Raw genomic sequence first — 137,877 nt, 5'->3', positions numbered from 1 at the left:
GATAAGTAAAATTCATAAAGTCGGACTGGACATCGCAGGGGATTATCTGTATTTTCAGCCATCTCCACTGCTGTTGGAATCTCCTCATCTTCACTGCGTTTCCTTTTGCCTACAGATAATTTATCTGGATACACAAAAATGGCATCACAGAAGTTCAGTGAAAAACAGCAACTTCAAGAATAAGCCCATGTCACTTAGCCTAGCACCTAGTAATGGGACTTTGCATCACATAGAAACACACTACTTGAACCGATTATCTGTCACATGCAAGTCAACTGGTTTGATCTGCTGGATGGGCAATAGATTGCGTATGCTACAGGCTGTCCACAGCCCATTCCTCTTCTAGAAAATCAACACGAACTAGTATCTAGCAGAAAAATATGGAGGACATAATTTTTCTTAATAAAGCAGAATTCACGCAACACACTGGAACTATTAACTGAAGAAGCCAATAGGATCAAAGACTTCCCTTTTCCAAATACCAAAAAATAACTGTGAACAAAAATCTGTCTGTCTTTGCCTCTGAGGTCAAGAGGATAGTCCCTACTCATGTGCAAGCCCCCAGCTTCATCTAAACTGCTATTCTCCATTGGGGCTGCGTTGTTTGTTCACTGCACAGACCTAGGACAAATCCGGGAATTAAAAGGGCACAACAATAAGGGTCTGGACCTCAAGAATATGAAGTCCTGAGAAAAGGACTTCAGAAAATACCTTTAACTCATACAGTAGTTAATAAAGCTTTATGCAAGCCTAGGATGTTATAAAAGACTATTAAACAAATTTGCAGGCAAATGTGTGGCACCTCTTTTGTAAGTTTTTACTGGATGTCTTGGCTCATGCAGAATTTCTCTTTAAACCTTACTAGAGTGAAAAAATTTTGAAAATGTAGAGGATAACAGCATGTTCATAGCTCTGCTTACTGCATAACATATTTTTCTCCCCAGTTCTTTTTAAAAAAAGGAGCAGACAATACAAATATGATTGCCAAAATTCAGATGATCAGAAAGCACTCACTCACCTGATTCTACCTCTTGTTTTTGAAAGGGTGGGAAAAAACGTAAATACGTCATCTTAGTATTATACTTCAGAGTTCGGGTGCGTCTCATAACATGGGCAAAGGATAGTTTCAGGTGCTCACTGACATTCTTTAGTTGGAAGTATTTGGTGTTGAAGAATAGAAGTGTATTCAATAAAACAATAGGGGAATATGCACCCAGCTGTTTACATTCCCACAAGTGTTCCTCTTCAATTCTTGAGAACATATAACCTAGAAACAATGGGCAAAGATAAAGAAGAGGGTTATTTATGCAATTTTAGGGCTGTCCCCATATTCAGTTACAAATGAACAGCTTTTACAGGCTGTGTCTAATCTAGCAGATTTTCAGAATTTTCCCAGAGCAATGAAAGCATCATACATGAGCATGGTGGGAAGGCAGAAATGAGTAAAATGAAGTAGGCAGATTTTGCCAGAGATGCATGTAAGTCCTCTTTCAGCTAACCTTCTATGTTAATGAACTGCATATCAGATCAAATTCAGACCTATCATAAGCAACTGTAATTCCAATAAAACCAAGAACACTGCATGCACAAACATAAGAGGGAGCATGGAGGATCAGGCTGTGGAACAGCATGATCTTCCAATACCTGAAGAATGGAGAGAAGGATATAAAGGAAGATTGCAGACACCAGCAGAACCTCACTAAGTTCTAATTTCACTGTATTAAACCACAGTCAGCCAACTGCAAAAACGTATAATTCCTAAGACATGGAGCATCAGTTTAAAATGTACCATCTTTATATACAAATAGCCCATTGTGGTGATTGTTAAGTCAGTGAGGAAAAGGAGATATGGGGGCTTGTAAGAGATTTGTTGCAAAAAAACCCCCAAACAACCCAACCCATCACTGTATGCAGCAATCTATAAGTAATTGGATTATTTCTGTATTCAATAAAAAGTACGTTTTCTAAATGAAAAGCCAGTCACGGATCCACGTATGGAGTTGCCAACATCACTCAAGTTTCGCTGATACTCTGAAAAAGACTTTATGTACTAATAGGGCTGGTGTCCAGCTTTATAAACTGCATGATCATACCTGAAGACCAATTAAAAATATCTGCAGAATTTGGGAACTCTTAATTCGGAAGTGACTGAGGTGAGAAGAACTTGGAATTGAGGAGTTGAGACAAGATTCCAATGATTTGCTAATGTGATCCTCAGATTTATCACAAGGAGTATTTCCAGTACTAATAGGGAAATACTGCAGTAACTTGTCTCCAACACCATATACAATCCTGGCTACCTGTATTCAAAAAGGATTAGCTAAAACTTGAGGGGAGAGAAGAACTAGCATGTTGACTACAGGAATGGGAAGCCTTTCTTTCAAAGGAGTTGAGAGACTGATCAGAGGCAAAGGTATATTTAAGTGTACTCTGTAACTGGTAGAGACAGACATAAAATCCATGATGCTAGTCTACCACAAACAATTACGTGGTGGAGAAAGAGCAGACTAATGTGAATGCCTCGGATCACATTCTTCTTCATGGCATTGAGAAAATATTAATTTATAATACGGCTTTGTCATGCAGCTACACAAAACAAAATAATTGTCCTACCATTTGGAAGAATTGTAGGTTCCCAGATTTTCAAAAGTTTTGTAAGCTCAATCATAAACCTGGAATAGGGCTCGGTAAAAATGTTATCTATTCTACCATTCTCAAACAGGTACTACAAGAGAAAAAAAGGAAGACATACAGTTTGTGATTACATAACATTGCAGAGAAGATACAGGACATCAGATTCTTTTCCTTTCTTATGTCCCAGTGTCTTATGGTCCAAAACACTTTGCTGAAATCTTCAGTAAGATATCAAATCAAATTTTCTGCAGGGACTGGGACCTCCCCAGTATGAAATGAGAGATCTAGGCAAGAATTATTGTTAATATTCCAAGCTCTAGAGCTGTTTTCTGAAAAATCATCATCCTCCAAGTGTTAAATATTCTTGAAAAAAGTCTGCCTATAAAAACCAGAAGAGTTATTGAGTATTTTTCTGTTGAAAAGAACTTCACATGCTAATACCTCCTGACAATAGATACAGGCCCAGTGCTAGGCTGCTGAAAAAGCTCGACTTACAGCATCAAGGTGAAAGTCCCTTACACTCTAGTCAAGCAGCAGGTAAAAAAAGTTTTCGACAAGTCAGGAGTGTGCATCAATAAATAAGTCAAAACTGAAACACACAAAAATTGCTGATACTCCTAGACCTTATCAATGGCACTTTGAATTTTAACTCTTTCTACTCTTTCAAGCATAGCCAGGAAAAAAAAAATTAAGATAATTCTATGCCTAGTCAAATGATAGGTTTTACATTAGAAGCAGCTTTTGATTCCTTATCTCCAAATGACTGTTTAAGGAAAGGAACAAGCAGGCTATTCTAAAAAAAGCCCCTAACAGAAATATACTGAACACTGAGTTTTAAACAGAAGTTAATGTTATACTAGGTTTGTACTGCAACTGTTTCAAGGTAGGTAGCAAGGCAGGTAGCAAGAACTTTATTACATTACTCTTAGCATTCATTAATTACAATGCTATTACTCCCATTGTATTTTTTCTGTAAATATTGCCAACACAACAGCTATCTGTCTAGCCACTGAAGAAGCTCAGTCTTTGCTGGGTAAGCTCTTAGATGTAAACTTGTATATTAGAAGAGCATTGTGCAACTATTTTAGATCTAAAAACATTCCATCATAAAGCAAATATTTCTGAGGAGCAAATCTTTCCTATGCATGAAAAAGGATCAAAAAGATACCAAACCCAAAGATTTGTGTCTAGGTAGAAACACATAGCCCTCCACGCTACATTCCTCTCAAGTACAAAAGAAGCCTGTTCACTTTGATCATAAAAAGGTCCAGACAAATTAGGCAAATATGGGATTAAGACAGACTAAGAATAAAGCACAAAAAAGATAGATTCTTGCCTCCTCTACAAAAACCAAGCAGCTACATGGGACTATGGATATAAAGCATAAATAACCAGAGCAAGTTTTGTATGTCCTCAGCAATGCCCTAATTCTCTGAGTTACCTGCTGAATTCCAAGGCACAAGTATAAAATGCTGTCAGGATCATATTTTTCTCCATTTGGTCTCCGCACCTCTTGAATAAACTGGCACAAGCCAAAACTCAGTTCAGCAAAAGTGCATGAGAGAATGTCCTCCTTGAGTTTCACAGGACGAACTGTGGCCAAGAAAATTATTAGAAAAATTAACTCCATTCAACAGACTAAATCTTAACACATTCCTTATTATTTCATGTAGGCAGAACTACTAAATCTTCTAGCTCATACGTGAGGTACCTTGTATGACTGAACTTGTGAACTATTTCCTATCTGTTGGCTAACAATTAAATGAGGATTTGGCCAATAAAAACCAAACCACCTGCATGTACAACCAGTACAAACGCTGCAACTGAGTAATACGGCTGCAGGTATTTAAAGCTAAGACACCTAAATGTTAGGGAGTCTGCTGAATCCAAAGATGTGGCATGGCAATGGCTGCATGTACTTGAGGATGGCGGCGTAGGGTTGATAAATAGGTTTCACCTCTATAGCTGGACTTAGGGGAATCCTGAGTGAAAGATCTTGAGTATTTCCTAATAGTTCTGGACTCATGCGTTCAGTGCAGCATATTCGACTCCTTAAAGGGAGAAGGAATGAAGAGTTTAACGGGACATGCATGGAATTTGGAAAGGGAAGCAGAGCAACCAGGGAACTGATCGATTAAAGGATCTGCAATGAAATTACCAGGCTCAGCTGCTCCACACCTTACAAAAGTGCCTGCCTGGGACTAAGCAGGGAACCTTTCTGGGAGGGGTGGGGGCAGACAGAGTGTCCTGGAACAGACTGTAATATTTGCTTCCTTAGCCACAAGAAGAAAACACAGTAACTCATGTGATTGCTCTTCTTCTGGGAAACAAAAACCAGCTGTTCTCATGTAATGACAACAAAAATTCCAAATAAGAGAGGAAAAAGCAGATCTCGTTCTAACTAGAAAGTTTTCCTTTGGGATCTTTCTTATATAAGCCCTGCCATGCTTAGTTCTTTACATTGCAGAAGTATTTAATATGGTTTGCTCTCTTCCTCACCATCCCCAAAAAGCTCAATTATATTCCTAACTTAAATTCTCTGCTTGACTCTGAAAATTCGCCCACAAAACTCTCAGTGCAAACACGTAAGACAGATTTGAGACCAGAAAAAAGGGGAGTTAGACACTGCCAAATCCCAGGACTGCTGTGCTTTTGTAAAAATAATAAAATAATCCATAATTTAAAAAATAAACAAAAGTGACATTTATATTGTCATTATTATCTATCACCCTAGTGAGACACAAGGAACAATTCATGCCTTTTAAAGTTCAGGCAGGGTGCAGCACAGAATGCGTAGACTTTTGGAAAGTTTCTTTCCAGCTGTGAAGCCTACAAATAAGGTGTTAAGATTTTAATGTTGTAGCACACAATTTTTTTTACAGCAAACAGTTACGCTGACAAACAAATACTCCGTGAATGCATTAGCCACAGATGAAAAAGATGGGGCCAAGTTGGTGTTGTCAGCTTAGAATTATGGCTTGATAATAGCTCAGTAAAGCTCTGCAGCCACATAAAGCATCTCTTTTACAAATGAAGAATTACTACATGCAAATGAACGCAAAGTGGAGGTTAAAAGACTACCATTTCTAATGTTGAAGAGAAATCTGGTATTTTAGACCCTGTTTTAATAGATCAATTAAGAATGTAATAGCTATGATTTTTAAATGCATGAAAAGATGTAAGACAGTATTCCAGAAAATCTTTTCTCTGCCCATGGATATTTTAAAACTCAGTAATATCTAATCCTAATTTTTATTTGAACAACATATCATGCCAGGTGCTCATCAACTACGTACTTCTGTTTCCACTGAGAGAGAAAAATTTACCTGAAAACTTCAGGTCCCCTTGTTCCTCCTGTGCGTTTTTCCATTGGACCCAGTTTTTCCAGGCGTTTACCCCGTACATATATTTTAGGGTCATCCCAGAAACAGAGCATCCTGGGTAGGAGCCCTGCATCAGATTCCGGGGCTCTACAGAAACTACAGACTTCTTCCGTCCCTACAGGCAAACAAACAAATCAAAACAAATAAACAATTCATAAGCTCCTTATCTACGGATGCTTAACCTGGTCTCACAGGAAAAGGCCATTATGCTGACATGATAACAAAATCCTACTCTCATGGCAGAATCTGAGTGGATATATATGTATTTTTAATATGTGGACAAATATTAACCACATTTTACAGAAAAGGTGCAATAAAATACAATAATTCTCACTGTGATAAATATGCACAGAAATATATCCCTCGCTAGCTACACAAGAAAAAAGATTATTCTTTCCCGTACATTATGACACTACTTAAAAGACATCTCTTTTGCAGTTTTTTAAAATGATACACATTTTTAAAATGTTCTGCACTAAAAAGAGCATTTATTCTACCTAATTGCAGAGGGGGAGGAAAGAAAATCTTCTCTCATATAGCAGAACAGGAAAAAATATACAGTGTAGTTAAAGCGAATTCTCATTTTCACCCTGGAGCAGTATTTTTTTACTTCTGAGAATAAGCATGCACATAATGTTATTACTTCAAATGCAAGGAACTTGGGTTCCAGAAGTACTTTCTTACCCGTCTTTTTGGCTGTGGGAAGCCATCTCTATGTCTCCGTCTTGCTCGTGAACGTGAATGCAAACCCAGTCCTTTGCTGAGAGGGTCAAATGAGTCTGAAGTCAAATCAACACCATTAAGAGTTTAATTATATGATTTAACAACCCAGGTAAAACCGTCACTTAGATACTATGGAATACCTTACAGTTGGCAATCACACCTGTATATTCAAATAATGCTTTACCTTTGAATAATTAGGCAATATATGTACCTCCTGTATAAAGAAAATAAAGTCTCAGAAGAGGACCCCCCTCCCCTGACGGCAGGTGTACTTATTCAGGCAAACTTATATTCTTCTGCACCGCTCACATGGATTATACCTATACACAGAAGTGATAAATTCAAAGGAGTCAAGCAAGACTACCTGCTACTCCTGTTGGGGGTTCTGTAGAATGCTGTCCTTAAAGATAGCAATAATATTTTTAAAATAGTAATTTTTAGTAGAGCTGATATATTACTGCAGCTTTAAATGTCCAGTTTTACTAAATGAAAACACGTACCCTTCATAAACAGGCTGCTAGTACAATGCTTACTCAGAAAATTGTGCGTACTTTTATACAACAATGCATTTTTCTTAACATTATACAGACCTGATGGAAAATCTGCCTCCAGGTCTTGTTCCACATCACCTTTGGAGAACTGCTTCAGTTCTGGATCTGGTTCTGGCAGGGCATTTGATCGTAAGGCATAGTGATTTAACTCATCCTCCCAGCTGTGTGGAGTGGACACTGCTTCAGATTCCAGATCTCCACTATAAGTGCTACCTTGGTCTGTAATGAGAGTGATCAGATATACCATGTGCTATAGGAAAGGGCAGACAAAATGAGGAGTTTGCAAGAAAAGATACAGCAGGATCAAAATCGATTTGCAAAACAAATCCAACTGACCTTTCTCAAATATCTTGGGGTCCAGGAAGAGCTCATGCTCAGATGTTTGAGATCCTTTAGAAAAAGAAGGAAATCTGTATCTACAAATGACTGACAGCTTATGTAACCAATACAAAATACTTCGAACACCAAAAAACTATGTATTAGGTCATAATACTAACACACACCACGCGTCTTCTCCTTGACTAGAGTTCTCGTAACAGCTTTCTACCTTGGTCATGCTGTTACGGGAGAAACAGAAATGCAGAACTAACCCATGTTTGCTTTTCCAAATGTTTCCATCCCTCCGTGTTTGTTATTTGAGTCATCTGTAGGCAACTTAAGATATTTTGTTCATTTCTTTTCAGCTTGTTCCACTTTTATTACATGGGATGATTACTATCCAACACATTCTAACCTGCATCACCCTCCAAGAATCCACCATAAAAAGGCTGATAGGAAAATATTCTTGTAAAGCAGCTGCTCTGTCTTCTTGATTTTGACTCCTTCTGCTAATGCATGATGTACTGATCTGGAGATTACTACCTCTAGCAATCTGTTACTGTCAACAAAAGTCAAATCAGCACCTAGGATCAGGGAAAGGGAATGCAAAGACATTTAAACCACTGTCAGTGCTCAGTATCTAACGTGGGTTCTGTGCTAAGCATAGCTCTGCTGAATATTGACCAATAAACCTCTGTGAAATTACAAAAGCCTCAGAAAGGTGCAAGTATAACCAGCACCTGAGATGGGAACTATGGAGGAAGAGTAAATTAATCTTAAAAGAAAACATGTTGTCAAAACAAAGAACAGAATATCGCACGCAGAGACATATAATTATCTCCAAATACACAGTTCAGCTGAATTCCCAGAAGGCCTCCTCATTTTAAAAGAATAAGTCATCAGAATTGCTAAGACATGGTATAAGCATTATAGTCCTGCCTAGGTTGGCACTTTACTTGCATGAACGCTTTCATTGTGGAAAATAAATGTTGGTAAGACAACAGGACCATTTAACATGCCATGCATACTGGGGAAGCAGCCAATATAGGCCCTACATCTATTTCTCTACCTATTTTCCGTGATGAGAAGAACTCCATCTCACTGCATTTAGTTTCCTTAAAAACATCACATACCACCGTGAGAATGTGTTTTTTCTTTCTCCTCATCTTCTGCGATCATTTCTGCCATCTGAAGGAGATCAGCTTCAAATGGATTTGTGGGAATCTTTTCCTTGATATCCTGAATAGTTTCAATGATTTTATCAGCATTATCCAGCGTAGTTGGGAAGAGCATGGGAACTGGTACCTATGGAACATGTGGAAAATATTAGAGCTTGTTTGGGGGTGAAGGGAACCAGCAAATACACAGGGGAGATTCCTCTCATTTAATCTTACACATATTTTAGGACTATTAAATTTAATTTTAAAATAACTCCAGACTGGACAACTTGTTTCATTTCTGCAATAACCCTACAAATTGGTGGGTTTGGGTCATGATGCTTAACCAAACATGATGCGATACAGAAAGAAATGGCTTCAAGGACTCCAAATAGCACTTGCATGACTAGTCACAAAACCCAATGACACTGCTCTGTGTCCTGTTCAGAAACAAGACTGTAAACCAGTTCTCTAGTGAACTGAAGTACAACTTACAGGTACTGGCATCCCAAGTGGAACTGGTGTGTACTGAGTGTAGAGGTGAAGGGGTACTGGCACAAACACTGGTACAGGAACAGGTACCACAATGATTTGGGGCTGAACTTCTTCTTCTGTTATATCAAAAATAGAACAAAACAAAAATTGTTTAACCATATGACCATCCAGTACACTTCAGAGTGTCTGTGATAATTGTTTGGACTTCTGCTTGTAACTCAGTGTGCACAGTACCGTGTCTTGGTTCATAGGCGTCTTTCACTTTAGTATTGTTGTAACAAGTATGAATACTACAGTTTGGAAACAAACAGCACTGCGGCCATATACATGAATGCTGGAAGGAAGAGTGGAAATAAGTACTAAATATATCCAGGTAAATGGTGTGTTACTGCAATTACCTCACAAGTAATTACAAGACCATAAGAAGGTACCATTAAAAATCTAACTACAATCTTCCCACTTAACTTCATCTTCCTCACTGAGGGGTTTACATCAACACTAGATACTCTCCTTCTATAGTAACAATGATGAAAAAAACACTTCTCAATGACAGTCTGGACTATGTAATAGCCTTTGAAGGTGTTTCTGTTTCCTCCTGCCCACAGAGGGAGCTTAGAGCAAATATGAATCCAATTAAATGACCTTAGAAATAGGGACTTAATTTTCAGAGGTTCTTAGTATCTGTATCTAATAATTAAAGGAAGGTGAGAGTTGAAACAATCTTTGAGAAATCATGCCTTTATTAAAATGGGTCTGCTCTTGTAGCTTGTGCTGTGAGAGCTAAGAACTCACAAATTCTGTCCTGAGGAAAACGAGTTCCCTCCGTAGCTTTTTGCATGTCACTTAACCACTGCACTTCATTTTCCACAGTTAAGATCACAGAATGCTAAAGATGCAAATCTCAAGATTTATCACACACGAAGCTTTAAGGATTTCAAAGAATAACAAATGTTTTACCTCTGTAAGGCAAACTGCTGTTCGGAAAATACCATACAACAATCTGAAAACTATTTAAGGTTTTAAAATATATTAAAAAATATTCTCTGTTACATAAATCATGCATTACTCTCTCAACTGCAATACAGACTTTTATAAAATAGATAGATTAGATACATACCTGTCTGGCATTCTTTGTTTTGTGTGTGAGGTTTGCACGAGGTGGCCTTAGTCTGTGTGATTGGCTTGCACAACAATGCTTTGTTTTTTAGAAGCCTAGGTGGTTGCGATGGTGGTAGCTTTAGGGCATCTGTCTGAGTACTAGCCTGTTTGGAAAAATACAAGTGAGGGCAGAGTCAGTATTGGTTTGAAGGATATAATAAGATTAGTATTTGTTCTCTACTATGGGAGATTGAACAATTTACAACTCTCCTTGCTGATAAAAATGACCATTTAAAAACTACTGCAAAAACAGCTTGCTAATGTATTTGGTGCTTTCTGGTCTTCACCTCCATTTATTTTAATCAAACAATAAGCTTTTTTTCTGTTAACAGTGCTGTGAACAAATCTGCAAGAATGTTTGGTTTCTGTAGTCAAATAACCCCTATAAACTTTTGACCTTGGAATCTTACTGATGGCAAGGATATAAAGAGGAGTTATGTTAAGATACTTTTGATGACTACAAGTCTGGCTGATACAGACAGCCAAAAAAGTTAGTAAACTGATGTGAAACCACTGAAAAGAAATAAAAGTGAAAAATGAACACAAATGCTGGCAGTATCAGTATCACTTCCTGATTACACACAGGCTGACTATTTGAGCTTGTACTAATTTCATGTCCTGCTGTCATTTTCAGTCATGCATTCAAATAACAGGATCTGTTTCATTAGAGAAAATTCATACTCTAATTCATAAATGACACTTCAGCTAAAAGCAAGGGTGTCAGTCTTCCAGAACCTAAGAGCTACATAATAAAATCTTCATATTTTAAGAGAGTTGCAAGATGTACACCTCATACCTCAAAGAGCCCAAGAACAGGAACTCTAGGAGTTATTCACAGATAAGCGGTGACAATGGTTCCCCACAGCTCCGTTACCACACTACTAGGGAGTGGGGAAGGAAAGCTAAGCTGCAAGAGCTTGCTCATGTCAGGCCCAGCAGCCCACGCTGGTCCCCTTCCTCCCATGCTAGTCCTTTTGACATCACATCCCACTTCTGGGTTCAAAAGGTAGCCTCAAGTTCAGAAGCCACACATGAGTTGCTGGAGAACTACAGCCATCTCAAGAGCTACAATTTGACAAGCTTTGTCTTAAAACATTTAATCAATCTGTCAGTGGACACAAAAAGACTTTTATACCATACAAGTTCTATCAATTTTTTAAAAAGCATCTGCAAGCTGGATGAATTTTAAATCCCCATCACAACTAGGAAAAGCAGTTACAAAATGACGGTGCAAAATTCTTGGATACTTTACTTGTTATTGATACAATCTGGGCGAAAGTGAGAAAAAGAGTCTCTCGTAAAACTTACATCTCCTATTATTTTTGCTGTCACAGTAGGGACTGCACCTGTGAAGAAAAAACATACAATAGCCCGTGTACTTATCATCAAGGACCATAACCCATACTCCGCCAAGGTCAAGAAAAAGAATTCCCATTAAACCTCACTCCCCGGTGTAGGTACATAAATTTAAGTCATTATTTATACCTAGGTAAAGGAAGGACAGAACTGTAACCTTCTGCACTGATGTGAAGCATAATGAAGAAGTGGCTGTTGTCCTCAGTGGAAAAGATCCCTGAACAAATCTAAATGTTCAGGAACAGAGATTTAAAAATACAGGCATCATATTCAGCAGTCTTACCCTGTAAAACATTGTTGGAGTTAACTGTAGGCTGGGCAGCAGGGGTGCTTGCAAGGGATACCACATTTGCTATGACAGGGGTTGAGTCCTTTCTCAAAGGAGGGCCTGATGAGGAAGCTGGTGCCATAGAAAGGTTTGCTGGACAGAGTGAACAGAAGAAAACTAAAATAAGCAAGAAGCTAATTTATAAAACAGCATTTCTGAAACAACACCCACCCTCCAGATTTATCTCCAAATGAAGAAGCCTGCTGTATGAGAAGGGAATGTAGGTGTCAAACTGCAGCATTTCACTTTAAATAGGAGCTGGTTCCACAAGCAACCTTAAGCTGTTTTCCAGTCACTCAAACATTTCAGAAGTTCACCATAGTATGAAAGCAGCTTTCTCTTTGTAATAGTACGTGTATTACAGCAGCCCTCAGGAGACAAGAGGACTGGATGCCTCACTGTGCTCAGTACCGAACGTACGTAGTATAGGAGACAACTGAGATCCTGACAAATAATGAATGAGGAGAATTTTACGAGGCTCTCACAGTTAGAGGGGTTCTTAGGTTCTTTCAATTTGAAAGCATCTTTCCTTATCATGTCACCATGAATTACCACATTTCATCAAAAAATACTCTTCTGAGGAACTCCATTATCCTGGCAGCCCCCAGTTCAGAGAGGTGCCTGGAGACCAGTTTTACAAAGGCATTGCACTCTTGCTTCAGCTGAAGATGCAGGCACACTTCTGGAGAAGCAGGCCCACCACACATTTTGCTATCCTTCCTAACAGCCAAATGTACTGACAAGACCAGGAATGTCACATGGTATAGTTATGGCCTGGAAGTATGAAGTTACTTATATATTACTCTTAATCAGGGAAAACAGCTCCCGCCAATGTAAGCAGCAGATGTGCACGAAGTTGAAGAGCTGAATATGGCTTGGTGCCTACTATAAACTTTCGGTTAATATTCTTTATTGCTTTTTGGGTACCTTACTGTTGCAGTCACCATCACTCAGTGGGAGATTATGCCCCTCTTTAGGATCAGTGCTATTTCTGCCCTTTGTTTCGCTTCCTCTTTGTGGGCCTTTCTTCCTTTCTTCCCTTTGCATTTCATTCCCTACAGAAACTCACAGTTCCTATTCCTGTGGGCTTCATTCCCACCCTCCTTCCCATTCCATCTGCTAAAATAATGAACAACAAAACAGCTACAGCGCACATTAATCTTGGCATTGATACTTTAAGAATCAACACTTAATGACATAGAAACGGTAACTCTTCATATGCCTACAGACTACACAGAACTGGCTCTTTTAAGTTCACATACGGAAGTCTGTATTTACAACCATTAAGTCTACTAATTTCATCACTTGATTTTTTTTTTTTTTTTTTGTTAAATGAACATTAACATTCTACTGTATCTGGCTATGTCTTATCAAGTACAAGAGACAAGCTAGGTATTTAACATGTCTTCAATAGATATCAGTACATTTTACCCTAATAAAATGGGCCTTTGTTTTATGAAAGCAATTGAAAAGTAAGTGTTTTTGTTTCATCTTCTTTAAAATCACAGTCTAGGTTTGGTATATGAAGCAATCTTATTTCATACCTGCAGAATATTGACATTGCCTGAAGTAAGAGAGAGATCTAAAACTGAGCCCATTCAATGGCAATGGGCAAGTCCCCCAGTAGAGGATATATCTCAAGAAGTTAACTGAATCGAGTTTCCAAATAAATGTTTGTATCACTATCATGCACACCAAAAGGCAATACTATTCCTAGCCTGTTTTACCTGTGTTGTTTGGGGGTGGAGGGTCAGAAACACTTTGCTGATTACAGAACAACAGAATACAAAGCAGATTGCAAAAATGCTTGATCTCCCCTTGCCACTTCATGGACTCACTGAGTTTACCTTGTCTCTTACAACCATCACACTTGGCCATCTAGGAAAACAGAGTGAGGAAGAAATTAAACACACTTGTAAACAGCAACAAAGAGTATGTGTATAAAAACCTCTTTACACCCTGCTCAGCAAATATAGTGTAAAGAAATCTGTAAGGGGCCGTCATTCTTTCAGTGTAACACAAAGCAGCAGAACATTCAGTGTCTGTCTCCCCACAACCCGTATTAGGTTTTCTCTATTTAGAAAACTGGTACTCAAAAGTTAAGAAGGATTTACTCATCTCTCAGATATATGTACTATATCCCATGGACACAGAAGTCAACTACAGGTAGTTCACATAGCTCCTAATGTACGAAGGTTCTTCTGCTAACACGTTTCTATTCTAGAAAATGCTATGTGAGAATATTGCTTACCTGGTAAAACAAAACTGTGAATTTAGACATGCACTCCTCTGAGCAAAATTCCTCCATTTTCCCCCCAAAGTGATTCTGGACCAGTTTGGGGGAAGCCTGTAAACAGTAACTGCACATTTTACAGTGGTTTCCCCAGCGCTTAGCCAAGTCATGTTTATAGAGCAGTTTACAACCTAAAAGAAGAGAAAATAGCAAGAAAACAAAAGCATCCTTCAATAACAAAGTGTCATTTGCTCAGCACTTCTAGTTCTTATATTTGGTTATGTCTGTAATAATTTGTTGAAACATACCATTAAAATGTAAAGTGTGAACAAAGCTCTGTGTTTCTAAACCTAAAAAATGGTTTTCTAACCGAAAACAATTAGGTTTCTCTTAGTATCACCAATAATTTTAAGGCAAAACACTTCTGACTTGATTTGTCTGAGACACAGTCTTGCCCTTTCTTACCTTCACTACAGAATGGCTTATCTATGCCTGAGAATCGCACTGTCTCCTTGATAATTTTCTCAATTTTGCAGTATTCACACATTGCCATTACACTGCTCCTCTTCTTATATTCATCACAGCAGGTCTTCCCACAAAACTGGAACATTTTACCCTGCAACACAGCCAGAATGTTTTGGTTTCAATGTTTCACATCCCAGATAATACATTTTAATTGTTAATAAAAACTCAGAAGCATATTTATGGCCTTGGAAATCAACAACAGACAGCACTAGCAAATAAGTCTCCCCCTTTAGCTTTGTAACAAAGACAGCATAATTTTCTGCAGAAAGCCCTCACCGGTGTGCATTGTCCTGGAATTAAAAGGATCATCTCTGGGACCAAGAATCAGGAATGTGCTTACCTAGCCAGGCAATCATAGGGCTTGGCTTTTTTGGAGGGGTTTTTTTTTTTCTGTTTTTAAGATCAAAGAGCTAGTATCAGTATTAATTTTGATAATGGTTAAATGATACCCAAATCAGTTCCAAATTCCTCCATAGCAGGTCATAGTAAGCAACAGAGCAGTACTGACAGACCATTGCATTTAAGCTACAATTTCTTGGGTTTCTGTTGAGAAATATGAGTTTGAAAAGCCCTAATCCTTATTACCTTGTAGTCAAGCAGCTCTGGTTTGGTTGCAAACAATCTGTTACAGTGCTGACACCTGAGTTTTACAACAGGGCGGGCAAAAGTGACTTGCTGGGACTGGGCAGCCAGCCTCTGTAGACCAGCTGCAGCTGAACTGCTCATGGAGCTGGGGGACACAGTCGAGGTGGTGCCACCTGCCGATACCGTTGCCCCCGAGGGAATGCTTACAATGACTTGACCTTGCGACAGAGGTACCACTGAGGAGTTCATTCCTGCAGGCTTGTTGAACAAATTCTGCAGGAAAGCAAATTGAGGAATAGACTTTATTTTACAATATTACATATTTTACCCGACATCCCAAATATTTACACCATCAATTTATTATTCTGTTAATTCAGCTAAGAAGAAATCCTAGATGTCACACCTGAAAAGCTACTACACAACTGTAGCTGCAAAAATTGCGTATGCTCCCATCTGACATAGCCAAGTGATACTGAGGGTTTGCTGAAGTTTTACAGCTGTTGCACTGAACTTGAACACCTGAGGGTGAAACAGAGAAGAAAAAGTGATTTATGCAACATCAAGTTGTATTGCAGATAATTTTGCACTGTGCATACAAAAACAGAGAATCTGAATGACAAGCCAAGGTACACACAGAAGCCCAAGATGAAGTTGCTACAGATTCAGAAGCAGACACTGCAGCTGCGGTGCCTGTTGCTTGCCAGATCCTTTAATTAATCTCCCAGTATCCCTAGGATGTCAGTAAGCATTTTTCTATTTTACAAGAAAAATAGCTGAGAATGTGTTTGCCTAGCTCAATACAACATTAGGCAGAGGTAACTAAGCTAATCACCCTGGAGAACAAGGGACAGAACAGTCGCAGCGGTGGTATGGCATATGTCCACAGAAGTGGATTTGTCTAGCTGGGAAACTCACCAGCTGCACTTGCAGGAGCAGAAAATAGACTAAGGTTTATTATCATGTTTAAGGTCTCTAAAAACGAAGCTGAAATGGCTGTACTGTCACTGTTAGGTTTATCTATGGTAGAAAGTCCTTATGTTCCCATCTCAGCATCTCCCTTTAAAAAAAAAGCCACTTTCCAACCCCCCCCAAAGAATATCAGCCTTAACTTTCAAGACAAATTAAGTTTGGATATGAGCTACATGAAATCAGGCTTCTAAAGAAGTAAAAGGATAAAGTTACCTGCAGAAGTAACCATTTTCACTCTATATGCTGACAAGCAGTTAACAGAGCAAAACAGTTCAGTTTTTCCCAAGTTATTTGTGCTCTCTATCATCTCGGCTGAAGATCTCAAAGATTTACACAGTGTACAAGGTGTAATTTTAGCTGACTTCTGTGGAAACATGGAAATCCGTCATTCATTTGAAACTTAGTATTTTTATTAACCTGGAAATTAATCACTAACATATAAGAATTGTATAAAAGTGATTGCCAGTGCACTTGAAACAGCACTTATTTTACAGCTGTATTATTTATGATGCAGGTACACTTATTTGAGTTCTCCGGTATGCTTGCTATATTCACACTTTGACCACCTGAGACTTGGGCTGTCTCTCCTTCAGGGTAAGCGCTACCTTTGCAGGCCAGTTTAAACGGTACCGCGGCTGGGCTGTCAGGGCGAAGGCCTCCAAGTGCAAACACCACTACGTGTTGTAATAGCACGTACTAAGCACCTTGTATCAGACGACTTCAACATTTTTGCTGAGAAGTAACATTTTGCTTATGATTTTTAATACATCAGCTATGTATGTAAGCAATATTCCCATTTAACAGGTGAGAAAAGAAACAGAGAGAAGGAGTTTCCTCTCTCACCCACAAAACCCCAGAAACTATCAGAATAAATCTGACAATTGAGTTGAATGCTGTTTAAAAATCAATAAAAAATAGGTAAGACTTATAAGCTTTGAACATACTGTATGTTCAGGAAGACTAACATATATGAGATTTTGATGTGAGATGCAAAATCAGCATGAAATCCCTCTCCTTTCCAGCTTATTTAATTTAATTTCCAGATTTGTTTCAGAGGACAACTAATGTTGTAGGTAATTTTCTGGATGAAATACTTTTACCAGATTTTTTTTTTAATTCATTAGGCCTTTCTTGGCCTAAGTGGCCTGAATAATGGGGAAGCAGAGTCAAGTCACAAAATGAAGTTACACTATCTTATCAGAGGGCAATTTTCCTAAAGTAATTGCATTAAAATAAGTCAGTCAAAAATAATTGAGCTATTATAATAAATTAAGGTTCTCTCAACTGCTCAGCTCTTTAAGAGGCTCCATGATAATCAAAATTAAAATATTAAAAGTTTAAAAATTAAAATCAGAATTATCAACTAATTATTACTTTTCTTCTCCACTTAATTCAAATGCCACAATCTAAGAGAGAATACTCAAACAGGGAGCATCTCAAAGGCTGAAAAAAGTCACAGTGGACTGCTGCTGAGTGGTCCCACTGTGTCTTCTCTCACACTGGAATACTCTGGTAGCTGGTTCAGTGGTACGGGAAACAGAGCAACATGTTCGGGCAAAGATTAAGCAGCAAATGACAAAAGGAGTTATCTTAGACCAAGATAGTAACTGAAATCATCAACTAATAAATTGGGTGTTTCTTCAACACCCAAAATCTAATCAAAGGCATATTTTAAATATTCTGTCAAAATACACCTGCTTGTATGCTGTCACACATGTTGAACTGCAGAACTTTTTTGACTGTCCCTCTATCTGAAGCATGTGGCATTGGCCAGAGCCACTGTAGCAGTATCCTCCGCAATTCTCACAGCAGTTCATGGTCAAGTTGTTAGCTGAGCGGAACTTGGAGAAGCAGGCATCGCTGCAGAGCTTGTGTACAACGTTCTGGTAATTCACTTCATGTCTAATCTGGAAGAAAAGAAAGAATATATAACAAGAATAGAAAGAATATGTATGTTCATCTCTGAGATAGCAAGCTGTCCTGATCGAAAGGAAATTCAAACGAAAAAGAAGTTTGCAATTACCACTGCATTCTTCTGGCACATGCTGCACTTGGTTGAAATGCTGTTAGTATGAATAGTAACAACAGGTTTCCTTTTCAGTTCATACGTAGAAAGACATGACTGGCTGCAGAAATCCTTACTGGAGTTTGTGTTGTCAAACTGGGCAGTGATTACATCCTTTGGATTTAGAATGTCTCTACGGAAAAAAAAACACAAACAAAGAGATAAAGAATTAATGCTAGTTTCATGTCAACTTGCTGTCCTTTCTTTTTCTGCAGACTAAATGTCCTCTAGAACAGGGTGGATTAATTTAATTTAAAGCTTTTCTTTTTGCTGATCTAAGTACCTGACTTCATTTTTCTTTTCCTGTTATGAAAATAGTTAAGAAGCACAATTCTCAAGTAGATATTTTGTGAAACCTTTTGTACCTGGACTTAGGAGTGGCCTATAAATACATCAAGCTGTATCATTAAATCTTTTCAAAAGGAACTGGGAAAAGATAACTGTTTTGCACAGTCTTTACTAAAAAAAATTTAGAAAGCAGGATATGTGGAATAATTCCCTTTAACAATGAAAATACCAACCATAATGGGGTAAGGAAAAAAAAGGGAAAAATGAAAGGTCACAATTTCTAATCACAGTCTAGTTCAGTTCAAAATGGTCTGACTAGTATTGTAACTTTCCACCTCTTATCTCCCATCTACAGTTTTGTTTATTTGTTGCTGGATTTAACAAACTGAACTTTCTCCTTATTTCTTCTCTCTTTTGGAACAGTCATTCACAGAAAAGTTTCAAAGCCCTTAAGTCAAAAAACTAGGAGGAAATATTTATATCATTTTCTTGGTTGGAAGGATGTCTCCTTCTCACTTGTCTTGTCAGAGGTAAACCATTTTTCAACAGAATAAATACAAATTACAGCCAAGACTGCTAAACTTTATTACAAGGCCTTTTCTCACTGAGACAGCAAGTGAAAAGAATAATTAATTGAAGTCTCAAGTTTAAGTTCAGCTGACCTTGTGAAACCAAAAGTAGTAATAAATTTGTTGTTGAAGAAATGATGAACAAAGCAGCATTCCTTTTGCAAAGTAACTTTCATCACTAAAAATAATACATATGAATAATTCTCCTCCATAAACAGACTGTAGCACAATCAGTCTGCAAAGTTATTTATTTGCCTCAAGTTATGGTATAGTAATATGACATCTTAAAGAGCTAGTCACAAAGGTCTCCTTTTGCTAATTTGGAGATAATAATAAAAACAAAAAAATTTTCAATAATTAAAATGTTTTTTGAGCTGAAGATTCAGGCCTGTGTTTCCCACAGGACTGGAAAATGTAGATCTTCTTTGCTAAAGAATTTTCTCCAAGTAGGCTCACAAAAGCAAACCTCACCTTTCCACTCTAGGCCTAGGCAGAAAGTAACTGATTTAGGTGCTGAAACCCCAACTACCTGAAAAACTCAATTCTTAATAAATTTAATCTCTCTACGTCTTACGAAGGTTTAGCCACCATCAAATAACAGCAGCAGTGACATATTTTGAAGAGCTAAAACCTACAGACATCTAAGCTCACAGAATGAAGCCAGACTGGAAAGTTAATTTTTTTTTTAGAATATAAGGAAATATCCTGCCTCAAATATATTAATTTACCAATGTTTTATTTCATTTTAGGGGATTCAGTAAATCTATTTTCATCTAGAAGAAATAATACATAAAATATTTTTTGAAAATGTACTCTTGTTAGTGGTTTTGAGAGTGCAACAACATTTTAAAATGGCAGGAAAGTGTAGTACCTTTTGAAATACAGTTTTTAATATCTGGCTCATTTAAATTAAAAAAAGACAAGATGCATGCTTCACAACAGAGGCTTTTAAATCTATGAGTATGTAAAATCCAATTAACAAAATGGAACTGAAAGTGGGCAGACCAATTAACAAGTAACAGTATTGGCCACGACGTTTTGAAGAGAAGCGTAACAGAACCGGGCATTACAGAAACAGCATGTTGCATAAAAAGAGAATTGAAGCCTTTCATTATCTGCTTGAATATCAATTATTACTAGAAGAAATTAAAACACTGTCCTACTTTGAGCAGCTTGAGCAGGTTTTCTTGGTAGAAGCTGGTGGGCGAGAAGCTGGAACAGTGTATCCAGTGAGGCACAGTGTGGAGCAGAAGAGCTGGGTAGAGCCTTTCCTCTGGTATGCAGTTTGCCCCTTCTGCAGGATTTTTTTACAGCCAGAACAGGAAACCCGAACAGCTGTGGTTGGAACTGAAGGAAGCATTTTACTCATGCCAGAGGACGCCACAGCAGGCTGGAAACCTGATGACAGCTGTGGAGCTAAAAAAAAAAACAAAACCACAGAGAAAACATAGAGTAACTGTTATATATGTATTGCACATAATTCACTACTGTGCAGGGGGCAAGCACAAAGCTTATGACTTCATTTGGGTTGTCAGGGTCTAAGGGAGAATTAAATAGCAGATGAACTCTCCATAAACACATGCCCTGTGCTGGTTTTCTGCATAGTAGATTGTTTCAACTACTCTTAAGACTAAGAATGCACTTTTAACATCCCTTTCACATTCAACTTTCCTTTGCCTCAAAAGTACAATTATTTTTCAATCTCTGAATTTCATTGTCTCTAAAACAAATTAGTTCTTTTTTTTTACTGGGGACAGACATAGCAAACAAAATGCAGAATAACCTGCAAGCCTATTTGCAAAGGTGATACATTTTACAGATTTAAATAAAGTTAGTCTTGCCTATTCCTTACCAAGAGGACTGCCACTGACTGAAAATACAGCACTGATTTTCAGCTCCCCTTCCTGAGTTTTTGGCTGTTGGCCGTACTCCTAAAACAAAGGGAAAGGAAAAGGAGAACAAATACACACATGTAATAACAGGTTACATGATTTCCATTCTTTCATAATGCTGTATTGAATCTTAAGGTCCAGGAAGGCAAGAGTGAGTCTCCTAAGCCTGCTCCAAAGGCCATGTTTACAGATGCTGCTGTATGAGCACCACAAACAGAACCTGCTCAGAGGTTCACAGCAAACTATAACCGAGGGTGTCATGTAGAAATGAAAAAGCACGGCCGCCCTGTGCGTTCCCCTTTCCAGCTGTACTCTAAGACACCTCAGAATTCAGCCAGACAAACCAGAGGAATCTCTGCTTTCCACTCACACAAACTTTCCATCTAGAAGTGCTTTGCAGTCCTTGCCCCTACCCTGTGAAACAAGCTTTATCTTCACATTCGTAGATGATAATAATGAAATAGAGACTGCGACCCAGATGATGAGAAGCATTCTGTACTTAACATGAGTCAAGTACTTTGGAGGAGCCTAAGGTGAAGCTTTGCAGCAGATCAAAGCCTGACCATCACAGTCCCGACTTAGACTGGCTTCAGTGAGAGGGGAATAACCTCACATTTTCTACAGGACGAGAAAATCCCCACAGACAGTTGCTTGTGGAATAGCTGACAGACTATAAATTACTAGCTTACTCTGCAGCAGCTATTCATACTTTGACACCATGCCCGTGCTCTCCCTAGAAATCTGAACCATAAAGCAGCTTGTAACACTCTACATGTAAATCTTAATAGGTGGAAAAGCATAATCTCTTGGAACTAGAGAGATGATAAGATTTAACCTGCTTACAGTCATTTGAGAGTAGTGAGGGCATGATGTCATGTTATGACTGAGCTAAATTCACAGTTGCTGTCTGGTTGCAAGGTAAGCCAATTCAAAATCACTAAGTAAAATTAAGCTCTCCCTTTTCAGTGGCAGTGGACTGCTCCCTCATCTTAAGCTGCCTCCCCAAATCACACACGAACATCTACATAATATATGCTAAAACTTAACACTTTTCTTACTCCTGTGGGAAAATTACAATTTTCTATACTAGGACAATCAAACTATTTCTCAACAGGTTTCCCAGGAGAACAGGCAATGGTATTCGTTCACCATGTCAACCATCAGACAGAAACACTCAAGTCTCAAGTAAGAGAAGCTTTTAAGCTGTGTACAGGCATGCCGTGATGACAGGTTTTAAAGCACCATGTTTTTTTTAATATTACAAATTAAAAACTAGTTATTTGCAGAAATACAGTTTTATCAGCATTTTAACTGCAGTTTTATCCTTAGTCAATATTAGTAAGAGAAATGGAGGCAAATCCTGACATCAACTGTGCATGATCAAGCATAGTTTCACAGCAGCGTAACAGTGTTGAAAGCCAAGAATCTTCAGCTCCAACTATCAGTTAACAGCAAGAAATGCTCTTATCTTTCAGGATGCATGAAAAAACCACCCCCCCCCCCATTAATTCCAATCTAAAGCAAAACAAAATGAACCTTCATCAGTTCTCATACTTTTCCAGTATCAGGCAGAGTTGATAATTACAGGATTTTACTCCAGGAATTAATATTTTGAAGAATACGATAGTTGGTATTTAAATTCTTCAAGTCTTCACTTTCACTTATTAATATGACCTTTGATAACCACAGACATCTTGCATTGCATTCCCCACAAATCCACACAGCAGATGCCATCTTGGGAGGACAAAAGAATAGACAGATTTAACTAACCTACACATGGTTTGACATTATATTCGCTTAAGGAAAAATAAAACCAAACAATCTCACAGACACTGAACAAATCAAAGGGCAGTGAAATCTGAATCATTTCAAATACTTAGTTTACTTCTTTATTTTATTAAGCCAAGAGTATTATGGGAAAAGAAGAAAAAACATTGGGAAGACAGGCCCAGAGAGAAGAGGAGGTGTAGCAGAAGTATGATGCTAGAATGATGCTAGAAAAACTGATGCCTGCACAAGAACACCAGCACGCTAGTATCGATGCAAGTGGGATGATTCACCTCGGGAAGTTTTGTACACCTTTAACTGCATGTAAAGTTTGGCATGTAACCCCCAGTGATAGCAGTGAGGAGACAGGAATTGCAACACAGATCATTTCCCTGGTGTCACACGGCAAACCAGTGGCAAAGAGACCGGTTAGAGCTCAGCAATCCTTGCCCCAGCACCACTCAATCCATAGGTCAGACTTTCTCCATTTTGCAAGCATTAAACTTTTACCTGTATCATAAAAAATGTCAGTCTCAAATGAGAAAGTCACTTTGACACATGCTTAAATTGACTTCACTGACGTGTATGTATTTAAATATTTTGCTAAGGTAAGACCTCTAAGTGCTAATTTAAAACAAGAACAAACAACGATCCACTGTGCTCGCAAAGATAACCTTTAAGAGGGAAGTAGAAGGAATAGCACTGTTTCAACTACACATCTCTAACTGTGACAACTCACAAAATATTCAGTAAAACATGATTTACATTTTATTTCCTAGTGAGACTGAGTTGAGATAAAGTGTCTATATTGCCACAGATTTAATAATGAAAGTTTCACAGCACTTTGCTTTGTCTCTAACTGAAAAGCAAAACATTTTCAGCGACATGGTAACATGACATCAAAAAGTTGGGGGTTTGAGTTTCATGGTAGTATAAGAGGGAAAAATCCTTCTACTAAACTAGGTTCTTCAAGTTAAATTTCGGTCAACAAACCAAATAAATTGCTGAATTTACGTCCAGCTTATGCGGTCAGCTGTCAGACCAAAATGAGAAATGCAATGGGAAACTTACCTCGGAATTATCAGGTTCATCTTTAATTTTGTCTAATAGTCCCTGCTGTGGGGCCATAGCTTTATCATATTCGTCATCCAAAGGCTCCTCCTTAATTCTAATATTTGGTGCAAAGGAATTCCCCAGCTCTTGTCCAATAGATTCCTTACTAGAAAATAGGTAGCTAGACTCCTGAAACAATAATATGAAAAAGAATTCACCCTCCTGCATCTGCCATTAGGAGTTGGGCTGCTGCCAAGGGGAGTTTCTGTTGCAGACCAAGAGAAATGGGTCCTGCCACTGGAAGGTGGGAGAAATGATGGGCAGCAGCTGCTGCCTCTACCTCCCTGCAGCACCCTCTGCCATCCCACCCCCAATCCTTTTCACTCCTCTGGACAAAGCAGAAGCCACCCAGCTCTCTAAGTTGGTTGTCAGTAGGGGCATTCGGCTGTTTGGGCAGTGTCTCCTGTTGATACAGCTGTTCCCTGTCTCATCTGGAAAAAAGGCAGCAGGTCAGATGGATGCATCCAGGTCTAGATTCGGTTCACCAGTCAGTCAGACCATGCTGAACATGAAAGTGGCTATCAAAAGAGTCCTCAATCCAAAGAGAGGGTCAGCAAAATTTTACAAAATTATATGCACTGTTTAAGTAGCAAAGATGTCTAAGAGTCAGAAGATCAGGTTTCTTGATACTCAAATTTACACTCAAATACAAAATACGTATTTTGAATTATTCCAGTATATCGCTGCACTTGCAAAAGTGTTTGAAAGATCTATAGCTTACCCTGAAGTTAGTTTCTGGAGTTTGTGGCGCTAACTGCGTCCGTAATGTTTCTTCTACTTGATTATGAACTGAGGAAAACATATACATTAAATATAAATGAATACAGATTCCAACGCATTTCCTTTAAAACTATCTAGAGTCTCATACTGATCCCCAACCCCATAGCCTGACAGCACCTCAGAAGTATTCAACTACTCCCTTTCTCCTCCCTGCAAATAAGACGGTAATCCCTAAGGAGAGTTGACATTTTTTGTTATTCTATTGGGTCATTATTCTCCCATTCCAGCAAAATGGTTGCAAAATTCTGAGGCAAATTGTTCATTCAGAATTTTCTCCACCCCAGTGAGTTCTGAACTCTGCCATGTTTCGACATTTAAATCAGAAAATATTTTTCAGAGCAACAACTTTCATCCTTTTCTTTGCTGTTCTGGTCTTTTGCCTCTTCCCCCCTTCTCAGGAAACAGTAGCTTACACTTTTTTAGCATGTATCTTTTTAAAAATACTGGATTTGCCTGGATGCTGCCTATGAGCATTTAGTATTGCTGTTTCAATTACTGACTACTCTACCTGAGGCTGCACAGCTCTCAGCCACAATCTTATAACTGTAGGTATTTACAATTTTCTGAAATATGTCTTTTGCATAGAAATACTCTTCACTTCATTTCTACCTGAAGGTAAAAGTAAAGAGATGTCTTTAACTCTTCTTTATTTTAAAAACATCCATACCATTTCTCTATCATTTGTGGAAGCTGGAAGCACCGATTTTAAGATGCTGTTACTAAACATACAAAGTTTAAACATCAGAATTGTAAGATGTGAATATGAACAAGTAGCCAGGAGGCTCTCGCTCGTTGGCCTACCCTCTCTCCATACAGTCTTCTGAATAAAATTAAATCGCACGTTCCAGCCTGGTTATTCTTAACTCCTTCATTCAGTGTTCTACTGTAACTTTCAGAGCCTGGGAAGTCAAAAACAGGCGTGTGGGCAGCAAGACTACTGGTGACTCTCAGGCTCCCTCAAATGAGAAATGGATTACAGGCATCTCTGGTTCTCTCCATGTTGGCTGGACAAAGTCCAAGACGCAAGCATCTGAGGAAGAAGGAGAGCAGTCCCCTAGGACAAGCAGATCTCAACTTACTCCCTGGCTGACTTCCTGCAGACACTAATACATTTCCAGCAAGCCTTTCCATGATGCTACTATGAAATGCATATTGCTTTAAATACATATACATTAATGAAGAATTGGTATTTTGCTCAAAAAAATCTTTCCTGGCCACCAACTTAACCTAAACTTTGTCATCTTTTCTTTTGAGGATTTCCAAGGTCTATAAAAAACAGTAAGAAAAAACAAAAGGAAGCTTACATTGTCACCCAGCTTGGTTTAGTAAACCACAACAACAAAGGATATGTTGAGGCTTTGAAACAAGCTGTGGAGCATGAGACCCCCCCCTAATGCTGCCAGGCCCTTTTGCAAATCCTAGTCCTAATACAGAGTTCATCGTATTTCAGGGTTCTTTATAAAATGCTTCCCTACATACAGCTATGCATATTCTCTTCAACAAGATGATGTTTTTAATAACTAGCCCTATTGCTAATTTCTGTCTAGTTCTTTCTTCCTCTTTGCTGGGTAGCCAGGTCTACGATGTCAACAGTTACCTGCTTTGTCAAGAAAACTGCTTTTCAATCTAGAATCCATATCTTTAGGGATTTTTTCCAACCGTTTTTCACGTTCTTGAAAATGTCCTTCTCTATTCTTGTCCTTTGCTGAAAAAGTCTCTTTGCCATTATCTCTTGTTATGCTAAAATCTTTTCGAATTGATTTAAATACAGGGCCCTGCTCAAATGGTGAAGTGAGATCCTTTTGGATTGCATTCTGAATCTGAATTTCTTTTTCACTGTCCAATTCATGTTCTGTAACTCTCTTGCCTTCTTCCAGATGGTCTTCATCATGAATCGCTGAAGAAAGAGTGTCTTTTGGAGTGAAATTCTGATCATCTTCGTTGTCACTCCCAACAACAGGTATGCCTGCAAGATCCCCAGAGTTCAGAAAATAATCATCATCATCATCATCCAGCAGTGAGTTTTCAGATCCTGTTCGATTCTGTATTCCGTAAGATATGCTGTCGAGGGCAGGTGTTAAGTTGTGGTCAGTGTCCTCAGACATTTCTGCATCCAGAATTTCACCACCTAGGGAGAAAAAAAACCATAAACAATCAGAAAATTCACCAACTTGTAAGTGTCCTTTGCTAATCTGTCTGATGCTGCAATTCCTTGAATACTCTCAGCCTTCTTGGGCCAACGTTACTGATAAAATATTGCTGACATAAGAAACAGTTCTGTCCCACTCATCGCACAGTGAAGCAGAAGCTGCACTGAGTAAAACTAACCAAAGAAAGAAAAAACATTAACTTCAATTCATCTCATATGTAACGCTTGTGGAGAAGGCAATTGTCACAGTTTAACCCGGCAGGCAGCTAAACACCACACAGCCTTTTGCTCACTCCCTCCTGGTGGGACGGGGGAGAGAATCGGGGGGGGGGGCGGGGGGAAGTAAGATTCGTGGGTTGAGATAAAGACAGTTTAACAGGACAGAAAAGGAAGGGATAATAATAATAATAATAATAGACTGTACAAAATAAGTGATGCACAATGCAACTGCTCACCACCCACCGACCGATGCCCAGCCAGCCCCCGAGCAGCGATCGCTGCCCCCCGGCCAGCCTTCCCCTAGTTTATATGCTGCGCATGATGCCATATGGTACGGAATAGCCCTTTGGCCAGTTTGGGTCAGCTGTCCTGGCTGTGCCCCCTCCCAGCTTCTTGTGCACCTCCAGCCTTCTCAGTCAGGAGAGCATGATCAGCTGAAAAGTCCTTGACTTAGTGTAAGCACTACTTAGCAACAACTAAAACATCAGTGTGTTATCAACATTATTCTCATACTAAATCCAAAACACAGCACTATGCCAACTACTAGGAAGAAAATTAACTCTGTCCCAGCCGAAACCAGGACAGCAATGCAGTGAGGGAATGAGTAGCAAGGGCTAGGAGAAGGGCAAGATAGTCTTTTTCAGCAGCAATGATACTTCTAAGAAATGTTTCGTGAAACTATGGCCTTGTATAAATAAATAGAAATACTTACATTTTTCTGTAATATCAAATACCGCATCAGATTTATCTTCAAACTGTAAAAAGGAAAGCACTATATCATTATCTTGGTCAGCTGCCATGTACTTTGCTAAAAATTATCCGATCAAAAACAAAACCAACAAGAAGGATCACAATTCCTCCTCCTTCCTTTCTTGCCCCAAGCAAAGTTCTATGAATTAAGACTGTTACATTACTGAGAAGTCACATTTACCCTAACAAGTTCAGATGTACACAGAAAAAGCACACAATGAAAATTTAGAATTAGCGTTGTTTCCCAGAGAAGGTGGAGGAGAGAGGGGAGGGAAGGGAATGTCAAAATTTTCACTTCTACGTGAGATACTTGTACCAGGTCAAGATCATAGATTCTGCCCTCTTTGACGCTCTATGAGCCTTCATTTCCCTGAACGTTATAAATGGAAAAATAGCAGCATACACAGCTTCCACTGACGTGGGCTGCACAGATCCAAAGGTTTCATCTCTCTAACAGGGAATGTCCCCTTTCCAGGAACAGTGAAATGTAACACTTAACTTCCTAACAGTAACGAGACAATGAGTGTCAGTACAAGCGTAACCAAAGAAGAGCCATATGATGACTCTGAGTGCTGTACAAAACGTTCGTTTACATTAAACATTCTCTGACAGACAAAGTTGACGGCATGCTTGAATGCTGTCTGAAGAAGTACGCGCACTCAGCATAATTAAAGTTTCCTTTAGAATGTCCAACTCATTAGCATCCTTCCTGTCTGCCTAAAAGAGAACAGCAATTCATTTAAGTCATCTCTCCTTTCTCTACGTCTCCAGCTCTACGCTTTCTTTTCTGGTAGATCCTGCTCACACTTCAATTCTTAAGCCATCTTAAAGAAAGTAATGGGATTTGATAGCAAAGGGATGATCTCTAATTTCATTGAACTCAAGTCATTTAGTTGAGAAATCCGATATTCCACAGGACTGTGATGGGAACTAACAGTTTAGTAGCAGCCAGCTCTGGGAAAGGATGACAACATATTGTCCCAGGGTTCATCTGATGGCAAAAAGTCCGGTAGTCTCTTTCCAATATCACTTGCAGGTCTACAAAGACAAGTTAGCTCCTTCAGCTTAATATGACACACATGGAATAGTGAGGACCTGTCCAGCATTGTGAATATCAAGACAATTTGATACTGCACCAAAAACTTCCAGCTTCTCTGAGCAGATAGTTGAGGCTGGAAAAGTAAAATACAGAACCAAAAGAAAAAAAAACCTTTCACTTTTCCACAAGGCTGATGCAAGTCTATTCATTGTAATTATCTTGAGGAAAAAAGAGTAAGGAAACACCTTCCAGGAAGGTTTGCAAGGCCTGAGTTCTGTTACTGCTATAATGCTCCTAGGAGTGTCTCCAGAGATGCAAGTTTAATGTTGACCTAAGAAGTCCACTTGTGGTAAACTAAGTTTACACTAGTGTAAAATTAATCCCCATAAATATTGGATATACTTAGTGCTAATACCAGATGCCGAGGACAAGGATAGCGGTGTTTTTATAGAAGAACAGAAAAAGGAACTTGTTGCCATTTGATAATAATATCAGAAATGAAGCCTTGGGAAGCAAAAATGATAGCCTAGGTCCTTTTCTCTACGCTGACCTTCCTTGATCCTTTTCTTGCTTCCTGTCAGTAATGTTCTTTCTTCTCCAAAAAAGTCTGACAATTTGCTGGTAGGGCAAGAAAAGTTTTCATTAGATCATCTTTTTCTCGTAGTAGTACTTTATATCGAAGTAGTTCTTTAACTCTTTTGAGATCCAAGTGCCTGTGGGAAAGTATTCGAAGTTCTACCACAATCCTGGTTACCTTATACATCCAAACGCTAGGTATTCCTCCTTCTCTGGTGGTAACAAATCTTTTTAATAATAGGTGACAAAACTAGAAATGCTGTTATTAGAAAAAGAATATGTTTTGCAGTCTGGATCTCTCTAACTGTTTCATTCAAAGAAACGACAACATGCAAGTCAGCACAAGGGGCCACCTGCAAGAGCGGGTTAGGGACTACCACAAATATTTTGGACAAGTTGGAAAACATTTACAATCCACCTGGAAGGAATCCAAGACAATTCCCAACCACGAGGTCATCCTAAGAAAAAAAAAACCCCTATTTTGTCTCTTTTATCTTTCTTTTGTGAGGCTATCAAAATAAGACATCATCTTGAGTATTTTCTTCCTTTAAAGTTTTAGGGTACAGAGGAAGATCTGTGTCTGTGGTCAAAAGCTTCCACTGGCAATATTTATAAAACAGGAACTTCAGCATCTGATAATACTAGCAGTCTTATCTAAGCCACCATCTAGTTTCTGATGGTGAACAGCACCAGAACTCCCACGTGGTGTAAATCCAAAGAGAGGAAACTAGGGGGTGTCTGTATGCTTGTGTGTGGATACATATGTATCTACATACACATAAATATATATATCTCTCTCTCTCCCCAGTAAATTACTCATTCCATAACAGTCTGTAACTGGACTACGCCCTGAAATGAGGGCTCATATACTTTTTTCTGAATTAGTGTGGGCTATTCTCTCAATTATATACACTTCTATTCCCTTCCCGAATCCTATTACAATCTTGTTTAATGCCATCTCAGGAGGAAATTTTGTATATCGATAGTTACATAAAAATATATCACCTTAATCAGTCATATAAGTTGGCTTTCATTGCATTATGGTCTTGTATTACACAGAAATGTAAGTAATAATGCCCAACTTACTATTTCTGTATTATGCTATTACATTTCTGCAAGGCAATTCCCTCTCTCACCAGTCCTCATACTTCCTCTTTTGATCAGTTGTCATCACTCCTAATTCCCTTTATTTCTTCTGCTCAGATTTTTTAAGATTTGGTGATTAGTGGAACAGCAGTACTCTAGAGGCAAACATGAAACTGATTCATCAGATGGCATTTCCTACGGGTCATTTTTGCCAGATGTAAGAAGAGGCACCTCAATATCCCAGATTACATCCTAGATAACTACGGAATGGAAAGTATCAGGAACGGAACGTTTTCTGTTAAAATACTCTAGGCTTCAATTCCTCAACACAGTCCTCACAACGAACTTGCAGTTGTAAAATAAAACTCAGGAATATCATATTTTAAAACACCTTCATTCAATCACTTTGGCTAATATTTTGCCAGAGAATAACTTAATGATACTTAGTGCTTTTAAGTAGTGAGCATTCCCTAAGAGTTTAAGACAGAATGGTTTAAGTTTGATATTAGCAAAATTAAATGGTTTTGGATGTATCTTTCTTAGTGACTCCGTCTCATTAGCTAGCACTGTACACAAAGCAATGCTCTGCCTACTCAGGTTGTAATAAATAAATAAATGAAACAGGAATACAGAAATGGTGACAAAACAATTAGGTATTCTTGGAAGCAATGTGTTTTGCTTTAAATTAACTACTCTTTACATAAAGATAGTACTGCTTTTATTAAAAAAAATATTGCACTAGGTATGTCGCTATTTTTTTTATAGTTGTATATTAGATTCTAGGGGAACAGTGTTACACCCTCAGCACTAACCCGTCTTTGCTTGGAGCAGGTGACAGAAGGACAGTGTTTACACTTTAATACAATGTGCTAATTTGAAATAACTAAAAACCTGTTCAATACTTTAACAGCGTTCAAAGTTGCCATAGCATCCATAAATCAAACAATTAATAGATTATTTTTGTGCAATATAAAGAGAGAGGTTGCCTATGGCTACAACCTCATTTTGTATGCAAAATAGATAATTTTTTTAAAAAAATAAACAAAACAACGTAACAACTTTGCATACACAGGCACATATCTTTCTAGCAAGCCTTTTGAAGTTTGATCCTAGGTTTTACTGCATCCATAAGCAAACTGTGGAAAGGAAGCAGATGTTAAGAAAACTGCAATTAAAAATAGTCAGAGCTGATTCTCAATTTCTTGTCTGCACAGTTTCCTCGTCGCTACATACACAGCACAACCCCCCACTTCAGAATTCATTACACTGCGAAGGAAGACACCATTTAAAAAAAAAAAAAGTAATTTAAATTGTAATTGCTATTCTTGAACCAGGTGTGGTGAGCTCAGGAAGCATCCCCTGACCTTTTACACATGACATCCCTGGAAGGGATGCCAGGCAGGCAGCCAGCCGCGCTGCACCTCTGCTACGGGAAAACTCCGCAGCACGAGCACAATTAAGCAGCGGGTCTCTCCCGGAGCTGCCTTCCACCGAAACACAGACAGACCTATCGATCCATACCTTCGGAGCACCTAGGGAGGGAAGAGCAGAGGGTAACAAAGAGCCAGCCTGCTGCAGATACCTGCTACAGGAAAAGAACCGCTGCGGCAGGAAGAGAACCCGGCGGGGTCAGGCGAGCCATAGAGCTCGGCGTGCGGTGCTGGGCCTGCAGAGCCCCCTAGCCGCCCCGGCTCCGCGCCGGACCTCCGCGCCGGACAGCCGCCTGCCATGGCCAACGCGCGGCCGGTGCCCCGGGAGCCCCTGCGGTTTGCTGGTGGGGGACCATGCATTGCTCTTCGTAGGTGAGAATGAGTTCAGAGCTGCATGTGGGGAGAGGGAGAGCCTGGGCTTGGCAGATATTGCGAGGTGCATCCTCGAGGCTTCCTTGGGCATCTGAGCCATGCCCAAGACTTCAAAAGATTGCTTTTAATCTCGCGTAAGGGTAATTAAATGGATACGATGACGGGTATTGTTAAAGGCAAATCCCCAACAATCGTCTATACGTGTAAAAAAGACAAAGGCGGGCATTTTTCAGTTTCTTGTGGCTCCCTATCTTTCCGTTCAAGAAACACGGTTTTACCTTGCATCTCACTTACTTACGCATCTTAATTTTTAAGTTTCAGGAAAGAAGATTTAGGCACATGCTGCTGCCGTTTCATTTGTGCATTTTTAGATTTCTGAATGATTCACCAGAAACCACGGGGAGTGGATCAGCATGTAAATGTATCGCCCCTTTCTATCCCCAGGTTTTTCCAACATTCCTGAGTTTTCTGAATATTCACAGTACAATTCCAAACAAAGCCACTGTCAGCCTTATGGTTTCCGTATCCACCAAACATGCACACACAAGCTGCATACTGTTACCAGCCTATATGGGGCCAAGTAGATGAGTCTGTCAAACACACAGAAAGTTACAGCGTGCCTTACTTTTTCTGAATGATTGGTGGTTTTAATCTGTATCTACAAAAACCAGAGGGGGATCCGAGCCCGTCTCCCATCTGCCCACAGAACCATGGATTTGAGAAGGAAGCAGCTCCACACGGGAAGGCTTCACCTTGCAATGGTTTTTGCAAAGACACCAGAGTTTGATGTGCTGATCTGACGCCTGCTAGACATGTGGGCTTTGCAAATTAAGAAACACACAGAGACACAAAACACACATCAAGCAAGCCAATCAAGACATCCACAATAAAGACTTTCTTTTAAAGACAAAGAACTTCTCCCCTCAAAACCTCACCCCTGGCTATGCACTGAACTTTCCTATTGATGGTTAAGACACTACAAACAACCGTTGATGCTGGGATTTTGGTTACACTGAATCTGTAAGTGAGCTGAAATTAGGAAAATTCCTATTTCTCACAGCATAAGTCAGAATAACTAAACTGAAGTTACATGGATGTAAAAATCACCAAAATCAGAGCAGGGTCCATATCACAACAACGTATGTTTCTGCTGTCATACTCAGCAAGCAATTATTCCAAACCAAGTATTTCAGTTCAGTTACATATTTTAGCATCCCACAAGAAAGACAGCATTTTCCAGATTACAAACGTATACTTGTGGCCAAAGCTTTCAAAAGCATAGCTATTTAGAGATTATGTTCTGCAAAGCACGCAATTCCCTAAATTCCACTTAACTCAGAAGCTGAGTAGCTCATTAAGAGAGCCATCACCATGTCTTTTAAGGGAAAGCCAGTCTATATAATACAACTAAGAAGCAATGAGGGTAACGATCTGGGGTGGAGGACCAGTACTATAAACCTGGGAAGATCCCTGTACTCAATGTCTCCCCCAGGAGGATAATTAACCATGTTAGTAATAGCTTGCTACTAGTTATGTTACTAATAGGGGGAAAAAAACCCAACTCTGTAAATTAATCTTTAAAGAAAGTGAAACATGTATAAAACCTAAGTTGTCTGCTTTTCATTATAATTTGTCCTCAAATAAGAAGCCTACAAGATGGCTTTGCATGCATCAGGAAAATTTACAAATGTAGCACCTTCTGCTTGTTGATAAACACAGCAGGGATTATCAGCCCTCCTTCACAGAATGGTTTATATGTTAATAGGCCCACACTGGTGAATCATCTCATCTACCATTAGGTACTGCAAGTCTTTTCCCTTCTCATAAGAGTTCGGTGCCAACCACAACAATTGGTGGTGAAAACTGGAGAGCCTGTACGTATATTCAGTTCTCTCTATTTCAGTATTTCTGTCCTTAAAGAGAGAAAAGCAGTCATGTGATCTACTTTATTCTTCAAAATACCTTCCTAGCTCAGGCTTCCTTTTTGCCTGTTCCACTTCTCTTCCACATTCCTGTACAGTCCTATGATTTTCTCCTCTCCTGCTCTTATAAAAACTGGTGTTTCTCTCTTTCAGGTGGCTACACTTCCAGTCCCATTTGTAGTTGTTGCCCTGGTTGGCTTCTACTTTTTCTTTTCCTATGAAGAAGTGGTTCTTACAATAGGCAGCTTAGTTGGATGCTCCACCTTCTTTGCAGATATTATTACAAGTATCCAAGGCTCTTCAGAATGAAATGCCTGAACACCTGTAAAAACAGGCAGAAAAAACCACTAGTACTATGTGATCAGAGCTCTCAGCAAAGCTCCTGTGATTACTTCATGGAGCACTCGAGAACTGCCGCGTTACATGAACAAACAAGACTGTCTGCACAAAACGCCTGCAAGGACATGAACAACTATCACAGCGAGACAGTGAAAAAGACTGACCCACGTCTGCTTGATTCTTCTGCCTGCAAGTAAGTGATGGAGGTGAAGCTTCCCTTATACAGGCATCCTCCCCCCAAGGAAACTTTCTTTAAACTTATTTAACCAATCAATTTGGTAGGTTTCTAGATAGCAGAAATTTTGCCAAAAAACACAAAAAAGTGTAATTTTTTCATAGAGCACTATAACAGCTCCTACCAGGCAATATTAAACATAATAAAGACCTGTTAATAGTCTGCATTAACTAAACTGTATTTTATAAAAGCTTTCTTGAGCAACTAGCACCATTTAATAAAGATGAAATCTTTCCACTTGTTTTTTGGACTGTTTTAACAAATACCAAGATTCAAAAAACTACACAAATAAGTTATGCAAAAAATAATAAAAGAAAGCAAGTACTCCAAAATTTCTCCTGTAGGAATAACTCTGTACAGTTGTGCTAATTCTGTCTCAGGTTCTTCTCACCTAAATTTAGACAACTAAACATTAGTTTATTAGGCTAGCGATTCAGGTTTCCTCTCTTTCCAATGGAAATGAAGAGGTTCCTCCAGCAGCAATTCATCCTGCCCTGGGACTGGGCAGATGACCTTTCAGAGATTCCCATCTCTTACACTGATAGCAGAAAGAGTCCGGAGAACCTGGGTGAGACTAGACAGATAACTGTTCTGTGGGTACAGCTTACAGCGTAAAGATTGCAAATGGAAAGCATTTATTTCTACACTCTCCTTTACACTGCTAAGAAAGTAAAAACAAGACTTTCCTATCACAACTATTTCTCCTGTATTTCTCATCTACAATGCGACATAGTCTGCAAAGACCGTTCCAGCACAGACACAGCAGACTGACACACAAAGGCAACTTCGCAGTTTGTTGGTTTGGAAGAGTCCAGGATTTGCCCACCTTGCTTGTGTTCCCCTGTGCCACCCTCCAGGGGCAGTTTGTGCTTTCTGACCACCACCGTGGACAGCAAAAGTCTAAGACGTAAAGATTGGTTCTTAAGTAACTGCTAATCCTGACCGCTCTCAGATCCAAGTACTTAGCTAACTCAGGACCAAGGCTCAGATTTTTGATACTAAACTTCTCCAAGCTCTTAGAAGACTTCAAATACTTTTCTGAATCTGGACCAGCTATCAAAAGGGAAAAAGACCAAATGTAAAATTTAAGTTTTGGGTTTGTTACCAAAAATCTGATGTAGTAAACTGTGGTTATAATGATAACGGATTATCATACATTTTTTACTAAAAACTTCAAAGGTATTAGACACGACACACTTTAAAACTATCTAATGTATATGTAAGCCCTATAATACTTCAAGCTACTTTTAAAATTAAACAGATATATCTAAAGCAGATAGCAAATATGGTAACCAAAACTAAATACATTACCATCATTCTTCAATCAGTATTTACAGAAAGGACAGAATATATCATGCAAATTTTGGATCAGTACCAGCTCAGTAAAGCAAAGTTACAGTCTTTTAAACTTTTTATTTCCCTTGAAATTTCTGAGTAGCACTTCCAGAGAGTCAGAGTTAAAGGAAAAGAGTATGGCGATCCAGGTCATCTACTCTGGGTCATGAGGTTAGCACCAAGCTGCAGCCTGCTCAACACTTAAAACCGGTCTCCCTTTTCCTGATACGGTTCAAGAGCAGCTCGTGATAGCAAATTTCAATTTCTTTCAATCTCAGCTGTCATGTGGCTTTTGCTTCAGCCTGGTATGAGCTTCTAGAAATAAAGTAACTGCTCCTGGGATCAGCAACATGCAAGGATTAGTTTATCACAGCCTCACACCTACAGCATTCATGAAACACTGCTGGACCTTTCCAATAAGAGAGTTCATTTTATCCTCAAGTTATTTTCCCAGACTGACTCTTGCCCACTCTCTTTTTTACGTTTCCACTGGACAACTAATTGAAAACCCCAACCTTGTGGGTGTACTCTACCCATCTCCCTCTTTTGCCCCTGCAGAAACACAATTTTTTTCTATTAAAGAACGTAAGACAGAACACAGGCTAAGATGATAGACCCATATGATTCTGCTAACATGCCCTTGATGAAATATTCTCTGCTGGAGAAGCCTTATTTTGAAGAGTTTAGATGATCGCAGAGAATAAGCGTTACGAGCAAAAGCAGGAGGTACAAGAGCACTGCTTTTATGCCGTTACGACACTTATAAAATGGATGATGGAAATCATCTGAACAGAGTCAGTCATTGACAGAAAACCTTGAAGAAAATTCCGAGATAAAACTTGCTACAAGACTTGTTTAGGGAAAGGCCAACGTGAATTGGAATGTCTGGAAGGAATGATGGGATACAACAGTCATTAAATGAGGGAAAAGTTGAGATAACCTCTTCAAGAACATTGGGAGTGATTTCAGAATTAATTTCCACTATCCTAATCATGCAAGGGACCTTGAAGTGGGCATAAAGAGCTTACTTAACTTTTCTGTGTTTTATACCACGCGAAAAGTCCTGATGTAAAAGACTGAGATCCATTATGCTTATTTTTAGAAGGTGAATTCAAAGATTATGACATCAAAGCATCTTTTGAGAGGTGCACAAGCCTTTGCAGATAAATGTTTTCATCGTCTTTGTACCATTCAAGAGTAGTTCAGTAACAAAACTTTCTAAATGAGATGATGCCCTTCAATTTTTAATTAAAGCCATGCAAAATTAAAAATCTTTTGCAAACAGCTGTTTTATTGATGTAGACACCCAGGTGTTCACATATTCACGCCAAATTAACTTCCAAGAGCCCAAGTGTCAAATTTCCGTAGTTAGCACTGTACAGCCCACATTGTCCTGTCTGGTTCAACGGGTTGACAGGGTATTGTCGTAAATAAATGATCATTCTATTCAAAATATAAACTGTTCAAGACAGTGATAGTATATACAAATTAAAGTTGAACTGCCACAAATATTTTGATAAACTTAATTAAAAAAAACGTACAAGCAGACACCTTTCAAGTTCATCTTGATATAATTTCATAAGTATGAAAAGTTAAATATGTTGATATATTTTCCTTAGAAAGTACAATAGTTTTGATTTTGGGCAGAAATTAACCTTCTCTAAAATAACAACTTTTCCATAAGAACTTTCCAGATACCATTAAAAATCAAAATTAGACAAACTTCTATGTCAGCTTTACACTGGCAAAAACTTTATTTTTTAGTTTGTTGCTCATTATCGTGGATTGAGCTAAAAGATGGCAACTGCTTATCAATGGGTTTTGCAAAATGCCAGTTTCAGTGTATGCACTTCTGGAATAATATTTGCAAAATATTTTAATATTGAAAAGAGCAATTCTGAATGCACCAGCACTTGTTAAATTCCTCTCTGGAGAAATTATTAAATCAGCCTTTATTTTGTCCATATGAAGGAACAGAATTTTTTATAAGAATGCTCCTTATTCCTTAGGCACAGGATTTGGAAGAGTCCATCATTTCATCCTCCTGTAGAATGGGAACTGGACCACAATGGGGAAGAGAAATGAGATACGCAGGTTTTCCAAGACCTCATTAATTCTGGCTTTAATGGAAGATATACAAGTGTGCTGTATTTACGGTATTGGAATCTCATTCTTCACAGGTTCCATCAGTCATTCAAGCAGCCAGGAAGGATTCACTTCTCCCCACGTTCCTCAAGAATATCTTGGTGCATAAACTGGTTTTGGGATGGGGAGGGGAGATGAGGAAATTCACCCCTCAGACTTTGAACATTACAGACTGATACAATGCACTACACTGGTGCTACTATTTATTTTAAAATCTCACAGGAGTCTTTCTGGCACAGTTAAGATCAACCTCACTGTCAGACTTGGGATCAGGAAGGTATTTTCCTTCAAGCTAGATTGGCAAGTTGTGTTTCCTCTTTCCTTACTAACTCGCCTGGGGCAACTGACACTTTCCTGCATCATCCCTAAATTTTACCAAAAAAGTTCTCTGCTTCTGCAGGAATGGAGAATGTTGTCAATGCCGACAGCACGAGAGGCTTTCCATACCGTACAGGGACATGTGGGGCAACAACTGATGGAGACTTCTGGACCTACCACCTAGTGGATGATTAGCCAACCGACAGAGAAATGATTTTTCCCGAGGCCAATGAAGACGGTACTAACTTGACAATACTTTCTTGTTATTCCTTAGCGGGTAATTGGCAAGCTTAAGAAGAAAAAAGGCAATCATCTTTTTTTTTTTTTGTCGGTAATACCAGGTAACTTGACAGATCAATTGAGCATACGAAGGCAATGAGCAGGAAGAGATCACTAGACACTAGGACAGAGACTGCACAACCTTTCTGAGCAACCTGGTCCAACGCTTGACTGTCCTCATGGTGTAAAAGTATCTCCTTATGTCCACTAACATTTCAATTACTGGGAATGAAGTTTAATTTAAGATTTCTGAAGTTATTGTCTTACGTGCAGCCGCTTCCCTTTGAACTTCTTGCAGACAGCCAAAACCTCGATCCCCCAAAGACTTACGCATTAATGTAATATTTGTGAGCAATTCCACAAAATTCTTTGAGTTTGCTCGTAAATAAGTGCAAGTGTCTGAAAGACATGAGTCAGAGACAATTCAGTGATGATGTTCATTTCCACAACTGCGTCTCCAAACTCCAAACAACGTCTGTGCAACTCCTCCAGTTAGACCCTGAAGGTCAACTGTTCTGTTTAGCAACAACCAGTTTCACTGCAATCACAAGTTTCATGTTCTCTGAAATAAATTCAGCAAATTAAACTTCTCTCACATATAGGAATGGAAAACTTGAGCTAGTGTTCTCGTCTTTCTCAAGGCTGGAGAATGGGAAAACTTCTTCATCTTTGGGAAAAGGGAACTGGACAGCTCAGAGTCTTGTAGTGAGCTATGGACTCTTCCATGCAACTACAAATGTGACTTAACCTCATTCCTATCAGAAAGCTTTCAGTCAAAAGTTACATGCACGCAGGAAAGAGGACGTGACTCGTTGCACGGTTATTTTGAGCACTGCTTAAAAAGTTATTCCCCCTCAGTTACTTCACAAGCTACAAGGCGTGGGCCACAAAGAACCTTCCATTTGTTTAAAAGACGAAGTATTTCTCCCAGTGGATGAGTGTGCCCAGTGTACTTACAGAGCAAGCCGTGACAAGGAAGGACCAAGTCTCAGGATTAGCACGGCTAATGGTACCACACAATGGTTCCAGCCTGAGTAGCTAGGAACTGGATGAAACTGCCATCTTGACTCACTATGGTTTGACACGGACAATTGAAATAAATTTAAAAAGGGCAGCAAGACCATTGTGTTTTAAACAAGGAGACAGACAGTGCTGATGGATCCTAGTTAGCTATAAGTTTATTATTAAAGTGACGCCAAGACGCTTATGGAAATGATGCCTGGACACTCTCCTCAAGGAGAACTAAGAGAAAACTAAAGAAACCTTGAGAGGCAGCGTGGCTCAAAGGCCAGCGGGGACAGCGCTGCTCGCCGGCCTGGAGAGAGTGGGCAGCTGCGACGCAGCCGGCCGGGGGCCGCCTGTCCCCGGGCTGGAGGGGGCCCCGCACGCCGGCCCCGGCCGCTCGGCGCCTGGGGAGGCTGCGGGCCCCCGGCCCGGCGGGACCGCCCGTCAGGGCCCTGGACAGCGGCGGGAGCCGCGGCGCCTCGCACGCTGCATCCCCGCGGCCGGCGGCGCTCGGCGATGCCCGGCCCCGGCCCCCTCCCGCCCTGACCCCGCCCCTTGACCCCTCCCCTTTGACCTCCCCTCGCGCCCCCCACTCACCCTGGCGCGGGGGCCGGGCCCCTCCTCCTTGGCCTCCGCCATGTTGCGCCCCCCCTCAGCTGTCCCAGCCCGGGGCGAGGGGCCGGCGGTCACTCCCTCTCAGCCTTCCCCCCCCTTCGGGGGGCGCCGGGGGGAGGGTCCGCGGGGTGCCGGGGCCGGCCCCGCGCCGTGCTGCGGCAGGAGGGGGCTGGCGCGGGGGCCCGGCGGCTCCCTCAGGGCGGCGGGGGGGTCGGACCCGCCAGGCCGCGAGCCCTCTTAAAGCTGCAACGACAAGCCCAGCGCGGGGCCCCAGCGCGCATGCGCCGCGCGCCTGCGCACGGCCGCGCGTCCCCGCCTCCCGCCCCCCCCGGCGCAGGCGCACTGGGGCCTCCTCAGGGCCAGGCTGGGTGGCTCCCCCAGGGCGGCAGAGGCCGGGGGGGGCCGGGGACCGGGGAGCGGCCCAGCACGGGCACCCCCAGGCGGGCTCGGGGCAGGAGGTGCGAGGCTCGGCCCGGGACGTGTCAGGCCCTGGCGGGCCTCGACTGGCCCCATGGTGGCCACAGGGCCTGTGACCTCGTGGCATGGCCGCCAGGCCAGGTCTGTGGTGGTGACTGGCGGTGGTGACCCGCTGCGGCACTGCGGGCTGGCCGCGCCTCGCCTCGCCTCACACTCCGCCAGGCCGAGGTTCTCTGGCGTATCTGGCCATGACGCGGTGCTCCCGCCTCAGCGCTGCCAGGCCGCGGCACCCGCCTGATGGCGTGGCACCTCCATGGCGCGATGCTCGCACCGTGCTCCCCGGCATCCCGCTGGCCCCCGGGACACCCCGCCCTGTAGCCAGCACCCGTGGTGAGGCTGCCCTGGGGGATGGATCCAGTGATGCGGGGCAGACCAGGATTGTTGCGACTTCCCTTCAGCAGCGCTCCAGAAGTTGACACGTTGGACTCGCGGCCTTCCTGTTGGAGAGGGTATGTATTTGTTTATTCGACAGGATGCTCAACGCAGTACAAACCATAATTTAACGAAGTAACTGCGTTCCAAACCCAAAGCAATGGGAGGTTTTAACGTACCTTTCAGCCCAAGTCTGTTCACTTTTAATTTTATGCTGCCGTGGAGTCTAGAAGCGCTTCCTTCCTGTGCTGAATCTACTGCACAGTGGTTTTGAAGATGGCATGGAGTATTTGCAGGACATTCAGTTTGTTCCTTTTATTGGAATCAGCCTGAGAATATAGACCGATCTGGTTTTTGTTTGTTGTGCCTCTGCTGTATCACTCGTGAATGAACCATTATGTAATTTTTTAGTTAATTTAACATTTGTTGGTACAACTGTAAAACAGCCATGTTTTTAATGTTGGAACGGATGGTTTATATTTGACCGCATTTTTCCTCATCTGGTCTTGATCAAAAGTTCATATAAGGGTTGTTTCTACAGACTCTGAGGACGTAATCCCATGAAGATTTGCATATCTCTTTAACCTGAAATACCTGAGAGGTCACATTTCGGCTGCAAAAATCAGTGTAACCTTTCAAGGTTAAAACCTAAATATTTAAAGCTTTGTAATGTTGCCTGTCATTTTCATGCTTTCCAATAATTAAGACACTCAAAACGTTAGCAAGACATAGGCCTATTAAGAAAAAATTTGAAACTGTGCGTAAGATACAGATTGTTGCCTTTTTTGTTGTGAACAATGTCAAACATTACCGGCACCCACAAGCAGTTGATAAGAACAATGTGTTCCCTTCTCCTTACTACTTAAATAATCAAACTGCTAATTAAAAGTTCGTCTTAAAGAGAAATCTCCGCTTCCTAGCTTTATCTGATTTGCACAATTAAAGGGTGGTATTAAGCAGCAGCTGCATTTCAATGGTGAATGAAGTGATCCTTATATAAACACTGTCCTTCACCTGGCCTGAAATGCTAGATACATAATATTGGGATTCATTTAGGAAATCCTGTCAAGTCTCTCTTTAGAAATGACTGCATTCCAATTACAGTGAAATAATTAATGCAATAATTTAATAAGTTATGGATAATGCTTTTCACTTATACAATAATCCTCATCCTCAAGTATAAAATAATTCTAGTTGGTGAGTCGTTTTGGGAAATTTCTTAAAGAATTTGGGATTTTTTAATGACAAAAGATGTTATATGTAAACTGTGAGCTTGATGTGAAATTTAATAATTATTCAAAAAGTACTTTTATCCTTAGATAGCTACAGATGAAAAGAATGAATATTTTAATCTTTTTAATGGGCACAAAATATAGTAACAATAAAAGATTTTAATATGAATTAGTATTTATATCGGTATTGTTTTTGGAATAGCTAGAAATTCTAATATAGTCTAAATATAGGGCTGTCACATGTCAAGGTTCCCTCGGCCACGTCCACTAGTGCCCTGAGCAGGCGGCAGGACATATGGATGTTGTGCATAAATGGCCACTGTGCATGCACAGATTTCCCAAAAGCATGTGTGGAACAGCACAGATGTGCTGTGCATGTGCAGATCATCTGAACACGGAAAATGCACGTATTTCTGAAGGGGATTTTCTAGGAAGGCAGAAAATACAGAGATAGAGAGAAAAGAGGCAATAGCCCTCTTAGAATATAAATATTTATAAATTACCTAAACAATTAGTAACAATGTTGAGAAATCCAAGTATTCAGAAGTCAGGAGGAAGACCTTAAAAGATGAGATTGGTTTATGAATTAAGATCTTAAGGATAACAAACGTGCTTTTTCTTTTTGTCCTCTGGTTTCTGAGGTCTTACAGTGCACTGCCTTCACATTTTTAGGCTTAAGTTTAGAAAGTGTGTGTGTGGAAAGTTGTTTGGTTTAATTAAACCTATATTTTCATGTAATCACAACTTCAAATGCTCAGGCATTCAGAATAACCTCAAATACCATGAGACTTCCAGTAACGTCACAAGACTTGACAAAACTGTTATAACTTCTTGGGGCTACATTCCAAATTTCCATAGTATTTTATAAAATGAACATTTTATATAACTTGTTCAAGCATGCTAAGGGGAACAAGCATCTTTATGCCATTGCATGGTTCTCATAAGTAAATTAGGGAGTTGATGGAAATATTTGAACTTTCAACATGCAACTGAAAATGCTTTCGGACCACTAAACAAAATATTTTGTTAGAAATAGATCCTGTCATTAAAATAGATCATAATACAGCCATATGCTGTTGAAACCTATGCCTGATGGAAGGTTTGCTTAAGCTGATACTATGGACAGATGAGAGGGTGACAGTAAGTGTGGACCATTTAAAACTAGATCAACCCTGGTGTGTTCTGTAGATGTATCTCAGCCCGTTCTCTGAATAGGGCATTGGAACTAGTGCAGGATGTTTTCCAGCTTGTTCAGACCTGACTTTACTTTTGACTCTCAATGAACTGTATATGCACTAATGTGGCTAAAAAAGACAGTGTATAATATGTAGATAATGTGGTGATGACTAGTGCAGAACAGACCTAGATAAATGCCCGGATAAGGCAGAGAAAAGATAAGATTGTTCCACAGTATTGTTTTTGAATTGCTTTTTAATTTGCCCCTGGAGTGCCCATATTATAATCTGCTGCACAATTCTGCGTGAGACTATTCATCTTTAAAACAGTGACATTTAAAAAAGAAACCATGAAACTGCTTTCACATGCAGGCTGCAGTTCAATGAACTGGATGAATGATCTTTCCACATACCCACGGGCATGCACAGCTGAATATAGATCACCCAGAAAACCTGCCAGCCATACATATTGAGATCTGGGCACTCCTTCCTCCGTTCCAGCTCAGGTTCTCTTCAGAGAATTGCAATTGCAGGTGCTGACAGCACTGTTGCGTGTTTTGGGCCGAACAAAAATTAATAACAACCAATAATCTTGTTTCCTTTCCAGTGAGCTCAGTGAGCAACTAAATAGGACAGGCTTTGTAAGGTGGGCTGAGAAACATGGCTGTTGCATATGTTGTACCCACATCTGGGGCCCAAGGGAAGACTCAGAAGAACAATGTAGGATGTACTGTATAAAAATATGGGACTTTGGAGTTAGCAAAGCGTTATCTCTCCTGACTTCCAAGATACTGCATTAGGAAAGGCTGAACCAGCGCAGATTAGACCGGTGTAGCTATACTGGCAAGTCACTCCTGTACAAACACGCTTTCTGCTACTGACAACGTGCTATTGCCAGTGGAGTTTCCTGAGCAAAATCCAGAGATTCTTTCAGGTTGTCCTCAATCCTTCTGCAAATCCACCTTTTGCCAGGATAGCGTTTGGCCTCCAGTGGACATCGTGACACAAGGACCAGCATCTAGTCCAGACAACAGGCACGAGCCTTGTTAAGAGCAGCATGCCCATTCGCTTGGCATGTGACACCAAGGATGGAACCAGCACGGCACCGTGTGGTTGTGGGATAAGATAGCCTGAGAGCAGGGACAGAGTGATGAGAAAACAGAGGAAACAGAACTTGGAGAATTGGGGGAACGTGAGAGATGAAGGAAAGGAAGGCTTGGAGTTGAAATGTGGTGCTTTGGGCACTTCTTTGTCCTCATCGTCATGGGGGACTGAGACTGGATGTGATGAGAGGCCAGTTCTACCTCAAGTGTGGAGGGATGCACCAGGCAGTGCTAATGGGAGCGGGAGCTACAGCCTCCCTAAGTCCCAGTCCTCAGCACATCTGGCCTGGGTGCACAGAGAAGACCATGTTTAAAGCTCAGAGGAGGCTCTGTTGGAGAACGAGGTTGAGTCTGGTCTAGGCGAGACAAACTGGAGCCTGGCAGCTTTATTTCCTACTCTCCCTACTGGTCCCTTGAACCTAGAGGCACCTCTCCAGTGGAGCAGTGGTGTCATCTCTGGAGGAGATGAGCTGCCGGCAGCCTTTTCTGTCCCACAGATGTGCAGAACTGCTGAAACCTCTTAGTTTTAGGTGGCCCCGTACTGCAGACACTTCCCAGGCAGGGCTATAATGATGTAAGCAAAACCAGTGAATATTTCAGTGGAAAAACAATTGTTAGTGGAGTCTCCTCTTGGTGCCTGAGCAGACTGGGGGGACAGGCAGTCCCAGGGCCAGAAGCGAGGTGGGTTTCTCTCCCAGCTCTGGAGCTGCTCTGGCTTTGTCCCCCGGCACCAGGCGCATGGGGTGGCCGGCAGCAGGGCTGGCTCGCAAGGCGGGATTTGCATTTCCCTGGCACTGGTGATGTCAGGGGCCTGCCTCTGCGAGGTCCCCCGGGGCTGTGAGGACAAAGGGGAGCAGGAGGCTTGGAAACAACAAAGATCGAGGAAAGAGGGAAGCCAAGTTTTAAAAAGCGACGCATTCAGCATGCTTAGTCATAGATACACAAACGCAGGAGGGCTGGCAGAGGCCTATTTTCATCCTGAAACTCCCACTCACGTCCCAGACTTGCTGGGCTGTGTTTGCTGTTGAGATAACATCCCCTTCCCCCACCACCCACAGATTACTGAAGGAGCAGCCGTTGCAAAAGGGAAAAAAAAAAAAAAAAAAAGGCAGTTGCCTCGCTCTGCCTGCAGGAGAAATGTCAGGAAGTGTCTGATGGTGGGTGGGATGAAAGGAGGAAGCTGAACTCTAAAGAGAATATTCTAGCTCTGCTCGTGCAAACAAATGTCCCTCTGTATTTTGCTTGATAAGAACATCCAGGAGCAGGTCTTCCTGCGTGCAGGCAGGACGAGAGTGGAGTAGGCACACATCTCTGAGGGATTTGATTTGTACACGCTGCGTTATCCAAAGCACTCCATGAACTGGAGGGTGAAAAGATGTAAACAGCTAGGAAGAAATACAAGCGTCATCAATAATTAATAGTGTCTTTTTGTAATGAGAATGATCCAGTATTAATCATGAAGTTGATTTCTATTTGGATGGATTTGTGGGTGTATATGAAATTTGGACCAGGATTTAAGTCCAGTGCAAGCATGTTTTTCTTCTAATTACAATAATTATAAATCTATTCTGCATCTTCTTTTTAAGTCTAAATAACACAGGCTTTTGTTTCCATACATGCCAGACATCGGTTTTTGCGCACCAAATATGGCAGTTCTCAGATCCCCAAATCAAATCTGGTTATAAATACAAAGGAAATTGTTTTCATTCATTGTCTCTGTGCAACGCTGTGGAAATGAGAAAATAAGCCTGGAACATAGATAATGGTAAGTACACTGGATTTCTAAAACCACAGAGTCAACAGCGATGAAGGAACTTGATTGCATACATCATGAAATATTTAAACAGATAGTGACCAACATGTGGAAATGTGGTATCTAGACTTTTACACCTAATTCTGTATTATAAACAGCTGATGCTACTCTGCATCAGTGACTCTCAATCTTTTTTACTCTGTAGCCTTAAAAATTGTCCGTATGCCATCGACAAGTCACTGTTTCTTGCAGTACTTTTGAAACTTGCTTTTTGTACTGGGTGATCTGTTGTGAAAAAGTCTATGGCAGAAGCACAAAACTCAGAGGGAGAAGAGAACTGGCTTTCTTATTTAACTATAGACTATCAGCTAGATACATCCTCAAGACATGGATGCATCTAGTCCATAGCAGATTGCGGGTGGAGGCTAGCATAGAGAGCAAACAGGAAACTCATCTTTGTTGCAGTAGGTATTCCTACACGGTCATTAACTATTTTCCAGCTATGTTCACGTCTTGTTTGTGCTACCGGTATAGATTTATTGGCAAGTTTTTCTAATGGAGATCCAGTTTATAGTAACAGAAGTTTTGTACCAGGCTCACAGCGGATTCTCGTGTCAAGGCACAAGAGAGGAAATACAAATTTTCTCTTTGCTTTTGTGTCTTTGCTTTTGTTTTTTCATCTGCTCTTCTCTCCTTGCTGAAAATCTACATTCCCACCCCACGTGAACTTCCTTCCTGCGACATAGCCCTGTGCTTCTTTGATCAGCAGTGGAAGAGTTAGTGTTGGCAACAAGCTGTCATCTCCGAGCACCCAGAGCAAGATCGGGTGAGATTAGTAAAACCTCAATGAGACATTGTTTCAGACTGCTTGCAGGCTCTGCTAGGCATTGTGATACCATGATGTTTAGACAGTATTATTTGCCATAATAAGATGCCAAAACTAATTAAACAAGAAAAAAAAGTGAGCTGTTAGACTTCTGAGTGTGCTCAAGGTCACAAATTTAGCCTGGGATAGGGGTCAGGTTGTCAGACCTGTAATCTTCTGGGAAGTCTGTTCGACTGCCTGATGCTACAGCAGTATTAATTTTCTCTTTGTCTTCTGAGAGTTACTGAAAAATGACATGAATAATCTATGGAGTTGTTTGGCTATTTCTGTTGTTTGGAGACCTCCTCTTGATTCTTTATTGTAAGGTACACAGGAGTGCCCACTTACAAACTCTGGTCGCTGCTTTTTAACATCATCCTGAATTTTGTGGTGTGACTACATCACTTTTTCCAAATGCAGAATAAAACTGTTTATTTGAATACTTCTACCATTTTCATGTTATGAAAAAGAGGTTTTCTAATTTTCTTATGGTTATCTCCTGTATGTTTCCAATGTTCCCCCTTTTGTGTGAGTTTATGTTTCGGAAATAACAGTGGATTAAAAAAAATGCACAGAGAAGACATTGGCAGTCTTTAAATTTTTAAGAAAGTCATGGCAGTCTGATGAAATACAGCATTGTGAGTCTACTCACTTTTTCTGCCCCACTTACATTCTTTGCATAGCCAAACATTAACCAGAACTGCAGTTCAGAACTGCTGGTATTTTTGCAGAGCTGATGTATGTGTTTTCTGTTGAGCGCTTGTCTCATCTGGAAGAATGAAGAACAGGATTCTCTTTAGCAGCTACCTCCCATTCTTGTCACATATTTATTGCCAGTGACAAAATTTTAAATTCTCTTAATAGAAAAAATGGAGCTGTTAATGGTAGGGCAGCAGGATAAATTTTAGTCATGCATATCTTGTTTCTCCCCACAGCTCAAGGAAATGTGTAGGTTGATGGCTTTGTTGTACAACTCTGCTGAGTGCTTCTGCAAGCCAGTAAGCATCCTTAACTCCAATTGACTTCATTGGAAACGGAGGGCTCTTGGAACCTCCTGGAAGACAGACTTGGCATGCTCAAGTGTGCCTTCAGCAGACATGCACAGTGTGTACACTCTGCCCACTGGCAGAACACAGCTACTGCTGAGAGAGGAGAAAACAAGCAGCCAGGGGATGGAAAGACCAGTTGTTCCAGTGCTCAAGACACCAGATTCCTCTTCTCACCTTTCTATGGATTGTGTGATCTTGGACAAGTCACAGGACTTCCCAATCTTGGAGCTCTCTATTTTTAAGCCAGGGTATGAAGTGAAACATGTTAAAGGTAATGAGGTGGTCAGATACAATGGCAGTGGGAACTGCATGAGTATGAACGATAAGTAGTTGCACTTCTCAGGTTATAATAGTGGTGTGTAACACTTCTCACATTATAATAGCAGCATATAACATTTCCTTCTTGGGTTCAATGATTCCATCGATTCTTTTTTCAGGCCCCGTGCTTGTCTTACCCATTCAGTCTCACCAACCAAGTCCTCCCTCATGAAGACTAGAATACAAAGCGGTGTCAGAAAAACCACTGAGGAGTAAAGCAGTGTTCTTGGATCTGCTAAGTAGTGCAAAGTAATTATAAACAGGCTAGAGATTCCCCCTGTGACCGTCCACACCAGCTGCATTGCCTGTTGTGGGAAGGGTAGGGAGAAGAGGAACAGTGAAAGAGAAAAGAGGGGACATGACCGGGGAAGTTTCCTGTTGCACTTCCTCACTGGTCTGGTGAACACTTCTTTCACAGAAAGAAATCTCTTTTGTGACTTTGATGCTAGTTTGGATTTTGACAGAGGACTCAAAGCTACTGCTACTTAAGACATTTCAGTAACTTAATTTAGTTCAGAGAAATTAGAAGCAGAAAATCCTGAAATTTAACCCTTCCAGGTTGAGAGAACACAGTCTCCAGCAGAACTGTGAACTTGTGGTGTCAGTAGTGTTCAGATAGCAGACTTCCCTTCCCAATATTACCTTTTCTGTAGACTCTTGAGCCTGATTCGGATCTCTTTTGTTCCACTAGGAATCACGATTATATCCACTGAAATCAGTGATGTTATTGTGCAAAGACAATCAACCCCTCCTTCCCTTCTTTCAGTCTCTAAATTTGCTTGACTATCACTGTAATCTCTTATCTGGCCCTGCATACTTTCACTCATCTGGGTTAAAAAATGACCTAGAGGCATATTTGTCATGGAATACAGGAAAAACCTCTTGGAGAACAGATTTAATCTGTGCTCAAGGAGGGAGTGAAAACAGTGCAGGAGGCAGAGGAGAACTCCCATCATCAAGTAAGTGCCACAGGAAAGTTGCTGAGAGCTCTGCTGTGCAGCTGAATAGCTGTTACAGCAGCTATTAGCCACTCCTTTCATCCTGCCTCAGCTTTATGTACCAGATGTTGCTGTAGGCATTTTACTTCCTCCTTTATTCTATAAAAGGTGACGCTGTTATTCATGAAACTGTGTTGAGCCCTAGAATAATGAAACCATTCTGGAGAAATCCCTGTTGTTCCAGACAGGTTTATCCGAGTGCACCAAAGGCTTGACTAGCCGAGCCTGCAGCAGGGTAAGGACGCTAGCCTGCACCTTCTGGGTGCCTCACTGCTCTGATCTCCCTGTCCACTCCTTCTTTTGCTCTCTGATTTTTAAAACTCCTGAGCATCTCTAGTTCTGTGACTACTTGAATTTGTGCAAACAGCCATTAAACTGTTTCTTTCTTGGTCAAAAATGTCCAGGGAATGCCCAGGGAATGCAGACACAGCATCTCCTCACAACGTTTAATTGCTTCTTTAGTGGTGATACATGTTACTGTAATTCATGCGATTTTACAGTTTGTATATGGGACACTTACAGAACTGCATGGGGTAATTATTCTTAATTAGCAGGTTGGACACATGCCGCTTTTTCCTCCTGCAATCTGCAATTAATAATATAGAGATAATGCAGATTTCTTCTTGTCAGTCTTTTGTTTATGTTTGTAGGAGGAGGAAACAGTTTAAGGAAAAATGATCTAAATCAACCACCTGCTGAGATCCGTGCTTTTCTTACCTGGAGATTACCCTGCACTTGATGGCAGCCGAGACATTCGTAACTTCAGACACCTCAGCGTCAGCCTGATTCCCTCTTTCATATATTCCTCTAGGGCCTGCTACAGGTCTTTTTCTCTCTTCAGTCATGGACCACTTCTTACCACGGCTTAATTCACTTTTGTAGATCAGTTGCACAGTATGAAAAATCTTCAGAAGTAGTAGCACTGGTGTTATCTTTTAAGTAGATACGAATGTTTTGGGGGAGGGAAGGGTCTTGAGTTCTCCCTCCTTTTTTGCTTCTCCCAACAGCCCCTATTAAACTAAAGTAATGTATGTATGCACTAAACATCCCAATAACCAGATCAATATGAAGTAAGGAGAAATTGGGACCAGTGCTGTTTAACATCTTTGTTGGCGACATGGACAGTGGGATCGAGTGCACCTTCAGCAAGTTCGCTGACAACACCAAGCTGAGTGGTGCGGTCAACACGCTGGAGGGAAGGGATGCCATCCAGAGGGACCTGGACAGGCTTGAGAGGTGGGCCTGTGCGAACCTCATGGAGTTGAACAAGGCCAAGTGCAAAGTTCTGCACATGGGTCGGGGCAATCCCAAGCACAAATACAGGCTGGGCGGAGAATGGATTGAGAGCAGCCCTGAGGAGAAGGACTTAGGGGTGTTGGTTGATGAGAAGCTCAACGTGACCCGGCAACGTGTGCTTGCAGCCCAGAAAGCCAACCATCTCCTGGGCTGCATCAACAGAAGTGTGACCAGCAGGTCGAGCGAGGTGATTCTCCCCCTCTACTCTGCTCTGGTGAGACCCCACCTGGAGTACTGCATCCAGCTCTGGGGCCCCCAACATAAGAAGGACATGGACCTGTTGGAGTGGGTCCAGAGGAGGGCCACCAAGATGATCAGAGGGCTGGAGCACCTCTCCTATGAAGACAGGCTGAGAGAGTTGGGGTTGTTCAGCCTGGAGAAGAGAAGGCTCTGGGGAGACCTTGTAGCAGCCTTCCCGTATCTGAAGGGGCCTACGAGAAAGCTGGAGAGGGACTTTTTACAAGGGCATGTAGTGACAGGACAAGGGGTAATGGCTTTAAACTGAAAGAGGGTAGATTTAGATTAGATATAAGGAAGAAATTCTTCACTATGAGGGTGGTGAGGCACTGGAACAGGTTGCCCACAGAAGCTGTGGATGCCCCATCCCTGGAAGTGTTCAAGGCCAGGCTGGATGGGGCTTTGAGCAACCTGGTCTGGTGGAAGGTGTCCCTGCCCATGGCAGGGGGGTTGGAACTAGATGATCTTTAAGGTCCCTTCCAACCCAAACCGTTCTATGATTCTATGAATCTATGAAATACTACAGAGCCGCTTCAAATGTTATCGCAGTTGTCATAAAGAGTTTCCAGTCTCAGACACAACGTTTATTTACAGAGGAACATACTGGGGAGAACATCTCAAGCTTTCTTCCTCAGTGTTTGTTTTTGTATGAAAACAGCAAGCTGCTTAGTGTGAATATTTACAAAATAGGTGATTGTTACCAGAGGTCATTTTTATTTCAAGTCCTCATAGCGACATTGAGGTTTCTTTGATTTCAAGCCCAGGATAAATAATCATATTGCAGTTACAAAACATGTAATCATATCCTGGCCTCTACTAGACAATGTGGAAATTCAAAGCTACTTTGTGGACTTCACGATAAGTTGTACAGATTTTTGCAGGACTGGGAGCAGAATTATACTCTTTATTTCTTTCAAAGGATGCTAAAAATTAATAGCTCCCTAAAATGCAGTTCACTTATACTTAGGGCACAACAAAGGCAAAAACAACCCTTTTACACTCATTATTTTTTGTAGCTTCCTGAACAGCCACAACCAGGTGTGACAGCGAGGCAATGCCAGTTGTTTGTGTGCAGTGAGAGCCAGTCCCAAATTTCTTCTTCCAGCGCTTTAACCTCTGAGACACCTCGTGGTGGAAACATTTACTGCTCGTAGAGGGGCTGACATCTCGGAGAGAATCCATTTTAAAACAACTTGGGGCTGCCATTCTGCTGCGCGTGGAAGTGGTCGAGGTCATACAGCCAGTACGATACTGATTCCGGGAAAAGATCGATCCAGAGCAGATTTTTATTTTAAAAAGGTAAAGCCACAAGGAAATTCATTTCGTTAAGAATGAAGTCAGCCTTTGACTGCCCAGGGCTTCACAAATATTTAAGAGATTGATTGATAATATTTTATCACAACAATGCAACAGTTAGGGTTTCTGTGCAGATAGAGCAAAACGGGGCTTTCGCTTGGGTTTCACACGGGGTTTGGTTCTTGACCCGAAACTGAATGTGAAACATCAGTGGGAGCTTGGGCGCGTGATGGATTGAAACCCGCGTGAAGCGAAAGTATAAAAATGTCACGTCTTTCGAATGTTAGCATGCCTCCAATGCAACACCGCTGCAACCAGTGACATTAAATAGATGGAAAGCACTTTTGGCCTGTTTTCTGTGTGAGAACGTGGGATATAGTGCCCATAACCGCTATGAACTTTTACAGCTGCTTTATTTTTCTGCTGAGAGTATGCTGTTCTCAGTTTTGGGGAATTGACGTCCACTTTCTTGTCAGCAAAGGAGAGAGCGCAGCGCTGCGTTTGCAAGGTGTTTGTGAATTGTGGACGGCTGTTCTCAGTCGAGGGTTCAGTTTTGGTACTTCTCTGTCCCGCTTTTCAAACAACATGGAGTGAAAGCGACCTCCTACGTTGCAGCTGGGTTTCCACTACCGTCCTTGAATGAATAAATAGGAATTTTTTTAGATCAAATTTGCTTTCAAAGTACAAGCGACGGCTGCTGACCGCGTTAAAAGTAGCCAACTGTATTTATTGGAAAATACATTTATTTGAAGTTTTTCCAGCTGAAGCCTGTGGCTGCTCAGCCGGGGGTGCCGTAAGGCCCCGCGGCTCTGCTCCCGCTGCGGGCGAGCGGCCTCCCGCAGCTGGCGGGCCGTCGGAGCCGCCAGGCCAGGCCGGGCCGGGGGCCGTGGCCTGCGGAACCCGTGGCTGCCCCGGCCCGGCGGCCGTGTAGTGGCAGCCCCTCCGCCGGGCCCGCGGGCTGCCGTCCGACTGACTCCCCGGACAGCCAATCGCAAGCCGGGCTTCTTTCGCGACTTCGCCTCCCGCCGATCAAACTGCCCAATCAGCACACAGGAGGTTAACGGATCATCCCGTGCTAACGTCGGCGGTCAAATGAGCCAATCGACAGAGGGCAGGTTCTTTACCAATGAGATCAAAGAGTTAGCGGAATAGGGACATGCCATTCGTGACTCCATCTATCAGTCATCGCTGCCGCGGCCGGTGGTTGGCTAGCGAGGAGGAGGGGGTGGTTTCCGGGGGCGGGGAAACTATATTAGGGGCGGACAAAGGCGGCGGCGAGGCCGTTCAGCTCGCCGCCATTTTGAGCAGCGGGCTCTGAGGAGCAGCAGTCGCGGCCGGAGCACCTCTCCTCCTCCTCCCTCCACCACCACCATGTCGCGGGATCGGTTCCGTAGCCGTGGCGGCGGCGGAGGCGGCTTCCACCGGCGCGGCGGCGGCGGTGGCCGCGGCGGCCCCAACCACGATTTCCGCTCTCCGCCGCCCGGCATGGGTATGGGCCAGAACCGCGGCCCCATGGGGGGCGGCCCGCAGGGCCCGGGCGGCCCGCCGGGCGGAGGCCCGAAGCCCGAGCCTCCGAAGCCGCCCGCGTCGACCTCTGCTCCGCCTTCTTCGTCCTCTTCAGCCGCTGCCACCACGGCGGGGCCTGCCGGCAGCCAGGCCGGCCCGGGAGCGCCTCCGCCGTCCGCGCTGCCCACGGGGCAGCCGCCGCAGCAGCAGACCCCGGTGTCGACGCCCTCCTCGGCTCCCTCCGGCCCGGGGGGGCAGCCGCAGCCCAAGCCGAGCCCCAGCCCCACCCCAGCCGGCGGCCCTAAGAAGGGACAAGGACAGTCGCCCGGCGGCGGGCCCAAGGGACCGGGCGGCCCCCAGCAGGGGCCCGGCGGGCCGCACAAGGGCGGGCCGGGGCACCGCGGCGGGCCGGGCGGAGAGCCGCGCGGCCGCGGGCAGCAGCACCAGGGACAGCAGAGCCTCTCCTCGCAGCAGGGCTCAGCCGGCGGTGGCGGCGGCGAGAAGCTCTCGGACGAGGTGAGTCATGGCCCCCTCCCCCTGCCCGAGCCACAAGATGGCGGCGGCTGCGGCCGGGCACGGCGGTTCCGCGCGCCCTCGCCGCCATCTTGAGGGGAGGAGCGCGGCGGCGGGCGGCCCGGGAGAGGCGAGCCGAGAGGGGCGGCGGCGGCGGCGAGCGCGGCCGGCCTGCGGGGACGCCTGAACGTGCTGTGCGTGTTCCCTAGGTGCCTAGGCAGCTCCCGACTGCGGCCTGAGGGGTCTGTGGCAGCACGGGTTTGTATTCGCTTGCGGCGCCCTGGAGGTGCTCTGGGCTTCCTGGCGGGAGAAGGCCGCAGCTTGGCGGTGCAGGTGGCGGGGCTGCAGGCAGTGATGGCTCGAACTGGTCTGCTTCTTTGTAGGGATTTAAAGCAAACCTCTCTCTTCTGAGGCGACCGGGGGAGAAGACCTATACTCAGCGTTGCCGCTTGTTTGTTGGGAATTTGCCTGCTGATATAACAGACGAAGACTTTAAAAGACTGTTCGCCAAATATGGGGAGCCAGGAGAGGTTTTTATCAACAAGGGGAAAGGCTTTGGATTCATTAAATTGGTAGGCTTTCGTACTGTACGTCCATCCATTTGATTCTCACGAAATAGTAATTTACAACGTGGTTTTCTAAAACTGGATCTTAAACTTTTCCTCAGGAATCTAGAGCTCTTGCAGAAATTGCGAAGGCAGAACTGGATGATACCCCCATGAGGGGTCGACAGCTTCGTGTTCGGTTTGCCACACATGCTGCTGCTCTTTCAGTGCGTAATCTTTCACCCTATGTGTCCAACGAGTTGCTGGAGGAAGCTTTTTCCCAGTTTGGTCCAGTGGAAAGAGCTGTTGTGATTGTAGATGATCGAGGTAGATCAACAGGAAAAGGCATTGTTGAATTTGCATCAAAGCCAGCTGCAAGAAAAGCATTTGAACGGTGTACTGAAGGAGTGTTTTTGTTGACAACGTAAGTATTTTACTGCTTTGAATTTTTAGCTTTAAACTGAATAAAATTTTGGCTTCTAGTTTTTCAGAATGGAGATTCTTATGGAAAAGTAAAATGAGTATTCTTTTGTTCAGCACTCCTAGGCCAGTTATTGTGGAGCCATTGGAACAACTGGATGATGAAGATGGTCTTCCAGAAAAGCTTGCTCAGAAGAATCCGATGTATCAAAAGTAGGCATTATCTTTTGGTGTAAAGAGTATACAGATGATGTAGGTAGTATTGTCCCAGACTGTGAAGGGGATGGAGTATTTTTTCAGAAACAGGCTTTGAATTTTGAGTAGTACTTTCAGTTCTTGTTTTTTTGGCAGTAGTTTTTTTAGGTAATGCAACATGCTGATTTGTTTAGTATATTCCCTAAGCATTACAGAGGTGATTTTCTACATTGCATCACAATTAAACAGTAAAGCCTAAATAGCAGCCCAACAACATGTTTTTTGGTATATGTAGAAACTCTTGAAAATCAGACTTCAACTGTTTGCTCATCCTGTTGTTAAGTGTCATCTCACTTAAGGTGTATCTCATGTTGATGATCCCATAGGGAGTTTACAAACTGATGTTTATGGTACAAAATGAGAAATCAAGTAAAATTTTAACTCATTCCATGATTAAAAAAACCTAGTTGCCTGTGGATTTGCCTTATGAAGTTGTTGACCACTGGGTGTGGAAGACTAGACTCCTAGCCTGCAGGAGTCTTTTCCTAAGTAGCAGTTTTAGGTGAGGATCTGTGCATTAAACCTGTTTGTTGTAGAAATGTTGTCTTTTCCCAGGTCACAAAAGGGAGTGCAGGGGGGAGATCCAGTCAGTCTTGTTTGTATGAGAAAGTGTTCAAAATTACTTGCTTTGATCAAAAACTATAAACAGTTTATAGGTAGTGTCTTTGAAAACAGTGTAGATTAGTATAGTGTTCTTAAAATGTTGAAATACTTTGCATTGGTAATGTACGGAAAGCTTTTGAACTTTCCTAGTTCCATTAATTACTGAATCTTAGACTCCAGTTTCTTTATATGACAAAAGAAACTGTTGGCCCTTAGGCATTTTGAAAACTGTTTAAGTTAAAGTGAAGGTTATTACTTGCCTTTGACACATAGTGCTTTGGGTAAGTTGGCACTGAAAAAATCCATCTCTCCATATGCTGTTGTTTTGAGCAGCTGTACCTACTTGGGCAAAGGCCTGTCTTGTTTGAGGATTTTGCACCTGGCAGTTGCCAGCAGTGGAGTGTCTAAGGAAGAAGTTAAGAACAAGATAAACATGCAGTAGAACTGTAAGTGGGAAGATTTGCTTGGATGTGATAGTGCAGGAATCTCTGTATTTGCTACGGTAGTAATAGAATTTTTATTAAATGCTGCTGTTTAAGTGTGTAAAATGCTGTACTGTTATCAGCATTCTGTCACAGCAAGTTTTCTGTCACATAGTTGTGAGGTAGTATTTTCAGGGCTCCTTTGATGTTCCCTGAGAATCCTGCTATTCTGCTTGTGATCTTTTACTGACCTTCAGTTTCCAGGTTTACCCAGTATGAATGAGTATCTTCCTTTCTGCAGGGAAAGAGAGACTCCTCCCCGTTTTGCTCAGCCTGGCAGTTTTGAATTTGAATATTCCCAGAGGTGGAAATCTTTAGATGAAATGGAAAAGCAGCAGAGAGAGCAAGTGGCGAAAAACATGAAAGATGCCAAGGACAAACTTGAAAGTGAGATGGAAGATGCTTATCATGAGCATCAGGCAAACCTCTTGCGTCAAGGTAATTGGCTCTGAATTCTATATCATCTTTTTGCTTTAAATGCTAGCTTAAGTGTCAGGATGTTTAATGGTTTAATGAATAAATTCATGCTTCCTACTGCTAACTTGAGAATTTCAGGCTTAAAGAGCAACTGGTAGTTTTTCAGTTTTTACTCAAATTAAGTCTTGTTAAGAATAGTGACACTCAGAAGGTAGCTGTCTGCTATAGTGCAGAGGTTGATCTAATTCAAATCTGAGTTTAAATCTGACATGAGTTTGTGAAATAGCTGGTGACGAGTTTCATCTCTGCAGACCTTATGAGGCGTCAGGAAGAACTGAGACGTATGGAAGAACTCCATAATCAAGAAATGCAGAAACGCAAGGAAATTCAACTGAGGTTGGTTTGGCTTTCGTGGGATTTCTTAATGTTACATTTGGGTTTTTTTTTTCAAATGACTTTTATATGAAAGTTTTTATTTTTCAAGAAAGACCATTGCTGCTTCAGTTTGTGTATGAGGGACTGAACTGCAGTGTAAGTTTTTCCTCGAGTATTTGAGCATTATAGTGTGTCTTTTTTTGCTTAAGTGTAATCATTCAGTGCCTTTTAAATTGCTCATGCAAGTGATGTTGATAAGTGTTGAATGTGTTTCACTCCTGGGATTTAACAGTCTTCTTTGGGATGATCAGGCAGGAGGAGGAGCGTCGCAGGCGGGAAGAGGAAATGATGATACGTCAGCGGGAGATGGAAGAACAAATGAGAAGACAGAGGGAAGAGAATTATAGTAGAATGGGTTACATGGATCCAGTAAGTGAAATCATGATTCTTATGTGAACATGTTTTTTGGATATATTACCATGTTCAGGTTTTTTTGGATGTATTTTCAAGATTGCATTTTGCTTCCTTTAGGTTAGATAATGCAATGTCTTTGTGTAGGTGAAATGGTAGTAGTTGGCTGTACATGTGCTTTATCTCCTGAAAGGTATGGATTTCAAGTAGTTGATTATCCATGCTAAAAGTTGTTTCTTCTATGCAGAGGGAGAGAGACATGAGAATGGGTGGTGCCACCACAATGAACATGGGAGGTAAAGAATTTTTAAATAATTGCTTTATGTGGTTAACTTAGAAATTGTCAGAATATGATTATATATTTCTCTTTTAGATCCTTATGCTTCTGCAGCCCAGAAATTTCCACCTCTCGGAGGTGGTGGCGGCATAGGTTATGAAGCTAATCCAGGAGTTGGCCAAGCAGCCATGAGTGGTTCTATGATGGGAAGTGACATGGTAATGTATCCTGTGGTGGCTTTAGTTTAGCACAAGGGAAATGATGTGGTTGGGAATTGAGTTCTCTACCAGTGTTCGGATGGTTGTGTAAATTTCACTGTTAACTGCTGACTTTCTTGTCAGGTGTTTAATATGAAGACGAGTGTGGCAGTATGTAGTACTAGATTAGTTCTTAACCATTATAGTAGCTTACACAGTCGGAAGTTGTTTGTAAGTACATTCAAATGTGCTGTTAAGCATATTTGCAATTAACTCTGACTTTATTGGACTTCGGAAATTCTGCGTCACTGTTAGGCTTGGAAGGATTTTTTATAAATTCTAGAGAATCTGACAAATTTCATAATTATAATACATATGTAGTAGCTTTTCAGTAATTTGACATTCTGTATTGATGGACAAGAGAGATTGTTGTTCTCCTTTCCAATGTGTAACGTTGCATTTATTTGGGCCCTTCCAAGCCTAGTTAGGATTGATGCATGTTGGTATGGGTATGCTGTTAATTCAAAAATCTGCGCTCATGTCTATTTAAGCAGCAGATTAACTTAAGTAATGAATGGTAAACAGCATATCACTTATTCTGTATGCTGATGTTTGCCATAGAAGAGCAGAAATGCTGTTTTTTAGCTATAGGCATATTCCAGTGATCCTTGACTGTAGCCATTTTGTGGTTCCTATCTCACAGAGGAATGATAGCCCGCTCTTGGTTTGCCGTGTTAGGCATGACTATATAGGTAGAGTTTGTTAAAGCTACGGCATATCTCATGTTCTGAGGTATGTTTCCAAACTGTACTATTTTTGGCACACCATATGTGTGAATGGGCTTTGAGCCTGCTTGGTGTTATCACACTGAAGCAATACGGATGTAGATTAAAGAAATGCTTAATGGGTAGGATGGAAATCTATGTTGGTTTAGGTGGTGATATTAGTGTGCTTTCACCCCCCTCAAAGGGTGTACACTCTGTAGCACAAGCTGAAGTCAATGATTTTTGGGTGGGTTTAGGCCTCTGGCTTAATGTGGTGAGCTACCATAGTAGCTTGTCAGGTATCTTCCATTTTTTTGGGGAACCATAATGATAACTGCAGAGCATCATTGATTCAGTAGACAGTGCCGGTGGCCTTAATGTATCTATATAATCTACTGATATTTAAGCAGTTCCTAAGTTTCCCGTGAACAGTTAGGCAGTCTGTGGTGAATGCTGTGTACATTTTTCTCCTGAAAATCATGGTACAGGTGCATGCTGAACTTGTGTAATACTTGAAAACGTGATATGGTCAAAAGGTGTGACATTAAGATGGTTTAACTGCCTTGAGTTTCTTAGGATGGGGATCTCTGCCACGCAGTGCTGTCACAGTTACTGGGCTGATATCTTTTAAACAGAATTGGAGATAAGCTTAAGCTACCATGAATTAGGCAGAAAGAACCTAGATAATCTGTCTGAAATTCCTTTCTTGGAAGGATTGAAACTAACTTTCAGAAGTCAAGAACCTGAAGTGTGAATTTTCAGTTGCAGATACCTTTTGTAACAAACAACCTACCATTGTTCTGTTACTCGGTAGTGGAAAACTTGCTTGAAATGAAAGTTTAAAGCTGTCTTTGACTTTATAATTTGTCAGTTCTGTAGATTGAATGCTGATCACACCTACTGATACAGTAACTGAATGAAGTACGTGCAACTAGAGGTACTAGTAAAAATGCCTGAAGTCTCTGCTTTACTGCAGGGTAATTTAGCTTTTACATCTTGGTGTGAAACCTTTCAATGCTGTGAAGTTGTGAATTTTGCAAGAGCTTGTGGTGAAGGTGGGGTGGGAAGGGAGATATTGACTGGATGCACACAACCCTTTGTGCATAGTTCTAACTGGAAACACTGAAGAAATTGTAGTTCTTTGAACACGTTTTGCATATTATACAGCAGCAGTTCCGGAGTACGTGGGATTTAACAAATGCAAGTCTTTTGATCGAGCAATTGCGTTGGTTAGGTAAATCACTGGTCATTAGCTTTTTTCACATTTTTTTTTCTTCTTGCAATCCAGTAGTGCTCACAATCAGTTTTGGTTACTGCCTAAGGCCTCTGCAGTTTAGTCAGCAGACCGTAGTCTTAACCCCATCTTGAAAAGCACATGGTCTCTATTGCAGCACATGCCATTAACTGGTGAGTAGGCATTCTGTTTACAATGACATTTTACGAATGTCAGCTCATACATCAGTGAACTGAAGATTCGTTCTCTGGCTAGGCTTATTTGGAAATGACAGTGATGTAATCTAAGCTTTTACTGCACTAAAGGTGAGAAGTTTGCAAGCTATTTGCATTAACTTGGTTGAAAATTGCTAGAGCTCATTTGGAAAAGTTGTTAATTCACATCTGCACTAATGCTTACATTTCTAGCACTGCAGGGAGGATCTGTTCTTTGTAACAGATGTATGAGAATGCATCAAGTGGGAACATACCTCAAGGCATGTATTACAATAAACTAATTTTTAAATTACCCTTTTTTCCTTTCTATGTTCCCGGTACCTGTGGATCGGCTCAATGGTGATTGTATCGACGAACCTTGACTGCGGAACCTTCTAAAAATATATACTTAACACACATGGACATCAACTACATATAATGAACTGTTAATTCTGTTCCAATAGCGTCCTGAACGCTTTGGGCAGGGAGGTGCGGGGCCCGTGGGTGGCCAGGGTCCTAGAGGAATGGGGCCTGGAACACCAACAGGATATGGTAGAGGGAGAGAAGAATATGAAGGCCCAAACAAAAAGCCCCGATTTTAGATGTGACCTGTAGTTTCATTCCAGTTTGTTTTTGTCTGTCTTGTTTAGACACCAACTTTTTAATTCTTGCATTTTAGTAAGAAAGCTACGTTTTTATGGATGTTAGAAACTTACTGACCTAATATTTGTAAGTGGTCTGTTTGGGCGAGTACAATTTAATTATGTAATGCAGTGTTTCAAAGCAAATTTAGCTGTTTTTTTGATGTATAACGTCCCTAACTTGATGGCAGTGTACCTTGTGCCACTGAATTCCCAAAGTGTACCAACTTTTTTTTACTGTGCTTCAAATAAATAGAAAACTAAATGTAGTAACTCTTCTTGCCATTCGTGGTTAAACATACGAGGCTAAATACCACACCTTCCGCAGTAAACCAAGAGTCTTGAGTAGAGGTCAAACTAGACCAGGGTGTGGAACTGTAGTGAAGAGTGAGATCTCTTCCCGTAATGCCTCTAGCTTAAGATTGGGTCAAATAGTAGCCCAATTTTGCAGTAGGTGCAGATTTTTGAGCATTAATTGTGCTGCAATAAGGAAGCAAATGGAAATCTTGCAAGTGCTGTAAGATACCATAATTAAAGCTACACTGCAAGCAGTGCAGTATGTAACGAATTTCATATTTTAGCTATGGATAATGGGTGGTGGGATGGTAGCACTTACCACCTTGGCAGTTACTGCTTGGAATCTTTTAAAGACTTTAAGCAGAAGACTAGCAATGGTTATTTTAAAATAAACTCATAGAATGACTTGTATTGGCTGACTTCCTAACTAAAGGATTGTTAATGTGATATTTATATGTTCTTAAGCTGTCTGAGATTACAGGATCTGGCCTTGCTCCGTATTGTATACTTGCCTGAAATTGCTTGGCAAAAAGACCAGAAAGTGTTACTTGAGTGATTAAGGTTAACTTGCTTATGTCCTCATGCTAATTGAGTGGACTAATTTGCATAGTTCAGAATACGATTATTTGTATTATGGGGACTGCAGGAACTATTCTTAAATCATGTAGCTGGTGGGCAAATCCTAAAAACCTGTATGTAAAATACAGAAATTAGCTTGCTTGCATGATGGTTATCGCTCTTTTATTATTGATGTTTGGAGATAATGCATCAAAAGTAGTATCTGAATCTGGAGTTTAATAGTTAATACTACACCGTACAAATAAACTCCCTTTAAGGTTCTTTTGTAGAAGATTTGATGAATTCGTTAGCTTGCTGTTCATTTTATTAAGCCCCAGAAGAATTTCAAAGCATTCTGGACTCATTGATAAGGTAGTTGCTTTGCTTATTATTACATTGTACCAGATAAGCTGGGAACGTGACTTCCCAGTGTAAAATACCTTGGTGTTAATGCAGGATACATCAACCTGCTTGGCACAAAGTAGGTAAACTTAGTTTGGCTGTACCTTCACACGATTCCCCAACTACCGAGCATTCTGTGAGTAGCTTTAATCTTCCAAAGATCTTTCCATTCTTTGTGCTAAGCATTGGCTAATTCTAAATTCTATGCTAAATTGTCTCTGCGGTTAAAACTTTAGTGTCAGATTGCAGTATTTTAGAGTGCAGGTGATCCCTCTTGAAGTACTCACTGTAAGTGCTGTTACTCCTTAAATGAAAAAAATAGCATGTTGTGAAATGCTGACACCAGGTAACACTGACTTGGGAATATTAAGTGCACTAAATAGCGACTCAGCTTGTTTGGTGAATGCTTCTTATTTTCCCAGAAAAGTTTGGGGGTTGATAACATGCTACAACAACGAATTGCTATTCAGGAAATTCCGAATTGGCAGTTCCTAAACTGTGGACCAAGTATTTGGGAGTACTTGTATTGGATACGTAGTTTAAAAATCAGCAGTACCGATGCAATTTGCTTTATTGAAGTAGTATTAAATAATGCATATGTTTTCTGGAGGGTGTTCGTGGGACACCCGCAAAAGGTGAAGGTGTCTGAGATGGGGAATTCTGAACGTAAACATTAAATTAATTTTTTCAGTTTATTTTTCAGATTACATGTCATTCTTTATTAAAGAGATGCTGGTGCATATCCTAAAGTATGTTCTTTTGTAGTTCTGTAACTTGGAAGAGTGAAGGATGCTGATGTCCTTGTACCTTACAGAGGTTGTCTTTTGGTACCCCTGTTTTGTACGTAAGCTACTGTTGCTAGGTGTTAAAAATAGCTGAGTTGCAAAACCATGATTAGTAAATATATTGAAAGATTTGGCAGTTTTCAAAACATCTGAAAGTTTGGTTAAATCTAGCTTTGTTGTAGCTGCATAAGCAGAATTTCTAAAACAAGTTCTGCTCTGAGTTGCATGTATTAACCAGGCATACAGTTAACTAGCCAACTTCTTTTCAAGACCTTTTAAAGGTGGTGTCTTAAAAGCTGGCAAACATGTCAACTTTTAAAATCTGATAAAGTTGCTAAATGTGGGAGGCGAGAAAGTTACGTTCCTTTGATCTGTTCCTATGAGGTTTTGGACTTTTTTCATAAAATCAGATTTATATAATTGAATCTTTAAAACCATTTAGAAAAGTGCTTCGTTGGTCAGACCTGTTTTTGGATGGTCTGGCTCACATAACACATTTTTGTACTGGACTCGGAGGACATTGGCTGTTGCAATTTAGCTTGCTTTATCAAAATTGAGCCCATTTTGACACTTAGATCTCTAAAAACTGCAGCATGTAGAAACTGGTATCGTTATACATACATCTTCACGCTTTCTCAGAAATGAATACAGAATAATCTTACCTTCTGGTGTAGACACATTACACTAATCATTTATACAGCTGATGAGAAACTGAAACTGCTTTTGAGATTTTGTGGTATTTTTGTGGTAGAAAAATTCTTGGCTTCTCCTTGGCAACCATTTACTGTGGCAGCAAGTTTTTGCTGGAGTTTGAGACTGCAATTTACACTTAAAACTAGTGGCCTGCTACATAACTGCACTTAGCCAGCATTTCTGCAGTTCATAACTGTGAGGAACGTAGTACCAGAAATGGCAATGGACATTAGGACCCGGATGTAGTATTCCTGCTTGCTCCAAGATTCTCATTGCCGACTGCATACAGGTAGGTAACAAGCAATATAATATAACTTGGTGACTTTCTATGTAATCTTATACTGTGGGTATTCTGACATCACACTTCTGACTGTGGAATTACAGTGCAGCACTCTTCATACCTGTATGTTAAGCTTGCATCAAAGCTGCGTGGTTTTCGGTTTTAAGCTTTGTCTTGTTCAGAGTCAATAAGCAACTTACTGTGATTCTTAGATAAGTATTTTCAGACCCGATTCCTTTGTACATATGACTCGGCTTGTGTGGATTTTTCTTAGTTCTGATGTAATGAAGATATTCTTAGAATGAGCTCTGTGGGGAAGAGGGAATGTGATCTTACACTCACCTAACTAGTCAACTAGGTGCTATCCGTGCCTAGAAAAGGACTGTTTAAACTTTCTGCAGTGACAAAATGGCCCATCTGCAGTGCATCCCTTTGTAGAGTCTTGGCTTGGTAGGAAATGCGTTAGTAATCACTGCTCTAGCCTGGTGTGCACTACGTGATAGTCACTTAAAGCTTGCCAATACAGTCAGCTTTGAGACTGATGTGGAATATTTTTGAGGGCATACAAATGAGTGCTTGAATGAATATCCCCGTGAGTAGTTTCATAGAGCTTATTGGACATGTCAGTTGCCTTTATTTTAATATTTGATTGACAAGCATAATACATTCCTCTGCCTTTAATTGACAGTGGTGAGATTCTGTATTTCTGCCTCGTAGAGTCATCTTGGTAGTGTAATGCTCAATTTCATTTTTCATCAGTCTTGGGGATGTAACTCTAAACTCTTCATTACTAGAAATACTGAATGTAGTGTTTCAGGATTAACATGCTTACATTTCCAGACATCCAGACATGCTGATCTCCAGCTCTTTTGCATTAGCTCTTGAACCTGAATTTCAAGGTCCCTTGTTTCAGCACATGATCTAGCTCTTGTCTGATGCTCAGTTTATTTCAGAGGTGTTGTAACGTGTTTTCCCGCTTGTTCTGCAAAGTTCTGCTTTGCATACTTGTTTCTGGTATTATTGTCACATTTGGACCCTTCTGTGTTACCTTCCAGGCAAGACTCTTGCTGGTGAACAGGGGATCTGCTGGACAGCCTTGCCCTCTGCTGTAGCTATCTTTTCATGTTCCATTGAAAGCTTGAAGTAGCAGCTGCACCTTCAAGATCGTAATAACAGGTCTTTGGTTACACCACAGTGAGTGTAGCCGAACTCTAGCTAGTCAAGCAGTGACACCACTTGTCACAAAGTCAGTTTGGCTTTTCGTGATGGCTTACTCTTACCTGTGATTAGAATTCAGTAGCAAAACCGATGGCAGTATGCGTACTGTCATGTAGCAAAACTGAATTATTAATCTTTAAACCAGTGCTCAGATCTGACTAGTTTTTCCAGTGTGCTCTGGATACTTGACTTGACCTGCAGGAATGTCGTGGAGGGGTTATTGGCACATCTGCCTCGTTCTACGTACTTGAACTAGCAGGTTTTTGACATTCTTGGAGCAAGCAATTTGTGACTGAACCATGGGTCTCATACCAGCTCTGACTGTCTGCAGTAATGAAACTTGGTGTGGTAGCTAACTTAAAAGCAAATAGCCATGTCTGCTCTAAGTCAGTCTGTAACAAGTGGGTACAAGAAATGACATTAAAGTGCTTGCATTGTGTTTCATCTTGGTTTTATCTGTGTGTGAAATACACTTTTTCTCAAAAGCTCATCTGAAGCTCAGAAGTGTGGTGTCAGAATACATATGCGTACCTGCTAGGCCCTCAGATCCAGATACTGGTGCTGTCAGGAGAGAGCACAGCATAGCGTGTATGGGGGCTTTACTGTAACATTAAGCATACAAAGTGTTGATTTGCTTGCAGTTTTCCCCATAGCTAAACACTGAGGCCTGTGAGTAGTTTTAGGACTTGAGCAGTAATGAATGGGGTTGCATGTCTCTGTTAATCATTGCCAGCTGCAGTGACATGATCAGGAAGGCCAGTGTTTTGTTCCATTATGTTAAATGAGGCTAAGCATGTTGGAAAGGATGCATAAAAAGTATGCTGTTCTGGGTAATTACTTGGCTTCTTCCACTACTAGCAAGTTTGGAATCAGCTAATTAGCTTCAGATTTTTTTCTCGCCATACCAGCTAGTGGGGCTCTTAAATAGCTGCTTACTGGAAAAGGAAAAAAAGGGAGGATTGGCCTTCTCCCACCTCTGTCATTGCTGCTAGATAATGATTGACACGTTAGGACTTGGCTGTGCAATCCCGCAGTGGTCTGTGAATACCCCATCTCTATAAATGTTGCTTCTGAACACCAGTACTGAAGAGCTAACTGGGGAGGGCTGGGAGGAGCGTGGCTCTAAGTGAATCTGGAGTGTTAAAAGGATGCACAAAGATATAGTATCCCTTATGCATGGTGTTTGTTGCTATGGCATAGAAAACAAAACGTGCATACTATACTTCTGCTCCTGAGGGCCATGATAAAACCCAGGTGGTGGGTTTGAAACTAAACTTGGAACTTTGCCCTGCCTGGTCAGATCACATTGTGACCATGGTGTGACTTGCCTCCCAACTAGAGGTGTGCACAGAACCTTGTACTACTCCATCCCCAGCTGCTGACCATTGCAGTTTGCCCTCAACTTAGCTATATAGCAAAAGGGTGGGTCTTCAGAAGGGAAGAGTCTGTTGCCGAGCATAAAAGCAGTAGACTGACAACGCTAACCTCTAGTGTCTTCCTTTGGCTTTTGAAGCACTTCTAGGACTATTGAACCTGAGGGCTGCTAGGAGTCAGGGACATTGCACTCCTTCATGAAGGGGAAGAAAGAGGGCATTGCTACAGGAGACAAACTAGGGTAAAAGAGTTGAAGTAGCTTGACAAAATTGTTAATGCCTTCACATAAGGGATAGTATACCTCTGGCTGCAATCAAACTTCATTGTACTCAGACTGGTGATTTACGGTTTGTGCTCAGACAAGGTGCAGTTCTTCAGGCAACTACCTGCATATTCCTTCATCTCTTTACAAGTGTTTAGGCTAGCCTATTTCTGCCCCTTATTCTTCCACTTAATATTTTGGAATAATTTGTAAATTCCCCCTCATAACTAATCAGTCCATGTATCTTAAAACCTTGTTTTTAAGTTAGTTTTGAAATGGTCAGAATTTTCTGTGTATTACTATAATAACTTCAGTTGTTATCCTTTAGGTGAAGATGAAAGCTGAGTGAAACCGGAGTGCTCATCCATGGGAAGTAAGCATAACTTCTAGTCTTGTTCTGAATGGTGAAATTATAAAGGCTTCTGAACACTTGATGTTCAGTCACTGAGTAACTTTGAATTGGAGAATATTGAGAAACCGGTACGAGTGAATACATGAAATGTGCAGGGTGGAACTTAGTACCTGCTGTCAAGGTGTGGGGTTAAGCACCCAGACTCCATCTGGGCTTGATATCTCGACAGCAGTGGTTAAAAATATCTTTCTAGACGTGGGTTTGTACAAACAATTTCAAAATCAGCGTGAGTATAACTTGTGAATATTTTTCCAGTTCAGGAGCCGAGCATGAGCACATCCAGCACGATGCCCAGTGATATGTGGAAGGGACCAAGATAACAAGAGAACAAGTAAGTAGTTGACATCCTTATAATGCTGTAAGAGCTCAGTACCCTGTCACCGTGTGACGTATTATGTGGTTCCTGCCTGAAATTTGCCCTTGATTAATCTCAATTTTATATAAAATTTCTGAATCTTTCTTCTGTAGAGCCAAGATATAACCATTGTTTGAGGCTTTTCAGCCCTGCAGCATCAAATAAACTCTGTCCTCTGAATGCTATAGGTGGTCAAACAAGAAATAACCATTTCTACATTCAGGCTCCAGTGGAAGGGGTGTGAATGGGGTGGGTGATTGTCAGTAAGGAAAAAGGGGAATGATAGAGCAGCTGCTTCTCAAATGTTAATCTAACTGAAAGTTGTTGAAAAGCTACTTAAATATTTTAATGAGCACTGAACTTCCCAAATAACCTGGAAGATGAATTAGCACACACAAGAGCAGAAGCAGATAGCGATTTAGGGAAATAAACTAACTTGTAGAGCTGGAATTAATGAAATTTTCCCTCTAATTTACCACTTAAACTGCAAGGGGGAACTTCAGGTATTTAAAATCTCGTGTGAGGAGCAACATGCAAAGTACCTTAACTCAGGAGTGATGGGTAAGTAACAGCGTAGATACGCCACAACTGAACCTGTAAGATGTGAAGCCAGTGAGATTCAGTTGGTGAACTCCTGTTGAATCGTGTGTGATCTGTCACTGCTGCTCTTGTTTTTCTGGGTAGCAAAATGCAAAGCCATTTCAGATCTTTGAAACTTAGGAAGTAGATGAAAATGTGAATGCTGTTCACTTAATCTCAAGTCTGACATGAGAACGTGATCCTAGAGAGCAGTTGACAGGTGCACGGCCTGTTGTGATGCGCTGGTTCCCTTTCCGTGTCGTTACGTGTGATTCCTGCTGGTGTTTTTAATGTTCTTGCTAACTGTGTGCTTTGCACTTGCAGAAGAAGACAAAGTCCGAATGCAATGAAGAGGAGCCAGGAACATACAGTTTTTCAAAATAAAATATTTATTTTTTTTATAAACTGTCTGTTTTTATTCCAGAGTGTATTCAGTAAGCAAGCAATCTGTTTAGCGTAATGTGGCATGGATGAATTTGAGAAACACTGCCACAAATGAGGCTGTAAGAGGGGGATGCACAATGTGCTTGGAGGGCTTGGGTCGTTGGATCTTGCTCTGTAGTGTGGCAAGCACCCAAAAGATAACCACTCATAACTACTAAAAACCTGACAAATATGTAGTACAGTTTTTTTTTTCCTGCTGGGATTGTGCTGTGGGCTTTCTCTTGTAGTTAAAATGCTCTGGTTTTCAGGCTAGCTCTGTTCCTGACCAGGGTGCAGCCATAGGTGCTTAATGACTAGCTTAATTTTTTTTTATAAATTACACTTGCACCTAGGGCACTTAAGTATTTCTGGAAGTTCCATGCATTCCTTCCCCCATTGCGAGTCCTGTATACTGCTGTATTTTTAGATCATAGAATTCTAAATGTTTACATGTGCCTGGTTGGTTGGTAATGGTTTTCTTGGTGATGACTGGTAATTAAGCCCGAGATACCACAAAGTTAGAGTTTTTTGGAAGCCAGAAAAGTGCTCATTTCAGCTCCTGCAGCACAAACTACCATGGTTCATATTGCTTCATTTGATTCTTTGGACAGCTGTACTGTGCACATATGTAGTTCATGCTGTCATTAAATATAATCTTTTGTTTAAATATCAAGTAATTTAATGTGTTAAAATACACCAGTGGTAGGTTCTGTTGGTACAGCTGTGTGGTAACAAGGTTTTCCCCTACAGCGGCATGAAGAGACAGGAACATTGGGCTGGGAGCTGCCTTGCCAGACTAGAAAGATCGAAATAAATTGGATTTAACGTGGCAAAGTCATATGAAATACTTGAGAGATGTCTGAGTGTCCAGTGGTGCGGGATTAGTGCCTGGCTGGAACACAACTCACCTGCGCTTTAAATCCCAGCCAGGAATATGTTTTGCTTTGCCTTAAATGTTTACTTCCCTCTAGGAAAGTTGCATTAACAAAACAGTAGCGTTGGTCAGGAGGGCTGGAGCCGCGTTTCTGATGCTGACTCTTATTTTACAGCAGTAGGCACAGATAAGCAGCCCTGGTGCCCACCTCCGCTGGCCTGGCCTGGCCTGGCGGGGCTGGTTGGGCCTGTGCCTGCACCCCATGAGCAGCTCAGGGGGCTTGGGTGGAGGGGAAGGACCCCGGCAGCCAACCGCAGTGGGTGGTGAGAAGGTTGCTGCTGCATTAAAAGCTTCTCACTGTTGCTTTTCGCTTTTTCATGCCATCAGGCGATCGGGTACAGGATAATCAGGTATTTCACTCTGATTTGACTTCTTTATGTTATTGTCCGCATCCTGAAAAGGCTTCGGCGCAAAGAGGTTTTGTGGTTCCTCAATAGCTGCGCTGCAAGGGGGTGGCTTTCGGTGTCACTGCAGGCTTATGCAGCCTTTTTGTCCTCAAATTCTGTTATTTGCCAGTAACTTGTCCTAATTTCTTTTCTACTATTGCAGCATCAGCTGCTTCCTATGTGAAACTGTTCCAGCCTGTGTGCAATTCCAGCATTCAATGTGCTGAACTTCACCTCCTACGACTCCCTTTGTAAGCAAACCATGTTTTGCTCTGTGTTTCGCAGAACGGCAAAAAGCCCCGATTTCTCCACCCGTGTTGGCCGTTCTCTCATCACCTGGTAGATGAGGAGCACAGAGGTTTTCCTCTCCTGGCCGGGTGCCATGCCAGGGGGTTAGTGTCCTGGCTGGTAAAGCTGATCGCTTGGTTCTACCAAGTATTTCATTAAGTAGCTCCTGTAATTAAAAACGGGAGGCTGGGAGCAGGTAGGAGGTACCGGGTGGATGGGGTCAGAGTCCTGTCCTAGCCAGGTGGCCGCATTTATCTGCTGTCGTGTCCCGCTGTGAAGGGCTGCTCTGAGCTGCGGTGCTGTGCTGGGGCTTGGGCACTGTCCCGGGGCAGGCCGGTGACTGCGGTGCTGGGGCAGCCCTGGGCTCGGCCCCGGCCGCCTGGGAGACACAAACACGTGGTGAAAGGGTTTTGCAATGTTTGCACAAAAAAACAACCTCTGTCCTGGGCTGCGAGCAGGCTCGGCTCTGTGGCGGGGGTGGAACCCCACTGTTGGAGAAAGGCTGTGGTTCTTTTTAAGCTGGAGGAAGATGATTTCTGCGGGCGGGTGTCTCCCTGGCTCGCTCGAACAGCAAACCTGGGAGCAGTGACAAATGCTTCCTGCGGTAACACCAGCGCACTGAAGCCACGGCCCCGTGCTGCAGGCGCTGAGCTGCTGCAATCCATTGTCCAGGATTGTTTGTTTGTTGGGTTTTTTTTTTAATTCTTTTTCCCCCAAGGGGCTTTGTGAGACAAGAAGGGCTGGAGCCTGCCCTGGCCTGTTGCTGTTTATCATTCCTCAGCTTGCGAGCCGGAGCAGGGAGAAGCTCCAAATCATCGTGAGCAGCTCCTCGGCTGCGCTTGCTGCGGCTCTCCCAGCAGAGCCAGGGAACGATGTGCTGCCAGGAGTAAAAATAGTGCCGTAAAGCCGTGGGGCTACGCCTGTGCCGGGGTCGGTGCTGGTCCAGGTCAGTAGTGCCCCCTGGGCCGCACGGTGCTTCGTGGTGCCTGGGAAACAGTTTCTGCTCTTTCATGGTTTATTGGCATTAAAAAAATATTTCCACTTGGATTACAATAACGTCAGTGCTGCCGCGGCTCCTCGGGGCCCTGGCTCTCACCAATCCAGGGCTAACTTTTCCGGGAGCCTTGGCGCGCTGCGAGCAGCGCAGGCCGTGACGCAGGCCTGGGGAGCGCAGGGAGCGCGGCGGCTGCCTCCTTTACCCCAGCCGGGCCTCCCTGGTGCCAGAAGAAAATCCCTGCTGCAGCTGCCTCCTTAACCAGCTGCTGCCTGACCCCGCAGGGCTGCCACAGTCCCTGCCTGTGCCTCTGCCGCTGCCTGCCCCGCGGGTGTCCGCAGCCCTCGCACCGTCACCACCCAGAGCCAGCGGCCCATGGCGGGTGCCGGCGTGGAGCTTGACCCGCTCACGGCGCCCACAAAGCCCCAGCTGTGGGGTTTGGGGTGGTGGGGTTTTTTTTCCACTTTTTCACATTTTTTTCACCCACCTCTGGTTTGCTGGGAGGACGGTGCTGGCGGGGCGGGGGGGTCACAGCCTCGAGGGGGGCGAAGCTGCAGACCCAAGCACCCCCTGCCCCAGCAGCACCCCACGGCTGGGTGGAGGGGGTGTCCCTGCTCCTGCCTGCCCCGGCCAGGACGGGGCTGCGGGGGCCGGACCAGGCGCAGGGGCCGGACCGGCCCCGAGCTGGGCTGAGCCGCGCCGATCCGCCGCTGGCCACGCCCGTTCCCGTTCCCGTTCCCGTTCCCGTTCCCGTTCCCGTTCCCGTTCCCGTTCCCGTTGCCGTCCCCGCCATGGCGGCGGCGTTCACCGCCCTCCGCGTCCTGCTCGGGCTCTTCTTCCTGCTGACGGGCGTCGCGAAGCTCTCGGACCAGCTCTCGGCCGAGCTGCACCGGCACATGGTGAGCGCGGCGGGGGGGCGGCGGGGGCTGGGCGAGCCCCTGGGGTGCAGGGCTGAGCCCTTGGGGGGGCATGAGCCGGTTGGGGTGCTGGGCTGAGCCTTTTGGGGTGCAGGGCAGAGCCTTTCTGGGGAAGGGGCTGAGCCCTTTGGGGTTCTGGGGTGCAGGGCTGAGCCCTTGGGGTGGGGGGGTGAGCAGGTTGGGATGCTGGGATGCAGGGCTGAGCCCTTCAGGGGGAGCAAGCCCGAGCCCCTTGGGGTGCAGGGCTGAGTGGAGCAGACCCCGCCGGAGGGGCTGTGCCCCCCAGCCCCGGGCTCAGGGCTGCTGCACTCCCCTCCCACCCTTCCCAGAAGTCGCAGTTCGTGCGGTTCGCCGAGGTCTTTCCCCTGAAGGAGTTTGGGTTCGTGCCGGAGCCGGGCCGGTACCTGGAGGTGGTGGGCTGGGTGGAGGTGGTGGCCGGGCTGCTGCTGGCGTTCGGGCCCCAGCTCCTGCAGGAGATCAGCAACTTCGTCCTCAGTGTCATCATGATCGGTGAGAGCGAGCAGGCACCCACCGCCCTGCACGGGGTCTCGGGGGACGCTCAGGGAGGGACCTCGGTTCCCATGCTCTGCTCCTGGCTCAGGTGCCATCTACACGCTGCTGGTGCTGCGGGAGCCCCTGGCCATGTGTGCCCCTGCCACCCTCTGCCTCGGCCTCCTCCTGCTGCTCAACATCCGTGGGCACGCGGCCCCCACCAAGCCCAAGTTCGAGTGACCGGAGGCAGGAAGGACGGGCGGCTCGGCTGGCGGAAAGCGATGCCCTTATGGTATTTTCGGGGATGGCATCGCTTCCCACACGGTAACTTGCTGCTGAGGCGTGGTGTGTCCTCTCCTGCCACTGCCGGGGACCCTGGTGCCTGTTGTCCCCATGCTGCGGGACCCAGACTGGTGCTTTGGGACGGTGGCCACGGCACTGCCACTGCTCCGGCAGCTCTGTTGCTAAACTCGCACAAAGTGTCCAGCTCTTCCCAGCTTTTGGCCATGCCGGGCTGGGGCTGGCACTGCTCTCCTGGGGGCTTTTGTATTTTGGAATAAAGCCTCTTGTTTTTCACGTTTTGGCTCCCCTGTTTATTTCTGCCTCCCCCCACGCTGAGCTGTGGGGGCTGAGGGGATGTCCTGGGGCTGGAGACCCTGGTCCCCCGGAGCAGCACCTGGGGACAAGGACTGGGGACAGGCAGGAGCCGGCAGCAGCTGGGGCGGAGGCAGACAGCCGGCGGGGAAAGCCTGCGCGGGGGTGGGAGGCCCCCGGCTGCCCGGAGCCACCCAGCAATGTGCCAGGCCACTTGCTGCACATCCGGGGGGGTGACAGCAGCAACGCGACCCCCCCAAACCCTGTGCCCGGGCAGGCACATGCTTTTTGGGGCTCTTGCTCCAGTGGGGCCCTGCACCCGCAGGGACCCCTCTGCCACCCGGGATGGGCACAGCCAACGCAGTCCACTGGGGATGAACCCCAAGATAACATTTGAACCTAGTGCATCTCCCGGCAAGGCGGCTGGGATGGCTGTAGGGGGAGACCAGCCGTCTGGGGATGAGCAGAGGGAGTACAACACCCCCGTACCCCCAGCGGGACCTCAACCACCTTGGGGTGGCACTTTGTGTCCCAAAGGAGCATACACAAATTGCAGGGCCGTGCAAAGCAGCGAGTCGAATGCTCACAGAGCTTGGGGGAGCCCGGGGTGCTGCTCCCCCTAAATCCACCTTTGAAGCCAACAAAAGCACTAAGAGCCGGGAGGAGGCAGATTCCAGCTTTGATCCCTTTTGGGGCATCCCCCTTTTCCCCCAGCTGCTGGGTGCGGAAACTTGACCCTCTGCCACTTTCATCCCCATGTGGGTGGGAGAAGGGCCCTGGGAAATGGTCCGAGACAGGGCTGGGGGCACGTGGGGGGGCTGGCCACACCAGTACCGCTGCAGCCAGCCCCCCCCTGCGTACCCCCAGCCCTGTCAGCCGGCGCAGGGGGTCTTAGCATGGCTCCAGTGGGGAATCCCCCATTACATACACACACAGGTGCTTTCCCTGCTCCAGCTGCCATCCTGCAGGCACTAACCCCCACAGGGGCTCGGGACGGGGAGCGGGGGGATCAGGCAGCCCCTGCCTTCCCCCCAGCACTTAAAGCTTCTCCCAGCCCGGCTGGACCAGACAGCGAGGAGCAGCCGGAGGGGACGCAGCCGGTCCAGCCCGACCCGGTGGGGTAAGTAACCAGCTTGGCATGGGTGAGATGGAGCATCCCCCGAGCAGACTGGGGTGGGGGAAGGAAAGGGAAAGGGGGACTGTCAGAGGATCTGGGGGCTCCTCGGGGTCTGTGCTGGCTCCGAAGAACAACTGAAGCCCACAGGGATGAGCCCTGAATCCCCCCCTGGCTCAGCAGCTTGTGTCCTCCATGCCTCGGCCCGGTGCTGGGTGCTGCGTGTGCCGAATCTGGCCCTGCTGCACTGGAAAACACCCGCTGGGTGACTCAGTGCCATCGGCGAGGTGTGGGCAGGCGGTGATGGGAGGTGAAATAGCTGCAGCCCTAGGATACAGCCATTGCGGCACAATGTGGTTTTCCACGACCAGGACTGGCAAACAGTGGGGTGGCAAACCTGCCTCGCTCAGGGCTGAGGGGCGCGGAGAGCTGCCGGCCCCATGCTCGTACCCCCTCCCCACGCCAGGGTCTCTCCACTCCCGTGCACGCTGAGATGGTGGGTGACTTCCCCATGGGTGGGCTCCATGGGGCGATTTGGGGTGCCGGGAGCGGGACAGGGCTGGGTGGCCCCAGCAAGCACGCGGCTGCGTGGGAGGTGTTAAAGCCCTGCAGCTGCCAGCTGGAGCCGGCGCAGCACCTCCGGGTGCTGCCGGACACGGCTCTGCCCCTCGGCCATGGTGCAGCTGCGCCTGCCGCTCCCCGGGGAGCCCTGGCTGGGCGGCTGACGGTGGCCCCTGAGCTCCCTCACGGCGTGGGGGGACATGGCTGGGGTTCGGCTGGGAGGGGATCCCAGAGCCCCGCGTCTCCTGCGAGGAGCCGTTGGAGGCTGAGTCCCTCTGGCAGACGATGGCATCCCCCCGGGGGGCTCTGCCTCCGGTCCCCAGCAGCTGCCGCAGGCGCCAGCTAGAGAGGTCATCCCATTTGGGTCAATGTCCCTTCCCTGTCCTCCGAGGGCTGTGTTCAGGGCCGTGCCACTGACTGTCCCCCCATCTTTGCAGGACCCCGGGATGAACGGCTCTGCGCTGGGGCCGCTGCCGGCAGGGCACCCCAGCGAGTGCGTGCCCAGTGACCCAGTTCAGTTCGTGCTGGTGCCCGCTGTCTACTGCCTGGTGTTGTGCGTGGGGCTGCCGGGCAACCTGGTGGCCTTGCTGGTCTTCCTGCAGAGCGGCAAGGTGAGGAAGGCCATCCGCATCTACCTCATCAATCTCACGCTGGCCGACATCCTCTTCAACCTCACCCTGCCCCTCTGGATCCCCTACTACCTGGCCGGGGGGGACTGGCTGCTCTCGGAAGCCGCCTGCCGCCTGGCTGGGGCCGCCTACTACCTGGCGACCTACAGTGCCGTCACCTTCATGGCACTCATCAGCTTCAACCGGTACTGCGCAGTGCGGGCAGCGCGGCGGGAGCTGCCACTGACAGGGCGCCGGGGGGCCGCGCTGGCCTGCACCCTGGCCTGGCTGCTGGGGCTGGGCTGCGCCGTGCCCACCTTGGCCACCCGGCAGACCTTCCCTGCCCGCGCCGGGGCCACCACCTGCTTCGAGCAGCATGGCCGGCAGCGGGCATACGCCTATGCCATGGTGGGCTTCTTCGCCGTCGCCTTCCTGGTGGTGCTGGGCACCTACGCCTCCATCGCCTGGGCACTCTCGGCACCCGCTGCCACCTCACCGGGCTCCCACCGGCATCAGGCACGTGCCATGGTGCTGGGGATGCTGCTGGTCTTCGTGGTCTGCGTTGCCCCCTACCACCTCACGCTGGCCCCTTGGGTGGGCAGCCGGCCCCCCGTGCCACTCTGCGGGCCCCCCGCCACCCTGGACGTGCTGCACACGCTGAGCGTGGCCCTGCTCAGCCTCAACAGCTGCCTCGACCCCCTCGTCTACTGCTTCTCCATCCGGCGCTTCCGTGCCGACCTGGGACGGACCCTGCGCAAGATCGGCCGGTGCCTCCCAGTCTCCCCACCAGCCCCCGCTGGGCCCGTGCCCAGCGCCCGCGTGTCCTCCTTCGCCTCCTCATAGTGGGGTGGGCACCAGGGTCCTGCCCCCCGGCTGCCCCAGTTCCATGGTCCCGGTGGGACGGGGTCCCTGGTGCCAGGCTAGGGGTGGGGAGCAGCGTGGGGGGAGCTCTTGGCTTCGTGCACCTCCCCTCCTCCTCCCACCCCCGCTCTGCTCTCTGCGCATCCCCACGCGCTCACGGGCCCACGGTTTCCGTTCACGCACGGATCCCGCCCTCCGCATTCGCAGGCGCTGGGGGGGCGGCTCGCCCGGCGAGGGGGGACTGAGCTGCTGCGGGGGGAGGCTGAGCCGTGGTGGGACGTGGTGAGACAGGACGGAGAGGGATGCCCAGGGGTTGCTGTCCCCTTCCCGGGGGTCTCCATCCCGCGGGGACATGCATGATCAAAGACACCCGTGGCATGAGCCGGGCTGCCCGGGAGGAGCTGTTTGGGGCCCCAAGGCCGGTTCTGTCCTGCAGCGTGCCGGAGCCTCGCGCCCGCATCCCTCCTGCTTTCGGCCAGGATTAAAAACGAATGAGCCAAAGGCTTCCCCGGTCTCTTTGCCAGCAGGTGCCCGTGCCGCACACCGAGCAGCGCCAGCTGCTCCTGCACCCCGGGGCAGGGCTGGGCGTGGGGCAGCCCCGGGCCCCCCAACCCCTGCTCCCCATCCCCAGCCACGGCTCAGCCCTGCTCCTGCAGCAGGAGCCTGCGCCGGGGCGGCTCCTGCACTGGGGGCTGCTGGACCCTGCTCCCCCCTGCTCCATCCCCTGCCCTGCCCACGGGTGGGTGGCCACGGTGGGCGCAGCGCAGCCCCCAGCCCCACACCTGCCGCCCACCTTCCCGGCGAGCCCCGGCGCGCAGCAGGGACGGCAGAGCCAGCGCAGGGCCGTGGGCGGCTGCGTGGGCGGAAGATGGTGTTTTCCCAGCCCTGGCTCATTCCTGCCGCCACCGCAGCCCCGCTCCCCAGCGCTGCACGGACGGGAGCGGCGGGTGCTGTGCAGCCACGCGGGCTCTGGGGCACGCAGGGGGACGGTGGTGGGGGCCAGGGGGCCGGGGCGCGTCAGCTACCCCCCGACCAGGGGTCTCGCCCCCCAGCACAGGGCTCCTCTCCAGCACGCTCCAACCCACCGGTGCCTGCGAAGGAAGTGTGAGGCTTCGGGCAGGAGGAGACGGGCTACCCAGGAGACCACCGGCACAGCACAGGCAGGGTGGCAGCCGGGCACCGGGACGGCGGGGTGCTGCCTGTGCCAGTCGGCGGTGGGTTATTAAAGGCTGCTCGGCTGCCAGCGGGGAGGCAAAGCTGCGGGTCAAGGCCAGGCCCCGGGAGGATGAGGTCTCCGTGTGCCACGGGCATCGTGCACCATCGTGGCTCAGGGAGACCACAGCACGGTTAACCCGGCGTGGGCTCGCAGGACGCCAGGGTGCCAGTGGTGCCTGGGCACTTTGCTCTGGCTCCATGCAGCCGTGCCCAGGGGCTGGGCTGGACGGAGCTGGTCTCTGTGTGCTGCGGTGCCGTGTCTCGGCAGAGCTGGGACGTGGCCTCTGGTCTGCACCTGGTCCTGGCCCAGGTGTCCTCGACCACCCGGTTGTTCCCCTTTTGAAGTTCATATTAAATTTTAATCCTTTTATATAACTGCTCAGGGAGGCGGGCAGAGCTCTGCTCCCCGCACGCAGCAGGAGCAGCCGTGCCGGTGGCAATGCAGGGTGCTGCAGGGCCTGGCGAGGGCTGGGGCTGGGGCTCCCCTCCCCGGGGGCAGCAGGACTTTCGGGGTGCTCTCTGCACGCCAGGGGTGGGGGCAGCCCCAGCTCCAGCTCTGGCTCTCGCAGGGTGTCCTGGGGAAGGGACTGTTCAGTGGGATGGGACAGGATGGGATGGGACAGGATGGGATGGGACGGGACGGTGATGGGGGCCACGGGGCTGCTGAGCAGAGTGCCCCGAGATGGGGGTGGCTCTGCAGAGCGGCGGTGCTGGGAGCAGGGCCTGGATCTGGCCACGCTCTCCCTGCAGCTTGCTGCTCTCCTGCTGCCCCGTGCCACCCGGGGAAACACCCGAGTCCTCCAGCCCCGGCTGTCCTGCTGGGTGACTGATGGCGTGACTGCTGGGGACAGCCCTGCCTGGTGACAGGCAGGCTAAGGACCTGGCTAAGGACCACAGCGCTGGGACATGGACACAAAATGCCAGGACACGGCTGCTTAAAAACCCGCTCCAGGCGCTTGCCTGGGCCGTGTCCCCCCACGCTTCGGGCAGGGGCTCCCATGCGGCGTGGTGGGTGGCTTCGGGGCCGGCGTGGCACCAGGGTTGGGCACGTGCCGCGGTGTGGCTCCCGCCACCGCGCGCAGCAAGGCGTTAACCAGGTTATTGTTCCGCTGCACTTCTAACCCGCGTGCGCGGTAATTATTATTATTAGGAAATTACACGGTGCGGTGCGAGGGGCTCGGCGGGCGGGCGGAAGCTGGCGGCCCCCGGTCTGCCGTGGGGAGGCCGAGTCCCCGAGGGCTGCACCCTGCCCGGGGCTCTCCCGGTAGCCCAGGGCTGTCCCGGTACCCCGGCACTTCCCGGGCGGGCAGTGTGGCCACCGGCATGGGTGGGTGACAGGTCCCAGGTGCCCCCGTCGCGCCGGGGTGCCCCAGGGGGATGTCCACGGGTGGGTACCACCTGTCCCGGTGCCGGCCCCGCACCGCGGGGCAGAGCCCACGCTGCGCGCCCCGCCGGCGGCAGCTCCCCGGCCCCACGCGCGGCTCCCCCCGCTGCCCCCCCCCGTCCCGGCTGCGCCCCGCCGCGCTCGGGCCCGGGGGTCCCGGGGTGCCGGGAGGCGGCGGCAGAGCCGCACCGGAGCCATCTTGCGCCGCCGCCCGCTCTGGCTCCCGGGGAAAATCCACCGCCGTGTCTTGGCTGCGCCGCGGCGGCGGCGGCCCCGCTCCGCTCCGCACCGATCCGCGCCGCTCCGCGCCCACCCGCGCTGCACTGCGGGGCCGCCGCCACTCGCATGCTGCCGCCCGCCGCGCTCCCACGCGCGGGGCGCCGGCCCGGGCCGCGCCGGGACCAGCCGAGCCCAACCGAGCCGCTCCGGTACCAGCCGGGCCGGGAGCAGCCGGGCCGGGCCGTCGGGGAGCCGCCCGGCCGCGGCCGGAGGATGTAGGCGGCGGGAGCGGGGTAAGAGCGGCGGGCGCGGCGGGCTGTGGGCGCGGGCGGGGCCGGTGCCCCGGCGCTGCCCGGGCCGGCCGGTGGCTCCCCGGGGGCCGGGGCCGCCGCGGGGCATCGCCGGGCGGGCGGGGGCCCCGGTCCCGGGGATCGGCGGTGCCCAGCGCCGGGGGCGGGGGGGAAGCTCTCCCTGACGGGGCGGCGGGGCCGGGCGGGCCAGGCCCCGGGGGGACGGGACGTGTCGCCCGGGGACCCGTCCACCGCCGCCGGGCGGGTGCCGGGGGGAGCCGGGGGGAGGCGGCAAGATGGCTGGGGACATCTCCCCGGCACCGCGGCGCTCGGCTCAGCCGGCGCGGCTGGTCGGGATCCCCCGGCGGGTGCGGGAGAAGGGGTGCGGGCAGCCCCCATCTCCTGGTGCGTGAGGCGGTGGGGAGGGGTCTCTCAGCCCCGCCAGCCCCCCCCCCCCCCCCGGAAGGTGACACCAGCCATCCTGGTGCTCTCCCGCTGCAGAGGGCTCGGGCCAGCGTTGGGCAGGCCCAGGACCCCTCCCCAGCCCGGTGGTCTCCCCTCTCGGCAGCCTGCGAGGCAGGGAGGGCTGGCGCTGGGTGCGGGAGCCGTGTCCCGGGTGGGCCGGTGCGGGTCCGGGGCTGCCAGCGGGTGCTGGGAGCTGGCACAGGGCACAAGCCGAGCAGTGACTCTCACCGCGCATCCAGGCTCCGTGGTACAACCCAGCCTGGCAGGCAAGGAGAGCTTTCCGGGGTCCCGGGTCTGGGTGTCTCTCTCCTCTCGTCGCCTTCCTTCTCCCGGACGGTTGGGTTTTGTTGGAGGAGCCAGTCTGGTCCCTCCAGCCCGTGCCAAACCTGCAGAGCAAGTTGGCGCTGGGACTGCTCGTCTCTCTCCATCCCGTGACATCCAGCCCTGCACGTCGCTTCCCTTGCGGGGCGCAGGGCAGTGCTGCCCGCAGTGGGTCCCTGCCTGCTCCCCGGGCCAGGCATGAAGCCCTGAGCAGGCAGGAGGGGACAGAGCTGGGCTGTCGGGTGCCAGCTGCCCCCGTGGGAGTCCCAGCTGGGAGCAGAAGGCCTCCCTTGGTGTAAATCGGGGCAGGATCCAGCCAGCAGTGCAGATTCTCCTTTAGGAAATGGATGTCATTTCCCGTCTATCTCAGTTCCTCGCCTCCGTGCTCCCACTGTCCTCCCGCACACGTCCGTGGCTCCCAGCCCTCGAGGACCCCGTCTGCTGAGGGATGGAGCAGGGGAACAGCCACCGGGAGACGGGCATGGCCACGCTCAGGAGGCTGGAAGGAGGCACATCAGCCCTTTCAAAGCATTTATTCAAGCGCTGGCAGGGCTGAGAGGGAAAAAATAGCCATCAAAGTGACCGTGGAGCATCTGAGCTGGAGGGGCCCCTCCTGGCTGCGGGGGTGGCGAGAGCACTGGTGCGGGGCGGCGCAGGCGTGAGCTGTGTTTGGGGCTGCCTTAGGCGTTTTTACCCCACCGAGCCCAGGCTCCAGGACTGGCTCCAGGCATCCCTGCTCTGGGGAGTGGGGTGACACAACTGTGGCGTCCCCATCCAGCCTGGGTGAGTTGGTGCCGAGGCCTCGGTGCCCAAATCTCCCTCCCGAGTGCCAGGGCTTGTGCCGCGTGGGCTGGAGACGGCAGCGCCGGCTGGAGGAGCAGCACCCAGCCCTTCTGCCGGGCCTGGCCCCCAGCAGCCTGGGCAGGGCGCAGGGAGGGCAGTGGGGAGCCCAGGCTGGGGGTCCCTGAGGGGGCCCTTCCTTCAGCATCCCCATCGTGAGCTCAGGGCAGAGCCATGCTGGGACCTGCTGGACACGGCGCCCGTGCAGGAGGCACGGGGCCGGTGGCTGCACTGGTGCGTAGGTCTCCACAGGTCTGCCCACCCACGAGGGCAGGATCCGGCCCCACGCTGGGATCTCGTGCCCAGGTGGTGCTGCTGCGGCTGGGGCTCCAGATCCAGGTTTTGCAGATGCTTGTGTCTCTCTGACAAGCTGATCCGAAACCCTGGATCCCACCCAGCCAGAAATTTGGATCTGGAGCCAAAGGTGACTCTTGGCCCTTACTGCCATCATGGGCGAAGCTAAAATCTGGATCTGAGCGGCAACATAAGGAGCCTGGATCCGGCTCAGGAGCTGAATGTGTGGCTTGTGCTCCTTCTGCCCATCAAATTGGATTTCCTGAAATAGCCTGTTGAAGACCAGAGCCCGGCAGGGACCGAATGACAGGTCACCGGGGGTGTGGAAGCACCACCACAATCCTGGCTGCCTGCTTCAAGACGTTGGCAGCCAGCAATAATAGTAATATACAGTGCCATTGCCGGGAGAGCGCAGCGCCGGAGAGCTAAGAATAGCAGGCGAGACGTGCCGGCAGCCGGGGGACTCGCGGGCAGGGCTGGGGGCCAGGGGCGCGCGGTTGGATGTGTCCTGGGGGACATCCCAGTGATGGGGCGGATGGAGGTGGCTGCCTGCCTTCCCCATGGGGGGGAGGACATCCCCGCAGTGCAGGTGGCATGGGGCACGGTGGGTGTCAGCGGAAGGCAAGGGGATGGGGACGTGCAGAGCAGCGCCCGGTGCCGTTGACCCTGCGTAGCGCCCTTCAACGTGGCCTCGGGGCTCTGCCGTCCCGGAGAGCTGGGGGTGAAGCCTGCGCTGCCAAAGTGCTCTGCGGCCTCGGGATTGTGGCCATCTTGATGGCCCTGTGATGCCTGGTGCCCCTGCGAGTGGCAGCACGGGGGGGGGCACCCCAGGATGAAGAGGGGGCCAGACTCTGAGCGCAGCACCCCATGCTCGTCTCCCCTCCGCTGGGCAGGATCGAGCCCCTTCTACTCCCGCTGCCCTGCCCAGCGCCCTGGGACCATACGGCATCGGCCACGGGGGGACAGAGGGGGCACAGCCACCATGGGCACACGAGCTGAGCCCCGGGCAAGCCGGGCTGCTCTCTGCCAGCCGTGGCGGTGGCACGTGGCAGCAGAGCAAGTGCCCATCAGATTAAGGAGAATTAATTTGTACTTTCCCTGTTTCCGTGGGGCCAGGGGTGCTGCGGGCGCCTGGTGTCCCCCTCCCACGAGCAGCTGTGCTCCCACAGCTCCCCTGTCAGCTCCTCTACAACCTGCCCTCAATCCTAATTAGATTTTCCATGTCCCCCCCCCAGCTCACTCCTCCCCAAATGCTGGAGCGGGAAGGAGCCATGACATGGTTTCTAATCAGCTTCTGAATTCAGATTTCTCTTGGCTGTCGTTGGAAGAGGCTTTGCACAGCCTTTGTCTGCTGCTGCCCGAGCAGGGTGCTGCTCTGCGCTTCCCCTCGAAGCCGCGGCAGCAGGTGATGGGGAGCGAGGGGCTCAGCGCCGTGCACGGAGGCAGCCGGGAGACCCTACAGAAACACAGCATTGTCTGGAGCCAGGCACTTGCAGGAGCATCACCAGCACCCACAGACCCTGCCATGTGCGGCTGGGTAGGAGCCAAAGCAGGCGGCCTCCCCAGCGCAACCCGGGCCCGGCAGGTGCTGGGGCTGCCGCGCGGTGCAGCGGTGCTGTGCCGGCAGTGCTGGCTGCTCCTGGCAAGCATCGAGCGCCACTGCTGCTGTTTTCCTGGGGCTTGTTCTGCGTTGGTCCCGGGGGACCAGGTGGCTGATGTGGGAGCTGGGCACCGTGCCTCGCATGCCCGTCCTGGCGCGGCTCCGCTGCGGCCGGTGCATTGCTGGGTTTGGCTCCTTCCCCGGCACCCGGACCTCATCGGCAGCGAGTTGTGGCTCTGAGCGAAGCCAGGGGATGCAAACACTTCCCAGCGCTGCCAAGCCCCAATTAATAGCCTGTGAATCATGATGCCGTTGGAAAAGCAGATGTTTGCGGCATGGTTGCCAGCGCTCGGCGTTTCACTGAGGGTCTCTTTGGCCTTAAACCGGCAGCTTTGGGCGGCAGGCAGCGGTAGAAGCCTCGCTGCCTGCCTGGCCCTCTCCCCCGGCGGGGCCGGGAGTCGTTTGGAATGGGAATTAGCTGAAGTTTTTGGTGGGCAGAGCAGAGCGGGAGAACAGCCTGTCTGTGGGCGTGTGGGGGTGCCGCTTCGGAGCGAGAGGACTGCGAAAGCTGAAGGTACCGAATCCCGGCATGACACCTGGCGGGGGACCTGCCGGTGTCCCGTCCCCGGTGCTGCGGCCTCGGCCCGGGGCACCCCCCATCTCCCCAAGGGACTGGAGGGGCTGTGGCGGGACGGGGGGCCCCGGGCCCCTCGGTTTGGGGATGGTGAACTGGTTGTTACTGGGGAAACGCTGCGTGTCTTGGATGTGGCTGTCCCTGCCGTGGTGGTGCAGCTCGGCCGGGTCGGCGTCCCCAGCCAGCGGGTCGGGGCGAGACCCCGTGGCACCCGCCGCGCCCCAGGTCGGTGCCGTCGGTGCCATCGGTGCAGCCCAGCCGAGGGATGGTCTCGGTGTTCCATGTCACGACACGCGTCTGCTCCGGGCTCCCCCAGGCCCTCTCTGGGTAGGGGGGAGCTGGGGACAGCCCTGCGCCGGGGGAGCCGCGGCGGGTGCCAGGGGGTGTCAGGGGTGCGGGCGTGCGGGGGGCTGGCGGGGGCGAGGGCTGCGCGCAGGTGCCTGCGGAGTGCCGAGGAGCGCGTGGGTGGGGGGGCGTGGGGACGCTGCGGGGTGGGCGCAGCGGGGGTGCGGGGTGCACAGCACTGCAGGGGTGCGGGAGCAGCTGGGTGCCCGTGGCCGTCCAGGTGCACAGGGATGCGGCGGTGCTCAGCGGCCGCGTGTCCGTCCGTCCGCGCGGGGCCGCGTGTCCGTCCGTCCGCACGCGTGGCGATGCAGCGGGGCGGCGTGTGCGGGGCGGTGCGTGGGCGTGCGGGTGCTGCCGGCGTGGGCAGCCCCTTCCCGGGGGGTGCGTGGCTGTGCGCGGGTGTGGCCGGAGCGCGCCGGGGAGCGCGCGTGGGTGTGTCCCAAGCGCGCGGGGGCGCCGGCTCCGCCACCGCCTCTCGCCGGCTGGAAGGTGCCGGTGTCGGCCCGGGCACCGGGCGCTGCCGTGGGTGGCCGTGACCCCGGGGACGCCTCCGGCCGGGCCGGCGGCCACTCGCTGCGCGGCCTGGCCGTGGCATGGGCTGCCCGTGGGGATTCCGCAGGAAGGGAGCGAATCCAGGCGCCGCGCTGCTTCCGTCCCCCGGCTCCTGCCGAGCCCCGGCGGGCAACTTCATGGCTTAGCGGCAGCGGCAGGGTGAGTGGGGCGGCGGGGCCGGGAGAAGGGGCTGCTGGGCAGGAGGGGAGCGGGCCTGGCTCCGTGCAGGGGGGTCCGTGCCTCGCAGAGCCCCAGGGGAGCCCCCCTTTGTGCCCAGCGGTGCCGGTGCAGCGGATGCACTGGGTTGGGGGGCGGGGGGGGAGGGGGGGGGGGGCCGGGTCCCCCCAGCCCGGGCAGAGCGGCAGCCCCCCCAGGCAGCCCGCACCCCCGCGGAGCCGCTCCTAACCCTTTCCTGGCCGAGTCCTCTTCCCTGGCAGCCACCTCCTCGTCTTGGTGTGCAGCGTATGGCTCCTGGCCAGCCCTCGCCCAGACAAGCCTCGGCACAGCCTTGGAGCTTGCCTGGCCGGGATGGAGAGCTCCCAGCCCGGAGGTCTTTCCTCCCTTTCCCTGCAGCCCTGCGCTGGGCTGGGGGCTGGGTCTGCTGGGGCCGGGGGCTGTGCACGCCGGGGGGCTGCGTGCTGGGGCTGGGGGCCGGGGGCTGCGTGCGCTGGGGCTGTGCACGCTGCGGGTGGCAGCCTGGGCTGTGCCTGAGCTGAGCTCACCCTTGGGGACACGGTGTGCTCGGCCCTGGGGACGCGGTGGTCTCAGTGCGGGTGTTTGCTCAGGATGAGGGAGGTGAGACCCTGTTGCTCCAGGCCCGGCTCTGCACGGGGCCACGCTGCGCTGGCTGTCCCCGAGCCATGCAGCACTGGGGTCCATGGCCGGCTGCAGGGGCGAGGAGGGAGCGGGCTGTGTGCGGGGGAGGCTTTGCTGCATGCTCGGAGCTGGGGGGACGTGCTGGCCGTGCCCGAGCCCCCCGTGGGGTGGGTGTTGGTTTGCCTGCCCATTGCATTCCAGAGAGCAGAGCAGGGAGCTGAGTCCCAGGGCGGCCGGGCCGAGCGTGTCCTGGCAGCGTGGGGAGCAGGGCAGGGCTGCACTTCTGTGTGTGCGAGGGACGGGGTCCCCTCTGCGGTGTCTGTGTGTTGGCCCATGGATGGAGCCGGGGAGGTCCGGGTCTGCCTGCCTGCCAGACGGCCCCGCTGCCGGGGAGCGGCACAGCCGGTACCGACATCTGTGCTTCAAGCCCTGCCCGTCTTCAGTTCGCTCCTTGGCACAGTCACGGTGGCAGTCAGGTCCCTCCGTACCTCTCCATGGTTTTCCCCCACCACCTGGCCTCTCCATGAGACGAAACTGTATTCTCTGGTGTGTTTTCTTGGAGGGGAAACTGAGGCAGGAGGGAGGGAAGTAGCAGAGCCCTCTCCCGATCCCTGTCATCCTCAGGCTCAATTCCACGCCTCACCCTGGGTTGTTTTTTCCTGCCAAGTGGTGCCAAGAGCCGGGGGGAAGCAAGGGCGTCCCGGGACACAGCTCCTGGCCGTGTCTGCCTGGGGCCCTGGAGCCGCCCGGCTCCTCCTGCCGCCGCCTGGCGCGTCCCTGGCCTGGGGCTGCCAGAGGGGCTGGTGGCGGGGCCGTGGGGTGGCTGTCTGCGGCGTGTGCTGCCGGTGGTGGCGGTGGTGGCGGTGGTGGCTGTGGTTGCGGTGGTGGCAGTGGTGGCTGTGAGGCTGTGGTGGCTGTGGTGGCGGTGGTGGGGGTGGTGGCCGTGGTGGCTGTGGTGGAGGTGGTGGCAGTGGTGGCAGCGGTGGCCGTGGTGGCTGTGGCAGCGGTGGCCGTGGTGGCTGTGGCAGTGGTGGCCGTGGTGGCAGCGGTGGCCGTGGTGGCTGTGGCAGTGGTGGCTGTGGTGGCAGCGGTGGCCGTGGTGGCTGTGGCAGTGGTGGCCGTGGTGGCAGCGGTGGCCATGGTGGCTGTGGCAGCGGTGGCCGTGGTGGCTGTGGCAGTGGTGGCTGTGGTGGCAGCGGTGGCCGTGGTGGCTGTGGCAGTGGTGGCCGTGGTGGCTGTGGCAGTGGTGGCTGTGGTGGCAGCGGTGGCCGTGGTGGCTGTGGCAGTGGTGGCCGTGGTGGCTGTGGCAGTGGTGGCTGTGGTGGCAGCGGTGGCCGTGGTGGCTGTGGCAGCGGTGGCCGTGGTGGCTGTGGCAGTGGTGGCCGTGGTGGCAGCGGTGGCCGTGGTGGCTGTGGCAGCAGTGGCCATGGTGGCCGCGGTGGCCGTGGCGGTGGCCGCGGTGGCGGTGGCCGCGGTGGCGGCGGGCGGGCGCTGTCCGCGGTGCTGATCGCGGCCCGGCCCCACGCTGCGCGCCCGAACGGGGGAACCGGCAGCGTGTCCCGACCCCTCGGTCCCCCCGGCGGCGCCGATGGGCCTCGGAGTCCCCCCACTCCCCTGGGGACGTCCCGGCCCGGCCCTGGCCTTTGATGTGCGGCAGCTCCAGACAGGGCCGGCGGGACGGGCAGCCGCCCCACGGCCGTGCCCGCCGCCCCACGCCCTGCCTGCCGGGCGGGGCACGGTTGCCCACGGCCGGGCGCCGTTAACTGCCCCGCCGCGCAGGTCGGACGGGGACCGGGCGCTGCGAGTCGGGCTGGAGAGCGGGGCAGGGCAGAGCAGAGCGGGGCAGCGGGGGACACGGGCCTCCAAGGCTCCATCGCGCCCCGCCGGGTTTGGGGCAGGCCGGGGAGGAGCTGCCGGCTCCCCTCGGTGCACCCCAGCGGGCGCAGGGCGGCCGGTGCGGAGTGCCCGGGGCAGCACTGCTGGCTGGGGACGCTGCGCCCACCCCCGCCCCCCGGGGCCGTGTCCCCGACCACGGTGCCGGTGTCAGCGCTCCCAGAACAAAATGTCAAACCATGCAAATGAGGCTGCGGGAGCGGCTGATTGAAGGGCCCTGCCCCGCCTCGGAGTTGCAATCAAATATGCAAATGGCTCCCGAGGAGGCTAGTGAAGGCTATTAATAGCGGGGGATGAGGCTGTGAGAAAGCATGGCGTTCCTTGAGAGGATGAGCCTGGAGGCTGAGCTGGCTCTGCTTGTCCCTCTGCCCTGCATGTGCCACCCAGGCAGGCGCCCGCTGCTCTGCCGATGCCCCGGATGGGCTGGCGGGTGGCCCCTGTGGGGAGCCCCACGGACGCCAGGTATTGCTTTGGCCGCCACGACCCTTTGCAGGGCAGGTGCTGCCCGAGTGCCTGCCCGGCGAACGGTGCGTGTCTCCGTGCTGAACAGCCGGGAAACCCCACGGGGAAATCGCGTTCACTGAAAATGCCGAGCTGAGGTTTTCCCCTTGGGGAGTCTAACCTCGAACAAGGAGGAATTAGGTACCCGGGGGACCTGGGTGCTGCTGGGGGGGTTTACTGTGGCTGGGTCTGGCCGGGGGAGCTCAGCCTGAAGCGGGTGTCACCATTTTGGTGGAGGGAGGGAGGAGGGGGCTGGGGACGGTTCCTCTCGGCCCCCCATCCTTCACCCTCCGCTTTCATCTCCCCTTCTCTCTCCTGGTTTCCTTCCGCTGCCTTCGAGGCAGAGCACCCTCTCCTGCCAGCTCCAGTGTGAGCACGAGGCGGGTTCCCACCGTGGTGCTGGTGGGGACCGCGCTGTCCCCAGTGTCCCCAGCCGGTGCGGGGGGCTCGGTGTGCTTGGGCCCCCTCTGCTCCGTCTCGTGGGTTTCAGGAGCTGGGAACCACCTGACCTTTTTAGAAAATTGTGGAAGTAAGGCTGGAGACAACAGTAACTAATTATTTAAAATCTGAACCTGGAGTAATTAGCCCAATTAACAGTCTCAGGTGATGTCTTATTCCATCTGATAACAGCCTAAGGAAGAGGGAAATTAATTAACCCGTCAGCCTGACGTTTGTAGGTCACTGCCGGCTCATCACGCCCGGCCGGGCGGGAGCAGGGGTGGTTCGGGGGTGCCCGTCCCGCTTGGTGCAAGGGGTCTGCATCTTTTGGGGGTCTCGGTGCAGGGAGGGGTGCTGCGGGTGAGCCCAGGCATGAGACGGGGTGGGGGCAGAGGGTGCCGTGGTCCGAGGCCAGGGTGATGGGCAGGGGGACGGGGCTCGGCATCCCCCGGGAACGCTACGGGCGCAGGCTCGTTAGCGAGGAGGCAGCTGTAGGCCTTTAAGGTTGCTGTGGAAACGGTGGTGCTCGTTACCGGGAGGAGCCTCCTGCGTTCCAGGCAGGGCCCCCCCATCACTGCGGGAGGGGGACCCCAGCCCTGGGCACGTGGGACTGCACGGACCCCCGTGTCCGTGGAGGGGCGTGGGGAGGGCACGGCCGTGCCCACGCAGCCGGGTGGCGTTGGGTGTGCAGCTCCCTGCGGGCCAGCCCCCCTCCAGCGCCGGCCACCCCAGCCCCAGCTCGCCCTTGGCATGGCCGGTGGTGCCAGGCAGGGCCGCAGACGCGTGCACACGCACGGACGTACATGCACACGCACGGACGTACATGCACACGCGTGCCTCCCTGCACAGCGCGGGGTGCCAGCGCGCACACCTCCCCGGGCAGTGCAGCTGTGCCCCCGCACCCCTCAGGACCCTGTCCTCACACCTCCACTGGCGCGCGTGCCACCGGCACGGGAGCGTGCACACGTGCACGTGTACCTGCCTGCGCCCCAGCCTGGCAGCTCTGCCCAGCCTGGCACCGGGGCTGCGGTGCCGTGCTGCCTGCCCTCCCCGGCACGGGGCCCACGGGGTGCAGAGCGTGCTGAGGCAGAGCCCGTGGCCGCAGCCCCACAGGCGGCTCGGTGAGGCCTCGGTGCTGCTCTCAGCTCTTGGAGTTTTAATGAGGTAAATTGTATAAAAAGCTCCGTTTGCCCTAAATGGCCATCCCTGCGTGAAGCCGCTGCGGCGTGGCCCGGGCCCACCCCGGGAGCTGGGCAGGGGGCTGCGGGGCTGGGCACATGCTCCCGGGCTGGGCACGTGGCAGCGGCAGGAGGAGGAGGTGTACGAAGGCGTTCTAGCACATTTGCGATCATTTTCCTCCTCCCCCCCCAAGTTTACAGCTTACCTCAGCAGCTTATCAGCCTCCAATCCCATTAAATCAGGCAAATTGTAGCATCTGATACTTTATGGAGATTAAGGTGTGCACCCAGACTCTATAATTATTGGCAAAGATGTATTTACAATACCTTGTTGCTAGTAAACAAAAAATAACTTCAGATCAAAGCGCTTTTACAGGGAAATAAATCTGCTGATAGAGCCCTGCTGTGGCGCGCGGCAGGGAGACGTTGGCGCTGCCCAGGGCGGGTAGGCATTGTGGGGGGACACACGCCAGGGGTGGTTCGGGGATGTCCCTGGTCCCACGTGCCTGCTGTGGGTCCCATGTGCCGGGGCCATCCCCAGGCCGGTGCCCTGTGCCTGGGTATCCCTTGCTGGCATGTCCCATGGGTGCCCGGTGGCACCCACCCCTCCAGCCGTGCCTCCGCCAGGGATTTCCACCCCGGAGACCTCCCCACGCCCCTGCTGACACAGGACCGGGATTTATTGGCACAAGCGTGTGAGCGGCGGTGGTAGCGCCTTGCCCCTCGATTTTTCACCGCGGTGGGAGCGCTGCGGATTACCGATGCGGTGACGCTGGTTTATTGCTGCCTGAAGTGGATTTATCTGTGTGGCGGGGCCCAGGCTTGCCGCCGGTGTAAATCACCGCAGCACAGCTGGCGTCAGCCCGAGTGCGGTGGTGGCCTCCCGCTGGGCCAGGGCGTTCCGGCCTCGCTGGGGGTTTTCACGGCTGGGCTCCCCACGGGGCCATGCGCTGCATGCCCCTGTTCGGCTGCCCGGCAGCAGGCACGGCCGTCTCTTCTCCGTCTCACTCTCCTGCCCGCTGAAACGAGAATAAAATGGTGATAATGCCGCAGACGTCCTCTGGAAAGGGCTCTGAGGCAGATGAAAAGCCCTACTTAAGAGTGAGGCCATTATTATTAATAACTCGGAGCGAGGCTGTAAATTCAGCCGACACAGCTATTACGGGAAATGAACCTGCTCTCGTGCCGGATCCAAGGCTGCCCGGGTGCAAGGCAGGGATGGGGACAGGAGAGTGGGGCTGGATGGCCGTGCAGCTGCTGGCTGGGTCATGTCCGCAGTCATTCGGACAGCGTTGCCAGCGGGGGCAAAACCTCTTGGCGGACACCAGCCTCATCTGGGCTCACTGGGACGATTCCTTGGCTTTTCTGGGAAGGTCGGAGGCGTGAGGAAGGGGATGTGGAGCACGGGTCTCCCCCGAGCAGGAAAGGAGGTGGCTGAGGTTTGCAACAAGGCTGAGGCCTGGCTGAAGCTCAGGACAGGCGTGACGCAGGCCGCGAGGAGCGTGGCAGGGGCTGGCGCCAGGGCTGGGCGCAGGGAGAGGGGCTGCAGCGCCGCAGGCAGCGCGGGGCTGGGCTGGGCAGGACCTGCCGTGACCGTCCTGGCACAGGCTGACTGTGCCCATCTGCGGAGCGTCCACGGGAATGTTACACCTTGGCAAAGGTTACGTTAAAATAAAAATAACCTGGTGCCATTCGTTGTCTGGCGCCTGCAGCCAGGTCAGCAAAAGGTGAAGAGCTGCCGCAGCTCCCGCTCCATCGGGATAACTTCACCTCTGGCACTGCCGCCCCACGAGTGGTGCAGCCCCGGGGCCGGTGGGGTGCGGGTACCCAGGATGGCAGAGCTGGGCGTGGGGCTGGGCAGGGGTTCCTGCGGGGGTGTGGGGTGCCGCCGGGGCCGCTGCCGTGGGCTTGTGGTGCTGCCTGTGCCCGGCTCGGGAGCTTCTGCGGGGGAACAAGCTTTGATATAAATACCTTTTTGCTCAGCACACGACCTACTTTCCAGACAATGCCATTAGCCTCCCGACTCCCTCATTCATCTTCCGCCGTCCTCCCCCAGCCTGCCCCGTGACGGCACCCGTGCTGGCACTGCACGTCCGGCCATGGTGCGGCGAGGCAGGGTGGGCACCTGGCTCGGTGGCACCATGGGGATCCCCGTGCTGGGGCTCAGGGCCAGCCAGCAGCCCCAGCCCCATGGCTGGTGGGGGGCTCTTGCTGCCTGGCTGCTGCCCCTGCTCTGGCCCCGCAGGGGGTGGCTGGGTCCCCTTTGGGGTTTCTCCACCCCGTCCTGGAGGGTGCTGAGCTCCGTCATCCCTTCCTGCTGCCCCTAGCCCCGTTCCCTGGCACAGTCCGTGCCCTGGCCGGCAAACAGCCTCGTCCAGGGACAGCCTTGTTGGGGACATCCTTGTCGGGGCAGGGGGTGAATGCGGCGAAGCAGAGAGCAGCCAAGCGCCAGCTCCGGGCTGGCCCACGGGCAGCGTGCGGGGGCCAGGGCCCCTCCTGAGCCCCCCTGGAGCATCCCCGGCGCTGGGACCGCACACGTGGTTCATCCGGGGACGATCCCGTGGGAGCTCCTGCACGGCGGCAGAGGCTGTGCTGCACGGTTGGCAGCTGGCAAGCGGCTGGTGGGTTTAGGGGCAGGTTGGGCAGAGGGTGCCCAGTCCCGCTGGCATGGGGCTGCCCGGCCCCTGGTGACAGCCCTGGCACTGGTTTTCCCCTGAAAGCTGGAAATGCCTCCCTGTAGGCAGGGCGGCCCTGGGCCCGCTGCTCGCACACCTCCACGTGCCCCCAGGGCCAAGCCCCCCTCCTCCCCTGCAGCTAAAATTAAATATTCAATTTGTATTGCTGGTAAATCCTGTAAATCTCTTTTATCTCTAAGCTCTTGTAGCAGGAATATCAGTGGTGTAATCTCTGCGGGGGCCCGTCCCGCCGCCCTTCGCAGCTCCCCAGCTTGGACCATGCTCCTCTTTTCCCATGTCTCCCTGTGGGATGCTTCAGAGGCTGGTGGCAGAGTGGGACACCAGTGCCCATGGCAGAGCACCCCATGGCACCCACCCTGCCTGTGCTGCCCGTTGTGGGGGCGAGGGCGTGCGCCGTCCCCATGCTGTGCGTGACGGGGATGCCAGTGCCCGGGTGACAGACGTGGTCCTGCCAGAGTGTGCCCCATCCCCGCTGTGCACCTGGCTTCCCAGCCACGTACCTCCCCTTCGCTCTGCCCCCACACCGGGCCCGCGCTAAGAGCATTGTGCAGAATTATGTATTTAAATATTTAGGTTTTCATCAGCTTTGCAAATTAAGCCCATCCATTAAAGCAGCAGTTAGGGTCCTGCGCTGGTGAGCTGGGCTGCTCCGTGCCCCAGGCTCGCTGTGTCCGTCCCAGCCCTGGCCCCGAGGGGCTCTGGGGGTGGGACGCAGCCTGGGAATGGGGCACGGTGGCCCAGAGCATCCCTGCCGGCGCAGGGATCAAGGGCTCTGCTTCCTCGCCATTCCCAGGTCCTGCTTGCTGGAAACCCTGGCCCCTGTGGCCCTGCTGTGGGAAGCGCCGTGGGACGGGATCGCAAAGGGAACTGGTTGGGATGGGTGTTATTTGAGGTCGGAGCGGAGGGTGCCGCGTGTCAGGGAAAATGGGGTGCGGAGAAACGCCGGTGGCAGGTGAGGCACGGCCGAGCGCCCGGCGGGAGCGGAGCCAGGGATGGAAGGGCCAGCCCGGCCCGGGGCTTGGCAGGGATGGGCAGGGGACGGCCAGAGATCGTCGCCGCTGCTGCACTCGGCACTAACGCTGTGCCACCCCAAGCTCACCAAAGCAGCTTTGGAGTGATCCCCGGCTTAAGTCATTACACCGTGTGGCCGGGGAGATAAGTGGCTTTTTAAGCCCAGGCAGCCCGTCCTGCCAACGGAGCGGGCTGTGTGCGGGTGGGGAGGGCGAAATGGGTGGGGAAACGGGGTTCATCTGGCACCGCTGCCAGCCAGGGGCCCTGGCACAGCCAGCAGCGCCTGGGGGGGCTGCCACGGCCCCAGATGCCTGGAAAGGGTCCTCTGGTGGGGGCAGGTCTGACTCCTGGGGGATGCCCAGAGCCCATCGCCTGCCTGGGGCTCCGCTGGGCACTGGAGCAAGGTGCCCGGTGGGGACGTGGGCAGAGCCCCCCCCGGGCGAGCGTGTCATGGGAGGATGTCCCCGCTCGTGCCTTCCCTTTGCTGCAGGTGAACATTGGGCGCGTTGGTCTGGCGTCAGCTCTCTGTCCCGCCGGGCTCCCTGGGGTCACCTGCATGTCCCCCGTTTCCACCAAGTGCTGGAGGGGCACCGGGGGAGCGTGCCGGCTGCTGCCAGCCCCAGGCAGCGCGGGCAGATGTCGAGTGGGTCCGTGGGAGGGAAGCTATCCATGGGCATAACCGGTGATGAGCGCTCATCCGATTCATGGGCATAACCGGTGATGAGTGCTCATCCGTGCGGCGCAGTGCCCGTGAACCCTGCGCCAGCTGGCGTGGGCTGGAGTCCCCGGGGCACAGCCTGGCCTGGGGGTCCCTCCAGGGTGGTCTCCCGACTCAGTCGGCTGCGCTCCTGCCGCTCTGGCCGTGGGATCCCACCTCTGGCAGTCGGCTCCCCGTGTGCCGTGTCTCGGCTCCCGTGGGCAGGATGAGCATCGCTGCGGGGCTGAGGCGGCCGGAGGTGCCTGTGCCTTGGGGCAGCTCACCCCTGCCAGCTCTGCCCACGCCCGCCTGGGGATGCTGGCACAGCTCCTTCCCTGTGCCACCTCTTTCCTTCTCAGCCAACTTCTTTGTGGGCTCTGGCCACCGGCCCTGGCCCCTCCCCGCTTGTCCAGGGCTTTTGAAGAAGTGGCTCTTCCACCAAGATTCAGGTTTGGGCTTTGCAGGGATGGAGAACCAGGCTTCCTTCTCCGCTGGCTTAGCCCCGGGATGCTCCAGCTCCCTCGCACGCCCCGGCACAGGAGCGTGGCTCTTGCCCCGGGGGAATCGGCTCTGGGGAGCAGGGTGTCCAGGCGGGCAGCGCTGGGTCGCACGTGCTGTGCGGGGTGGGGGGTCCCGGGTCCCCCGCGGCGGTGGCGGCATCTGCGTTGCGGCGGGAAGTCCCGGTGCTGGCGGCCGTGCCGGGATCCCTGGCAGCTGGGGCGCGTCATGGCCGTATTTCCTCTCTCTGCTCCAGGAGTAATTGCTCAGATGGGGACTTGGGGCAACTCCCATCCCTCTCCCGGCATGGTAATGAGTCAAGAAGACTCAAAGACAAATGGCTCATTAAGAAGCAGTGCTGCATTGCAGGATTTTTCATCCCACCAACCGCTGCATCAGCAGAGGCAGCACCTCTCACGCTTGCTCTCCCCAGCCCTGGAGAAGGAGCTGTCAGGCAGCCAGGGCTGGTGCCAAAATTAATCATGTGCTTAATAACCTGCCCCTCCCGTCGAACGGCCCGTCCTCAGCCTCCCCGCACGTGGAGTGGGGCGGCAGCGCTGGGCTCGAGCCCTGGGGCACCGTGGCTGTGGTGCCTGGGAAGCACCCGCGCTCGGCGAGGAGGGGACGTGCTGGGGCAGGGCCTTGCCGGGAGAGATGGCCCCCGGCATCGGGGTGCCAGGGCCCCCCAGCCCAGCTCCACCGGGGTGCTGGCCGGCTGTGCTGGGCAGCACGATGCTGCTGGCCCCTCTCGGCGGCCTCGGTAAACACTTCTCGCTCTGCTCACATTTGCAATTCTTCAGCTGGTATTTGTCCTTTATGACTTTTTAAAAATCTCACCTCATCCCTTATTTACAGCAGCGGCCGGTTGGTTCCTGCCCCTCACAACCCTCTCCGGGCAGCGCCCACCTGCTGCCCGCTCAGTTTTCTTCCGTTAAAAGATTTGATTTCCTGATTGCATTGAGCATGTTTGCTGCGATCTTTACATCCTGCTCACTTCTCTTCCCCTTCCCCTTCCCCTGCCCAGCCCTTACCTACCGGGGTGACGAACCTCTCCCTAACGACACTCTCTTCCCTGCCTGACACAACTAATGAACCATCGGTGAGCTGCTTTCAGCTAATTCAACTTTTAACAAAATAATGACTCGGTGCAGAATTATGTACTAAATTAGGCGATCTCTTACTAAGCCCCCTTTTTTTTTTCTTCCAGGCTGAGTAAATTTTACTAATACAGCCTAATAAAATAACAGAGCAATTAGTAATAAAATAAAATGTTTGCTTTCTACAATCCTTCTCGCTTACAATGAGTTGGGAAAAAGTAAATAGATTAAAAGCGTGATGGAAACGACCTGGCGGTATTCCATATTTATTTTCTTCCAACGACCGTAGATCAAATTTGCTCAGCTCCTAAGTGGGAAGACCACTTTTTTTTTTTTTTTTTTTTTGCCAGGCTTCAGCTTGCGTGGCGCAGGGCACTCACGCTGCGTGTTTGTTCTCTCCTGCTTTCATCCCCAGCCATAAAGATCCCCAGCAGGACCCGCGCTGGCAAAACCTCGCGCTAATTTGCAAAGCAGAACGGGCCGAGCTCGCACCTCTGCCGGGCTGGCAGCTGGAAAAAATCCTTTTGCTCGCGCTGGAAAGCCGGGGTGGCAGGAGGAGGCTTTGTGGAGCATATGGCCAGATCCGGAGCAAATCAAAGTCGATGGCGAGGCGGCCACTGGGCCAGCTCTGGCACCCGCTGGCAGGGAATTGCATAAGAGGATGGGGCTGGGGATGGTTTTGGGGCTAAGCTGGGTGAAACACGTGTCCACGGCCGCACGGAGCCGTCCCCGTCGCTGCCGGTGCAGCCAGCACTGCCTACGGGGCGGCCTCGGGGGAGGAGGGAAGGCTGAGCTGCTAAAAAAATACACGGGGAGTGGGGTCAGGCTGGTTTTGGGGGAGGAACAGCCTTCCTCTTCCTCCCTGGGTTTCATCCCCCTCGTGTCTCTCCCCCAGAGCCTGCTTCCCCCTGGGAGACTCAGTGCGGAGGAGCCGCCGCCGGCCGGGGCCATGAGGACAGCATCCCCCTGAGCGCCGGGCGGTAAGTGCCACCAACGGGCTTCGCTGGCACCCTGGCACGTGCTGCCTGTGGTGGGGGCTGCTTGGGAAGGGCGGGGGGCCGGGACCCCCCGGGCACGGGGCTGTTGACCCCAGCTCTCGGGGTTTGGACCTGGAAATGTTAGAAAGCCCAGCTTTGCCCTGTGCCAGGGCGGTTTGCTGGGAAGCAGAACTGCCTCTGCCAAGTGACCCTATGGGAAATTAAGTGGGGGGGGCTGAATTTCGGCGTGGCCCGCAGTGCCAGGGGCTACGGGCCCCTCTCCTCCCTGCGCTGAGCCTCGTGGCGGGGAGAGATGCAGTGGGAGCAGACGTCAGAGGGAAGGTGGCGGTGGGGGAATCGCCGGTGGGAGTTTCTCCAGGCTTTGGATGCAATAAAGGCAAGAAGTGAGTTATTTGTAATGGTAATTATGCTCTTCCAGTTTATCCTAGCACATAATTGTGTGGGCGGTAGGTTCCCACTGGTGGTAATTACCCTGGTGTTAAATGGCACAAAATTCAGCCGGGCTGGGTTTTTCCCCCCCTCTTTGAGTCTGCGGTTCGGAGGCACAAATCCCCTCCTTCCTGACGGCTGCGCAGCGCGAGCGGCCTTCAGCGGGACCGGGCTCTCGGCCGCGGCCATCGGCCCGTGAGCCGCTCCCTGGCCATCTCCCCCTGCCCCGTGTGGCAGCCTCCTGCCTGCGCTGCCCACCCTGGACGGGGCAGAGGAACGGGCTTGGTGGCTTCTCCTGCCCTCTGCACGTGGCCATCCCCGCCAGGACATGGGGACGGGGACCCAGGGCCGCGCTGCCTGTGCCGAGACCCACAGGATCACTCCCGACCCCTTCCCCATTCTCAGGGTGCCCATGGGGGTCCGGCTGGTCCCTGGCCCGGGCACAGGCTCCTGCGTGGCTTTGGTGAGCTGGTACTGGCCGGGACGTAGCATCCTTCACCATGGCATGTCCCCATCCTCTGCCGTCGCCCCTGCTCCGCCACTGCCCGCGGCTGCAGGAGAGCTGCGGCGCTGCCTCGCCGGCGCGGTGGCGGGGCCCAGCTTTGTTTAATTCCTGCGCCTGCCGAGCACAAAAGCCTGCCGGGCTTGTGGTGACGGGCTGCTCAGCTATTTTGACTCCTTCTTCCCATCGCAGCGGCAATATTTGGATCAGCTGAGAGCTTCCCTCCCCGAGCAGGAGATGATAGCTCAGCCCGCAGAGGCAGAGCCGGGGCTGGGAGCCTGTCTGTCCATTTGTCCGTCCTGCTGCCGATTGCCGGCTCGATCCCAGGGCAGGGGAGGCAGCCCCCTCCCACACTGCTGGGCCCGCTCCTCATAGCAGCTCTCCGGGGAGGGGAGAGGCATTTCTTTTTGTAACAGGCTGCAGCCTCCTTTGGTTAAGATGCAGCAATTAGGGAGCCTCGTTAGAGCAGGAGCGAGATTGTGAGGGCGGGGGCGAGAGGCGCAGGACCGAACCATCCAGCCTTGAAGCCGGGAAGGAAGGCAGCGGTGGAGGCTTATTAGGGCAGACGCGTTCCCCGGGCGCTGCTGCGGCCCCGTCTGCCGCTCGCCGCCAACGCACGCATCGCCGTCCGCCCCCGCACCCCGCGGGGGCCTCCAGCCCCTCTCCCCTCCCGGGGCTCCTCGGGGCACGCGGGCTCTCCCTCCCCACGCATCCCCAGCCCTCCCGGTGTCCCTCGTTTCCAATCCCCGTGTGCCACAGGGACTGTCCCGCAGTCACCTGTCCCTGCAGCCGGTCTCGGGGATGGGCTGCCCGCAGCACCCTGCCCAAATATGATAACAAGAGCATTAACGATGCCTGTAATTAGCCGAGCTACACTGGAGAATAAGTAATTTCCTCATTTACAGTCATACCAAAGGCAGAGCCTTTGAGGGACTGTAAGGAAGACAAACCTCCATGGGCCCATGCAGCTCCAGCATCCCGGCGGCTGGCGTGGGGCTCAGCCTGGCTCCGTGCCGTCCGTCCTCCTGCTTCTGCGTGGGGATGCCCCACACGCAGCGTAGCCATCTCCGCTCCCTGGCTCTCCATCCCTGGGGGCTGGCAGGGTCGTGGGGGCTGGCGGGGCAGCCGGTCGTGGGTCTCCATCCGCAGGCAGGTGCCACGGCCGGGGCCGTGCGGGGAGGACGGGCTGGATGGAGACATCAGAGCGCGCCCCCCCCCCCCGCGCCCTGCAGCAGCTCATTAACGGCTCTGTGAATCGCAACGGCTGAAAAACTCAGCCAGAACCGTTTTCCTAATGGAGAAACACTTCATAATATTTGGTGTCAGAGAAGAAAACAAGTTTCTGATGATGGCAGCGTGTCCTCCCTCGCCGTCTGCAGGCCCCGCGCTGCCTGCGTCGCTGCTGGCAGTGCCTTCTCCTTCCCGCTCCCCCCTTGGTGCTGCCCCCTCCAAGCAGCCGAGCCGGGGCTGACCCCGGGTGACCGGCCCCAGCACCGTGTCCCCCTCGCCCTGTGGACAGCCAGGTTTCTGGCAGTCCGGCCCAGCTTCACAGGGGCTCAGCCAGGGCCAGATCCTGCCCTGGGAGCTTCCCAGCCCCCTCGGTTGGTTCCTGCGGGACAGCCCCAACGTTTCGCTGGCAGTGGGGTGCAGAGGGGAACGTGACGCTGTGCCTGTCCCTGTCCCCGCAGATGAGCCCGCAGGGACAACCCTGCAGGATGCCGAGGCTACGGGGTGGGTGCTGACACCATGAAGGGCTACCATGGGGAGCGTAGCCAGACACAGCCCTCCTCTGGCCACCGCTGCCGCTGCATCCCAGAGGACTGCGAGCATCCCGCCGACTACGTCCAGCACGGCCCCGAGGGCCGGCCGCCGTACCTCCTCAGCCCCAGCGAGCCGTGTTCCCTGGAGCATCCCTACTGCCCGGCACGGAGCCCTGGCGCGGCCAGCGAGTGCCCGGGCGGGCCCCTGAGCGAACCGCCCTCCGCCAGCGCCAGCAGCACCTTCCCAAGGATGCACCACGCGCAGCAGCCCTACGACTCCTGCGACGAATGCATGGCGACTGCCCACCCCGCCAGCAAGATCAACCGCCTGCCCCCCACGCTGCTGGACCAGTTTGAGAAGCAGCTGCCGCTGCACCACGACGGCTTCCACACGCTGCAGTACCCACGGGCCGGCGGTGCCGAGCCCCGCAGCGAGAGCCCCAGCCGCATCCGCCACCTCGTCCACTCCGTCCAGAAGCTCTTCGCCAAGTCCCACTCTCTGGAGGCGCCGGCCAAACGGGACTACAACGGTGCCAAGATGGACGGCCGCGGGGACGGCTACCACCACCACCACCACCACCACCATCACCACCACCAGTCCCGCCACGGCAAGCGCAGCAAGAGCAAGGACCGCAAGGTGGACTCCCGGCACCGGTCCAAGATGATGGGCTGGTGGAGCTCCGACGACAACCTGGACAGCGACAGCAGCTACATGGTGTCTGGCCGGCATGCCGCCGACCAGGGCACCCAGTACTGTGTGGACGCTCCCGAAAGTGCCTTCAGAGACTTGACCTTGAAGAGTCTAAAGGGTGGTGGGGAAGGAAAATGCCTGGCCTGTGCCGGCATGTCCATGTCTCTGGACGGCCAGACGCTCAAGAGGAGCGCCTGGCACACCATGACCGTCAGCCAGGCCCGTGAAGCCTACCCCAGCGCCGGCGGCACCGAGAAGACCTTGATGCTTCAAGAAGCAAAGGCCAAAGACCGAGCGTACCAGTACCTGCAGGTGAGGGGCCGGGCAGGGCAGGGGGCTGCTGCCCCGGGGACCGTGGCCAGCGATGCCGTGGGGCGAGCCGGGGCTGGGACCCTGCATTCCAGCAGCTCCATGGGGATCCCTGGGGATGCTCCAGCTCCGCTCCATGTCCCCAGCGCCTGCACCCCATCCCCTGGGGTCCTGCACTGGTCCTTGCTGTCCCCTCGCTGGCAGTGCGAAGCCCCATCTGCCGCCTCCCTACCCCGTGCCCGCTGGATTTGGGGTCGGGCTAGCTCTGTCAGCTCGGGGCTGCCGGTGGCCCCATGCCCACTCCCTCCTCGTGGCTTTTATCCCGCTTGCGCCTGGCCGGGTGCCACTGCCTGCCTCATCACTGGGCTCCCTTCTAGGTCACCCCCCTTCCAATTAAAAACTAATTAACTCTTCTCTCCCTTTCCTGGGGGAAGGAGACAGGGAGCGGCAGTGCCGTGCTGGCCGGGGGCGCGGGGCGGCCAGGGGCCCCTCTCCACCGGCAGTGGGGGCATCAGGGCAGGGTGCTGGCCCCACCGCCCTCCCCGGGGGGCCCGGGGGACACTGTTCCCCTGCCGCGGCCCGGTAAGGACCCCGTGGTGCCGGCGTCAGCGGCGCGTGGTGGGACCGTCGGCCGCTACGTCAGCCGGGCGGCTGCGCTGGCATGGGTGGGATTTGGCCCAGCCGTGCCTGCCGGGGGGGCTGCGAGGTGGGAGCGGCTGCACTGCCCCGCGTTTTGGGAACGGCCCCGCACGGGGCACGGGGAGCCGTGGCTCTTAGGAGGGATCAGCTCTCCTGGATTTCGGGGCTTTCCCAGGGGGTCAGAGCCCCCAGGGTCTGTCCCTGCAGCTCTGGGGTGCCGTGGGGAGGGCAGGGGAGCTGTGCCAGCACGCGCGCTGGCCTCGGGCCGTGCACACGTGCTGGGTTTGGGCCGTGCATGCACGCCAGGCTAGGGCTGGCACGTGCCATATGGCAGGCGCGGGGCTCGGCTCTGCGTCCCGACTGCGGGAGCCTGGCCACCGCGTCCTCCCACGCTTGCCTCCTGCCCCAGGTGCCACAGGACGAGTGGAGAGGGTACCCAGGGGTGGGCAAGGACGGGGAGATCCCCTGCCGGCGGATGCGCAGCGGCAGCTACATCAAGGCCATGGGCGATGAGGACAGCGCCGACTCGGACGCCAGCGCCAAAGTATCGCCCAGGGCGGCCACGCGGCGAGACAGCTACCGCCGCTCCTCCAGCGCTGACCAGGCCAGGACCAAGTAAGGGCTGTCGCCTTCCAGCCCTGTCTCAGCACCGCGGGGCCGTGGGCTGGGGCCCCCCGGGAGCTCCAGCTGCCCTTGGCGGGCACCGGGGGGGACGCGGCTGCGCTGGGCTTCGGGGTGGGACCTTGGCTGCAGCCGTGAGCAAAGGTTGGGGATGAGAGGCACGTTCAAAAGGAGGCGACTGGGATGTGACCCAGTCCTGGAGGGTGACAGGCTTGCTCCTCGTCCCCGTCCCCGCTGTGTACCCCTCTGGCAGCCCCGCGCTGCTGGGGGATGGGTCCGTGCCCCCAGAACAGCGTTTCAGGGCCGTTAGGAGAGGGGACAGCAGCGGCAGCTGGCGGGAGCATCGCTGCGGCTGCATTTCCGAATGCTCTGCTTGAATATGTTGCTTTTGGTGCGATCCCTTCTATTCCCACTGTCTCTCATTAGGTTTGCAAGTAGGCACTATTCTGATTCATATATCTGTAACTGTCCCAGCTGCTGCACGCCACCGCGAATGCTCCCGCGGGGACAGGGCTACGGGCGTTCCTTCACCACCGGCCAGGTAGGGTCCCATGTCACGGGCGCCGTGGGGCGGGTTGGGGCAGGGGGGGTGGCGGTTGCTCTTCTGAGCATCTCCTGCCCCGCTTGGCCCCGGCTCTGGCTCACCGCCCCCAGCCTCACCCGTTGCTCTCCCCAGATCAACGACGAGCTCAACCACCAGTTCGAGGCCGTCTGCGAGTCGGTTTTCGGCGAGGTGGAGTCGCAGGCGGTGGAGGCGCTGGACCTGCCCGGCTGCTTCCGCATGCGGAGCCACAGCTACCTGCGGGCCATCCAGGCGGGCTGCTCCCAGGACGACGACTGCCTCTCGCTCTTCTCCATGTCGGCCCCTTCTGGGCCGCCCATCACCAGCAGCATCCTGAAGCCCAGCACCTGTGAGTCCCGGGGGGTGGTGGGGCTCAGCCGCGCGAGGGACCCCCACGTCTCTCCCCCTGCTTGCCCGGGCACTTGCCCAGGACTGCTGCCGCCCTCCCTCCTGCACAGCCCTGCGCAGCCCCCGGCACAGGGCGTGAGCATCCTGCTCAGGGTACGAGCATCCCGCTCATGGCTCGGTCCCGGTCAGGGGGCTGCTCTGCGCCCCCAGCAGCCGTCTGCCTTTCCCTCCTTCCCTCCACTTTCTTTCCCCATCTCTGCCCCTTGCTGGGTGCTGCAGCAACGTGGCCATCGTGGGTCTGGGGGTGGTTTCTGATCCTTTTCTGGGGATAAACCAGCCAAACAGCCCCTCTGAGCTCCAGCCCGGATCTCAGCCGGCCGAGGTGCAAACCCTGGGGGGCCACGAGCCCTGCGCTGCGGGAGGAGGTGGGCACCGTTCCCCCGGGGCCCCCGTTCGCGGCGGGAAATGAGCAAGTGTCTGTGTTTTCACGCGCCTTTTCATCCTGCGCCTCTCCCACAACAGCCTTCAGTTACAGAAAAGCTCCACCTCCCATCCCTCCAGGAACCAAAGCCAAACCCCTCATCTCTGTCACGACGCAGAGCAGCACCGAGTCCACCCATGAGAGCTACCTGCCTGGCGAGGTTGCCCGTAGCCCCGCCTGGTCCAAAGACACCACGGCCCGTTGCAACTCGGCCGAGAGCCTGGAGAGTTCCAAGGTGACGGCCGTGGCCCTCAACCTGCCTCTGGTCCAGCCCCGCGCCGCTCCCAAGCCCTCCACGCTCATCATCAAGGCTATCCCCGGCCGGGAGGAGCTGAGGAGCTTGGCTCGGCAGCGGAAGTGGCGTCCCTCCATCGGCGTCCAGGTGGGCTCCGCTCCTCCCTGTGTGCCGGCAGCCAGCTCCGAGCCTGCCTGAGTGGTGTGGGCAACACTGAGCCCCCACGCTGCATCTCGAGGCCACCCTCCAGCGCTCTCCCTTTGCCCCTCGGCAGGTCGAAGCCATCTCCGACTCGGACACGGAGAGCCGGAGCCAGAGGGAGTTCCACTCCATCGGGGTGCAGGTGGAGGAGGACAAAAGGTACCGCACGGCTGGGCTGGGCTGAGACCTGCCATGCTCACTGCACCAGGGGATTGGGTCCCCCTGGGGCTCTTTGAGCTGCCCCACAGCATCTTTTCACTCTCTCCTCTGGCTGAGACCCCCAGAGCTCAGCACCATCCCTGTCCCGGGCTGGCTGCCCCTGCCTGGGGCAGGATCTGGCCCTCCCGTTGCCCTTGCACCTCGCTGCTGCAAATGGACTGCCCGGGGAAGGGGCTCCCCTGCTCCTGCCCTGTGCTCGGGTCTCCTTCGCTGGGGCTCAGCCCTGGGGCTTGGACCCGGCCCAGGCGCAGATGAAACCTTTCGGCTTCTCTGCAACAACACATGACGTTTTGGCTGGGGTGGGAGTGCCGTGTGCCGGGACCTGCATGGCCCACGGGAGGGGAGCTCCGGCAACGTGCCCACGCAGCCCTGGTGCTTGCTCCTGTCCATCCTCGGTCCAGTGCTGGTAGCCATGGAAACGGGCTAAGAGCAGAGGAGATGAGGGACCAATGGGTTGCGGCTGCTCAGGGCTGTCCCTATGGCCCCGAATGCTTGGGGGTCCAGACCGGCATCCCCAGCCCCATCCTACCTGCGGGCACCCCTCACGCTGCCTGTGATGGTGCCCAGCGAGGGGACGGGGCGGCAGGACTGTCCTCGCCGGCCGTGAGGGTCCCCACGTGCTCTCGCTCTCCCCAGGCGAGCGCGCTTCAAGCGCTCCAACAGCGTGACGGCGGGCGTGCAGGCGGACCTGGAGCTGGAGGGCTTCGCTGGCTTGGCCGTGGCCACTGAGGACAAAGCCCTGCAGTTCGGGCGCCCCTTCCAGCGGCATTCCTCGGAGCCCGAGTCCGGCCGGCAGTATGCGGTGTACAAGACGGTGCACACGCAGGGGCAGTGGGCGTACCGGGAGGACTACCAGCTGCAGTATGACACGGTGGAGGTGCCCCGGCGGGATGCCTGGATGGAGCGGGGCTCCCGCAGCCTCCCCGACTCTGGCCGTGCCTCCCCCTGCCACCGCGATGGGGAATGGTTCATCAAACTGCTGCAAGCGGAGGTGGAGAAGATGGAGGGCTGGTGCCAGCAGATGGAGAGGGAGGCCGAGGACTACGACCTGCCGGAGGAGAGTGAGTCGGGGGGATTTGCAGGGTCAGGAGGGACTGAGGCTCCCATGGGGCTGGGGGGCACAGCCACGGTCCTGCAGTGCTCCCACCTTGGGACCACCTTGGAGCATCTCCCCTGCCAAGGCTAAAGAGGTTGGGTGAGGGCCAGAAACACTGGGAAACCTGCTGGGACTAGCGAGGTCCAGAGGAGGGAGGAGAACCCGAGCAGGTCGGGGGGATCTGAGCTGTCCCGCTGCCCCCGATGGGGTGCAGGTCCCCACCACGCAAGGGAGAGGCTCTGTGCCCAGTGGGAGCGCTGACCGTCTGCTCTCTCCCCGCCAGTCCTCGAGAAGATCCGGAGTGCTGTGGGCAGTGCCCAGCTCCTCATGTCCCAGAAGGTGCAGCAGTTTTACCGCCTCTGCCAGCAGAACATGGTGAGTGCCGGGCAGCGGTGCCATGGGGTCAGCCGTGGTGGGCAGGGAGTCTTGTACCCTTAGCTGGTGGACAAGGGACTTTGTAACGCCCTGGGGGAGAGCCAGAAGAGAGCCCCCCAGAATGTGGGGGTGGGATGGCTGTGTGGCCAGTAGAGCCGATGTCCCGCAGGCGGGCGTGGATGACACTCTGTCCCCGCAGGATCCCAACGCGTTCCCTGTGCCCACCTTCCAAGACCTGGCCGGCTTCTGGGACCTCCTGCAGCTCTCCATCGAGGATGTCAGCATGAAGTTCGCGGAGCTCCAGCAGCTCAAGGCCAATGGGTGGAAGATCGTGGAGCCCAAGGTAAGGGCAGGGCTCTGCCGCTGGCGCTTGTCCCCTGTCACCTCTCCCTCCTTCCTCCCCAAGCACATCTGTCCCCAAACCGCCGCTGCCGGGCTGTTGCTGGCGACTGCTTTTAGCAAACACTTGAAAAACAAAAATACGGGAAAAATGAGGCTAAAGAAGGGGCCGTTCCCCCGCCGTGGTCTTGCAGCCGGCTCGCTGGGTGTTTCTGGGCAGCGCTGCCTGCAAAGGGCCAGGCAGGGTCTCGGCACAGGCAGGCCAGCGTGCTGCGGGTGCCTTCACGCCCGTGCAGATGGATGAAGGGATGCTCAGCCCTGCCTCGCAGCTCGGTGCAGCGCAGGAGGGGCGTGGGGCCATCTCGCCGTGGCTTTGGCTTTGCCACCCACGGCAGTGCCGTGCACGAAGGTACATGTGTCCCACACGCCCGCTGGCTCTGCTGAGCCCACCGGGACGCCTGTTCCCTGGAGGTCCCGGCCCCGCGCCTGCCCTGAAGCCCCCGTTGTCTGTGCAGGAGGAGAAGAAGGTGCCTCCCCCGATACCAAAGAAGCCGCCGCGCTCCAAGGTGCACCCGGTGAAGGAGCGCTCCCTGGACTCGGTGGACCGGCAGCGGCAGGAGGCCCGCAAGCGGCTCCTGGCAGCCAAGCGAGCTGCCTCCTTCCGCCAGAGCTCGGCCACCGAGAGCGCGGACAGCATCGAGATCTACATCCCCGAGGCGCAGACCCGGCTGTGACCGCAGCCTCCGCTTTTCTACCCGGACTGGACGGCGCGGCCGTAGCTCACTGTGATGGGGAGCCGCGGGGACACCCTGGGGCAGCTCTTGGCCCCACTCACAGCTTCTCTCTTTTCTATCGTAGACCTTTCGTGGATCCGACGGCGGGTGAACGCAAGCCCGGTTCTGCCCCGTCCCGTTGCCCCCCCCGCCCGCATGCCCCTGCCAGCCTCTCCCGGGGTCCGGGGCTCTCCCTCCCTCTGTCCTCCCTGGGGCCGTGTCCCAGCTCTCTGTCCCCTTCCCAGCCCCCCCCAGCCCTTCTGCACCCCCCCTAGCCTGCGTCCCAACCAAAAGAGAGGTGACCCTCAGCCCCCAGCCCTGCCGGGCTGGAGGGGAGGGGGCTGCAGGCAGGCCCCCACCTCTCTGTACTCAGTGCAATCCCCCAGCGCACGGCGGGGACGGGACCCCCAGCCCCTGCCTGGCCGGAGCCCCCCCAGCCCCGCTCCCCGGCCCTGCTGGCACGAGGCTTTGGGACGTGGTGGGGACAAGGGGCTCCCCCGCGCTGCCCCCCCCTGCCTCCGGCTCAGCTGCCGTGGGGGACCCAGGGCTCCTTCCCCTATATACATATATAAATATAACCTGAGGAATAAACCAGAAACTACACGTGACCAGCGCTGTGTTCTGGCTGGTGGGACAGACCAGAGCAGCAGAAACCCCCGGTCACGGCGGGCCACCCCGCTTCCCTCGCACAGAGCATCGCGATGCGCTTCCATTCCCGCTCAGCCCTCCTTCCCCATCAGTCTGTCCCTCCATCCATCTGTCCTTCCCTCACGCCAGCCTGGAGTCTGGGAGCACCTCTACAGCGTGGCACTAGCCGGGGCTGGGGGGTACGGTCCCGCCCTGCCTTGCCGCCGGTGGGAGACGCTTCCCTGGTGTGCGAGCGAGGTGGTAGTGGTGGGGAGACCTGCCTGCAGCCCCTTTGCGCCCGCGGTGCCAGGGACCACGGTGGCTCTGCCCTGTGCCGGGCTCGGCGCCGTGGGACAGGAGTGTGGACATGGCCAGCAGCTGCCCCTTGAGTGCGGGGCTGCTAGAGATCACCCCGGGGGGGGGTCACCCCTTCTCCCCAAGCGCCCGGTGCCCCGCAGGGACGGGACACCCCAGGACGGGGCTGTCATGCGCCTGGTGGCCCGCGGGGCCGAGGGACCCCCCAGGATGCTGCTGCTCCCAGCTCCCCCATCGCTGCGCACAGACCCGGGAGCAGGGTTTGGGGTCCCCAAGGTCCCCTCAAGGGCAGAGCAGCAGGTTGCATCTGCCCTCTCCCCATCCCTGTTCCCTCTCTGAGCATCCTGTCCCCCACAGTGTCCCTTTTGGTGGCAGAAGGGGGAAGACGCTGTCCCCGACCCCAACCCTGCCATGCCAGCAGCCCTGTGCAGCATCACCAGCCACACCCCAGGCTGAGCCGGTGGGTGCTGGGCAGCTCCCGAAATCCGGGGCCAAACCTCGCCCCGGGCCCTCGGGCAGGGCGGTGGGATCGGAGGCAGCTGGGGGGACCCAGCTCGTGCCCCCCATGTAGCAGGGGGGGCCGGGGCCAAGCAGGGGGATGCCTTGCCGGGGGTCCCTCGCCCCGGGGGTCGGTGCTAAACACCTCCGGGACGGTAGCGCCCGCTCAGCCACCCAAAGCCCTTTCCCACCCCACTCCCCCCTGCACCCCAGATTTAGGGACGTGCCTGGGAAGGGCCCCCCGGCCCCCGCCCCGGCCAGCGCTGTGCAGTGACCGTGACACGTGGCTCCCTTTTTATTGTAATGAACCGCTGCAATTAATAAAGACGACTTTGGTTACTCCGGGCCAGCGGCCACCTCCCTGCGGGGACGCGGCCAGCGTCGGGCTCGCCTTTCCCCCGTCTGCTGCCCCTTCGTGTCCGTGGGGTGGGAGAGGGGGTGTCCATGGGGTGGGAGAGGGTTGTCCATGGGGTGGAAGAAGGGTGTCTGTGGGGTGGGAGAGGGGTGTCCGTGGGGTGGGAGATGGGCTTTCGCTGGGGCAGGAGTAGATCTCCCTGTGGGGTAGCTGGGAGATCCCCGTGGATCTCCCTGTGGGTCTTTTCCTGTGTGTCCCCCCATGGCTCTTTCCCTGTGGATCTTCCCATGAGTCTCCCTGTGGGTGTCTCCCTGTGCGTATCCCCGTGGGTCTCCCTGTGGGCGCCTGTGTGGATCTCCCCACGGCTCTCTCCCTGTGGGTCTCTCCCCCTGTGAGTCTCTCCCCGTGGGTCTCCCCACGGGTGTCTCCAGGTGGCCCTCTCCCCCAGGTCTCCCCGTGGGTATCTCCCCGTGACTCTCCCCGGCGCTCTCTCCCTGTGGGTCAGCCCGTGGCTGTCTCCCTGTGGCTCTCTCCCCCGTGGGTCTCCCCCCGTGGGTCTCCCCGCCTCCGCCCGCTCCGCTCCTCCAGCGCCGCCGGTCCCGCGCTGTCCGCCAGGGGGCAGCACCGCCCCGCCGGGCCGCGGGGGCGCCTCGCTTGGCCGCGCTCCCGCCCGCCGCCGCTGACCGGAAGGGGCGGGGCGACGGCGGCGGCGGCGGCGGCGGCAGCGGCGGCGGCGGCGGCTGGGCCCAGGTGAGCGGGGCCGCCCGGGGCTCGCTCCGGCTCCGGCTCCGGCTCCGGCAGCGGGGGAGCCCCGCGGGGGCCGGGCGGGGGTCCCGGCGCGGCCCAGGCGGGTCCCGATTCCCTGTGGGTCAGTGGTGCGGCCCGCCCGGTGCGGCCTCGCCCGCCGGAGCCTCGCCCGGGCGCTGCCGGCCCGCAGGCCGCGGGGGGCCGGGCCCAGCTTGTGACCGGCGCGTTTCGCCCCCTGCCAGGCGCAGCCCCCGGCGCCATGTGGTCCGTGCTCTGGGCGGCCGTGCGCTCCAAGGCCCCGTACGTCACCTTCCCGGTGGCCTTCGTGGTGGGGCTGGTGGGCTACCACCTGGAGTGGTTCCTCCGCGGCCACCCCTCGCCCACGGCCGAGGAGGAGAAGAGCATCTCGGAGCAGCGGGAGGACCGCAAGCTGCAGGAGATCGCGGGCAAGGACCTGACCAAGGTGGTCAGCCTGAAGGACAAGCTCGAGTTCGCCCCTCGGGCCGTGCTGAACAGGAACCGCCCGGAGAAGAGTTAATTAATAACGTGGTGGGGGCAAACGCGGGGCCCTGGAGCGACCGTCCTCGGGGCTGGGGCCGGCCGCGGAGGGCTGCGTCCCGCAGCACCATGCTGGGGACTCCCCTGTCACCTTGCGCGTCTTCCACCAGCCTCCCTCCTGCACCGGGCCCTACCTGGGCTGTGCCCACTGCTGCTGCTCTTCACCCTCCCGGGGCCCTCTGGAGGGTCAGGGTTTGCCCACCCCACGGATGCGCTCAAGACATGGCACCCAGACCTCCCTTGTGGCAGAGCAGGCAGGGAGCCATGCTTTGGAGGTGGAACGTGTCTGAAACTCATCAGCTCTCGGTCTGTCCCGGCCCCTGAACCACGAAACCCTCTCGGCCTGGTTCCACCCACATCTCTTTAGGTTTGGTTTCTTCCATGGCATGAAGATAGAAGAAACTTGGACCTGAGTGACGTGGGGTGGGGGTCAGGCTAACCGCCTGCGGCAGGAGGACCTGCCATCCTGCTTGCAGCTCTCCCATGGCTCTTTGTGAACCCCGACCACAGCACCACGTTACCATGTTACACCCACGGGAGCACGAACAGCGGTGGAGATCTCTGGGGAACCCCTCTCTGCATCATCGCCAGGCTTCGCAGTGAGGAACGGGGACGGGGGGAGGTGGAAGTCCTGGCCCTGCTTCCGTAGTGGAGCTCAGAGCGTGGCGGTGGCTTTGGGCCGGTGTGTAGAGAACGGGAAGATCTCTGCCCTGTACGGGAACAGCCAGAATAAACTTCTGTCAGTCCTTGGGCCTCTGTGTCTTCTGCATCAGCACCTGGCCCTAACCCTGGCTCAGAGCATGTTTCTGCTCCCCATGTTTTCAAGAAGCAATGCCTTCTACAGTGGGAGAAATGCCATCGTTCCTGGCCAGGCACTGACCTCAGGGCCTGGCAACAGGGTGGCGGGCAGGAAGGAGGGGGAGGCACCAAAATCCCAGCCCGTGCTGAGGTTGTGCCGCCCTCCCGGCTCCCCCGGCCACATCATCTGCTTCCCTTCGACCTTATCTAGACAAGAAGGGCTGTGGCAGCGCTGGGTGGGGTCTCAGGGGACAGGGGGGTCCTGCCGTGCTGCTGAGCAGGGCAGTGCATGGCAGGAGAGGCTGGCAGCGAGCGCTGGGGACCGGTGGCTGGTGTCCCCTCCAGCCTTGGGCATCAGCGGCACAGCAGGACCAAACCCCAGCAAGAGCTGCCCAAGCAGGGCCAGCTGGTAACTGTGCAGCCGCTCTCTGCCGGCTGCGTGCCGGGGCCGTAGCCGGGGTTATCGCTGCCTCCTGGCTTGTTTTTTCCCCTGGTGCCTGAGCGAAGCCTAGCTGCTGCCCTGGCCCGGCCTTCCCCTCCTGGGGACGATAAATCTGCCGTGTCTGGTGCAAAGCCCTGAGGTCAGCAGCCAGTTCAGCGTTTTGCATCGCTCCGTCCCGCTTCCTCGGGGCCAGCTCCTGCCCCGCTGACAGCTTTACTGCTGGCCCTGCCCGGCCGTGTTTACCTCCCGATCTGCTGTCCTTGGGCTGGATCGCTGCCCTCCAGCTGGGCTCACAGCCCGGCACTGCTGGGAACTCGCAGGCTTTTGCCGTTGGAGTGTGCGAGGGCAGCTGAGGCTGGGTTAGAAGGTGCAGGAGGAGTCTAGGGGCGAAGCAAAGGCTGTCCCAGCCCTGCCCCACTTCTGCCTCCTGGACTAGGGCTCACAGCACCTCTTCTGCCACTGCCCCAGCCCCCCGGCAGGCTGGCAGTCCTCTGGGCTAGCCCCTGCCCTTGGCCTCTTGCTTTCCCAGCCTGGCTGTGGGGTGATGCTGGGCGATGGCTGTTCCCTATTGTGCACCAGGGTGGGAACAGTCCCGTCCCTTCCCCCAGCTGGGACCAGCTGAACCCAGCTCGGAAATGTCTTCCGAAATGCCTTTGTTCACCCCACGATGGAGCAGCTCCCTGGGCTGTTTATAGCCCATTGATCTGCCTGTTCCCAGGGCCAGCTGGGCACAATCGGGCTTTGTCGGGGCCTCGCTGCCCTGTTTCCTCCCCTGGGCCCATGCAGCGTCAGTTGGGGGGGCTGCTCCGTCACGGCACTGGAGCAACGTCCTTGGGAAGGGCTGAGCCCCGACAGCGGCTGCGCGGGCACCAATGGCACCTGGCTGGGCAGCCCCTGCCCTGCTCCTGCTGCGGCTGCCTTGCTGGTCCTGCTGCGTTTCCAGCTGGTTTCCATGTGTCTGGGGACTCCTGTCCGTCCCCACGGCAGACGTCGGCGTTGCTGCGGTGCCGTGGTTCCCCGCAGGCGCTGGGGCAGGGGCGAAGCCGCTTCCCAGAGACCGGTTGCCTTTCTCCTAAACCCTCGGTACCATCAACCCACCCTTCCTCCCATTGAATCCCAACAATGTGCTGCCTGGGAAGCGTCGGCTGGACAAGAATAGGAGCCGGCAAGCACTCAGGGCTGGGGCGAGCAGCCACGGTGGCTCACGAAGAGCAAGAGGAAGCTTTGGTGAATAAACCATTATGGCAAAAAACTGGGTTCTCGAGCCTGCACACAACTGCTCAAGCGCAAATCCTTGTGCTGGTCCAGCACGTTTGTAATCCAGCAGTTCCCAGCACGGCACAGCCGGGCGCTGCAGCGGGAGCGTGGCAAGGAGCTGTGCCAGCATGCAGGGAGTCCCACGCCTGGCCTGAAGGCTGGTGTTTTGCGGGAGAGTGTCCTCCCAGGGCTTGTCTGGCTTTGGGGAAGTTCCTGCGGCCGGGGCCAGCTGCGGCTGCACTGTGCCGCAGGGCAGGGGTTGAATCCGGCAGCTGCAGAAGTGCTGCCTGTCCCTGCCCAGCCCGAGGCGGCCATGCCCCAGGCTTGGGGAGAGCAAGCCAGCTGCTGTGCTCTTGGCACGGCCCTGCTGCCTTGCTGCTTCCTCCCTGCCGGCTCCGAGGACGGCTGCAGCTCCCGGGCTGACCCTCTGCCCTGCCCAGGGCCGGGTTTGCTCCCAGGGGTCCATCACGAACAGCTTGTGAGAGGAGCAGGTGGCGGTTTCCAGAGCAGGATGCAAGGAGCAAGCCGGGGCCGTGCCGGGTGGGGGGGGTTGGCCCAGGGGGGCCAGGGCAGCTGCTGTGCAGGCAAGGGTGGGGGGGCCCACCGGCTGCTCGGCACGGCTCGGCACACCTGGACGGCCACTGCGGACGTCCGGTTAGCTCAGAGCAGGGATGCACCAGCTGCACGGGGCTGGGGACGCTGTGACCCTGCGCTGGCACAAGGGCTGCTGAAAGCCATCAGTCCCTTCCTCAAGGCCCGGAGCGACGATGCTTTGGAAAGGAGCGGAGCGGTGAGGGGGACTGGAAGGGGGGAGCTGGGGCCCGCAGGGACTCACGCTCCTGTGTCCCGTCCTGGAGCAGCGCGGTCACCCCAGGGCTCCCAGGACATGCATGCAGTGCGGTGTCCCCACAGCCCCGGGACACAGAGGGTGCTTCCCCCCCCCCCCCCCGCTGCACTGGAGAGCAATGGCGTGTGTCCCCAGCGCGTCCCCCGCAGTCCCTGGGGACGCGTGCTCCCTGCCCCGGCCAGCCGAGGCTGTTTTCCCAGGCTCTAGTTTTGCCCTTTCCCCGAGCGCAGCCGAGCCCTTTCCCAGCCGCCTCGTCTCTCCTCTTCCTCCCACGGCGCAGGTCTGCCATGCTGTGCCTGACAGCTCATTTCTACGGCTGGCAAAAGCACTGAAGTGCTGTGAGAGAGGAGCAGCCCTGCTCTACAGAGCCACATCCCCGGAGCCCTAGCCAAGGACAGCTACGGCAGCACACATTCCCTTCCCACTCGGCATCGCCTCTTCTTGCAGCCACAGCTCAGGGCTGAGTCCCCATCCCCAGCACCCTGAGGCCACTGTGGCTCCTTGCTTTTAGACCACATCGACCTCCCCGCACCAGGAAAAACCCCTGGCTATGCTGGCAGCAGCCTCTGCCCTCCCAGTCCTGCACTGGGATGGTGCCCTGAGCCACTGGCAAGGGCAGGACCGATCCCAGCGTGGGCATGGGGTGCCGGCCGCCACTGTCCCGCTGCCTCTGTGCGAGGAAGCGGCTGGAGGAGAGCGACAATGTCAGGATGCGGGAAGTCGTCGGGGCTATTGAGTGCGTTTCCTCCCGCCCGCGGTTCTCACACGGGGCCACATTGTCTGCCATGCCCGCGCGTGGAGGGCTAAATATAACCCCGTGCCGGGGACGGGCCCCAGGGAGGAAGGGAGCTGTTTGGGGTTTGCTTTTCCTTCATTGTACACTATTGGCAGTGACGCTGATCGTGGGGCAGGATTGTACCTGGTTTGGTGTTGCCTCAGTGGTGGGTGCTGTGGGCAGGGGGTGCCGGGGCTCAGGTCCATGCCTGGCCCAGGAGGATGCTCCTGCCTGCGCCCGCTCCCCTGAGGGGCTGCGGGAAACAGGGCACTGGGGGGCTGCGGGCAGAGCCTTGGGCACAGATGGGGCCCCAGTGGGATGGGGGACACACACACCATGCTGCGGCCCTGGCTGGCATCCCCCTGCCCAGCCCTCTGCCCTTCCTCCCCTCTCAGCTGTGATTTTCCTCCTGCCGTGGCTTTTCCTGCGAGCGGGTCAGCTTTAGACACTTGCTATTTTCTCTGTGCTGGGAAAGCTTAAAAATAAACTCCTTGGTGCTCAGCCAGCAGCTCTGGCAGAGCCTTGCAGGCACGACATACTGTGGCAGCCCTCACAGCTCCTCTTCCCCATCCCAGGGCAGGATAGTGCAGTGGGAGCCCAGCACGGACTGGTCCTAACTGGGACGAGGGCAGGAACCTCCCTGCAAACCTGTGGCTGTGAGGTAGAGCCACTGGCACAGGCTCCTGGGGACCGTGGCTGGTGTTAGACCAATAGCCCCAGCAGGAACTGGGGTCCCAGGACTGACAGAGCCGCCCCAAAGCCTTTCCTGACTCAGGGGATGCTCCAAGCAGCCACCCCCCCAGCATCCTCCCAAAGCGCTGGCGAGAAGCAGAGGGGTGCACAGCAGTGCTGGCCATGCACCCAAGGAACACCCCACGCCTGTTGCACCCCCAGCCTCAGGCTGTTGGCAGTCAGGTGCGCATCCGTCTGTCTGTCCACCTCTCTCCCTCTTCTTTTCGCTCCTTTGGTCACATCACATCCCTCTCTGGGCACTCGCTTTCTTCCAGGAGCCGAGGATGCAGGAGCAGCCCCACGGCACTGCCGGCACCCTGCCGAGGAAGGCAGCCTGGCTCCTGCGCCGTGGCACAGCGCTCGCCCAGTTAGTTCTGGGGGGGCTGCGCCTGCGCCTTGGAAAGTACATCCAGCCTCGGGCTGGGATAAACCCCACAGGGCTCTTAGGTGGGAGTACAAAAGCTGCCCTCCCCCAAAACCCATGCCGAGGGCAATGCCAGCGTGGGGCTCACAGCCTGTGAGCGGCCATGGGAACAGCCCCACGGCGCTCCCACCCCATGGCCGTACCCAGGGAGCTGCTGCCATCCTGCCTGGGCGGCTGCGGTGGGTCCCGGTGCCCGCTTGTCAGGACACGTACTCAGGGCTGTGCTCGCTGCCCGTTATCCCGGAGCTGGGTCTCGGGCATGGCCATGGTGAGCCCCTCACCGCAGCCCCCAGGCTGCCCATGCCACCGCAGGGCTCAGCACCATGGTGCAGGGCTGGGCGTTGGGGCAGAGAGTGCCATTCCCAGAAAGAGACCGGAGGGGCCTGTTTACTCAGGAGGGAGCACGGAGGTGTGAGAAAGGCTGTGCGTGTCTGGCCAGCCGCTATCTGTCCCCAGGCTGTGCCAAAGGGCTTCGCCGGGCCAGCCTGCACCCTTATCAGCTGCAAACTTTTATTTGCCTAAGGGCCGCCCGCCCGCCTTCTGGGGGGCTGCTGCCAGCACCGGCCCCCGCTGCCGCCCCCTCCCCGGCCCCACCGTGCAGGTGAGCCCCTCGCTGTTGTTGTTGGCGTGTGCTGCGGGCAGGTCCCGCCGGCGCGGGGTCACGCTGGCCACCCCGAGCTGCCTTGTCACAACACAGGAACAATAGCGGGGCCGGAGCCGTGTTTGTGCAGCGCCCGTGGCCGGGCATCGTGTCCAGGCAAGGGGGCTCTCGGCCGTCTTGTTTTCCACCTTGCAGGGCCGCTCGGAAAAGCGTGATGCTCCCCAGTGCCAACAAAAATATCAGCCCAGAAGAGGGGAGGCGAGCAGGGGAGCGCTGCCGACGGGTAAACACATAGCATGGCTGCACCGTTACCTTCCACACAGGCGCTTCCTCCCAGCCGAGCATGTCGGGCTGCTCTCCCCAGAAAGCCACAGCACTCTGGGGTTTTGCAGCTCTGCTGATGCCTGGTGAGCACTGGGCTGTGGTCCCCCATTGCACTGGGGTTCCCTGGGGGGTCCCCACCGGGCAACAGTGGGAGCAGGGCAGGGTCCCTCCAGAGATGGTGGGAGCAGGGCAGGGTCTGTCTGGAGGGGATTTGCCCCAGCATCCCCGTGGAGGGCACAGGGGAGGGCTGAGAGCTACTAGTGTGCACCCCAGACCCCCACCCCGGGGGATTTTAGCCCCCCTCATCCCCAGCAGGGAGAGGAGCCAAGGGCAGGCTCGGCCACCAGCCCAGGCTCTGCACCGAGGGCAGCACAGCCGGGTGCCTCCCTCTCCGCTTCCTCCAGTGGCCGATGGCAGCGATATTGTCCCGTATCACCCATATTTCATTTTCCCTAGGGTATTTTTAGCCCGTCCCACCCACACTGAAGAGGCCCTCATCAGAGAGCAGGCTCTACCCTGGGCTGGCTTGGCTGGAGAAACTAAACAACAGCCCCAGCCGCATTGTGTGCCTTTATCTGTGGCTCATTTCCACCTATTATGCAGCCGTGAGCAGCTCCACGGCCTCCACTGGGTTTATCTGCAGCGGAGCTAGGGCAGAGAGGCTGGCTGCGGGGCCAAGCTCCGCTTTGAGCCACCCGCAGCCTGCGCCACGATGGCCCTGTGACAGCCCCCGGACTGAAGCTGGGCTCGAGGGGACAGGACACGATAGCAGGGAGAGTTGTGCTTTCAGTGGGTGAGTGGCACCAGCAGCACAACTGGAGCTCAGAGGGTGCCCATGCTCACCCCACCGCTCACGGGACAGCGGCTTCCCTCTCTCTTGGCCCCAAGCCCTTACCCACCCTCCCCAAGGCAGCTGCATGAAGCACAGTCACACCACGCTTCACCTTTTTCATTCATCCGACTTTATTCGACAAGATGCAACACTGAGTCTGCCGGGGGAAAGGAAACAGCACTGAGGGCAGTGCCCGCATCCCACGCTCGTGCCTCAGTCACGGCAGGACCTTCCCCTTTCATAGCATCAGTGGGCTGGGGAAGTCAGGCAGCCGTTCTCATGGTGGCCGTTGGTTCTTTGGTGTCCGCCCCAGCCCCTCAGCCCACAGCAGGAGATGACTAGTGCAAAGTAATAAAACCAATAACCCCCCAAACCAGCAGTTGCTAGGCTAATTTCTCCCCAAAACCACAGGGCTCAAGGCCATGTGGCCCAGGCTGGACACAGCTCCCCGAGTCCCCTGCATAACTGCACCTTTAAGGCAGAAAGCTCCGTGCTCTGGCCAGCAGGTTAAAAATAACTTAGAGACACACATCATCGGGAAAGGGTCCAGAGCCAGGAGGCGGGGGGGCTCGCACTCCTGGGGCACCCGAAAGGTGACCCCACAGCCATCGGAATCAGCCGGTCACCGCAGCTGTGAGCTGCCACTGGCTTAACCCCCCCGTGCCCCACGGGGAAGGGGCAGCTCCTCCAGCAAACCCTGGGCAGGAGCCGCTGGCCCCGCTGGCTCCCTGCCGGGGTCACAGGAACAGGACAGGGCTGGTGGCCAGGACCCGTCAGGCAGCGCTGCCCCAGCCCAGCTCCCCCCAGCCTTCCCAGGCTCAGCCCGCTCCGTGCAGAGGCCGGAGGCAAGCGGCTTCCCCACAGCCGTACACCCAGCTCTCGCACCGGAGGGGGCTCCGGCAAGCTCCGGGGTCCGGCTAAGCCGTGGCTCCCGAGGGGCAGCAGCCACCCACCACAGCCCCGGGGACAGCCTGTTCCCAGCCGCGTGGCCCCAGGGATTTCTCCCTTTCCCACAGCGAGGCACGCGGGACACACCGTCCCAGGGAACTTTCTGCAGTTTCCTTCCTTGCAGGGTCTGTGGGGAAAACAGGAGAGAGCAGAGGCTCTGCTCCAGGGCAGCGCTCAGCCCCGCTCCAGGGCATCCCAGGGGCAGGCAGGTCTCTGCGGGCACAGCCTCCGGAGGGGGACCTGTCCCGAGGGCACAGCACCAGGCAGGAGGCAGCTGCCTGCCCACGGCCAGCACCTTAGCAGGCACGAAGGACCGAGGAAGGTCCCCCCAGCCAGCCGGGGCCAGCCCGGCATTAGACATACTGCTTTTTGGAGGCCGAGCTCCCGGGCCGGCTGCACAGCTTCTCCTCTGGGGTAGGGGCTTCAGCAGCCCTGGGGGCGTAGGGGTCCGACAGGGGCCGGCTGCCCCTGCTCAGCACCAGGTTCTCCTCGTTGTGGAAGTTGGCCCAGTTCTGCTCGCTGGAGAGCTTGTTGAAGGCCTGGTAGGGCGGTGTGTGGCTCTCGGCCATGGGCAGGAAGGGATAGTGCTTGGGCGGGTAGGGACCTGAGACCATGTCATCAGCAAAGGTGTCGGGGCCGGCCGGCCGGAGCTGGGATGCTTTCTTGATGTTGCTAAGCAGGTTCTTACAGCAGAGGTGGAAAAGCTCCAGGAGGTTCAGGATTAAGGAGATCAGGCCCATCACCAGCATGAAGATGATGAAGATGCTCTTCTCAGTGGGGCGGGAGATGAAGCAGTCCACCTGATGGGGGCAGGGGTCCCTCTTGCACACGTAGCGGGGCACCATGGAGAAGCCGTACAGGTACCACTGGCCAACGAGGAAGCCAGCCTCAAAGATGCTCTTGCAGATCACGCTGATGATGTACGTCCACATCAGCGCCCCTCGAATCTTGAGCCGCCCGTCCTCCGTCACGTAGATCTTGGACATCTTCTTCTCCACGGCTGCCAGGGCCTGCTCGATCTTTGGGTCCTTGCTGTGGATAGCCCGAAGCTCGCTCTCCTGTTGCTTCAGCTTCTCCTCCTTCCGGGAGAGATAGACAACATGGCCGAGGTAAATCAGGGTTGGAGTGCTGACAAAGAGGAACTGGAGCACCCAGTAGCGGATGTGGGAGATGGGGAAAGCTTTGTCATAACAGACATTGGTGCAGCCTGGCTGCTTGGTGTTGCACACGAAATCCGACTGCTCGTCCCCCCAGACGGACTCCCCGGCCAAGCCCAGGATGAGGATGCGGAAGATGAAGAGGACGGTGAGCCAGATCTTCCCGATCACCGTTGAGTGCTCCTGGACTTGGTCCAGCAGTTTCTCCAGGAAACCCCAGTCACCCATCTTCGAGGGAACCTCGTGCCTCTGCCAGCAGAGAGGGGAGGGGAGGAGAGCCAAGTCAATTCTCCATTTCCACACTGGAGAGCACAGGGCCGACGGGACTACCTAAACCCCAGGCTTTCTCGGGACACGGCTGCTCTGCGGAGGGTCCCAGCAAACCCACTGAAGAACATCCCACACCTGAGGGAGGGAGCCAGGCAGGATTTCTGAGCCCAGGAGCGCTCCTCCTACACCCTGCTGCCCAATGTGGAAACATGGGGCTGGGGGGAGAAGAGGCAGCCCAGGGATTCACCTCCCACAGCACCCACGGCTGGTGGCTGTCCCAGCCTCCCGGGACACAGCCCGCAGCGAAGGGCTGGCTCACTGGCCGGCCGGTTTGGGGCTGCCCTGGGAGGTCAGGGCCACAGCACCCAGCAAGGGGACGTGGCGGGGGCTCACATGAGCAGCCCAGATTTGCCTCTCCTACAGCCCGCTGCCCCGGCTTTACCGAAGGGCGGAGAGCAGCACGGTCACAGGAGGGGAAGCACAAACCCCCGGGGTACAGCAGCCCCCCCAGTGCCTATTCAGGACTCACCCCGAACTGAAGGGACAGTCCCCAGCCAGCTCCCTTGCTGTGGGGCGACGGCACCCCAGCCCCAGCGCGCTCCCCCTTGCCCAGGGCTTTCCCTGGACTGGGGACCCCCGAGACCACGCACCGCACACGGACCCGAAGCCGCTCCGGGGTCCCCGGGCTGCCTCAGCCTCACCCCCGGCTGCCGGCGAGCCCAGCCCGCATCCCCCCGCGGGAGCTCAGCCCTGCAGCCCGGCCGGGAGAGAGGGGCCCGGCCGCAGCCCCGGCTCCTAATTAACCTCTGCCAATTAAGCAGGCAGAGGTGCAAGCTGGGCCGTTAAAGGGGCACCCAGCCGCGGCGGGGCGAGGGGATACCCCGGAGAAGAAAGTGGGTGCAAGCAGCGAAGGGTGCCCCGAAGCAGACAGCGGGTGCCAGCGGCGGGGGTGCCCCCTGTCCCCAGGCACGGTGTCCCCGAGCCCTGCCCGATGCCCGGGGGGAGCCGCAGCCGCCGGGGGTGCCGGGCCCCCCTCACTCACCTCCGCCGCGCCGGGCACGTCCCGCCTGGCTCGGGCCGCGCTGGGTGTGAGCGGCCGGGCCGGGCCGGGCGGCTCTGGCCGTGCGGGGCCCGGGGGAGCCGGGGGAGGAGCGCGGGCAGGAAACCGGGGGCCGGGACTTCGCGCCGTGCCTCAGGTGTGCGGGGCCGCCCCGTCCCGCTGCCCCCCGGCCGAGGGGGCGGCCCCGGCGGGGCGGGGCGGGAGCGGTGGGTGCGCGGAGCAGCGCCCGGCCGGGACCCCCGGGGCCGAAGCCGGTGGGGCGCGGCGGGGGCGGCGGGAAGCCCGGGCGTCCCTGCGCGCTCGTCCCTGCCGAGCTGCGGGGTCAGCCCGGTGGCCGGCACCGCCCGCGCCCGGCAGCCCCGCGGTGGCTGCGGCTCCGCCGCCGGGACGAGCCCGCTGAGCCGGGGGGGGGGGGGGAGGGACCTGCCCGGGGTGCCCGGGCCCTGCCCACGCGTGGGGCCGTGAGCAAGTCACCCCACCGGCCGCCCCTACGGCCGCCGCGCTTTCGGTACCCGCATGGCGGGCGGGGGCCCCGGCGGGGGCAGGGCCGCGGAGATGCCGGGGCGTGGGGCGGGCTGTCCCCGCGGGTGCCCCGTCCCTGCCCGCTCCGGCCGGGCCGCTGCTGCGGCGCTCGGCGGGTCCCCCCGCGGGCCCGTGCGGCGCGACGGGCGCTGGGTGGTGCTGGAGCCACACCGGAGCCCGGCGCTGCCCCGGCCCCGCGTCCCCCGCCGGCTGCTGGGCTGAGCTGCGCTGGGGACCCGGGGGCTGGGAGCCGCCGCCGGGCTGTAAGCGGAGCTTTGCTGTCGGGGGGCTCGGACGGGGCGCTGCGGGGGGTGCGGAGGCCCCCCCCAAGGAGGGGGGACACGGCAGGTGGGCAGATGCTGGCATTGGACGCAGAGGCTCAAGTCCTGCTGGCTTCAGGGGGGCAGACCCCCTGTGTGTGCCCCCCCGCCACTGTCCTGCGGCGGCCGCAAAGGGCTGGCACGCTTGGCATGGGCTGCGTGGGGCTAGCCGAGGGCGGCGGGTTTGGGCTTGGGCTATCGAAACCAGAAACTAGGCCAGTCCGCGCACACAGCTGGGAGCTGCCGCCTCTCCCGCACCGAGACGTGGCATTTCCTCCTCACAGACAGTGCCGGGGCTGAGTGGAGAGCAGAGCCGGAACAGCATCATTATGTTTAATATAAAATAATTGTCATGCTTCAGGTAACACCCACGTGCCACCCCATGCCGTGGCACCAGGGTGCTGCAGAGCCCAGCGCCCGATTCCCAGCCAGCCCACTGTGAATACGGCTTCCCCCTTCCCACCGCCCCGGGTTATGTCTGCTGCTATGGTGAGGCCCCCGCCTTGGCCGTGTTCCCCAGTGATGCTCTGCGCCCCACCAGCCCTCAACGGGTGGAAAAGATCATCTCTGGGGAGCTGCTCCGAAACCACAAAGGAACCGGAGCTGCCTTGACCCACGGATGTGCCAGCTTCCACATTGCTTTACCCACCAGGAGGACCGTGCCCAGCACAGGCTTAACCCACACCAGCCACAGGTCCCCAGTGAGCCGTGCGGGTGCCAGAGCCGCTTCCCAGTCGGACACCCTGTGCTGTCCGACCTCCTGGAGCATCTTTCCAGGTGACACAGGTGATGCTGCGCTGGGGTGCCCACAGGAGTAGCCTGTGCTGGAAGCACTTGCTCCATGTCCGGCACAGAGACACGTCACACGTCATCCTGCCGGCAGCGTGGGCGTCGCTGTCACGGCCTCTCACAGTGGCACGAGCCCTGGCTGTGTCAGTCCGTGTCACACCGTGACACGCTCATGGGTCTGGGGAATCGCGAGCGGGCTGAGCAGAGCTGGAAATGCGGCTGGCCAGAGCGCCAGGGGACCCTCGTGTAGCACTGCTTAAGGAGAGATTAAATGGAAATAATTTCTATTTATTGTAATATTTATCAAGGTTTAGTAAATAATTGATGCTGATCCCTCCTTGATTTCCTTGGGGGCCAGCATTCGGTTCTGGTGAATTAAAGTTTAATGACGCGTGACAAGCCCGGAGGAGGCGGAGCGGGCAGACACTGGGCACGCTGGCCCCGGGGCTCGACCCGTGCCACCTCGGCTCGGGTGGGAGTGAGGAGCACCCAGCCGCGGGCTCCTGGGGAACAAATCCATTTCTTGTGCCCTCACCAGTCCCCCCAGTATACAACGTGCAGAGCAGATCCCAGTGTCTACAAACAACACGACGTTTATTGGCCTTTTCGATCCGTAGCTGATGCTGTGCACGACGTGTCCGTCTGAGGCAAGGGGGGGTGCAAAGGCACTGGGGGAAGCAGCAGAGTCAGCAAGGGCATCTGGGCAGGACATCGGCACAGTGCTTGCATGAGCAAAGGGGAGAAAGCTGCTCCTGCCCCAGTACTGGCAAACTGGGGACCGTCACTGTGCTGGGTGACACCAGCCCTGACCGGGTACCGACCAACGCATTCGTACCCAGCATGGGAGCAGCAGAGACGGAGGACCCAAGAGAAGCTGTTGGGACACAGGACCCCCCATGCTCCCTCCTCCTGCCAGCTCCAGTCCCATGTGCCCTCCAAACTCATCGGCTTCATCCCTGCAGCTTTCGGCTGGGCTCGCTGCTGGGCCGGGCAGCGCTGGCTGCTGCGGTAGGGCTGCTCAGCAGGGTCGTGCATGGTGTCTGTGCATCGGTATGATGTCCACGCCCCGCGGCACCGCCGTGTGCCGGCAGAGCTCTGGGGCTGCCCTCGCCTTACCTGCATCTGCTCAGGCACCCATGGGCCTCTGTTGGGGGACTTTAGTTTGTTTGGTTTACTCATTTTTCACACAGGTCGACTCTCGAGGGTTCAGGGACTTGGCAAGCTTGAAAAGCTGCTGGGCCAAGGGGAAGGTGAACCGGCTGGATGGGCGAGCTCACAGCTCCTCTCCTCTGTGGAAAGAACAGACACCCTCAGGCATGCCCACGGGCAGCTGGCACCCACCTGCCGCTGAGTGTGCCCACACCGCCGGGACACCCGGGGCCGTGCCCATGGTCCCAAGCAGGAGAGTTCCCGTGGATGTGTCCCCCTCCCCTTTAGAGTCATCGAGGTCCTGGCTGAAGAGTCTGGTGATGGCATCACCAGTGGCCACCTCTGGGGCCAGCCATCCCTGGATATGTCTCCCTCCCTCTTCCCCTCCCAGGACCCCATCAGACGGCAGTCAGGTTGGGAGCTGAGGCCCGCAGGGCTGCCACACACCTAGTCTGGGACTTGTCGTCCTTCTCCTCCGTCTTGAGGTGGCACTGGCAGGTGGGGGTCTTGCTGTAGCTGACGGAGCGCTTGGTGGACTTCTTCCACTTCCGTGCGCTCCGCACAACCCGCTTGAAGATGAGGTAGAAGATCTCACAGACAGTGAGGACGATGCAGATGGAGGAGGCTCCGACCATGAAATAGGTGAAGACTCTTTTCTCGGTGGGCCGAGCGATGTAGCAGTCTACCGTGTTGGGGCAGGGGTCCACGTTGGAGCATTTGACCAGCCGCGGCAAGTCGAAGCTGTCCCACATCTTGTGGAGGAGGTAGAGGAACAGGATCTCTATGATAAGCTTGAAGAAGAGGCTGAGCAGGTAGGTCCACCACAGCCCACCGTGCTTCTTGCCCGTGTTGCTGTAGAGCTTGGGGCAATTCTCCCCGTTCTTCTCCCGGTTCTTCCTCTCACGGTCCTCCCGGTAGGCCACGTGCATGATGACCAGGAGGGAAGGGCAAGTGACAAAGATGAGCTGCAGGGCCCAGAGGCGGATGTGGGAGATGGGGAAGAAGTAGTCGTAGCAGACATTGGTGCAGCCCGGCTGCCGCGTGTTGCAGTCAAAGTCCTTCTGCTCATCTCCCCACACACGCTCAGCTGCCACCACGTAGACCAGCACACGGAAGACGAAGACCACGGAAAGCCAGATGCGACCAAAGGCTGTGGAGTACTTGTTGACCCCGCTGAGCAGTGCCTGCAGCGTTTTCCAATCCATGGCGGCTGGTGGAGGCCAGAGTCACCTGACCTGGGGAAACAGCAGCAGAAGCGGTGGGTGAAGAGATGCAATGGGAGACGGCAACGGGGCAGCTCATCTCTCGCTGCACTTAATCTCATTGACCTGCCAGAATCTCTCCCTCACCACGTTACACTCGCTTGGGCGGGGGCACCATCCCACTCGTGGAGGGTAAAGCCCAGCCCTGCGCTCTCCTGGTGACAGCCCGGGGTGACTCAACCTCTCTGCACTTCCTGCTGGTGGAGGCTTTGCGGTAAGGGATGAGCCACCCGGCCGAGTCCCTGCCACCAAGTCCCCGGCGTGATTGTGCATGTTGGCGTAAATTGGCAGCGCAATCCCCTGGCGCGTGCCAGGATCAACAAGGGGAGGCTGTGCCTGGGCGGCAGGCGGGGATGGCTGTGCGGGGCGCTTGGCATGTCAGCAAAGCAAAGGTTTGTGCGGACACCCGCCCTGCGAGCTGGCAGGTCCTTTGGGACAGGGGCGGGAGGGGACCCTGCAGCTCATTTCCATCCCCGACTGCATCTTCCTTCTGCCCCGCTGCCCGCAGGGGCATGGCTGCCAGGATGGATCCCCAGCACCCTGCCAGCTCCCTCTTGGCTGCCGAGGCACTGGCTCCCCGTGGGGTGCAGCACCGGACCAGTATGGCTCCCGGTCTGTGCTCCCCAGGCTCATCGTCTTTCCTCCCCAGGGTTTTGTGTGGCTCAGCCATGCTCCCCTGCGTGACCTCCGCTAGCATGTTTGGGGATGGATGGGGACCTTTACCATTAGGGAGATTCCAGGGGACCTCAGGCTTGGTCCCAGCTGGTCCCAGCCTTCCCTGAGCCTCAGTTTTATAAGGTAAAATGGGCTAAACTGGCTGCCGTGCTTTGCTAATGCTGAGAGCCGAAGGGGAAGTGGCTGCTGCAGAGCTGGGATGCCGGGACATGCCAGGGACCGGTTTTCTCTCTCGCAGGTGACGCCTGAGGCAGCCCAAGCATGGGCGAGAGCAAGGCTGCTGAAAGCGAGAGTCCGTGCATGCTGCCGGCGCCCGGCACCCGACTCCTGACAGCGCTGCCGGCAGCCCCGAGGCCCCGTGCCAGCCAAACCGGCTCCATGGCCCAGCCTGGAGCTGCCCCGGTGCAAGGAGGGCAGCGCGCTAAGCCAGACTCAGAGCTTTATGCTCCCTGGATTTACAAGCCCCGGGTGATTTTTACCCAGAGGTGAGTTGGCAGCTGTTGACTCTGTGCTGTAAAGGTGTCTCCCGTGACAGAGGGCTTCACAGGAGAGCAGGCTGGATCTGTCCCCGCGGTGTTGGCTTTTAGGGCGTTGCGCTGAGTAATGCACACCGCTGCTGATGGGAGCACTGGGGGGGGTTTGCAGTGTGGGGGTGAAGACCAGAGTGAAGCACCCTATGATTCCAGGGTAAGCAGGGAGGGCCAAGCCATCAAAGGACAGAGTGAAGCACCAGCAATGCTCAGAGGAGACTTTTTGCAGCCTCTTCGCGTTTGCAAGAATTAGTCCGGTTTTGCGACTGCCAGGTTTTGCGGGTCTGCGCCCGACAGCAAGGACACGCTGCGGGCCAGCTCCTCGCATGCCGCAGGAACGGCTCAGCTGCGCCCGCAGAGCTGCTGCGGGTCTGCAGTGCCGGGTGCTCGCACGGCTCCAGCAGAAGGAATGTGCCGAAGCCCCGCGGGAGCCACAACTGGCCCAACAGGTCGGGGCCAAGGCTGGAACACCCGTGTGCAGCTGGGGAGGTGGCAGCACGGCTGGCAAATGCTTCCAGGGGAAACATGTCCCAAATATCGCCAGCCCCGACATTTTATTTTGGCATTTTCTACAAGACAGGTTTTGCGTAAGAAATTTTTTTTTTTTTTCAGACAAATGCTTTGTTTCTGGCTGCTGACCGGCCTGCCCGGGTTGCGCAGGATGGCCCAGGAGCAAACGGGCTGCTCCGATTTCAGGGCAGATCGAAAGCTTCATTCAACCCCAAATGCTAATTCCTTCAGTCCCAGCTACTCAGGTCAATCGGCACTGCACACTCGCCTTCCCACTCCCGCGGAGCCGCTGCCCGTTGCTGACCCGGTGCCCTCCGAGACGTACCTGGAAGAGGCTCAGGCTCCTTCCCCGCTCACCGGCGGCTGCGGGGTGGGAAGTGCCCAGCGCGGGGCATGGCCAGGGGCGTGATGGCACACGGGTGTTCAGGTTCCCCTCGTCCGGGGAGGGCTGCGTGGCGCAGCGAGGTGTCCCGGGGCTGCGGGGAAGGAACAGAGCCTGGAGCCTGCCTGGAGCGAGCCCACGGGGCTGCCCGGTACCCATCCCTGGCTGGGGCCACCCCACGGTGAGCCCCGAACGCACCGCCATGCTCCCACGCTGCTGGCCCGGGGACGCAACGAGAGGCGTGGCTGAGCCGAGCGGGGCCGAGCTGGGGTCCCCTGCCAGCATGTGCCGAGCGCCAGGGCAGCACCTCTGCCCAGCCCTGCACACCTCTGCTCGCCACCTCATCTGAGACTGGGAGATCCTCCTCCCCGGCAAACCCGTGGCAGCTAGCCGGGGTGGGGAGCAATCACAGCGCTCCCGCCCAGCTCTTCGCTTTAAAAGTGGGAGAGGGGAGCTGCTGCTTCCCCCTCCTCAGCCAAAAGCTGGTGCCAATGGTGGAGCCCATAGCCCCTGCATGCCCCCAGGGCCAGTGCCCCCTCACCAGCCTGCCAGTTCACCCATGGCCCCATCTCCAGTGCCCCGTGGGTGATGCCGCCCAGCACCCACCTACCCGGCACCCACCTGCCTGGCTTAGCCCAGCACCAGCTCCAGCTGTGGACCCCCGCGGCGGGGTGGGAAGGGGAGCACGAGCTCCGTGCCGAGCCCCGTGCCGGGGTGCCGTGTGCGGTGCCGTGGGAGCCCCGCAGCCCGGCCGGCGCTGGCTGGCAGCCAGGTGGAGCAGGGGCAATGCTCCCGGTGTGCTCAGCTCTGCCTGCAGCGCCGGTTTGCCTCCTGCAAAGCCCGGCACCCTCACCAGCCCCCGGCATGCCAGCCCGCTGTGTCACCGCCGGATCCTGCCCCTCATGGGTGCAGGGCGTTGGGCCCAAAACGCCCAGCTCCTGCCTGGGGTGGAAACACAGCAGAGCGGGGCTTTGCACCTTCTCCTGGGGGGGGGGCTTAGCCTCTTTTGGTCCCCGGGGAGGGCAGCGGGACAGAGGAGCAGGGCCTGGGGTGGCCGTTCCTGCTCCTCGGGGTGCCACACCACGCCATCCCCCTGCATCATCCCCCGGGTGCGCAGCCCCATGGGCCAGGGACCCCGGCACTGCCTGTGGGGTCCCAGCGTGGCACTGTGTGCTGTCAGGGTCCCCACCTTTGGCCACTGCGGGCACAGCAGCCCCAGCCGTAACACAGCTCCCACCTGCACCCCGTTAGCACCGTGGGGTCCGTCCCCCCCAACCTGCAGGTCCCCAACAGCCCTGTGAGCACCCCGCGCCTCTACCCCGGCACACTGGAGGTACCTGTCCAGCCGGTGAAGGGCCAGAGGGAGGTGGCCGGATCCAGGCACCTTTCGGAGCAGGGAAGCTCTTTCCCGGCTGTGTTGTCTGCAGCTCTCCTATGCGCCCAGGTTTTGTCCACAGCGCTGAGTGTGCGGGGAGGGGAAGGGTAGTTTGTTCTGTTCCCAGTAACTGGGTGAGTCTGGCAAACAGCTCCTGTAGAGGTTCTTGTCTGCGCACATGCACACACACGCTCGGGTTGAACAATAAAGGCGGGTCAAATCCAGCAGTGAGATCAACGGAGCCAGATTCCTCTGCAAGCAACGCCAGCGGCTCCTGCCAGGTGATGCTCCGTCCCCTGCGTGGGTGACTATGGACACTGCAAACCTGGCAGCAAACCCTGGGGGAGACCAGGGCGGCCAGAGACCAGCACCGGGCTCACACCATCCCCCAGGTATGGGGCAGCCATCAACCGTTGCTAAGAATCACAAATTACGCAATTATAACTCACTTTTAAAATGATTTTGCCTTAGTAATAGTTTTGCAACAGCACATCGGTATCTCCAACCTACAGCAACCTGCAGCCACGGCCCTGCCGGCGCTGGGGCGTCGCGGGCGAGACCTTTCCCAAAGAGTGGCACAGACTGGGTGGCAGAGCACGGCAGCAGGGACCCCTGCAGTGGGACCCTGCCCTGCCAGCTGCCTCCAGTCCTGTCCTGTGGGACCCAGGATGCGTCCCTAAGGGGACCGTCCCTCTCCCCAGAGCGCCGGTGGCTCCCGGGAGGCTGAGTCAGCCTCTCCCTGCCCGGGCAGCTGGGTGCCCTGCTCAGCCTTTCCCCTGGAGCAGCCCCATTTCATGCCTCTGCAGACGTGGCCCGGGCAGGAATGCGTTTCCGCTCACCCATGGTTTACCTGGCCTCTCGGCTGCCCCGAGGCTTTCCCAGCATCGCTCCGGCATGCCCCGGGGCTGAGTGCTCAGCAGCATTTTCCCAGGAGGCCACCCCTCCCGTGGGGACACATATGAAGAACCCCGCCGGGTGCTTGATGCTGTGAGAGGTTTGCTCCCCGCACTTGTTGCAGACAAGGAGCCACTCACCTAGCAGTTTTTTGGCTCCAGGAGGTCAAGTAAAGTGTGTGGGGGTTTGCCGGGCTGGGGACGTGGCAGGGAGAGGCCACAGGAATGGGGGACCAGGACACCCAAAGCAAACCCTCATGGGAGCCTGGGGGTGCGGAGAGGGGCGAGCCCAGAGGATGGGGCAGCCAGAGGCACCCTCATCCCAGACGAGAGCAAAGGGAGGTCCCCCCCAGACCGGCCAGGAGCCTGCCCTCGCCTTTGCACAGTCCTATTGGCAGGATCAGGAATTTGAGCTATGTTGTAGAGAGCCGGCGAGGCAGGAGCTCCGGCAGGAATCTGGGGGCTGTGGCCTTCGAGATGCAAAACCCAGGAGAGAGGGAAGATGGCAAGAACTGCCAGCAGGTCTGATTTCTTGTGAAGGCAGCAGTTCCCTGCCCCACGGTAAAGGGGAACTGTAAGGGCCAGGTGAAGAGTGGGGCCGGATCCCCCCAGCAGCCTCTCGCCTGCAATTTTGGCATTTCAGGAGGGGCCGCGCAGCCATGGGTGAGAAAGTTCAGGTGTCTTTTGGCACAGACAGAAGATTTCCCCTAAGGCAGTTGGGTGGGGAATGGAAACACCCTGTGTTTTGCAGTGTTTTGCAGTGCTGAGCTGGGTATTTGGGTGTCCCAGCAAAGGGCAAGTCCCTGTGTCCCCTGCGCCATCCCTCTGCCGGCTGCTCCGGCGTGGGCACAGGGACAAGGTGCCAATGCGGTTCAGCAGCTCTCAGCACCGGGGAGCCCTCGGAGGAGCTTTGGGTACGTGCCCAGGGCATGTCACCCTGCTGTCACCCCGCTCCGGCTCGGTAGGGTGACGGGTGAAAGGCTTCAGTGCCAGATGTGAACCCTAAACCCACCTAGTGACTTCCAGTGGCCCGACCTCGGGTTCTCCATAAAGGAAAAAAACGAGCAGTGGAGCAGGCGGCCGCCAAACCAGCAGGAAACCCTCCAAGTCTCTTTAAAAGGGTCTTAAATGGGGCATTGCAGGAGGCAGCACTCGGCCACCCGCCGGGGCCGGGACCCAGCCCTGCCTTTGATCTCCAGCTCCCTGCCTGCCAACAGCACCCCGGCCAGCCCGGCTGTCCCGCGCCAGGGCCGTGTCCCCAGGGAGGGGACCTCCTCCGCAAGTGCTGGGGCACGGGAGTCATGGGAGCCTGGGAGCCGGCAGCCGGGGCAGCCGCTTGCTCCGGCACGCTGGACGTAAATCAGAGAGTTTCTCTTCAATTCCCAGCAAACAGGCGGTATTTGGGCAGGGAAGAAACAAGCCCCCCCGGAAGGAGAGGCTGCCCCTGACCTGCACTGCCACGCACACGAGCCACTCCACCTCCTTGGCCGGGCTGGAGTTAGCGATGCTTTTGTTTTAAATCCCCTCTCCCCAAAATTCAGGAGGCCTTCTGGGCACCCCCACAAGCAAATGCAATCCCCTGTATGATGATGCAAAGTCTGGGAAATATTCAGCTTTTATTGTGACATCCCCCAGTTCATTTGCTTTACCACTGACACTGATCCTGCCTCTTAACCCAGAGCTCTGCATCCCAGGAAGCGGCACGGTCTCCAGCCGCCGTTTCTGCAGCACCAGGCAGGGCAACCTCAGCTGCCCTTGGTGCAGAGCACAGAAACACATCAGAAAGAAGACAAACACTCCCGTTTGTCAGGCCAGCCGCCGCTGATCCCAAGCCCGGATGGTGCAAGACACCTGGAGCTTTGCGGAGCGGCTGCAATCCTTGCTCGGAGCGAGATAAAGCAGCACAACAACAAATGGCAACTGGATCGTCAGGTCTCTCGCAACGGGCAGCAGCTCTGGCTGCTGCTTTGATGTGTGGAAGCAGGATGGGCTGGCAGGGTGGTTGCTCTGGGTCTCACCTCTGCAGCGATTAGTGCTTGCAGCTGGGGAACACCTCTGGATTTTGCTAATCGAGGACAGCCTTGATCAACAGCGGCCAACCTTGCTTGAAAACAAACAGCCCAGCCTCAGCTCTTTAAATCAGAGGCAATGGCTTGCACACAAAGAACAACTTGTATTCTCTGACGTTAAAGGCTTCAGTAAAGAAAATGTTCGGGTGGATAATCCAGCAAGCACAGCAACGAGAGCGGACAGAAGGAAAGCAGAGATCAGAACGGCTTCACTTATAGGAGATGGAAGAAATCCACCTGTATTTCACCATCTGCCTCTCTTACCCCAAAGGTCTCCAAACCCACCGGTGTCTTTGCAAGGAGCCACCGTGTGCCCAGACGGTCCTGGGCCGGTGGCAGGGATCCCCCCAGGGCTCCTCCACCATCCCCACCCTCGTGGGGCGGCCAGCCCGGTCCCTGCCCTCCCGTCCGGCAGCGCTGCAGCCCTGCCTGCCCTCAGCATCCCCCCGGCCGTAGCGGTCCCTCTGCCTCCCCCTTCAGCACATCCAGGCTGGTCCCTTTGCCCAGGGTGGGCTGTGGGAAGGAGCCCAGCTTTGCCCAACGAGGGTCTCAGGTGGGAGCTGGTGCATTGGGTCAGGCGTGCTGCAAAGTGGCAGGAGCTGCAGTGACCAGCCCCCATCCGAAAGGACGGGGTGATGGCATCTCCCCCGCCCCGTGCCGCTTCCTTTGCAGCAGAGCCAGCGAGCGCCGGGGCTGCCGGTGCTCATGGAAAAAATAATAACTGCACCCTCTAAATAAAGCGAAACCAGTAACAGATCGAGCTGCATGTTCAATGTTAATGTTACTTACGAGTGCATTGCCATGAAATTATTGTTAATTATTCATCCCGGCTAATGCTCAGTTACCACTGATGGCCTTAGAAATTGCAGTGCCGCCTAAGTCACGGCAGAACCCGACGTATTACAGCAATAAACAAGATCATATTCTGCCATTTAATGTTATTGTTTAATCAATGGTTGGGGTGTTTTTCCTGTCCTTTACTCAGTTGTTTTGCTCAGGTGTTTTTCTCTGGCCAGGCAGGAAGAGCCGGCAGCCCACGGCGGGCTCTGCCTGCCCAGCCGGATCCTCGCCCCTGCACTGCTCCGCGGTGGCTGCCGCACCAAGCATGTGCTCTTGTCCCCACTGGGCTAATGAGTGCTGTTAACGACGATCGCATCAGTCTGAAATGGCCCCGACGCCTGCGGTGCGGCTTATGTAGGGCGAGGGATACAGAGGGGGGTTCCCGGGGGGCTGGAGGGCGCCTGTCCTGGCTGGCCCCTCTCCCCCACCACCTCCGAGCTGGCTTGAAAATTTGTGACATGGTTAAATCGCTCCAGTGTGTCCCTGGCAGCCCACGGCCGCGAAGGGCTCTGCCGCCCATGGGTCCCCAGGGATGTTTGTGCCTCTGGGTGTGCCCGCCTGTGCCCAGCAGCCCATCTTAAATCAAGAATTTATTTATGGTTTTTTTAAAGCCTGGGATTACAGGGAGAGAATTAAGCTGTCCTCCTTGCTCACCTGCACCCGGTGCCTGGCGAACGCAGCAGGAGTTTTGCTGTTGACTTGCTGGGTGCAAGGACAAGCCCTTCCCCGGGCGGCGCAGACCTCGTGACACCCCATGCATCCCAAAAACCACCCACCCGGCCGCGGCACTCCCGCCTCTGGCCAAGCCATCGCTCGTGCCCAGCTCCAGGGGCTGCTCCCATTTTCAGTGGCTTTTCTCCAGCCGACCCGAGCCTCCGGCCGGTGGTTTGTCACCACAGCTGGTCCAAACCCAGCCCGGAGCTGCCCGTGGGAGCGATGTCTTTCCAGGGGTGGTGCAGCCCTTACTCTCCTCTTGGCAGTGTTGTGCCCAAGGAGCAGGAGAACAACCGCTTTGGCCATCAGTTCTGAGGGACAGAAATCTTTATTTATTGCAAAGATAGCCTCAGGACCAGCTAAGCCAGCCTGGCCGAGATGGGCTCGACCTCTGGGCACCGCTGCTGGTTCATGGCCGCCACGGAGCTGCTTGTCCCCGTCAGCTCTCAGGGACCGCACGTGTCCTACAGCACCTGGTTTTACCCCAAATTTAGCGGAACGGTGTACCGTGCCTTCCCCAGGACGGGAGAGGCAGAGAGCCCTTGGGTGCAGCCTGACCCCGAGGTGCTGCCACCCCCAGTGCTCCTGGGCTGGGGGGATGGAGGAGGAGGATGAGGAGGAGGGTGCAGGGCAGGTGAGTGGCTCCTGCTTTCCCCCGGGCAGCTCTAGGGCAGAGCCTCCTCCTCGGGCAGCGTGCCAGGGCTGGCGGCCGTGGGGGGGATGGAGGCCGTGGGGGGTTTGTAGTCTGCCCCGTGGAAAACCTGCCCCGCCATGCCCACGGGCTCGGCGTAGGAGAGCGTGCAGTCCTGCCTGTTCCGACAGCTCTCCTCGCTGCTGCCCAGGAGGCACTCGCGGCACCGCTTGCCGATCAGGTAGGCGGCCTCGACGAGGCTCAGCACGACGCAGATGCAGGCGGTGACCACCATGAAGAGGGTGAAGACGTTCTTCTCGGTGGGCCGGGAGATGAAGCAGTCCACCACGTTGGGGCAGGGGGGAAGCTCGCACTTCACCACCCGGGGCAGGGTGTAGTTCCTGTAGAAGTGGTAGAAGATGTAGAGGAAGACCACGTCCACGCCGGCCTTGAAGACGAGGCTGAGCAGGTAGGTCCACCACAGCCCGCCGTGCTTCTTGCCCGTGTTGCTGTAGAGCCTGGGGCAATTCTCCCCGTTCTTCTCCCGGTTCTTCCTCTCACGGTCCTCCCGGTAGGCCACGTGCATGATGACCAGGAGGGATGGACAAGTCACCAGGATGAGCTGCAGGGCCCAGAGGCGGATGTGGGAGACGGGGAAGAAGTGGTCGAAGCAGACATTGGTGCAGCCCGGCTGCAGCGTGTTGCAGTCAAAGTCCTTGTGGTCATCACTCCAGACCCGCTCGGCCGCCACAACGTAGACCAGCAGGCGGAAGATGAAGACGAGGGAGAGCCAGATGCGGCCGAAGGCTGTGGAGTACTTGTTGACCCCGCTGAGGAGCCCTTCGAACACCCCCCAGTTCATGGTCCCCCGATCCCGTTAACTAGCCTGGGAGGAGAGAAAGATATAATGACACTGGAGAAGCAGCGAGAGGTCCCCATCGGAGCACCTGCACGTCCCGCAGCACTGAGCTGTGCTCCTGCTCGGGTGGCCTCGGGGACCGACTCTGGCCTTTGCTCACACACGGGGACACGCTCGGACACGTGCCCCAGCACAGACCTGGTCTGGTGATGTGTCTCCGCAGAGCACCATCCCCCGCCGTCACGGGGACCCGGCAAAGCTTGCTGGTTCTGCCACGGCAAAAGCATCCTTCAACCACTGCCAGCTACGGTCCATGCCCTGCTCAGCCCTCCGCCGTCCCGCACCACCCACCCCGTCTCTCGCCCCGTTGCCCAGGTATTTGTTATTAATTTTCCTTACGTTGCCAGGCCTGGCCCAGGCAGACAACAAATAGCAGCAGCCAGGACATGACTCACCTGGCGGCTCCGCGGCTCTAATACCACGTCCTCTCCCATCGCTGGAATCTGCCGTCGCCTCCGCTCCCCCACCCGGGCAGCCTGGGAGGAGCCCCGCGCCGCCCCCACGCCGTGCCCACTCGCCGGGGAGGCCACGCCAGGCACGGCACAGCGCGGCGAGCAGACGCCGTGGAGCAGAGGCAGCGGGCGAGCAGGGAGGGCTGCACGGCCCCAGGCACCGCTGAGGTGCTGAGCCAGGGCTGGGCGGCCACAAGAACCAATTTTCATCAGCCCAGACTGATCTTGGCCCGTACCAGCGCCAGGACCCCGAGCAGCTGGTTCGACCCTGGATTGCATTGTGCCAGATAAACACACCCCACGTGGCGTGGGGCCACAGCCGAGCGGGACTCCCGGGGCTGCGTTTGGCACCAACTCTCCTTAAACGTTTTACCTATCAGTAAAAATAACAAGATCTCTCCCCGTTTGCAGCGCTGTTGGGGGTGAACACATCCCGCTGCTCCGCGCAACTGGGCCGTGCAACGCGCCTGCTCACGGGGCCGGGACGGCTGCAGACGCTCCCCGGGCACGTACCTGCCACGGGAGCCAGCAGCTCCCATCTCGCTGGGGAGATCCCCGGGGACACACATGCAAACCCCAGATTTCTCCTTCCGCGCGCACACTTCTGGCAGCAGCCCAGGATGTGCCCATCACCCCGGCATCGGGTCGGGCTCTGCGGCATGTGGCCGACGCACCTTCCCCAGCCCCAGGGCTGCCTTACCAGGGCCGGGGGCTGCAGCAGAGCAATGTTTTCATGCTGCTTACCTGTGGGGCGTCCCTCTGCCGAGGCTGGCGCTGCTGCCGGTCGGTGCTTGCCCGCGGCAGGAGCTCATCGCCCGGTGCGAGAGGCACCGGTGCCGTGTGAGTCATCCCTGGCTTCCTGGGAGTGAGGAGGAGATTCCCAGGGGGAAGGGATGGGGTTCGAGGCAGAGCCCCACGTGTTCCGTAGGCTGCCAGATTTCCTGGGGCGAAGGGCTGCCCTGCAGCGCACGGGGGCCCAATCCTGCTGCCGTGCAGGGAAGGGCTGCATCGGCTGCCCCGTCGCCGGGAAGACTGGATGCTCAGGGTGTCTGTCCCCAGCTGCCGCAGGAATGCCAGGACGCCCAGCACGGCCTGGGGTCCCTCCATCCCCTCCTTCGCTTGCTCAGACCTGCAGGGGTGATGTGGCCAAAGCCCTGGGAGCACCTGCCCAAGGCACCGGGAGCTGCTCAGCCAAACACCTCTCTTTAGAATCCCTTTTTATTCAAACTTTGCACCATGGCAACAACTTAAGAAGAGCCTTTATCCCTCCCCACCTTCTGACAAGCGGGCGGCTGTTGGTTATTTCACTGGGAATTAATTAACCACTTTTCCTGTGCTCCCCTCACCTGCAAGCTGGCACAAGTCTCTTCCCCATCACCCCCTCCCAGTCGCCTGAGCCCAGGAGCCCTCCCAAGACGAGCCCCCAGCTCAGAGAACCCCCTCTTTGAGGCCTGACCCCCAGCTCGCAGCTCTGGGGTGCAGCAGGAAGCACAGAGCAAGGGTGGGGGTCAGATGGGTGGGGGTCCAAGGAGCGGGTGCTGCTGCGTGGGGTGCGGGAGCTCAGGTACGGCTGGAGTCATTTGAGGAGCAAACACACGTTTCATTTGCAATTCCACTGGGTTTAAAAAAAAATGTAGAGAAACAAATCTAAACAGCTGTAAAGTAAATTACCACTGTTTCGGATGGCTCCAGGGAAGAGTTCTGCAGTTTGAAATCAAACAAGCCCTTTTTTTTTTTTTTTTTTTGACATGCCTGTGTGGTGACTGTGCTGGGAAGAGGGTTCCTGGGGGCTGCGTCCCGTCGTGGGCGGGCAGGGAGGGCATGGGGCAGCACCCATCCCAGTGGTGGGTGGGGGGACCGTTCTGCCCCAGGCACCCCCAGGCTTGCAGGTGTCCAAAGGGGCTCTCGTAGCTTGCTGCTTTCTGGGATAAAATCCCCTCTTTTGGGGAGCTGCCAGGCGTGATGGGCAGTTTCTGCTGGCATTGGGCTCCAGGCAGAGCACACCTTCACTCCTCCACAGCACCCCACGGCCCACCTGGGAGTGTGGGCACGGCCACCGTGACCCCCCCTCGTCCCCCTGCCCCGCTTTGACGGCAGGACGAGAAGGTGAGCAGCCACACAGCTTTCCTCCACGTCCCGCTGGTCAGGACTGTCCGGCTGAGCCGAAGTGGAGATCAACCCCCATCTGCCTGGCAAAGACCTGGTGGAGGCACAAACCAAATAAACAGGGAGAGAGAAAAACACAGAGCGAGGTGAGGCAAGAGGCAGGAGCTGCTCCGCTGCCGCCTCTCCCTCCCGAGCGGCAGCCAGGGCTGACACCAGCCAGTGCATCTGCTCTGCAGCCCGCGGCTCGTGGCTCGTCCTCTGCCCTTGGGCTGGCGGGCGCTGAGCTCCCGCAGCCAGAGCTGCCGTCCCACCGCTTAAAATTGCTGGAGATTTCGGTTTGCCAGAGGCAGAAGCGGGGGGTGCCGAAGGCTGCACCCTCCACCAGCCGAAACCAGCCAGCCCGTGCGAGTCCACGGTGCTGGGGACGTGGAGGTGTATTAATGGCAGCACTTTATCTTCCAGGAACAAGCCCCATTAGTACATTTTCACTACAACATGAAATATTAATAACACTTTGCATTTATATAGCGTCATTCATCCAGGAGTCACCAGCCAAGCTCCTGACATGAATCAAACACCACAGCCAGCTCCGGAGGAGGCAGGTAAATAGCACTATACCCATTTTCCTGCTGCACACACCGAGGGACAGGGTTTCCTCCAGGGCACCGGTGCTTTGTGCCGATGCCTTGTCACGGGTGAGACCACCAGCGCTCTTCCGCCTGCCGTCTGAGGATGCTGCCGCTCGAAAGCTCACGGGGCCGACTGCCCTGCATGGGGCATCTCCGTCCAGCCCACCCGCTTTGCAGGGAGTTTTGCAATCGTCAGACAGAAGTTGCTGTAGAAAAGCAAAACGCTTCCTTGGGCCACTGACATGTCGCTTTTTCCTTGAAGGTTTTGGAATTGCAAGAAAAGGTTTTCCACTTTGTAAAGTAACAACAACAATAATAATAATAGCCAGAGTTTTTTTGGTCCTTTTGGTCCCTTCCTTGACAGATGTTGCAGATGTGAAGCACGGCAAACCTTGTGCCTGTTACTTCACCCTCTCAGCACAGCTGGAGGCTGCTCTGCTCCCCAGGAAGCCAAGGGCATTGCTGGGTGATATTTCAAAGCATCTCCCGTCCCTCTGCCAGCAGCTCCGGCAGGTTTAGCTGCCCGACACTACGTGGGTGATGGGTTCCCACCCCCAGGATCGGGTGCCTTTGCTGAGGATGCCAGCAGCCAGGCTGGGGCGTGCCGGGTGGCCAGCACACGTTTGGGGGTTATTGGCTTGAATTAAAAATAATAATCAAGGAAGGAAATGTGTTTTACATTCGTGCTGAGAAGAGCGAGCAGCCTGGGCCCTCTCTTTGGAGAAGGACCATCTGCTGAGTTTCGCCAGCTCCAGGGACTCGCAGGGTCCCAGCAAACCCTGCTCTCAGGCACTGCAACGACCAGGCAGGTCCCGAGGTCTCTGCTTCACTTTCAATCAGGTGAAACCACCAGTGACAGCTGGGTTTTCTGCTGAAAAATTTGCTT

The 137,877-nt window shown here is 53.2% G+C and overlaps 9 protein-coding genes across 16 annotated transcripts in view; 5 read left to right on the top strand and 4 right to left on the bottom strand.

The window, feature by feature from the left end:
* Window positions 1-40,952, bottom strand: part of ZMYM4 (zinc finger MYM-type containing 4) — a 44,138-nt gene extending 3,186 nt beyond the window's left edge. Inside the window, exons 1-28 of one of the 5 annotated variants that reach the window (XM_072884906.1) lie at window positions 40,686-40,950; window positions 27,970-28,012; window positions 26,487-27,017; window positions 24,831-24,898; window positions 24,068-24,238; window positions 21,190-21,268; window positions 20,501-20,753; window positions 18,439-18,613; window positions 18,110-18,322; window positions 16,629-16,779; window positions 15,850-15,965; window positions 15,447-15,719; window positions 14,802-14,952; window positions 14,355-14,527; window positions 13,831-13,981; window positions 12,059-12,196; window positions 11,728-11,765; window positions 10,379-10,523; window positions 9,262-9,377; window positions 8,743-8,914; window positions 7,628-7,681; window positions 7,331-7,510; window positions 6,702-6,796; window positions 5,961-6,132; window positions 4,076-4,227; window positions 2,614-2,725; window positions 1,019-1,267; window positions 1-124 (exon numbers count right to left, since the gene is read on the bottom strand). The exon at window positions 1-124 is cut by the window's left edge and continues 6 nt beyond it. In XM_072884906.1, coding sequence (XP_072741007.1) covers window positions 1-124; window positions 1,019-1,267; window positions 2,614-2,725; window positions 4,076-4,227; window positions 5,961-6,132; window positions 6,702-6,796; window positions 7,331-7,510; window positions 7,628-7,681; window positions 8,743-8,914; window positions 9,262-9,377; window positions 10,379-10,523; window positions 11,728-11,765; window positions 12,059-12,196; window positions 13,831-13,981; window positions 14,355-14,527; window positions 14,802-14,952; window positions 15,447-15,719; window positions 15,850-15,965; window positions 16,629-16,779; window positions 18,110-18,322; window positions 18,439-18,613; window positions 20,501-20,753; window positions 21,190-21,268; window positions 24,068-24,238; window positions 24,831-24,898; window positions 26,487-27,017; window positions 27,970-28,012; window positions 40,686-40,727 — 4,337 coding nt within the window. In that variant the 5' untranslated portion in view covers window positions 40,728-40,950. Of the gene's footprint in view, window positions 125-1,018; window positions 1,268-2,613; window positions 2,726-4,075; window positions 4,228-5,960; window positions 6,133-6,701; window positions 6,797-7,330; window positions 7,511-7,627; window positions 7,682-8,742; window positions 8,915-9,261; window positions 9,378-10,378; window positions 10,524-11,727; window positions 11,766-12,058; window positions 12,197-13,830; window positions 13,982-14,354; window positions 14,528-14,801; window positions 14,953-15,446; window positions 15,720-15,849; window positions 15,966-16,628; window positions 16,780-18,109; window positions 18,323-18,438; window positions 18,614-20,500; window positions 20,754-21,189; window positions 21,269-24,067; window positions 24,239-24,830; window positions 24,899-26,486; window positions 27,018-27,969; window positions 28,013-40,685 lie in introns of those variants that run through there. The other 4 variants (XM_072884907.1, XM_072884909.1, XM_072884908.1 and 1 more) reach the window with 4 other exon arrangements.
* A 13,190-nt stretch (window positions 40,953-54,142) lies between these two features.
* On the top strand, window positions 54,143-69,316 carry SFPQ (splicing factor proline and glutamine rich). 4 transcript variants are annotated; one of them, XR_012045957.1, is made up of 12 exons: window positions 54,143-54,896; window positions 55,277-55,465; window positions 55,561-55,862; window positions 55,976-56,071; window positions 57,440-57,636; window positions 57,927-58,011; window positions 58,302-58,419; window positions 58,649-58,697; window positions 58,775-58,896; window positions 67,906-67,950; window positions 68,245-68,320; window positions 69,248-69,316. XR_012045957.1 is itself a non-coding variant. In XM_072884913.1 (11 exons), exons 1-10 carry the CDS (start codon window positions 54,246-54,248, stop codon window positions 67,924-67,926), a joined length of 1,830 nt encoding a protein of 609 aa, XP_072741014.1. In that variant the 5' UTR covers window positions 54,143-54,245; the 3' UTR covers window positions 67,927-67,950; window positions 68,245-69,229. The 4 variants fall into 4 exon arrangements, 3 of the variants coding, with proteins under 3 accessions (XP_072741014.1, XP_072741013.1, XP_072741012.1); XM_072884913.1 differs by lacking the exon at window positions 69,248-69,316 and having other exon boundaries at window positions 68,245-69,229; XM_072884912.1 differs by lacking the exons at window positions 67,906-67,950; window positions 68,245-68,320; window positions 69,248-69,316 and adding exons at window positions 60,511-60,576; window positions 61,532-61,669.
* A 3,148-nt stretch (window positions 69,317-72,464) lies between these two features.
* Window positions 72,465-73,933, top strand: TMEM35B (transmembrane protein 35B). Its single transcript, XM_072885023.1, has 3 exons — window positions 72,465-72,847; window positions 73,195-73,375; window positions 73,467-73,933. Exons 1-3 carry the CDS (start codon window positions 72,740-72,742, stop codon window positions 73,595-73,597), a joined length of 420 nt encoding a protein of 139 aa, XP_072741124.1. The 5' UTR covers window positions 72,465-72,739; the 3' UTR covers window positions 73,598-73,933.
* Window positions 73,934-76,072: 2,139 nt separating this feature from the next.
* Window positions 76,073-77,077, top strand: LOC140662231 (platelet-activating factor receptor-like). The gene has a single exon (XM_072885450.1). The coding sequence runs from the start codon at window positions 76,073-76,075 to the stop codon at window positions 77,075-77,077; it is 1,005 nt and encodes a 334-aa protein (XP_072741551.1).
* Window positions 77,078-97,027: 19,950 nt separating this feature from the next.
* Window positions 97,028-106,618, top strand: DLGAP3 (DLG associated protein 3). The gene is made up of 11 exons (XM_072885048.1): window positions 97,028-97,059; window positions 99,697-100,771; window positions 101,817-102,022; window positions 102,455-102,569; window positions 102,705-102,939; window positions 103,461-103,801; window positions 103,929-104,014; window positions 104,711-105,135; window positions 105,454-105,545; window positions 105,745-105,888; window positions 106,400-106,618. The coding sequence occupies exons 2-11, from the start codon at window positions 99,755-99,757 to the stop codon at window positions 106,616-106,618; spliced, it is 2,880 nt and encodes a 959-aa protein (XP_072741149.1). The 5' UTR covers window positions 97,028-97,059; window positions 99,697-99,754.
* A 2,519-nt stretch (window positions 106,619-109,137) lies between these two features.
* Window positions 109,138-110,508, top strand: SMIM12 (small integral membrane protein 12). Its single transcript, XM_072885295.1, has 2 exons — window positions 109,138-109,202; window positions 109,442-110,508. Exon 2 carries the CDS (start codon window positions 109,459-109,461, stop codon window positions 109,735-109,737), a length of 279 nt encoding a protein of 92 aa, XP_072741396.1. The 5' UTR covers window positions 109,138-109,202; window positions 109,442-109,458; the 3' UTR covers window positions 109,738-110,508.
* Window positions 110,509-118,090: 7,582 nt separating this feature from the next.
* On the bottom strand, window positions 118,091-119,122 carry GJA4 (gap junction protein alpha 4). Its single transcript, XM_072885108.1, has one exon. The coding sequence runs from the start codon at window positions 119,120-119,122 to the stop codon at window positions 118,091-118,093; it is 1,032 nt and encodes a 343-aa protein (XP_072741209.1).
* A 4,280-nt stretch (window positions 119,123-123,402) lies between these two features.
* GJB3 (gap junction protein beta 3) lies at window positions 123,403-124,209 on the bottom strand. Its single transcript, XM_072885139.1, has one exon. The coding sequence runs from the start codon at window positions 124,207-124,209 to the stop codon at window positions 123,403-123,405; it is 807 nt and encodes a 268-aa protein (XP_072741240.1).
* Window positions 124,210-132,919: 8,710 nt separating this feature from the next.
* On the bottom strand, window positions 132,920-133,747 carry LOC140662090 (gap junction beta-5 protein-like). The gene has a single exon (XM_072885141.1). It carries the CDS (start codon window positions 133,745-133,747, stop codon window positions 132,920-132,922), a length of 828 nt encoding a protein of 275 aa, XP_072741242.1.
* Window positions 133,748-137,877: the final 4,130 nt, after the last annotated feature.

Source organism: Ciconia boyciana, chromosome 21, assembly GCF_034638445.1.
Source record: "Ciconia boyciana chromosome 21, ASM3463844v1, whole genome shotgun sequence".
Taxonomy (NCBI): Eukaryota; Metazoa; Chordata; class Aves; order Ciconiiformes; family Ciconiidae; genus Ciconia; species Ciconia boyciana.
The sequence above is the reverse complement of the archived record's forward strand: the minus strand, read 5'-3'. Positions and strand labels throughout refer to the sequence as shown.

Coding starts and splice junctions, on each gene's coding strand:
- TMEM35B (XM_072885023.1), top strand. CDS start 72,740: ATGGCGGCGGCGTTCACCGCCCTCCGCGTCCTGCTCGGGCTCTTCTTC. Junction 72,848..73,194: donor CCGAGCTGCACCGGCACATG/GTGAGCGCGGCG, acceptor CACCCTTCCCAG/AAGTCGCAGTTCGTGCGGTT. Junction 73,376..73,466: donor CCTCAGTGTCATCATGATCG/GTGAGAGCGAGC, acceptor CTCCTGGCTCAG/GTGCCATCTACACGCTGCTG.
- DLGAP3 (XM_072885048.1), top strand. CDS start 99,755: ATGAAGGGCTACCATGGGGAGCGTAGCCAGACACAGCCCTCCTCTGGC. Junction 102,023..102,454: donor GCTGACCAGGCCAGGACCAA/GTAAGGGCTGTC, acceptor GTCTCTCATTAG/GTTTGCAAGTAGGCACTATT. Junction 103,802..103,928: donor GTCCCTCCATCGGCGTCCAG/GTGGGCTCCGCT, acceptor GCCCCTCGGCAG/GTCGAAGCCATCTCCGACTC.
- SFPQ (XM_072884911.1), top strand. CDS start 54,246: ATGTCGCGGGATCGGTTCCGTAGCCGTGGCGGCGGCGGAGGCGGCTTC. Junction 58,420..58,648: donor GAATGGGTTACATGGATCCA/GTAAGTGAAATC, acceptor TCTTCTATGCAG/AGGGAGAGAGACATGAGAAT. Junction 58,897..61,531: donor CTATGATGGGAAGTGACATG/GTAATGTATCCT, acceptor CTGTTCCAATAG/CGTCCTGAACGCTTTGGGCA.
- SMIM12 (XM_072885295.1), top strand. CDS start 109,459: ATGTGGTCCGTGCTCTGGGCGGCCGTGCGCTCCAAGGCCCCGTACGTC.
- GJA4 (XM_072885108.1), bottom strand. CDS start 119,122: ATGGGTGACTGGGGTTTCCTGGAGAAACTGCTGGACCAAGTCCAGGAG.
- GJB3 (XM_072885139.1), bottom strand. CDS start 124,209: ATGGATTGGAAAACGCTGCAGGCACTGCTCAGCGGGGTCAACAAGTAC.
- LOC140662090 (XM_072885141.1), bottom strand. CDS start 133,747: ATGAACTGGGGGGTGTTCGAAGGGCTCCTCAGCGGGGTCAACAAGTAC.
- LOC140662231 (XM_072885450.1), top strand. CDS start 76,073: ATGAACGGCTCTGCGCTGGGGCCGCTGCCGGCAGGGCACCCCAGCGAG.